We start from the raw sequence: 108,090 nt of genomic DNA, 5'->3' as shown, positions 1-108,090 counted from the left end.
AGGTGTTTGGGAGATGACGTATTTCCATGGGCGGGTGTGTTTGTGGATTTAAACTTCATATTCTCATGCACAATACTCACACTGCCTCATCACCCTACTTGCTGGTCACCCCAAGACAAGCACCACCCTACTGACATCCATAAAACCTCGGGCTGACTCAAGCTGTTTCACCAATTTCCTAAAAACTTTGAGGCCCTGGATGTTTTTTCAGCTTTAGCCCATCATTTTGAACTGGGATAAACTGGACTTGAGGGGGGAAAGGCTGACCAGAACAGTGATACCAAGTGTTGGATTCTGTGGTCTGAAGAGAACAGCAGCAAGAATTCATGCGGGCGACCAGCGGTTCCTTCCAGCCTCAGCAGAGCAAGGAGCTGCTTCTGCCCAGCTTGTGAAACTTAAGCCTGGAGCTGACCCACCCCTGGAATGAAAATTCCAGCCCATGTTGCCTTTTGGTCGTCAGTTCACCTTTGTGGCTCATAGCAGTCCGTTCCCAGTTAGTGAGCAGAACCTTGACATGTAAGGGGGACAAGAACTTCAAAAATCATACAGGAAAACCCCCTCCTGGAGAGTTATAATTGGGCATTTTGCTAAGTGAGAACACTGGGAGTTTGGTATGGAGTGACACCAGCTCAGCAGCCTGGCAAATAGGGGGATGTCATTGTCACCACTGTCCTATCCCTCTCTGTGAAGAGTGGCATTCCAAAGTATGTTGGCCAGTGATTCATTAGAAAAATGTTATTCCTCATTTTGGAAAAACACTGCATGTCAGCAGGACATTTCCCTAGGAATATTGGGGATGGGGAGGGGTGGGAGTGAGGGAATCCAAACCCTCAGAAATTAAAGCCATGTGCCTACCACACTTAAAAAAAGAACCAGGCCATAACATTATTGCTGACCATAGGAATTCAGAATTTATAATTTACATTCTTTCCTATACTTTGCTGTTTTTCAGAAGTGAAGAGCAGAGCTTTATGACCTCACCAGATCGTAAATTAGATTCCTGAGGGCAGAGGGAACAGTCACAGGCAAGAGGAATTGCCTTCCGACCACGGTTTGCAGAATGCATCAAAACACCAGGAAGGGAATCCAACAGGAGAGATGGGATTCTGCTTCAAGTGATGGCACCTTGATTTATTTTACCTCACAGGAAAAAAGGGATGTTGACACAAGAATCCATCCACTCACAAGACAAAAGAGACAACAAAGGCCGATGCTTATCACTCCTTGTACTGACACAGGAGCCAACATCTGGAGAGTGTTGTGCAGGGCTGACCATCCGAAACCCAGTGAGGACCTAGGGCCTGTGTCATCTCAAGTCTTCTTCAAAGGAAAAGGGGGAGACAAAGGTGTGAGACACCCCAAGTAATCAGTTCCTTCCACCCCTTTTTCAGCTGCTGGGGCTAGCTAGATGCTAGGACAGTGGTCATAGGTAGTGGCTATGGGGATCAAGACAGGTGCCCAAGAGCTCAATCAAGAGCTTGGAATAGAAGGGCGAGCAGTAGGCCCTGGGTTGACCAGACAGTCACCTGCTGGCTATATGATCTTGGGTCAGGTACTCAATCTCCTTAAGTCTCATGTGCCTGTAAATGGAGGATAACACCTCCAGACTCATGGGAGTCAAAGAGAACCTCTATATGTACAGTGATGGATACACACGGGGAGGGGCCCAGTGAAACCCTTTCCTTTCCAATGGAAATTGCCACTCTTGGCACTAGAGTCACTAGCAACACAGGCTGAGTGCTATTGCAGCTGCCAGGAAGATTCAGGGAGGTGCCAACAGGAACAAGAGAGGGAGGGGGTTCCCAGAGCCCCAGCTAGGGGTCTTCCAAAGATGCCCAGTCCTCAGAATTCCTTTGTCTGGAAGGCCTTAGCAGGGGCGATGGTGAGCTGTTTTATCACACCCCCCACCCGGCCCAAACACACACACACACTCCTGTTCTGGATTTCATCCACTTGAAGAGCTAATGGAGGATTCTAAACATTTGGAAAGCTGGAGGTCTTCCTTAAGCCATTCCCAGGCTGCACCCGTAAAATACCTAATCAGTCCATGATGTATGCAGTTGGATTGATGAGAATGAGCCAAAACAGCCCTTTGTCAGGCGAGTGGGAATAGTAAGGTTTACAGTCCAGATTTTTCAGTACGGATTGTTATATAAACCCTGCCTGCAATTTGACACCATAATTAAAGCTATTGTGTGTAGACTTTAGACATGAAAATGCAATAATTTGGTTTTTTTGTCTCAAGTTTTTCCTTTTTATTTTTCTTTTAAAAGCAAACAAACCTCATTTCCTGTGGTTTGAAAAGCCACATGTGCCCCCTACACTCAGCGTCCAGAAGGAGGAACACAGTTGGCACATGAACAGGAGGCCAGGTGGCTCAAGGGAAACCCTCCTGCCACCGCGGGGCATCGTGGAGACTCACGAATTTGCAGGCCCCCAGCAATGTGATTTCTTCAGCACATTCCAGTAACAAAGGAGAAATGAAAACTAACACTCAGGCACAAAAGGTATAACAAGCATGAGCCCAGGACTGGTTGAAGAGGCTGGGGGGTTGGTTACATCAGCTGTGAAAGCAAAACCCTTGGGCAACTTCTATTTCCTGAATGGTGTGACTGTCCTCACCAGGCTTCTAAGAAGGAGGTGGGTTTGCCAACATCCTTCACTCTTCCAAGAGTGAAAAGAATGCTGGGGGCTCCGAAGTCCCATTTGCCAGGACTGTGGGCAGGAAGCTTGCCTGTCACCAGCTCCCCAACCAGTCAGCCAGGTATGCGGTGTACAGAGACTGGTTTGAGCCCAGATTATCATGATGTATAAATGAAGTTCAGCCATGTGAGGCCTTGGAGTTACCTGGATCTGTTGCAAACCCTTGAACAGTGTTCTAGTGATGAATTTTTTCTCAAAGGACAGGTAGCTTCAAAATTCATACAAGTTGCAGGAAAGAGAGTGTCAGGGTAGACAAAGTCACAATTGAATTTATGAAACGGATTAAAGGCCAGTTTTAGTAAACATCTGAGACAAGGAAGATTTTCATATTTGGGCATTCCCGCAGACCCAAAATAATCATGTCTGTTTTTCCCCTTATTTGGTAGGCATCAATAAATCATTTCTTTAAATTCACAGAAGAAAACAAAGTAAAATTAAAAAGCCACAGTTATTTATTATATCAAAGTAACACCAAATTCAATTAAGAAATATTGCATTCTTCACCCATGAAAGTCCTAGTATCCGGGTTGGAATAAAATGTGAAGAGGGGAAATGCTGTAAAAATCTCATTATTATGGGCTTTGCACAGACTATGCAGCCTATTGGTCTCGGCCATTACCGACGCTAACCTTGGCAAAGAGCTGAATCGCAAATACAGCCCCACAGTGCACACACAGAAATGAAAGAAAGAGGTGAATTACATAAAGAAATACTAGTAAACAAAAGTGTTAGTTCTTTTTACGTCTTGAATTCAATCATAAAATGGGAAATATATTGGGGACTCCAATAGCCTACATGTGGGATTCCCATCTGTCACAAGAGAATAACAGAAACAAAGCCTACCTGGTAAACAATTGCGGTGGGCCCAGGAATCCTGCAGCAACCTAAGGAGCATGGAAGCTAAATCCCCCTGTGGTCACAGTATTCACTTCAGTCTGGTTGTCCAGTGGTTGCATTTTTATCTTTTCTACTCTGGGTTTAGCCTCCCTTTCAGTGTCCAATCTCACCCCATTCTCAGTGACCCTGCCGGGGCCTGACCATGTATACTTTTATAAACAGAGAAAACAAACTGGGAGTACAATTCAAAAGGGTGAGTTTGGACATGAAGGGATATCCCTGACAGATGCTTTGCAGCAGCACCTGAGGAAAAACCACTAGGCTTGAACCTGATATATTTGTTAAAGAATTTTATTTTCTTTCTCTTCAGTACTTATTGCTGATGTGCTCCCTACTAAACCAAAAGGTAGAGGATGTCTTTTATCCTCAATATGCTTAACAGGTCACTGTAACATCTTGGCATTGTTGTGGGATTTGTATGGTCAAGGCTTTTACAAGTGGTGAAAACAGACACAAGAAAGGCGGGGAGCAGTCATGGAAAGACTGAGAATGGCAAAAAGAGAGGAGTGTCTAACACATGATGCAACGCTGCTCAATAAGAGAAATATATAAAACATTTTCACGCATTAAGCCCAAAGCAATGTTGTCTCCTAAGAGGGCAAGCTGCAAATGGTGAACGTGAATTTGCAATCAAATCATTTCAGATATTAACGGATGATTCTGAAGCATTTATTTTATTTCCATTGATGTGAGGTTCATTTCCATGGAAACAGGGGGGAAAGGTAGGCCAAACCCTGTAGTATGGCTTCTGGCGTCTGGGAGGCCAATGGAAAGCACCGGTTTTGCAACCATGGTAGTCAAGAGTTCTTACTGAAAGGGGCAAAAAGAAAGTTTACATTCACAAAGAGGGCATGGGAAGTATCTGAGAGCTCTTCTGGGCTATTTTGTACAAAGACAGAGGAAAAATTGTCGACATGCCCTTTGCTTTTCACATATCCTACAGTAACGTCAAATTCACCACAGGCTAAACAGGTGCCGGCCTTGGAGAAAAGCACCATCTTTCATCATCCAGACCCAGCTATTAATCAGAGGCACCTTAATGCACCAGGCTCGATTCTCCCAGAATTTGAACTTGGAAACCTTCAACTATAGTCCCCAGGCATGAAGGGAGGTGAGGCCGTGTCTGCAAGCACTCAGTGCTCCCAAAAACGAAATGCAGGGAAAAACCCTACACTTATCTACTGATTTCTCCACATGGTAGCTTTCAAAATAAAGCGACATCTGCATTGTACCCATGTCTTAAAAGGGTTCTTGGATGGGTTGTGAAGATGCAAGTCGGTTCAGAAACATATCCATCTTTCCCTATCTTTAGTACGTCCATGGGATTGACTCTGCTTGGACAGCAGGAGAAGCACGGAGCTGTGGCCCATCACAACCAATGCCCTTAGTTGTCCTGTGAACCTGGCAGCTGCTGGTGCTTTGGGGCTGGTGGGAGCCAGAATGTGCAGGGCTCTGAACTGGGTGATGGCCCTGAGGCCCAGAGCACAGGAAGTGATTCCAGCTTTGCATGATTCATTTAACCCCTTCATCCTTGAATTTCTTTGCAGAAAAAGAAAAATATGACACTTCTATGGTTAAAGATTTCCTTAAAGGAGGACAAGACTTTGAAACTTTAGGGCTTTGTGAAATGAGGGAACAAATGGATTGCTTTCAGTGAGTTTATATCTACAAGTCAATCAAACAACCAGCAAATAACAATGACTATGTTGCTTATGTCCTTTTGAGCTCTTGGAAAGGTTAAGCAATGGGACATACGTGTCCATAGGCTCTCTACAATAGGTACTTTTTAAAAAATCTTATTATATAAAACACAGACATTTATGTTCCCTTCAAGCTACTTGAAAAATACAGTGATTACTTACAAACAATGGAAAATACTGGTAAGAGACAAGGAAATGAGCATTTCACAGAGACTGGCCTTGGATGAGCTTGAACATGAATTATTTTATTTCAAACAGGGATCCATCAGTGGTGGTGAATTATCGGGGTAAATGTTCTAGAGCATGGCACGGATGGAAGGTAATACTCACCAGCACCTCACATGTGACTAGAAGACAATGTCAGCAACACACCATGGAAGGAAAACAAACAAATTGTAAAAGGCACCTGGCTGTGGGGAGAAGCCGCCGTGTTCACTGCCTGTGAAAGACTCACTTTTGTGCACTGTGGATAAGTCTGGACAAATGACATTTGGAATGGAACAAGAAAGGATCAGTTCTGGCACCCAGGATCCCACGCAGGAAATTAACCTTTTCTTAGACTGGCTTATACCCCTACTATGTGGCTTAAGGTTTTAGAAAGGGTGCTGAGGCTGCTAAATAATAACACAAAAGCTCTTCCCTTTTTTCTCTAGAAGGGAGGGGAACCCTCTCCGTTTCAATTCTAGCAGTGGCTTCTGAAGGCTTTTAAGCATCTAACTTAAAAACAAGTAACAACAATAACGATTTAAAAAAAAAAAAGAAAAGAAAAGTAGTTTGAACTCCAATCAATTAAATGGAAAGGCAGATTCATAAAAATAAAACCTGGGACCAGTCCATTAACTGTACAGTTACTGTCTCATCTGAATGAAGATATTTAAAATGCATCCACAATATACCCAAGCACAAAGCTGCTCTTGGCAACTGGGAGGAAAAAGCTACCTTTTTCTTCAAACACACTGAATCGCTACCGGTGACCACATGCCAAATGCTGAAGTTAAAAGAGACCCCAAATTGGCAAAGAGCTGAAGACAGTGGTCTGCCTGATATGGCCAGATCTGTGGGAAACCCAACTTACACTCTCAAATGGTGGCCCCCCAAAGTTTCCTCTCTTCTTTCGGTTTGTTCTGTGCATTTTCACCCTCCTAACAGGGAGGCCCAAATGAGTTCCATTTCCCTCTTAGTTCTAGGCACTCTCTGGATCTCCTTTGATTAACCAGGGTCTTTCATTTCTTTCCAACGCCATTGGTGACTTTTGATTTGGAATGTCGATTCCTTCTTCTCGAAGAATGGCTCTCGTTGTTGCCCGAATGCTTGGGTGGGCTGTCTTCAGAACCTGGCCAAAGGAATCAGGACACACGGTCACGGTCACGTTGGGCTGCTTGGCTCCCAAGGCTCAGCCTTAGGTAACCTCCCTTTCCAGACCAGCCTGCTGGAGGAGCACAGGCTCTTCCCCTGACACTTGCACTCCATCTAGTGGCCTCATTAATAAATTAAGGCAGCACACACAGAATCCCCAGGATTCAATTAGAAGGTGATGGGTCCCAGAAAGTCTGGGTGGTTCTGAAGAATTTCTACATCCACACTGTGTAGGAAGAAGTGGGGCAGAGTGTGGTGGTGGCTATGAAGACCAAGAGCGAAAGTGCATATGACACTGAGAGCACAAATGAGGGACAATTAAAACCTAAACCTCAGCCCTTATATCCAAAGGATGCACTACCCAAGTTTGCATCCCTTAATCGGCTACACACCAGTTTCTAGACTCTAAATTGGAAGGGTTTCTTGACTTTATAAAATGAAAAATAATGCATGCCCTCTGTTGTCTGAGCTGGAGGCTACCTGGACAAATCAGGCCTCCGCTGCTCATGACAGAGAATCCCTGATGCCACCCAGCAACATGAAGTTGGAGACACGCCCTCAAGATGCTCACAGTCTGTCAGAGGTGAAATAGTTTGTTGTACCATATTACTGGCTGGTGCTCTGGAAGCCCAGAGAAAGGCGTCTGTGAGGGGGGAGCCCTCCTGCTGAGTCCTGAGCAATCACAGGTGGAGGCAGGGGAGGAAGGCTGGGCGCAGCATTCCAGGCAGAGGGAGCCGTGTGTGCAAAGGCCTGGGAGGCCAACAGAACTTTCTGGCACTGTGTTGGCTACGATTCAGGCTGTGGCCAACCCCAGGGCAAGCAGCTAAGCCACAGGGTCCTTTGCCCCAGGAGGGGGGGGGGGCGGGCCCTCAGGTCCAGCCCCACCGGAACTCTCCATCTAAGACAGCTGTTAAAAACACTTTCCAGTGTTTTGGTTGCCACTGTAGGCAGCATTTAGCTTATTTCAAGAGATTCTTTAACCACTCTGAAGCCTTTTTTTCTCTTTTTTACTATTCTGTTTCTTATTTAAATATATCTCTATGGCCATGTAATTCTTTTATTCTTTCCAGTGGAGAATGCAGAAATGCCAAGGATTGCTCTGTAAGGGGACAGTTCTAAATAAGGGGCCCTGGTCAACTCCTCAGCCCCCCCCCCCACCAGGACACCAAAGCAGGTCCAGGGCCGACTCCCTGGACCACAGGAACCACCTCAGGAAGGGTGACAGGCCCTCAGCAGGGGTGCACGTTTCCCAGGGAGAACTCTACTAAGCTTCAGCCCCAGAGCACTGAGAAGAGCAACCGGGACAGCGGTGCTTTCTCCTCCTCCCTAGGTCCGCTCTGCTTCTCTGAGCCATTCTGTGAGCTCCACAGAATAATAAAGATTCATACTTCCCTCAGTCAAGCCTTCCAATCACCTCATAGGAATTGGCAAGGGATTACTGCCCAATGGAGACTTCTCAGCACCATCACTCCACAAGCCCAATTCTTAAAATGACCAGGTGACTCCAAATCTTTCCAGAATGCCCCCTGGAGAGAGGAAGGATGGAGGATTCCTGTATTTCACTACAGAAGTCCCTTGTATGCTGGTCTGCCGTGTGAGTAAATGTGATTAAACTAATCCACCTCTTTTGAAAAGCTTCTCTGCCTGGTATATAATTCTTTCTAGCCTTTCTTACCCATGATAAAAGCCAAAAGGAAAAAAAAAAAAAGGTGGGTGGGCCACAGTGGCTCAGCAGGCAGAGTTCTCACCTGCCATGCCGGAGACCTGGTTTGATTCCCGGTGCCTGCCCATGCGAAAAAAAAAAAAAAAAATCCAAAATGAAGAGCATTCCATGAAGGTGCTTGAATTGGTGCTGGCCATGTGATATTTTCCTGCCTCAGAAAAAAGAGCGGTACATGTAGCCTCTTCTTACAAAGCTAGTTTCTTGGGCAGATCTTGAGGGCTTTTTACATACTTCTTACTAATTAACAGGAGACAAGTGATGAGTAGGTTTGAGGCCCATTGTACATTATCAACATTCGGAGCATAAGTAATAATTCCAAATCTCCTTAGTGAGCCTAAGGAAGTAGAAGGCCCAGTAAAGTTTTAAATAATCAACAAGAAAAAGATACCTTTTGCACCCTTTCCATGAGGCCAGGAGATATCTGGACTGTAGGAGCCATCTTCACACTCTGAATAGGTCTAGGGAGAGAGACAGACTTAGTGACAGAACTTCAAGTAGTGGCAGAGCAAAAAAAAAAATCATGGTATTGAAGAAATTCACATTTTCATGCAGTTTGGAGGGGAAGAATACTGACTATTTCAGAGACTTATTGTTTTCTCTGTATTTACCTAATATTTTATAACTTTAATGAAGCAGAATAATGTCCTTCATAAATTGGTTTAATTAAAGTTATCGTCTTGTAACAGGACAATACAAAATTATTTGAGCTTTATAAGCTATATCTTTGGTAAGGGAAATGGTTTTGTGATATATATACAATTGCTGTTAAAATTTAACTCTATATATTCTAGATGATTGTAAACATTTCATACAATAATACAAATAAAATATTTTTCTATTATAAACAAAATATATTAAAATGAGGATGTCTGCATTTGAGCCTCTGTGGCTGCCTCTCCCAGGCTGGGGAATATCACTAGCGAGTGACCAAACGTCCTTGTGCTTATGTTCCCCAGCTATAAAATCAAGGGTCCTTCTATTTCCGAGGGTGATCCAGAGAATGCAGAATAAATCTTTTAGAAAGTACCTTTACTTCCTTAAACTAGGTATGACTAAAGGACCAAATACTGACATCAGTGAGATTTTCAGTGTTTTAATCCCATGTATGTCCATTCCTTACTTTAATCCTTGCAACTACTCAGAGGTAGGTAGGATAAGCACTGCGTGCATTTTTTCAGACGGGAGCCCCAGGTTGAGACAGAGGAAGAGGTTTGTACAAAATGAAACACCTTGGGTGTTACAGAGGTGGCTCAGTGGCAGAGTTCTCGCCTGCCATGCCAGAGACCTGGGTTTGATTCCCAGAGCCTGTCCATGTAAAAAAAAGACAGGACCTTCCAAAAACTGCATTTTTGGTCCAGTGCATTCCACACAACTTTTTTTTTTTTTTAACACATATAGTTAAGTTTTAAACCTCTTCAAAAGGAGGATAAAAATACTGACCTACTGAATAAGGCAGTTGCATGCAAGGACAGCAACTGACAGAGGAGGGATACTGAAATGGTTACATTTCTACAATGGCAAGGGTGAAGGAGTTCTTACAATGCTGACTTCTCCACAGACTTACACAAATCCGCTCTAGGTTAAAGGTCCAAGCAAGAGATGATTATTTTAAATAAAGCCCATCTATGTTTTTCCTTCTATACCTTTTCTCGGTGACCACAGTGTTCTGCGTACCAAACCATGCCATACAAACACAGGAAAGTGGTAAAGGCCTGGAAGAGAAAGTTAAGAAAAAAATCATTTTAGAAATGTTGCATGAAAAAGTTGTTTCCCAGAACAACTTTTCATTTCAGTGGGGACTCACCCAACACGGCATGCTGTGTTCTGCCATCCCTCCTAGGACATCTAGTTTCAAAATGGCAGGACATGGCAGAAATCACACCCCAAGAGTTAAGCAGAGTGAGCATCCCCAAAGTTTGTGGCAAAAAAGATCTGATGAGTCTCTGAGACCAAGAGTTACCACTTGTGACTCTATTATCAGAAGGCAAGATCACTTTTAGATGAGGCAGGATGTGCTTCCTGAACAGCTTGGCAGGTCTTTTTAAAAGAAGATATAAGATTCTAGAGAGGAGAGAGCATGTCAGCAGAGCGAGGACATCTCAGCCAGCACTTGCATATTTTAAGTGAACAAACCCCAAACCAAATGACTACCCATTCCAGCATGAAATTTCTCCAGCATTCCTTGCTTTAGGAATTCTTCTACACTGAACCATCTTGGCTATCTAACCTCCTTCTCTTCTGCTGTATTTCCTGTTGTGGATCTGTCACCTTTCCCCAACTGTGGAGACAGTATGAAATCAAGGTGGAAGCTTTTCTTCTCTTGCAGGAAGAATTCTTTACAAGAATCATAACCTTAAATTTAAAAGGATCACCTCAGAGATCATCAATTTCAACCTTTCATTTTACGGAAGAGGAATCAAGGCTTAGAGTGGTGCCTTCTCAAGACAAACAAACAGCTAGTGTGTGGCAAAGGTGGTGCCTGAACACAGGTCTCCTGATATCCCAGATGCAAGTTGTAGGAGGTAGCTATAGATATAAATAAACAAACATGGATTTTATGTCTAGGTATCTTTATATTTCCATCCATCCATTCATCAATCCATCCATCCCTAGTGAAAGAAAAACTTCAGGGAACAACAGGGCCAGCAGTTTACACTCTATAACTCAGCAGTGAGTAAATATATAAAATTATAAAATGAAAAACTTCTACTCTTTAACATTTGCTAGTGCTTGCACAGATTTCTAATATACACCAACATTAAATGTACCATTTTTATGGCATGAAGATTGGGTAAGGCTAGAGAAGATGTGTAAGCTTGTGTATATATTAGGCCCCTTACAAAGAGCAAAATACAAATGGCCTAATAGGCTGGGACGTGGGGTGGGTAGGTTTCCACCCAAAACTATGGCTAGCAGGTGGGAGTAGGGAGGTTGGCCAGATAGCCCTCATTAGACCAAATGAGCACTGATGGCTGGGAGGGCTGTCAATGCAAATTTTGCCCACCAGAGGGCAGCCATGGGGCTCTTAAGGACAGGCATGGGCAGCAGCAGGACTCTCTCCTGTAGCAGGCACAGCTGGCTCTGCAAAGGGGCTAGGCAAACACTGGCAAGTGGTGAGCGACAGGTGCTTATCATCACAATCACCACAAAGGACCTTACAGCTTCAACTAAGAGTAAAAGAAGCCTTACACTTGTCCCAGGAGACAGAAGGTTTTAATTTGTGGGATTGCAATCACACCTGTGGAAATCTAGGCATATACGTCAAGGCCTTGGTTTAAAATAGCAATTATATAGATTTTGTTTAAAGAAAGGGGGAGTGGGGGTGCAGAGAGAGGAAAACTTTCTGTAGGATGTGAGCCAGGCAATCACACCAGGGGCACAGGGCAGTGGCAGTGTGGGCAACCCCCAGCTTCCACGGCCTGGTAACTAGCATTCAGACACAGGATGACTGATCAGACAACTGCTGCACGAGAGGCTTATTAATGAGCATAAGGCATCTTTGCCCTACACCCATCTCAAGTGGTAGATATGTTCTCTCACTCTGCAAGGGAAATAATAGGGGGCTTTTGTTTCTCTGAGTAGAGTGGGAGGCACTGCATAACTGAATGCTCTCTTACTGAATAGTGTTCACCTCACTCCTGAGTTTGAGATCAACCTTGCTCTTTATTAAAGTCATAAACATGAAAAGGCACCCAGACATTAACTCCATTTTTCTTTTTTTTTTTTAAAGAGAGAGGGAGGAAGGGAAGGAAAGACAGAGAGAAGGAAGGAAGGATGGAAGGAAGGGAAACATCTTTAAACATTTTCTTGTTTTATTGTATTTTGTTTGTTTGTTTGTTTTTTACATGGGCTGGGGCCGGGAATCGAACCGAGGTCCTCCGGCATGGCAGGCAAGCACTTTGCCCGCTGAGCCACCGCGGCCCCCCCCTCCATTTTTCTTTAACAGGTAAATGTGCAAGGCAGTGGGGAACCCTAATCCTCCCTTCCAAGGGCCTCTTTTGGCACCAGGTTCTATCCCGTTAGTCTCTGATAATGCCAATGGAGGTGGGGAAGGATCCACCTTTCTTCAAAGTCCTACCCCACGGGGTTCTCTGCAGCTCCTGCAGGGGCTCTTCCTGCTTTATCTCCTTGCATTGGCTTCTCCAGCCGCCTGCCCTACAGAATTCCACCCTCAGCCAGGTTGTTTTCCCCACGGATGTTTTCCCTACCTCTCACCTGTCCCGTGGCCTTCACTATTCCCTACACCCTGACAGCTCCAAAGCTTTATCTCTAGTGCCAATCCAGCATTTCCAATGTTACAGGACAGATCAGAACTTCCAATGATACAGGAAACTCACTGTAAATTCTAAAGTCTCCTCAAACCCCAATCCTCCAGAAACAAATTCATCTCCTCCACCAATGGGCTACTCCTATATCCCCCAATGTGTCAGTAGCACCAGCAGTGGCACAAACTAGAGTCCCCCTCTAGACTGACTGCCCTCCATAATGTTCCTCTGTGAGATACCTTTTTCAGTATCAGCTTTTTTTTTCCTGCAACAACAGGAAATGATCCTCAACAGGGGATGAGAGAATCAGATCTGAATTCTGGCAGATCACTTTGGCAGCAATATGGGGAACTGATTCGAAGGGAAAATCATGAGAAAATGGGAGTCTAGACAGCTAAAGAGGCAGTAGGAGCAGAGAGAAAGAGTTGAATTACATGGCTGAATTAATAGAACTTGGTGATCAGTTGATTGGATGAGTGATGGAGAACAAAAAAGCCAGCTCCTAGCTTTTCAGCTGGGGCACCTGAGTAGGTGGTAAAGCCATTCACTATAGTCCTTCCAAATCCTTCTCGAATATTACCTTCATAGAGCCTTCTCTAACTCCCAGCTCATTTGATGCTCTCTATAGTGCTCCTTGGCTCCACGCACACAAATATTTTATAGTATTTATTGCATATAAACATAATTAGTTTGCATGTCTAATTCCCATCTGGATTCAGTGATCCTTGAAGGGAGAGGTCAGCAGGGCATGATGAAAAGCCTGAGCTCTGCAGCCAGCCTGTCTGCCATATGCTTTGGAGTCCTGGCTCTACCACATATGAGCTGTGTGACCTTGGGCAAGTTACTTAACCATTCTGTGCCTCTGTTTCCTCATCTATAAAAAGTGGGATTATAAAGTGCCTACCCTCAAAGTGTAAGGATTAAATATGTAATTTATGCACAGTGCTTAGAATGGTGTCTGGTACATAGTGAACATCAGTAAATCTTATCATTGCCATCACCATCATCTACCTGTGTGGCTCCAGTACCAGGTGCACCATTGCTGAGCATGTGGTAGATGTTATGTGAATGAATGACTTCCGAGGTACCAAGCTAAGTGAAGTAGAGATGGATGGGAGCTTTAAAAAATGACCTATGCTCTCAATAAAGTTACAATCACACAGACACAAAGACAAATAAAAAGTCAATAAGGAGGCAAAGGTTGTGTCAAATAAATAATGGAGAAAGTCTCTAAAACCAAGAGAGAGACTGGAAGGGTCTCTGCAGGCTGAGTGACAAGAGAAGGCTTCTTGGACATGTGGCCTGAGGAGACCTTCTGCAACTGATACTCCCAAGACAGGTGGGTGGGCAAGTGGGTTTCTGTGAAAACCTCTGCACTGGCACTGGGGGCCAGCAGCTGGGGGAGGGGTTAGGGCTTGTGATGAGCTGCTGTGGGAAGAGCCATCTGCCGTCCCAGGAGCCCCCCTGCCTGGCCCTCTCAGAGGTTCTCGTGGTTGTCTGGTACTAGGGAGTGGAAAGCACCCACCTCTGCCCCACTGGGGTCAGGTCATGTTACAGTTTACAGGCCTGAAGTGCACATAAGAATCAGAGGAAAGCATGGTTAAAATTGCTGGGCACATCTGACATGCTCACTGAACCTGTTCCCTATCTCTGGTCTCACGAGGAGGAAAAAAATTGATTTGAATATTCTGAAGTTTAAATACAAAGGAGATAATTATTCACTTTTATTGTTCAAGATGAAATAGGATAGCAATGGCTCAAGTTGGCCTGGCACAGTTAGAATTTCTAACAAGTAACCTTAAAAATAGATGCTGTGAAAGGCATTAAAAGCACTTTAAAAATACGAAGTTCAGTTTTGTCCTCCAAAATTAGACCTGATTCTGATTAGGCCTCTAGATTCAACTACCAATTTACAGGAAGTTCAGAGGACAAAGAAATATGTCAAATTACAGTCCAGGATACAATCAGTAACATTCAAACTGTGGGAAAATCTATACAACAAAAGAGCTGGGTTCTTGAACAAATAAACTGCAAGCAAGAGACACACATGGAAAGAAAATCTACAGATTAAAAGAGACTTAAATGGCATGGCCACCAATCACAATTAGTAATATGATTCAAAAAAACTGTTAAAAAAACATGAAAAGTAAGATAAAAGTTAGTGAACTGAACACTGATTAGATCTTTGATAATACTAAGGAATTACCGTTAATTCTTTCTCAATTGTGAAAGTGGTCGTGTTAAACAAGCAACAAAAGTATTCTTATCTTCTTTTAGAGATTCATCTGAAAGATTAAACGTGGATCTGCTTCAAAATAAGCGAGTGTTGGAACAGTGGGGAGGGCAGATAAAGGGATGAAATTGGCCAAGAGGTGATCATGGCTAAAACTGGATGATGGGTACATATTTTCTCTACTTTTGAATATGTCTGAAATTTTCTATGATTATTAAATGAAAGCCCTCATGTTAATTTTGGAGTCCAATTGAAGGAAAAGTGAAGAATCTTAAGCTTAAATGTAAAATAAGAACTTTTCTCCCAAATAATTTAAAGTTATATTAAATTAAGGTAAGTCAACAATTAAATTAAGAAGGGCGGTCATAAATAAGATGTTTAAGCTGGGTCTAAGATCTTTACTTCATTCTAAAGATGAGGAAAGAGTCCCCGTAGTGCTGGGCTCCTTGTTGACTGTGACCAGAGCTCCGAGACCAGGCTGGCAGGGAAATCCCACTCAGGGTGGAGGCTCACCTTACACACGGGTGGGTTATAAAGTTGGTCCACAGGGCAGAAATTGCTAGTCTGATTACCTTTGGAAATGTCTTATGTTACCTATGAACTACAGGACATCATTTTCTATAGCAAACCCTGCACCATAACATGCAATGTTAAAATGCATAAGGCGTGATGATGAGGTGAAGGAAAGAGTGCTGTAACTGCCCTTGCCCCATCATGGAGGTCCTTATACCTGGCACATGGGGATGGATTCCTGGAAGTTAAATCAATGCCCTTATGGTACACCCGCTGGGAGCCTCAGAATGAAACCTGCAAGGGAACGTGCTCCAGAGGCCATGTAGGACTTTGTTTCACTTTTGAACTTTAGACTGCAACAGCCTGTTGTCAATCTCAGGAGTATTACAAGTAGAATGTCTTTCTATGAACTGCTAAGGAAACTACGTGCATAAGAGAGATTATTTTGTTCTGTTTAGTTTTTAAAGAGGCACATGGGAGTTTAGCTCACAGTTCAGGGTTAAAAAGTAATGACAGGTGCACCAGTGGTTCAGCAGTAGAATGCACACCTGCCATGCAGGAGACCTGGGTTCGATTCCTGGCCCATGCACCCAAATAAAAAAAAAAAAAGTAATGACTTACCACACATAGAAGCCACAGAACAACATAGAGTATTTGGGTCTTGGAGAAGAGATCTTGACCGAATTTTATGCAAACAATTGCTTCCAGGAAACCGATAACCCTAAACAAAGAAAAATAGGTTAAATACCAATTCACTTTATCAGAGGACATGCATTACCAGAAATTTCTATAACTCAATCAAACAGTTAACTGATCACAAGATTTCTACCCCCAAACAGTGGCAGCAAGTCATCCACATAATGATAACTTCTTCAGAAACAATAATATTTATTTTTCTTTTAACCTCTTCCTTCCTTTCAGACCAAAATCTCTATATTTTAATAGCCAGAGGCTCCTGGTACCATCTAATTGAGAGCCCCTATTCCCATCGGGGGTAGACCATCAGGCTGCCTCTATTGTACACATCCCCCCCACCCGCCCCCGCACAGGGAGCCAACTAGGTTTGCATGGCAACTTACTCCACTGCTAATCCTCTCTAGTTGTTGGAAACTTTTTCCCTGTCCTGGGCTGGCATTGCCTCCTATACCTTCTATCTGGGTCCTAACTCTGTCCTCTGCAGTCATTCAAGGTGAGTTTAATCCTTTCCACGTGATGGACTTTCAATAACTTGAAGGCGGCAATCACATTTCCTCCCAAGCCTTCTATTTCCAGATAAAACATCCCTGGTTTCTGCTGGCAATATAAACCCTTTATCCTCTGTTGATCTGCAAACAGGTAATTTTGCTAAATTTAAGTGTAAAACAAAAACCAAAATAAGAACAACAAAAAACACTTTCTGTTTTTACTCTTTAATTGAAACACTAAGGGAAACAGCCACTCTTGTAGTCTAGATCCTCGTTTATGGCTGTAAGAATCAGGCCTTTATTAAGTTCTGCAGGTTGAAGGGGAGGTAAGGGTTATACACCTGCCCCATGATCCAAGGATACCATAAGAATACTTTCATACAACTCAACTTTCAGGTGTCCCTTGCTCAAGATGGAATTTGGACAATTAGGAATTGGCATATTTGTACAGATATTCTTTAAAACAGCAAGAAGGGGCCTAGAAGGTCCTCAATCTCCCTGCCCTGCCCACTGGCAGATACAGAAGTCACTGTGATCAGCAAATGGATGGATGGATGGCTCTAAACAATTGAGTTTCCAGTATCAGAATCATTCTAGCAAGACAGCAGACAGAGAGGTGGCCAAATTGTGGTTTGATGGAATTCACTCGACTCTTTCCCTTCTTTTGTTGTCTATGGCCATCCTCATCTTACATTAGCAAGGTTAAAAGGCAAATCAACATCTGGACTGCTCAAGATGCTTCTGCATGGAGGTGGCATTAGAACCGCCTGCTCTGGTACCGTCTGCTAATGTTCACACTCAACTTCTCTTCTCTTGGGAGCCTGCTCTGCAGGGCAGGCAAAGACGATGTTAGTGTAGAGCCAAGGATAAGGAGTTTCTTAGTAAACAAGAATGCAAGCAGGTTTATAAAAGAAATTTGGGACACAAAAGCTCTGGACTCAACAACCCAAGGGCCCATCAGCGATGAATGGATAAACAAAACATGGTATTTCCATACACTGGAATATTATTCAGCCATAAAAAGGAATGAAGTTCTGATACATGCTACAACATGGATGAACCCTGAAAACATTATGCTGGGTGAAATAAGCCAGACACAAAAGGATAAATGGTATATGATTCCACTTATATGAAATATTTAGACTAGGCAAATTCATTGAGACAAAAGTAGGCTAGAGGATACCAGAGGTTGGGGGAGGGAGAATGGGAAGTTAATACTTAATGGGTACAGAGTTTCTGATTGGGGTGACAAAAAAGCTTTGGTAATGAATGGTGGCACAACATTGAGAATTCAATTAATACTACCGAAGAATACACTTAAAAATGGTCAAAAGGGGAAACTTTGGTTACATATGTTACTACAATTAAAAAAAAAAAAAGGCTAGGCTTAGTGTGTCTAGGTTGGGTTTTCAATGCTGCAAAGCAAAGGAAAGTTTTTAATTTGCCCACAAATTCTGCTCCTGTACTCTGGGGGTACCCACAGCAATGCCACTGCTGTGAGCACAGCCCCACCTGCCCGCTCGCGGCTACCAAGTGCTGCCTCACAGCTGCACGACAAAGCTCTGCCCTTATGGCAGCAGGAAGTGGGTGAGCCCCTTCCTACTACAAGAAGCAGATCCTCCAACCGAGGATGCAAGACACAAGCATACCTAAGAAAAACTACTGCACAATCACCCAGATGGCCAGGAAGAACCTTCGAAGTACAGAGGAGGCTCCAGTTGTAATTAGTGTGATCAAAGACACTTTTTGGATTTAGTGATAGTAAGCTGGTCCTCAACAGATAAATAAAATTTCAACTGTATTCCAAGGTACGTTTTGGCTTCCAAAGAACCCCAGGAGTGGAGTGGGGAGTGTGAGAAGAGAGGGCAGAAGGGTCCTGGGCTGCATATTCAGAACCATTCTGCTCAACTGCTTTTATGTGTATCAGGGTTCGGAGAGAGATTTCATTTGAGCAAAGGGATTTAGTAGCTAAAGAGAATCTGCTAAAAGTGAGGGAGCAGTGGAATGGCAGGAAGAAACTGATGTCTAGAGAGGATGAACAGACAATCCAGGGTAAAATGAGGTGAAGAGGAAGATATCAGAAACAGGGAAACTGGCTATAAAGCTACCCAGCACAGTGAGCGCTGGGGACCTGAAACAGGGTGGACAGGGAAGGAGAGGATGGTGCGAGAGGCTGTGAAACAACAAGCAACGGGGCATGGCGATGACCCCACAGTGCAGAGAAGGGCCAAAGAGCCAACCAGGGCTCTCTGGAAGAGGAAGAGAAACTGCCCCTCCTGTTCTGGTCAAAGCTTACCCTCTTCCCTTCCAGGACCAGCCGGCAAAACAAACTCTTTTCCTTATGAGCCAGGCTACTACTCTCCCTCTGAGCACAGAAGCGCAATTATAATTGGGGCAGTATGGGGAGAGAGAGAGACGAAAATGATATAAACCCCACAACTGGGGAATATGTTTCCACTGGTCTGGTTCTAAAACTCCCAGTGAGCTGACATAGCATAAAGTACCAACTTTTTCCGTACTACTGCTTTCTCACTGGTAGGTTTCCATTCTCCTGCTGGAGGGAGTCTTAGGTCTGCTCTACACACATGTTTAAGTAGAAAAGGTTTATTAAAAGCTCAGATGTGTGTGGTGAAACTGCAGGAGACCATGCTGCAATTTGGATTTAGTTACATCAGCAAGTAATTAATACCAGCTTTTAAATATTTACAGAAGAGATGAAAAGCACCCTCTGCAGCACCCCACCTTGCCCTCCTGCCCCCAGCAGGCAGTTAGAAAATGTCATCACATGGAGCGTGTCCACTCCATCCTCACTCACATCTCCACACCTTGCTGAAGCCTGAGAGCATTCTAAAATGAGTGAAAAGAACGCTATAAAACAACTAGTTGAAGTCCGTTAAGAAAATCACACATTTGAGCATTTCCATTTTGGTAGGAGAGGAGAGAAAACTGAAGGCAACAGGGAGGCAGGGGAAGAGATGCGGCAGAAGAGGGGAGGTGGTGGCGTCTGAGGGGCAAACAGAGGCCGGAGGCCCTGACCTCCCATTCGCTGGCAGAGGGTACCAACTGTTCACCCACGAGGTATGTGTACATGGCTTAGGGGAATATGCTACTGTTCTGAGTGGCACACAAGTTCTCAGAAGATTCACCAATTCTGAAATTACTGTTCTGGGAGTTCTCCATCCTCCAAAAAGCATACTAGATAAGCCAAATGATTTCTCATTTGCATTGCACTTTATTTTAATCATTCCCCAACCAGACCCAACTTTCTAGAGCAGCATTTTCCACCACTCTTAGGCTTAATGTATCTTGGCCATTTCTCCCGCCATGGGCATTACATTTTTTAAAATATATTTTTATTAATAAAACAACATACAAACATTACATACATGGTATACAATCAATGACTCATAATATCATCACATAGTTGTGTGTTTATCACCATGATCATTTTTTTGAACATCTGCATCACCCCAGAAGAAATAAAAAGAGAAAAAACTCATACATCCCATACCCCTCAACTCTCCCTCTCATTGACAACTAGTATTTCCATCTACCCAATTAATTTTAACCTTTGTTCCTCCAATTATTTGTTTATTTTTTTTCCATATTTTTTACTCATCTGTCCACACCCTAGTTAAATGGAGCATCAGACACAAGGTTTTCACAATCACACAGTCACACCGTAAATGCTATATCATTATACAATCTTCAAGAAACAAGGCTACTGGAACACAGCTCTACAGTTCAGGTATTTCCCTCCAGGCACTCCAATACACTATAAACTTAAAAGGGGATATCTATATAATGTATAAGAATAACCTCCAGGATAACCTCTCAAGTCTGAAATCTCTCAGCCACTGACACTTTATTTTGTCTCATTTCTCTCTTCCCACGTTTGGTCAAGAATGTTTCCTCAATCCCTTGATGCTGGGTCCCATCTCATCCTTGGATTTCAGTCCCACATTGCCAGGGAGGTTTACATCCCTGGGAGTAATGTCCCACACAGAAGGGAAGGCAGTGAGTTCACTTGCTGAGTTGGTTTAGAAAGAGAGGCCACATCTGAGCAACAAAAGAGGTTCTGTGGGGGTGACTCTTAGGCCTAATTTTAAGTAGGCTTAGTCATCCTTTGCAGGAATAAGTTTCACAGGTGCAACCCCCAAGACTGAGGGCTTTGCCTATTGATTTGCTTGTCCCCACTCCTTTTTTTTCCGATTATTTTATTTATTTGTAACTTGGAGGTTTAGATTCATTTTTTTCCAACTTTTTTTCTTCTTCGTGAAAAAATAACATATAGACAAAAAAGCAATAAATTTCAAGGCACAGTACCACAATTAGTTATAGAATAGGTCTCAGAGTTTGGTATGGATTACAATTCTATAATTTTAGGTTTTTAATTTTAGCTGCTCTAAGATACTGGAGACTAAAAGAAATATCAATTTAATGATTCAGCAATCATATTCATTTGGTAAACCTTACCTTTTCTATAAAATTCGACCATCACCTTTGCTCTTTCTATCTGTCTCTTCAGAGGTATTTGGGCTATGCCCATTCTACCTTTTTCATGTTGGAAGAGGCTGTCAATAATATGGGCCAGGGAGAAGGAACTAGCTGATATGGAGAGGCTGGAACCTCTAGGTTTCAGGACTTATCTGGTCCAGTGACCCAAGTGGAGATTGTAGGTTTCTGGAAAGTTACCCTAGTTCATGGAAACCTTGTACTGTCTTATATATTGCCTTAGGTGTTCTTTAGGATTTGCTGGAATGGTTTTGGTTGGGGTTTGGCAAGCTATGATAGGTAGCAATGTCTAACTGAAGCATGTATAAGTGTGACCTCTAGAGTAGCCTCTTGACTCTATTTGAACTCTTCCAGCCACTGATACTTTATTAGTTATACTTCTTTCCCCCCTTTTGGTCAGGATGGATTTGTTGATCCCAGCCTGACTCATCCCTGGGAGTCATCTCCCATGCCTCCATGGACACTTTCACCCCTGGATGTCATGTCCCAAGTAGGGGGGAGGGCAATGATTTCACTAGCAGAGTTGGGCTTAGAGAGACTGAGGCCATATCTGAGCAACAACAGAGGTCCTCCAGAAGTAACTCTTAGGCATGCCTATAGGTAATCTGAGCTTCTTTGCTACCTATATAAGCTTCACAGGAGTAAGCCTCATGATCGAGGGAATGGCCTATTGTTTTGGGTGTCCCTAAAGTTTGACACAATATCAGGGGATTCCCTGATGGTACAGTTTAATTGTTCCATATTTTTTCTCCCCTCCCTCAGGGGACTTCGCCAATACCTTTTGATTATCTGCTTTATACTCTACGATGTTTCCAGGCATTACAACAATCTATACAGGATTAAAGGACCTCTTTCTTATTCTGTGCTCCCTTTGTTTCAATTGTTCAAATGAGCTATATAGATAGGTTGAATTAGATTATGCAGTACAGAAAATTTCAGTTCCAGATCAAATAAACCTTTTTTCCATTGGTCTTAAAGAGTATGTGTGGTTCTAAAATACAGACACTGTCTTCCTTTCCTCTGTATTCTGAATTACTTTAACCCTATCCTGTTTGGCTTCATTTTTATCTCTAAATATCAAATTATATATATAAAACAGCCTCTCAAAATCCAGAAATAATAATCACCACTTTGGACTTAATGTGTCTGCTCTAAAACCTTTCAATGCATGCCTCTGATTTCTTATAAGCATTTTCTAAAGGTGACAATAACGTTGTCCTTTTGTTTCTGGCTTATTTTGTCTCACCGAATGTCTCACATGTTCATTCACATCGTTGCATGCCTCATGACTTTGTTCCTTTCTGTAGCAGCACAACCTTCGTTTATAAGTATACACCATCGTTTGCCAATCTACTTCTCCATCAGTGCATCCTTCAGCCACCTGCATTCATTGGGCATCATGTAGAAGGTTTCTGGAAAGTTAGCCTAGTTCATGGAAACCTTGTACAGTCTTATATATTGCCTTAGGTGTGCTTTAGGATTTGCTGGAATGGTTTTGGTTGGGGTTTGGCAAGCTATGATAGGTAGCAATGTCTAACTGAAGCATGCTAGAGTTAGTCCATCAGCATTCTCAATTTTAGATAATTTCATTGTTCCAAAGAGAAAGAAAATCAATAACCACACACTCGCCAAATAGGAAATGTAAACCTCCTCTTAACTCTTGTTCCTCGCCCCATTATTTACCTCTGCTGTTGCTGTGGTAGTGCTGATGGTTTCCTTTTAAACATAGCATGCAACAGCAGTTTTCCCCCGTACCCTGGACTTAAACACTCTTTATACAAGAATCATACCTTTGAAGTAATTCTTACGAGAACTAATTCATATTTCTAGTGTTAATCAGTGGGACACACAAGTCTATACAACCCCTTTCAATCTTGTTCATCTTCAATATGGTAATGTTACTTCTAGACCCACTAGAGAATTACCTTCACTCCTATCCATGCCCTTACATTGGAGTTCAACCTCATTACCTAACGGTTCATCCATCTTTAATTTCTATGTATCTCTAAGACCTGCATATTCTGCATTATAAGCCTCTGATTATACCTTTATACTGGTCATAAAAGTGGAATCATACAGTATCTATTCTTTTGTGTCTGGCTAATTTCACTCAGCATTATGTCCTCAAGGCTCATCTATCTTGTCATGTGCTTCAGGACGTCATTTTGTCTTACTGCTGCATAATATTCAATCATATGTATATACCACATTTTGTTGATCCACTCAGCTGTTGATGGGCATTTGGTTTGCTTCCATCTTTTGGTGATTGTGAATAATGCTGTTATGAACTTCGGCATGCAAATGTCTGTTTGTGTCGTTGCTTTCAGCTCTTCTGGGTATATACCAAGTAGTGCTATTGCTGGGTCATAGGGCAACGATATTTAGGTTCCTAAGGAGCCGCCAGTCTTCCATAGTGGCTGCACATTATACATTCCCACCAGTAGTGCCTAAGTGTCCCAGTTTCTCCACATCCTCTCCCATATTTATAGTTTCCTGTTTATTTAATAGCAGCCATTCTTATAAGTGTGAGGTGGTAACTCACTGTAGTTTGATTTGCATTTCCCTAATAGCTAATGAAAATGAGCAACTCCTCATGCACTTTTGAACCATCTGTATTTGCTCTTCAGAAAAATGCCTATTCATTTCTTTAGCCCATTTTATAATTGGGTTGTTTCTTCTTTTATTGTTGAGTTGTATGATTTCTTTGTATATACAGGAAATCAAACCTTTGTCTGATATGTGATTTCCAAATATTTTCTCTCATTGAGTTTGTTGACTCTTTCACTTTTTTGACAAAGTCTTTTGAGGTGCAGAAGCATTTGATTTTGAGGAGTTCCCATTTATCTATTTTTTCTTTCTTCCTTGTGCTTCGGGTATAAAGATTAGGAAGCTACCTCCGATTACCAGGTCTTGAAGATGTTTCCTTACATTTTCTTCATGAAGCTTTATGGTGCTAGTTCTTATATTTAGGTGTTTGATCCACTTTGAGTTAATTTTTGTGTAGGGTGTAAGATAGGGGTCCTCTTTCATTCTTTTGGCTATTGATATCCAATTCTTCCATGCCCAATTATTGAAAATACTATTTTGTTCCAGTTCAGAGGATTTGGGGGCCTTGTCAAAATCAGTTGACCATTGACTTGATGGTCTATTTCTGCATTCTCGATTCAATTCCACTGGTTAATGCTTCTATCTTTGTGCCAGTACCATGCTGTTCTGACCACTGTGGCTTTATAATAGGTTTTAAAGTCAGGGAGTGTTAATCCCCCCACTTCGTTCTTTTTTAGGATGCAGGGTCTCTTTCCTTCCAGATGCGTTTGGTAGTTTGGTTTTCCAAATCTTCAAAGTACACTGCTGGAATTTTGATTGGTGCTGTGTTGAATCTGTAGAACAATTTGGGGAGAAATGACATTTAACTATATTTAGCCTTCCTATCCATGAGCAGGGAATGCCTTTCCACCTATTTAGATCTCCGTTGATTTCTCTCAGCAATGTTATGTAGTTTTCTGTGTACAATTCCTTTACCTCTCTAGTTAAGTCCATTCTTAAGTACTTGATTCTTTTAGTTGCTATTTTGAATGGAATTTTTTCCTTAACTGACTCCTCAGCAAGGTCATTGCTTGTGTACAGAAATGTTACTGATTTTTGTACATTAATTTTATATCCCACCACCTTGCTGAATTCATTAGCTCATGTAACTTTGCTGTAGATTTCTCAGGATCTTCCAAGTATAGTATCATATTATCTGCAAATAATGAGAGTTTTATTTCTTCCTTTCCAATTTGGATGCCTTTTATTTCTTTGTCCTGCCTGATTGCTCTAGCTAGAACTTCTAGCACAATGTTAAATAAGAGTGGTGACAGTGCGCATCCTTGTCTTGTACCAGATCTTAGGGGAAAGCTTTCAGTCTCTCTCCATTGAGTATGATGCTGGCCATCGTTTTTTCATATATTCCCTTTATCATATTGAGGTAGTTACCTTTGATTCCTATCTTTTGGAGTGTTTTTATCAGAAAAGGATGCTGAATTTTGTTGAATGCTTTTTCAGCAGCAATCGAGATGATCATGTGATTTTTCCCTTTCAATTTGGTAATGTGCTGTATTACATTAATTGATTTTCCTGGTATAAACCCCACTTGGTCATGTTGTATAACTGTTTTAATGTGCTGCTGGGTTCGATTTGCTAATATTTTATTGAGAATTTTTGCATCTATGTTCATTAGGGAGATAGGCCTGTAGTTTTCTACAGCAGCTTTTCTTAAAGCATCTTTACCCAGTTTTGGTATTAAAATGATATTAGTTAATAAAATGAGTTAGGCAGATTTCCTTTTTCCTCAATTTTTTTGAAAAGTTTGAGCAGGATTGGTGTCAGTTCTTTATGAAAGGTTTGATAAAATTTCCCTGTGAAGCCATCTGGCCCTGGGCTTCTCTTTGTAGGAAGATTTTTGATGACTAATCGAATCTCTTTACCTGTGATTAGTTTGTTGAGATCCTCTATTTCTTCCTGAGTTAGTGTAGCTTGTTTGTGTGTCTCCAGGAATTTGTCCATTTCATCTAAGTTGTATAGTCTGTTGGCATATACTTGTTCATAGTATCCTTTTATGATATCTTTTATTTCTTCAGGGTCTATTGTAACACACCCCTTCTCATTTCTGATTTTGTTTATTTGCAGCCTCTCTCTTTTTTTCTTTGTCAGTTTTGCTAGTGGCCCATCAGTTTTATTGATTTTCTCAAAGAATCAACTTTTGGTTTTATTGATTCTTTCTATTGTCCTTTTGTTTTCCCACTCATTTATCTCTGCTTTAATCTTTGTTATTTCTCTTCTATTTGCTTTGGGTTAGTTTGCTGCACTTTCTCAAATTCCTCCAGGTGTGCTGTTTAGTCCTCGATTTTCATTCTTTCCTGGTTTTTAATACAGGAATTTAGGGCAATAAATTTCCCTCTCAGCACAGTCTTTGCCACATCCCATAAGTTCTGATAGGTTGTATCCTCATTTTCATTCATCTCCAGATAGCTACTGATTACTCTAGCAATTTCTTCTTTGACCCACTGTTTGTTTAAGAGTGTGTAATTTAATCTCCATATATTTGTGTATGTTCTCGTTCTTTGGTGGTTATTGAGATCCAGCTTCATCTCATTGTGATCAGAGAAAGTGCTTTGAATAATTTCAATATTTTTAAATTTATAAAGACCTGTTTTGTGCCCCACCATATGATCTATCCTGGAGAATGTTCCATGAGCACTAGAGAAGAATGTATAAATTTGTGCTTTGGGATGCAATGACCTATATATGTCTGTTAGGTCTAATTCATTCATCAAGTTATTTAACTTCTCTATTTCTTTGTTGACCTTCTGTCTTGTTGTTCTATCTGTAAAGAGTGGTGTATTGAAATCTCCTACTATTATTGTTGAAATATCTATTGCTCCCTTCAGGTTTGCCAATGTCTGTCTTATGTACTTTGGAGTTCCTTGATTGGGAGCATAAACATTCATTATTGTTATTTCTACTTGGTGAATTGACCCTTTAATTAGCATATAGTGTCCTTCTTTGTCTCTTATGATGTCTTTACATTTAAAGTCTATTTTGTCTGATATTAATATAGCTACTCCTGCTTTCTTTTGGTTACAACTTGCATGGAAAACCCTTTTCCATCCTTTTACTTTCAATCTATTTGTATCCTTGTGTCTAAGATGAGTCTATTGTAAGCAGCATATAGCTGGATGATATTTCTTAATCCATTCTGCCAATCTGTATCTTTTAATTGGTAAGTTTAGTTCTTTAACATTCAAAGTTATTACTGAAAATGTGTTTCTTGATTCCACCATCTTATCTTTTTTATTTTATTTGTCAGATCTGTATGTTCTTTTTCTTCTTTCTCTTTGTATTCTTTAAGTTACCCTTAGCGGTACTCCAATTCTGTGCCCTCCTCCAGACCTCCCTCTCCTGTCTTTTCTTTTTTCAGCCAGTAAAACTCCTTTTAGTATTTCTTGCAGGGTCAGTCACTTGTTGACAATTCTTTCAGGACTTCTTCGTCTGTGAAAACTTTAATCTCTTCCTCAGTTTTGAAGGACAATTTGGCTGGGTACAGAATTCTTGGCTGGAAGTCTTTCTCTTTCAGGATTCTGAATATATTATACCACTGCCTTCTCACCTCCAGGGTGCTATCTGAGTAGTCTGAAGTCAGCCTTATTTGATTTCCCTTGTATGTAGTAGATTATTTTTCTCTTGCCCCTTTCAGGATTTTCTGCTTCTCTTCAACATTTGACAGACTGATTAGTATGTGCCTTGGGGAAGGCCTATTTGGATTTATTCTGTTTGGAGTTCTTTGGGCTTCTTTGCCTTGTATATTTATGTCCTTTATGAGGGTTGGGAAGTGTTCCCCCATTATTTCCTCAACTACTCTTCCTAGCCCTTTATTCCTCTCTTCTTCTGGGACACCAATCATTCCTATATTTGTGCATTTTGTTTTGTCTATTACTTCCCTGAGTTTCCATTCAATTTTTTCCATCTTTTTTCATCATTTGCTGTTTTGAGTCTTTGAAGTCAATTATCCTGTCCTCTATATCACTTATTCTTTCTTCTGTCTCTTCAAATCTGGTGTTGTGTACCTCTAGTATGTTTTTTATTTGGTCAAGCGTCTTAAATCTCTGTGATATCTGCTATTTTTCTATTTATTCTTTCAGATTCCTCTTTACGCTCTTCTACTGTCTTCGTGATCCCTTTATGTCATTTGCTATCCCACTTATTTTATTAAGTAGATTTGTATGAACTTCTTTGTTTAGTTGTTCCAGCATCTGTGAATCCTCTGGATTTTTAATTTGGTCATTAGGCAGGGCTATTTCTGTCTGCATTGTGATATGCTTAGTGATCTTCTGCTGTCTTTGTTGCATGTAGATATCTTGATTGATTTACTTTGGGAGTTGATTTTTTTCAGTAGTCTAAAGCCTTGTGTTTGTGGGATGGCTGTACAGCAGGGAGCCGGGCACAGGGTGGTCACTCAGTGCAGTGATTTGTTTCAGGGCAGGTATCAGTACAGGTTGGGGATGTTACGCTGATGCTTGTGAACATGGGCGCCCAGCGGCCAGGCAGGATATAGCTGTGTGGGTGCACAGGTCTGGGGGGTGTAACCCTGGTGTGTGCTAGTCTAAGGCCTGGGGCCCTTTGTGCGCATGCAAAGAACTGTGGCAGCAGGTAGCATTATGCCTTCGTGGATTCAAGGCAGATGTGACCTGGCTACGAAGGTCAGGACTTTCTCAGAGCTGGGAAGTATCGCCAAGGACTTTTAAATATGTTAGAAAAAATGCATGTAGGAAGAGCTCAAATGCAAGAAAGATGACTTCATCCTCCAGCAAGACACAAATAAGAAAAAGTCCACATTCCCCCCTGCTATCACACAGCTGTGTCCTTACACCTTAAGTGAACAAAGTCTCCTTTGCTCAGATATTAGAAACTTGGTAGATGCAAAATTCTCTCTTCTTTGTTCTCCAGTTAGCAAAGGAACTCTAATCCATCTCATCACCCTTTAAGCTGCAATCATTTTGGGTAGAAAAATCAGCTTACCAACAGAATATATAAAAAACAAACAGCAGCGGCCCTTTGTCTTCTAGGGGAGAGAAAAACACCTAAATCTAACTTGAGTATCACCATCCTTTGAAACAACAGAATCCCTCAGAATCTGGATTGAGAGCTGGGGTACCTGCACACATACACAAACACACACACATACACACATTCAGATAAATGTTTGTAAGGAGTGATGTTGATATGTTAAGAGCAATTATCTCTGAATGGCTGGCTTTTTATGTGATATTTAGTTTCTTCTACATTCTTTTCTGAATTTTTATCAATAGGGAGGCATTGATAAAAACTTTTTAACTTGAAAAAAATATTGCTTAAAAATCTGTTGGAAATATAAATTTCTTTTCTATTACAAGTTTTCATTAAATTTCCTTCACACTGTCACACTCAATTTCTATTTAGAACCTAGATCTTGAATATAAGCTACCTCAAGAATGGGACTTCACATATAGGTTTGCTGGGCATCTCTGGCATTCTGATGCTAGAGGGATGATAAACTGTTGATGTTTGGCAAAGGAACCATTTACCTGAAATGCTGAAGAGGGTCTCACATTGAACACTGGGATTAAACTAGAAAACCTACAGTGTGCTGGTCTGAAAGGATGTATGGACCCTAGAAAAGTCATGTTTTAATCAAAATCCCATATCATAAAGGCAGAATAATCCCTATTCAATACTGTATGCTTGAAACTGTAATCAGATCATCTCCCTGGAGATGGGATTTAATCAAGAGTGGTTGTTAAACTGGATTAGGTGACATGTCTCCACCCATTTGGGTGGGTCTTGATAAGTTTCTGGAGTCCTATAAAAAAGGAAACATTTCGGAGAATGAAAGAGATTCAGAGAGAGCAGAGCAAAATGGCATAGCCACGAGAAGCAGAGTTCACCAGCCAGGACCTTTGGAGATAAAGAAGGAAAATGTCTCCCAGGGAGCTTCATGAAACAGGAAGCCAGGAGAAGAAGCTAGCAGATGATGCCATGTTCACCATGTGCCCTTCCAGATGAGAGAGGAACCCTGACCGTGTTCACCATGTGCCTTTCCAGATGAGAGAGAAATTCTGTGTTCACTTTGTGCCTTCTCACTTGAGAGAGAAACCCTGAACTTTATCGGCCTTCTTGAAGCAAGGTATCTTTCCCTGGATGCCTTAGATTGGATATTTCTAGAGACGGGACATTTTCTCAGCCTTGGAATTGTAAACTAGAAATTTATTAAATTCCCCTTTTTAAAAGCCATCCTGTTTCTGGTATATTGCATTCCGGCAGCTAGCAAACTAGAACATACAGTCTCTTTCAAATCCGTGAAATAATAATAAATTAAGATACAACATTTGTATCTGTAACATGACAATAAATTGTGTCCATATATCTATGTTGTAATTCTCTTTGGAATAGTAAAACTATATCTCAGTAAAAGGTAATCATCTATTTCAAGGGATCCTTTTGGTTCCTTAATATTATATTTTAGTAAAATATATATGACCTAAAAATTTTCCCTTTTAATCACATTCAAATACATAATTCAGCATTGCTAATCTCATACACAATGTTGTGCTACCATCACCACCATCCATTACTGAAACTTTTCCATCACCCCAAATAGGAACTCTATAATTAAAAGCATTTAATTATAAAATTTAATTATAAAAACTCCCCATTTGCTCCTTCTATCCCTCAAGGGGTCCTTTTGATGTGATAGCAAAATAAAGAATAGGTAAGCCCACGATGGGATGATGTTCCAAATTCATGACAGAATTCGACCAATTCATTTTCTATCCAATTTATTTCATAAAATGTCTCAGAGTTCTATGTGGGAGTTATCTTCTGATTTCATGATGTTTTTAAAAAGCAGTCTCTACAACCTTTGCCAAGGAACTATCCTAAACTTGAATCAGAAAAGGGAATGTTAAAAATGGAAGGTACACGTGGATCAACAATGCCATCCTGACCAAAAGGGGGAAAAGAAGTGTAATAAATAAGGTATCAGTGGCTGAGAGCATTCAAATAGATTCAAGAGGCTTCTCTGGACGTCACTCTTATGCAAGCTTCAGTTACACACTGCTACTATCATAGCTTGCCAAACCCCAACCAAAACCATTCCTGCCAATCTTAAAGAACACCTAGAGCAAGATATAAGATTCTTCAGAGACTATTATCATTTTATTTTTTTCTGTTGTCTTTTTATTTCTTTTTCTAATGATGCAAATGTTCTAAGAAATGATGAATATGCAACTATGTGATGATATTAAGAATTACTGATTATATATGTAGAATGGAATGATATGTTATTGTTTTGTAATTTTTTTTTAATTAATAAAAAAACTGTTAAAAAAAAAAGAGATTCCATGCACTAGGGTAACATTCCAGAAACTACAACACCAGATGGGTCCCTGGACCAGATAAGTCCTGAAATGCAGAGGGCCCAGCTTCTCCAGAACATCAAATAGTTCTATCCCCCTATTCCATATTATCGACAGCCCCTTCCAACATGTAAAAGCTAGAATGGGTTCAGCCTAAATACCCCCAAAGAGTGGAAGAAAGAAGGTGATGGTGGAGTTATATAGATTGTTGAACCATTATATTGGTTTTTTTTTTAGTCTCCAGTATCTTAGAGTAACTAGAAGTAAAAATCTAAAATTGTGGAATTGTAACCCATACCAAACTCTAAAATCTGTTCTACAACTAATTGTTGTGAAGTACTTTGAAATTTATTGCGTTTTGTATATATGTTATTTTTCACAAAAAAAGAAAGATAAGTCAATTTTGATGATAAATGCATAGCTACATGATGATATTGTGAACCACTGATTGTATACTTTGGATGATGACATGATATGTGAATATACAATATATATCAATAAATTTTTTTTAATTTTTAAAAAAGGTGGAAGGTACATAAAACAAAAGCAAACCTTGTCCATCTGCTTTCAAAGGAAAACTACACTGAAAGGCACTACAGTAACCAAAGAAATTTAGAGGCTTATGAGGTGTTTAATTGTTGGATGACTCACCCAAACACCCAGCACTGTGTTCCCACGCGCTTGCACTGCGTGTCGGTGAGGTAAGCATAGTACTGTCTGAAAGAACAAAGTTAGAATTCACTGGGAGCTTCTAGAGGAACAAATCAATATACAATTAAATAATTCTGACTGAGCAAATATAAAAAACACCCTGCCTTGTTCAATGTACTCGATCTGCCTAGTCTAGTTCTATTAAGGGAAAAAGAGATCCAGTGCTGGTAGGAACATTCCCGTTTGGGTTAGAAAGCAGTGGGAGGGAGCAGTTTAAAGAGCCAGAGCATTGGCAAGGGCAGTTTTGACTCAGCCACAGACCCCCAGAGCCCTGCCTGAGCCAAAGCAAACCCAGGTAGGAATTTCTGTTTCCCTCCTTGGAGGGGATTCTTGAAGTTCTACTCCATTGTTCATGGCTCTCGCTGAACAAAGTTGCAAGTCGTAACCAGGTAAGAAATACGCATATTTTTGGCTGTCAGAAACTGGAGGAGACCCCAGTTATACTTCACAGTCACTAAATGCCAGTGATTTCAAATGTCACTGATCAGACTAGACAAAGAGGCAATGACATGGAGTTTAAAAGCTTAGAGCAGCACCCCCCAATAGAAATATAATATGAGCCACAAATGCAATTTCTAGTTGTCCATATTAAAAAAGAAATGGATACAATTAATTTTAATAACATATTTAACCCTACATAGCAAAAACATATTCCTTTTTCATACTAAGTCTTTAAAATCCGGTTTGTACTTTACACTTAGAGCACATTTCAACATGGACTAGCCACATTTCCAGGGCTCAAAAGCCACAGGTGTTTCTGGAGCCTGTCCATGCCAAAAAAAAAAAAAAAAAAAAAGCCACAGGTGGTGAATGGCTGCCATATGGATAGCACAGGTTTAGGGCCTCACAATTACCCCTGAACTCCTCTCCCTCCCTTCACAAGTAGCATATGAATCAGTGGCTCAATATCTCTTTGGGGTCACAGACTCCTTTAAGGATATGATGAAAGCTATAATAAAGGCACATAAAATACGCACACAGAATGTTGCATTAAACTTCAAGAGATGCACAGATACCTACAGCTCATCCAAGAACCATCACCTTCTCCTCCCGAGAGACCCAAGCAAAGGATTCTGGTTATAAAGAATTCAGGTTTTCATCTAACTTTACAGTTTTATTACCTAATCAGTTACTTTACCCTCTAATTGCACTTGTGCCAGCATATTGCTTTTATTACCAGATTCAAAGAATGTTCACTCAATTCTCTTCCCCCTAATCAAAAAGGGAGAAAATGAAGACACGGTATACAAATTTTCCCCAAATCAACAGCTGTCTCCTCCTGGGACCTGGTATTTGCTAATTGGGATGGCTGTCTTAAACCAAATTAGAGCACTTCTAATTTTCCAGGTAAATTGTCAAAGCATCTCCTTATGTGGGAACTGCACCAAGAAGTAAGAATTGTGCAAAAATGCAAAAAGTTCGGCAAAAATTTTGAGGCACTCCCAAAAGTTAAAAATGTAATTTTTAGCGGCTGGTACTGTTTTGGAATGTTTAATAACATTGAAATCTCATGATAAATCAGATGTGATTTGCAATTTGATTTTATGAGAGGAGCTTCTTCCACACCATCCTCATTGACTTTGTTGATTGCTCCTAATTTTATGAAAGAACCACTTTGCTGATTGCTCCTAATTTTATGAAGGAACCACTACTGATTGTTTCTGAAAATAATTACAAGCCTCAAATTGAATTAAAACTTAAATGAGGAGGGAGACTCCATACCATCAAGGGATAACAGCATTTATGAGATGACTACTTCAATAGACCTGGCCTATAAAGTATCAAAGGGCAGCTGGTTACCAACTGTTACTCTTCTGTTTGGTTTGTTATAAAAAGAAAAGTTGGAATCTTTTACATTAATGCCAGAAGGCTCAGCAGTGTCTTTTGCTTAGTTTAATTCAGCGTCTGGGGATACTAGGAGTTTAATACACTGCATAATGGTGATGCCGATGATGGTGATGATGAAGAAGAAAAGAAAAGGTGCTAACTGGCTTGACAGCAGGGCAGGAAAGGGCGCAAATGTCCAAATGTCTTGGTTTTGCCACTCTCCTTGGCAAGTGAAGCCCACTGCTTGTGCGGGTTGGAAATATTCATAATGAGTTCCTGAAAAGCTAATCTTTTAACTGCTTAGTCTATATTCATTTCAATTGTGTAGAGATCTTTGGTGCTGCTACTGAATAATGCTGGTACTCCATATAGTTATAAAACCTAATTGCCATTTTAAATAGGAAGCATGAAATAAAAGAAGATGTATTGCTTTTAAGTTCACCAGGAAGAGTCTATGTGAGGGACAGTCTCTGAATAAGGCCCCATCTATAGGGACCTTCACGAATCCAGGGAAAGGTTGGTATATTCCCATCCAAACTTACCTCCGTGGTATAGGACATTTTAAAAGGAAACTGACTCAAGTGAGTCTGAGAAAGCTAATAAAGTCTTATTCTAAAAGCACTGTCACATATGACTTCAGTTCTACCTTAAAAACTTTTGTATTTTCCAATAATCTCATTTTAACAAAACTCAAAGTTGTTGCTGCTAATTTTTTTTAAATTTAGATATGAGAGAGAAAAAAAAGAATGGCAAAACAATATTGTGAAGGGGATAGTACTGATGTGCTACTGATTATCCCCTTTCTAAAGCCCCAGAAATGAGAGAAAGCCATTTTATTGATATTCTGGATGTATAATTCTTCGGAATGGCATTTTCATGGTTATGTGACTTCTCTTATGCTAAGCAGGAGAACATAAAGCAGGTCAACATTCTCAAATGACAGGCTTGCAGACAATTACCTTACTGTGGGGGCCGTAATGCCACCAATAAAGAGAATTCTACACCAACTCAATGGATGACTGGCTTGGAAAACGAAGATATGCTTCAAGAAGAAGGTATTCAACTCTGTCAGCTAAAAAAGAAGGAGAAATGAGTCAACCCAGTACCACGTAAGTCATACTCATAGATTCCTACAACTAAAAATAATTGGTATGTTCAAAGCATTTTCAGGAATTATATTGAATCTTCTAAGGGCTGCTATTCAAACTAGTTATGAGCCAGTACAATATGAGTACCAACCAGTTGGAGACCCAGGCGAGGTGCTGGGATGGTGGCATGGACACAGAAGGGCTCAGGGCATCAGGACCTGTCATGTTTCCTGGTTTGCATGATTGTCACTTGGGTCACAAGTATGATCCATTGGCATAGTCAGAAGAGAAATGTTCTGAGAACAGCAACATCATGAAGACAAGCATATGCTAGAGAACATCTATGCAACCTTACAGAAATCAGGCCACATCAAAAAGAAGTCCATGTGTAGAAAGCAAGCCCTGTAATGACCTGGAGGAGATGCATCACTGACAGAGGACTGTGTGCATGTCTTGCCCATCCTGGGACCAAGCAAATGGCAGCCTAGAGCAGTTCACAAGAGCGGGTGTGAAGGGCTGGTTTCACCTAGGGGCAGTGGCATTTTCCACTGAGGTTAGCATCCTGGTGTAGTCCATCACAGGATGAGCCCTTGGGGCAGTACAACAGCGGGTACAGTCATGGTGTGGCTGCGCTATGCCTGGAGACTGGCTCCTGCCTTTCTTCCCCAGATTTCAAGCAAGGGGCTTGATTACACAAGCTCACTGTGTTTCAGAAATACATTATATGAACTGGCAGGTGAATTTCAATTACATAAAACTTGTGTTATTTTCCCACAGTGCTGACTTCAAGACTATAAAATTTTAAAATGGTCCACTAATTAACAGTACATATGGAAAGCTGATCACATGGAGCATTCACACCCATGGGAGAAGTAAGTTATGGGGAGTGCCACCTGGGGGTTCCATCCAGGACACCAGATCTCCCCTTGACTACTCATTCCTCATCAGTTTTTCTAATAAAAGAAAACTTTAAACTTCCATGACATATGCACTGATAAGGTAAGTCTCACTCCAAATCCATTTTTATAAATATGGATTTCTCCAAACCACGACCAGTATTTAAATATTCATATATACTTCTGTATACCTACACTTCATTTATTAAGATGGAGTGTGTGGACAAGGAAGACTGTCAGTCTTAGAAGTGATACATGCTGGCATCTTCCTTATGTTGGGAGCATTTTATGCATAAACGCTCAAGATATACTTTCTAGTGATTTTGAAAAACTCTTTGGATAAAAGTTAGTTTCCCTTGGCTATTCTCCAAAAGTTGTGAAACAATTAACCTGGGGAATGGAAGGTCAGTAAAAGGTCTGTCTCCAGAAAACAGAGATGTTTGATAAGTCTTAGTTCTAAGATCCTTAGCTGTCTAAATTAGTTCAACAAGGTAACGGCCTGCTTGGAACTACAGCTTCTCTCCACTGACTATGACATTCTGGAGGAATCAGATCTCTCAGGCTCTCTAACTTCCCACAGGCAGCAGAGGACTTCTTTACAAACCACCCAAGGGGGGACGGATTGAAATACAACTTTAACAATCAAACACTGAATTTGATTGGAATGTCAGGTCCATGTGTTCCTTTGATCCTGAAAATGATCACTGTAAGAAGCAATCAGAAAACTAACTCACTGGGTGTGGGTGCTGAGCACTACTTTCTTTCAGGGAATTCTAATCTGCTTCTAATTTGTAATTTAAAGATTCATATTTAAAAAAAAAATCTTCACAAAGAAACAAGACCTTAGTTGCAACATCACTTTGTTTAATTATTCTATATGCCAGCTGGAGAAGAGTTTATCTTTTAAAGCATTTTGCTGATAAGCAATGCAAACTAACAGTAACCCTAAATTCCCCAAAATAGTTTATTTTTAGTTTTTTCTACTTCTGGGCATCTGAAAAGATACCTGCCAGATGATCATGAAAAGATATATTCCAGCCACTCTCTGAAATGAGGATTTGGGGTCAAACCACCTAACGTAGGTCCAGCTAGCAGGAGTGAACTGCAGCACGGCTCTTTTGATTTTTCCGGTGGTGGTATGGATGTCCCTGTAAGAGGAGAATGGTGCTGGTGAAAATCCAAAGATTAAAGGAAGGAGGGGAAAACGATGAGAAAAAAAACTTCACACTGACGATTTTATAACAAATGCTTAGATCAAAAGGATCCTTTTCTATTTGAATCGTCTCTCAAACAATGGCCTCTCCAGTCACAGGTGGACAGTGAAAGCAGCACACTCGAAAGGGAATTCAGTGGTTACAGGCGCAGCACAGGGCTGTCAGCACAGCTAGAGGTCAGGTTATTGCAGGGCCAGGAAAGCCTTAATTTGCAAAAAGATACTGAGAGGTAATAAATAGAACCATCAGCCAGGAATGTGCAAGCCCAGCAAGGTTACGGAACTCACAGCCTTCATCTTCCAGGTGGGGGTGATCATTAAAATAGAGAAGATACGCTGTATTCTTCAGTTCACCTACATCACTTCTTCACCCTAATTATGCCCCAAAGAAGTGAACGGTTTGGGCTAATGAACAGTGATTTTTAACCTTTCTTAGTTTTCGTCCCAGAATGACTCAATTAAAATGCTCACATCATCATGACAGAAATAAGCAAGACCACATTTTACAAATGAGAAAATTTAGGCTCAGAGAGAACTGGCTGACAGAGGCTCATCTTGTAAGCAGCAGAGCTGGATGTAGATTCTGGCTCTCCCACACTAGTGGGGAGAGCCGAAACCTGACATCAATACTGGTTAATAATCAGCCAGGCCTGGTTCCTGCCCTAACAGATCTTTTATTCTAGTGGGGAGGGCAGTGAGGGAGAGTGGTGGGAATGAGGTTTGCCTTTCATTCACCCTCTACCCATCAAGTATGTAATAAGAAAATATCACAGCAAAATGATCTGAGGTACAAAACAACAAAAAGAGAGACTATTTAAAAATAAACAAGAATTATGCAGTATCTATATAAAAAAATGGTAAAACTTCATGGAAAGATATGCAGGAAGACTAGAATAAAGAAAGAGACAGAATAACCAAAAAAACAGAATATTTAATATAGTAAAGAAGTTAATTCAACCGAAATTAATCTATATTAATTTATGCATTTAATATCATTTTTTTAAAACAATAGGATTTTTTTATTAGTGGACTTATGTTTTGGTAACTTGACAGAATGATTCTGATGTCAAATTTGGAGTATAGTTATAAGAAAAAAGGAAAACACTGTGGCACAGTTAAGGAGTCAGGCAGCTTCAGTGCAAATTCAGACTCAACTACTTGCTAGCTGTGAGTCTTTAGACAAATTACTACACTGAACTCTCAGTTGCATCATACCTAAAATGAAGACAATGAAAAAGTCTATCCCCAGAATTGATGTATGGCTCAGATACTGCTTATAAAACTTGCTGGAGATAATACTTAGCACAGCCACAGTTTTTGTTACATTATATACGACCTCAAATATATTTCAAAAAGCATTCTTGCAAAGCTGTGGCCAAATAAAAGATTATTCAATAAAGGGCAGGGGGAAATTGGTCAACCATCTGCAAAAACACTACGAAATCTTCCCCTCATACTAAATATCAAAATAAATTTCAGGTAGATTGAATAAGTTACTTGTAATAAAAAAGATGAAACCATTGCAGGGCTAGAAGAAAATACAGGTGAACATTTATCTCAACAAAAAAAATTAAAAGCTTTTGAAATTTAAAAGAAACCCACCACAAATAAAATTAAAAAGGGGGAACTGACAAAATAGAAAATAGTCACATTTATGACAAAATATTAATATTGTTCATCTATTTAAAAAAAAGTCTACTAAAAGAAATAAGAGGAGGAATTCATAGACACAGATTAGAAATCTATACCATACAATTTTACATGTGAAAAATTGGCAAAGGTTAAAAATAAAATTCAAGAAATAGTGAAATGGACACTATTATCCATTATAGAGTATACGTTGATGTAATCTACTGCTAAGAATTTATTTACAAAATAATCAAAGATACAACACACAAAGTTATATGTTCAAGAATGTTCATTCTAGCTGTCAATATAAACTTGGGGACAACTAAATGACCATATAAGGGAATTGGCTAAAAATTTGGTCATTTTTCCTTATGCTGGGATATAAAGAAGCCCTTTGAAGTCATGTTTCAGGAGAATAGAAAATATTCATATTTTACCACATAAGATAAAGTTTTAAACATAACAACAACAACCACTACCCTGCTCTCCTCCTTGAACTCTCCTATCAGTGGCAGCCAGATGGAGCAGCAAGTTCAAGGAGGCCAGATAAAGCAGAGGTATACTCTGTCCTCTATGGAGGCAGCACAGAGGGAAATGCAGCTAACAAACTAGAGAGCCAAGGGGGATTCCAGAAGAGGTGATAACCAAGCGGAGTCAGGAGAGGAAAGGATAAGGCAGCTGGGCCCACAGGTACCCAGTCAAACCCCAGTGAGAGAAGAACAAGTGCGCGGGTGCCAGATCTTGGGGTTCTGGGCAGGGGCGGAGAAAGGGAGCTAGGCTTTCCAGACCATGGACCTCCACTTCATTCCAAAGACCACAACAAACCATCAGAGGGATGACATGAGCACTCTGATGTCGGCAAGAAGATCGTTCAAGCACTAAGGAGAGAAGGACTGGAAGGATTAGCTGGGGGCCAGGGGGACAACTGAACCAGCCGTGGGATGCAGAGGTTGTAAGGATAAAAAGGAGAAGACAGACCTGAAAAAAATTTTGGGAACTAGAGGTTGTTAGGACCCTCTGGATACAAGGGGTGAGAGAAGAGATAATACTTTTAAATGACTTCACATTTTCTAGAAGAATGCCTAAAATTAGGTTTATAATCATTTAAGAGTTTCAACTACTAACATGTACTTTATTCCTTATCACCAACACTGTATCTTACTAAAGCACTTAAACATACATTAGGAAAAACTGTGACTCGTGTCCATAAAGATGACTCACTTAAAGCTTGCCCAGTGGTAAGTTCTCATCTCTAAGAACCGGCAGACGACCATGCCCAACCAGATGCCTCCGCCATTGCACAACAGGATGTCCAGAATGACTTGATCCCACCAGCACTCAGCAAAATTTGGCAGAAGATGCATGAAGAAAAGCTGAGAAACATAAGCAAAAAGATGATGACTGTAAAAAAATATTGGGGTACTATACGGAAAGATAGCTTTCCTTTTTACAATACATTGTTTTAAGAAAAGTAGTTGACATTTCATTTTCCCCTAATGATAGGGTCTAAAACCTAGTTCTCGTTTTTTATATTGCTGTCCATGCTTTTGCAAATATTAATCCAACTGCTCTTGTTTTTTAAAATAAAGGCTCTCATGAAATGATCGTCCATCTTGAAAAATATTAACAATTAATTTCCTTGGATAACAACAACATGACAAGGATCTGGGAGGGGAAAAGGAGAAGTTCTCATACCTGACAACAAAGCAGTGACAATAAGCCTGAAAATTATCAGCTTAAGAATTCGAGTTGTGCATTTTCAGAAATACTCCACAGACAGCCACGTAAAACAGTGAGTAAATCATGAGATCAGAAACGTAAGTCTTCTTGACATGATGTAGAAAACTGAGAGCTTAATAGAAAACCTCACACTCACTGATTCACAAAAAGAACCACCTTTTATTAAACACCCGTAAGGTGCAAGGTGGAGGGACAAAATGAAGTCAGGGTTCTGGATCTCAGGTAGAGGAGTCAGACGCCTATCCAGATAACCATAACCACAAAGTAGACTGCGGCAGGTACTATAATGGTGTCATAAACGAAGTACCATAGTGACAAAAGAGAGATTAATTCTGTCTAAAGGTTTTTTTTTTTTTTGGACTGAGGGTAATTTGAGAAGGTTTCTGGAAGAAAGGCATATTGGAGGGATGTTATGGATTGAACCATGTCCTCCAAAAAGACATAATTATGTCCTCCAGAAAGTTCAAGTCCTAACCCCATCCCACAAAGATGACCCGATTTGGAAATAGGATCTTTGAAGATTTAATCTTTTAAAATGAAACCAAACCTGAGTAGGGTGGGCCTTATAAGAAGAGGGAAACGTGGACAAAGAGGCTGGCAGACCCAGGGAAGAGGGCCATGTGGAGACAGATGCAGAAAGTGGAGTGATGCCTCTACCAGTTAAGGAAAGGCAAAGATTCCAACAAACACCAGAAGCTAGGAAGAGGCAAGGAAGGAGTCTCCCCTACAGTTTTCAGAGGGCACATGGCCCCACAACACCTTGATTTGAGATTTAGTCCCCAGAATTGTGAGATAACAAATTTCCATTTTTTAAGCTACCTAGTGTATGGTACTTTCTTACAGCAGACCTAGAAAACCAAGACAACTGGAATCCTTAGAGACAGGTGTGAACAATTTCAAGGGGTAGAGATGAAATGAGGGCATTCCTAGAAGAACAGTAAGGTCAAGGGTAGAACAGAAATCTCTTTTGGAAATCTTTTTGTGCCAGAGCAGGAAGCGTGCTGGGTGAAGGCCCACTTTAAGAAGGTCTGAAATTACAGACGAAGCTTGGGAGGTTCTCTGGAACAAAACAACCCCCGTAATTACCAACCTCTGAAGTGACTATAATAAATACTGCAGAGATAAAACTTTATTCCTGAAAGCACTTTGTAAGCTGTAAACCAATATCTAAAATAAGGAATTCTTCTTCTATGTGCATCTACTGCCTATCAGATACAGAACAGCGACTGCATTTGATGGCTTGGAGCTGCATTCTCACCCCAAGTATATTTCGAGGTACCAAGCCACTAGACAGAGCATTAGCTCTTGCCCTACCACAAATGAAAATGGAAACATAAACAGAAGTCAATGACACAGATTCGATGAAACAAACAAGAGTGAGATGTTGAGGACCTATTTTAACTTGAGGAGCTCTCCAGGGAATTCCTGGAGTGATTCTGGGGATGAGATGGGGCTGAAAGATCAGAGTTGAAGGAGCCAGAGGGGTCCTCATTCATTCATTCTCTACAGATTTATGGAACAACTACTATGTGTAAGGAGGAACAGTCCCTGCCCTCGTAAGGCATAACATTTAGTGGAAAAGAGACACCTGTCAAGTACCTAAAACGTGATGAGCATTTCAAAGGAGAAGAGTGAGGTGCCACATTCCCAGATGTGTAAATGTGAGGCAAAGCTGGTTGAGGGACCAGAGAAAGCTTTCTTAAGAGAAGATTTAAACTGAGCCCTGAAAAGTGAGCAGGTTAGTAGGTGAAGGGGCAGGGAAGAGAGGCAAGAACTTATATGAGGGCTCTGTGGTAGGGAAGTATACAAAGTCTTTGAAATGAAGAAAGCAAAGATGGCCAAAACATAGAGAAAGAAGGTGGAGAGAGTCTCAGTCAGGGGTGGAAAGGTGAGCAGGGATCGGTTAATAAAAGCCTTGTAGCCTGGTTCAGAAGTTTTGATTTTACCTAAGAGCAGTGGAGAAAGAGTTTTTGATAGGAAAGGGACATGATCAGGTAGAGGTCTGAAAGGACTGCTTTAACAATAAATAACATAAAGGAAGAAGACAAGTAATTCAGACAGATGATGACAGTGGATTAGACACAGGTTAGAGGGAACAAAAGTATGGAAAAACTTAGATGGACCATACAGGTGTTTTAAAAAACAGTCTACAGGACCTGGTGACTACAGGATGCTGAGGAGCAGGGAAAGGAAAGTACGACATGATGCCTAGTTTAGCGTAAGTGAAGAGGAGGCAAGAGAAGCTGAGAAAGGCAAAAATTATGGAGATGCTCTGACTTCAGAGTTAGAGCGGGGTACACAGGCAGGAGCATGGGTTTCACATCTGGAGATAAGCACAGCTGGAATCCAATCCTGGCTTCCCTATTGAACCAAGGTGCCAAGCTCTGGTTCCATCATCTGCAAAATGGGAATATACACTGCCTTTTCTGGTTTATTGTGCAGATTTATGATGGTATATGTAAAGTACTGGGCCCAACAAAAGAAACCATCTAGCTGGCACATTTCTCTAAGGGAGGGTCAGGACAATGACTGACATAAAAAATATGTTGTGCCAAATTTTATTGTCTTGGACTGACTAAGGATAATTTAATAACTGAACAATAAATGAATCAGTTTCTCAAATCTCACTTTGTTAAAGTTCTTTCAAGACAATATCTATTTCATTCATCAAAAGAGACAAACTTTGATTACTGAAATACTGGAGTTATATGTCAGGAATCTCTTTTTTGCAGATATAAAACATCCCAGATGCTTCAGTAATTCCTAAACATCACAATTCTGTTCATCACAAATGGGTGATTAGCTGGTAGGTAAACTTACCTGTTTATGCATAAGATCTCCTCACCCCCATTTATTTCTCTCATATGGGATTTAAATCGCATCTAAAGCTTTATTTCATTTGTTTCTCTTTAAACCATATGGGATAGACACATTTTATTAAGTTAACAAGGAGTGATTTCCCACCCCACCCCCAAGCAAAGGTATAAAATATTCTTAGGGGATGGTTTAAATACAGTTTTAAATACAGACTGACTTTTTCTTCCCTACATAAAAACTATACAAACTATAGTCTAAATACTCCCTCTCCTTCCCCCTTTTGCCCTTTCTTACCTCAGTTAGCTCCCAAGTAATACTGATTGTCCAGCAGAGACCGTAACTACGGATCAATAAAGCCTTCATGGCCCAGCCCCAGAAATGTCCAAAGGCAAATATGTCAAAATGGCTGATAATTCTCTCCCAAGTGATAACATGACAGTTCACAGCATATTCCTATTTAAAATAAAAAGGGAAATAATGATACTCCAGAACTCAACTTCCATGCTAACATGATTTTGGCAGGAAACGAAAAGAACTGATACAACCAGGAAAACTAATATATGTCTTCTTCAATTAAAAAATAAAATTTTTAATAACTGAAGGTTCTTGAGGAAAAATGGATTCTTGAGAAAAAAGTTTGTAAATCAGAAATGCTTTGCTCTGATTTGCAAAAGCTGGGTTAAAATGGGTTTAAATCATTTTACAAGGCAGGACACAATTTAAAGAAATGGTTATCACACAGATCACATTGTCTGACCATAAAGCAACTGACTTAAAGCCAATTAAAAACATAAATAAAAGAATCTCAATAGGTTTTGAAATTTAAAAACATATTTCTAAATAAGGCATGGGTTAAAGAAGCCACAACAGAAATTTTTTAAATATTCAATACTAAATGGTAATGAAAATACTGTATTTCAAAAGTGATTAAGTAATTTAAGCAGAAATTAAAGGAAAATGTTAAACCTTAAATCATTATATCAGAAGAGAAGAAAAACTGAAAATTAGTGAGTTAAGTATCCAGCTTAAGAAAAGGGAAGCAGAATAAGCCCCCCATCCAAAAATGTATCAGATACCACATAATTTATACACTTTTAAAAATTACAAAGCTTTTAAGAATGTTTCCATTTCTAATATTTTTTTTAAGATGATACATATTTCTAAGTAATTTTAAACTGACATTCAGTATTTACTATGAAAATAGTTACATGATGACAATATAACATTTCTTAAGACTGTCTATATTTCACATTCTTTCTTCTCCAAATTAATCTGTTAGCTGGTGGTACAATCAGGGGGAAATATCCAGCTATATCAGCCAGTTGAAAGAATTCCTGTAATTTTCAAATTCTAGAAATGATACTTTCTGAGGGAGCAAAAGGGCAATTCAGTGCTTCTCTATCTCTTGGAATCCATAACATCAGATTTCTTAAGCCTTTCTCAGATAAAATCCTTGTCGATTTGAAAAGCAATAAGGATATTGAAAAAAATGTCATGTATTTTTAGAAACAATGTGATGTGATATTATGATGTGTAAGTGAAAAATGTGGAGAAAATAGGACAAAATCCAATAGGTGTAAGACAAGATAAGGCTTAAAAAATAATAAAGTGAACTGCAGTAAGATGAAAAAAATTTCTTCCCAGACTCGGGAACAACATGTGCCTGTCACAGTGAAAGACAGACTGACAAAGGGAAACACCTTGGCTGAAGCAGGATATATATTAAGGAGAGCAGTAAGGTTCCATCAACTCTGAATTCCCCAATTACCCCATCATTTTATTTACTGTGGAATTAACTGTTTCAAGTTAGACCAGAAAGCCTTGAGTGTGTTTTAAGAAGGCTTCTCTTAAAGCACTCACACAGGTTAAAGACTACTTTAGAGGCATTTGCACTCTATTAGAATATTTCCAGACTTGGATATATGGAGAGGCACTTTGAAAATCATAAAGAACTAAACATGCAAATTAGTATTATGTATCATATTAATGAGCAGATATGTTGATTATCACATTTGGAAGACCCCGAGGTCCTGGTAGGAATGTAGGACAATGTAGTTTTATGCAGCTAAGGAGTGGTACTGCAGGGATACCCCTGAGAACCAAGAGGAGTAGGCTTTAAATGGCTCACAGCCCAGAGCCAGAGCCCGGAAGGAGCCTTGTGGGGAAGGTGTGTGCCTGTAAGAGATAAATAAAGACAAATTCTGCCCATTTCCCAACTGGTCCTGCATTTTGGGACCTTGTTTCCTAAGTTTCACAGGTCCACAGATGGAGAGGAATTTTGCTGCAGGATGGACTGCACCCCTAACTGTTTTAGATGAGATTCTGGACTTAGAGTTGTTACTGAAAAGGCTTAAGGCTTTGGGGATGTTAGAATGAAGTGAAGGTATTTGGCATTGTGAGAAGAACATGTATTTTGGGGATCCAGAAGGAAGACTCTTGTGAACTCAATCATGTCCCCCATAAAGACATGTTTAAATCCCAATCCAAGTCCTACAATGTGAACTCATTTATCAATAGGATCTTTGACAATCTATTAGTAAAGGTGAGGCCAAAATGAATCAGGGTGGGCCTTCAAAATGACTGGAGTCCTTATAAATAGAGGAAATTTGGATGCAGAGTTAGTAGGAAACAGATGGAAAGAGAGAGATGGCCATGTGACAGAGTCAGAGAAGGAACTATGCACTGCCAGCTATCTACCACCAGAATGCTTATAGACTTCAGAGAAGGCGCGATGCTGCTGATGCCTTGATTTTGGAATTCAAGCCTCCAAAACTGTAAGAAAATAAATTCTGGTTGTTTAAGCCAAATAGTCTGTAGTATTTGTTATGTCAGTCCTGGAAAACTAAGAGAGTAAACCTGCCTAATCCAGAGTGATATATTATTACCAAGACTATTTAGTCCATAGTCTAAAGTCATCTCCTCTGATGAAGTTTTAATAGGTAGAAATCAGCTGATATTTGGAACTCTTTTTTTCTATGTCCAAATATGATGAGAGAAAAGGGAAATTACTTCTTGACTCCCTAAAACACCAGCACAGATCATGTAACTCCTGTGCTTATAAACCCTCCATGGTCTTTTACTAGAATAGAATCCCAACTCCTTACCCAAGTCTGCTCGGCCTTGGCAGCCTCCCCAGTACTGACCTCTACCTGATTTGGCTCTGGGCTGATCCTAGCTCCTAACAGTGCCTTCACACAGGCTGAATACTGGCCCGAGACCCTCTGCCAGTTTGCTTGTGGGGTAACTCCCACCCACTTTTCAGTTGTCAGCATAAACATAAGCTCCTCATGGAAGTCTTCTTTGACTTTCCAGACTAGATCAGGTCCCTTTTATAAGCTCTGATAGTACCCTCTCTTTTCCTTTATAGCACTTCATACAGATGTAATAACTATGCTTACTTGATCCTATGACACACCCTTTTCATACTATATTCTTTCAAGAAATAGGACGAATATTCCAATATATTATAATGTATGGTATAATTAATATAAGATTATCTTCCCCCCAAAAGCTGTACCTACAATTGATGGTGCATCTTAAAATTAATGTTGACTTCCGGAACTCACTGATTTATCTTAAAGTCACCCAAGGAGAGATGGGCAGGTGTGATATATTCCTACTGTGAAACACAGTACCACCTATGAAATAATTCTCCCATAAAAACTGAACCCGAATCCAATCTAGCCTCTACATCTAACTCCCAGTTTATAGGAAATACAGGGAGACAAAGGAACACATTCAAAGATACCATGCGAAAGCAAGATGCAAAATCCAGGCACCAGAAACTCTAGAGAATAAATGATATGGTTTCTTCAACAAATAAATTTCAAGGGCAAAAAAAGTGAGGGGGAGTAAACTACAAGAGATTTAAGAGCTACATCAACTAGATTTTAAAAGCCACTTTTGAGTTCTTTGGGGACTGTAACTGTGACATTCGGATGCCCCTGTGATGTCAAATTCCTAGATGTCAAGAGTGTAATTAGACTCAGTCTCCTCCCACTGGCTATCAGAACTGGATCAACAGCAGCAAAACACCCTCAAGACAGTTCACCACTTTTGCACAAAAAACAAACAAACAAAAATTGATGTGATTTGAAAATAACATAAACGGGGTTCTATTTCCATCAATTTCTATTTCATAAGCTACAGTGAGGATTAAAGCACTTATTATGATTAGGTCTTACGTACTTGAAACACAGTCAAAGGACAAGTACAGGTTTTGGAGCTAGAGAGATCTCCCGACTTGTTCTTTGCGCAAGACAGTTTTCCATTTTAAGCTTTTATTTCCTCCTCTGTAAAATGGGGCTATTAATGTGCAGCGTGGAGGCCAGGGAGGCTTATGCAGAAAGTACAGCACACTGAGCACGGAGCCCAGCAGAGCAGATGGTCAACAATCAATGACTGCTACGATCCTCATCCTCCCTCATCATCATCATCATCATCATCAATAAAAGCTAGAAAATTACCATCCAACATTGTCTACCATAGAGTAAGAAACCCCAAAACAGATCCTAAGCCTTTTAAATAACTTTTGGCATTCTTATTTTTGCCTTTAGCATATCCCTTAAAGTAGTTAAAGGTAAAATCTGGAAGGAACACTCCAGAAAGGGTCTGACCAGTCACTACAGTAGAATGATTACTCCTTGGACCTCATATGAAGTTCCTTCATAGTGTTTCCTGTTTGTCAAAGTAAACCTGTCTACAGCCCAATATGCCTGTTCTTTTCTTTTTTCTGAGCATTGCCAGGTTTTTCTGCACACTATATCAACTGTTAGACATTACCAAAAAAAAAAAATTGGAAAAGAACAGCATTAAAAAATGTCTTTTCCAAAGGAAAAGATGTTTATTTGGTACAAAATTTGTATTTTGGGTATTGCATTATCTAATTTAACTTGTATGGTCAGTTTATTATAACACCATAATAATATGGAATCTTGAAGAGTGGGAGATCTTGTTGGTTTGTACAGGTTAGTATGATGCCCTGATACATCCAAGTAATTTGGGCAGAAAATAAAAAAGTATTTGCAAAGTCCCTTTGGGGGACTGGGGAAAAAAGAAGTATTAAACTTCCCCATCTGGGGAATTCCTGCTATTCTCACAAGCAGTGGAGACAACCAAATCAATAGGTTGAGACCTTGATCTTGGGGTTTGCTTCTATGAGACTTATTCCTGCAAAGGAGAGGCTAAGCCAACTTATAATTATGACTGAGAGTCACCCCCAGAAAACCTCTTTTGTTGCTCAGATGTAGTCTCCTTCTCTAAGCGAACTTGGCAGGTAAACTCACTGACCTCCCTCCTCTGTGGGATATAACTCCCAGGGGTGTAAATCTCCCTGGCAATGTGGAAAAGAACTCCTGGGATGAGCCGGGACCTGGCATCATGAGATTAAGAAAGCCTTCTTGACCAAAAAGGGGGAAGAGAGAAATGAGACAAAATAAAGTGTCAGTGGCTGAGAGATTTCAGAGTTGAGAGGTTATCCTGGAGGTTATTCTTATACAATATAAAGATATCTCTTTTAGTTTATGGTGTATTAGAGTGGCTGGAGGGAAGTACCTGAAACTGTTGAGCTGTATTCCAGTGGCCTTGATTCTTAAAGACGACTGTATAACTACATAGCTTTTACAATGTGACTGTGTGATTGGGAAAATCTTGTGTCTGATGGTTCCTTTATCCAGGGTATGGACAGACGAGTAAAAAACTAAGGACAAAAATAAATAAATAAATAATGGTGGGGGAGGGATAAGGGGTAAAATAAATCATCGTAGATTACAATACTAGCGGTCAGTGAGAGGGATGTATGAGTTTTTTCTTTTTTCTTTTTATTTCTTTTTTCTGGAGCAATGCAAATGTTCTAACAATGATCATGATAACGAATCCACAATTACGTGATGATACTGTGGACCAATGATTGTATACTTGGGATGGGCTGTATGTGTATGAAGATACTTTTTTTAAAAAAGTCTTTTTGATAAAAGCCCAGATACAGAGTAGTTTTTACCAAGAATAAACTTTTTAATGGTTTAATCAAAGTAATGAATGAAGTCACCTAAGTAACTACAAAAGGCCCTGCCTGGAAGTGGTAGGCAGGATCACAGCATCAGGGAGGGAGGCTGGGGCGAGCAGTGTGATGAGAACGATGGTGGCAAGAGCAGTGCCATTCCTGAGTACCTGGGACTTACTCCCAAGAACCCCCCAAAAACCATCTTCACCTTACGTAAAAAAGCAAACAGGCTAAAAGCACTTCGCCCAATGTCCTACTGTTGAAAAGCAATGGTGGCGGAATTTGAGCCCAAGGCTGATTGCAGATAATGTCCACTCTCTTCCTTCCTACTACATCCCTCTGCTCTATGAAAGGATTTCATTTCCCTGGACTCTATTACATGTAGAAAACACACACCTCTCAACAACGTTCCCAGACACCTGGTCTTTAGATATCTACACCAGAAATATAGAGAAGGAACTATTTAAAATGTGAAGTCGACTACCTTATACACCCAACGTCTCTAAGAGACCGATGACAAGTACATACCATGACATCTGCTTCCCTCGTGGCGTACCGAAGATTTGGATCGAGCCAATACATTATAGATTTAACTTGCTCAAAATTCAGGAAGAGCAGGAATACCAGGAACAGGAAGTAGAGCACACTGAGGCCTGAAGGGACAAGAACACATTGTCAAACACTCAGAACATTTTAGACCCAAGCAGCTTACTATCCAATCAGGCACTAATATTGAAGAACGCTCTGTGAAAACCCTTCCTACAATCTGGTGTTTTTTGATTAGGGAGTCTAATAAATAGTCCTAGCTCAGATTGAGGAGGTTCTGTCTGCTTGAACTGAGAGCTGAAGGACTAGCAGATAAAGGGTGTATAGACAGGAGTGGAGGGTAGATGCAACATGCAGGCAGCACAAAGGACGTGCACACAGGTCTCTGAAAAGAGAAATGTTCAGGATGGGACATGTGCCTGGGGTCCTGGCAGAAAGAAGCCCAAGCAAGATGGCACTGCAGTGACAGGGCCAGGTCACACAGGCTTCAAGGCCATGGCAAAGATTCCAGATTTTATCTCAAGTGAGATGGGGAGCACTTGAAGAGTTTTAAGTAGGGAGATAAGATGATCTAGGTGACTTTTTACAAGGGTGGCTGTGCGAGTTGGGACAAGAGGAAGGGAAGAATGGGTCTGGACAGTCAAGTCCGGGGGCCAGCTGGATGGTCCAGTGAGAGGAGAGGGATGACACAGGGCCGTCTGTCAGATTCCTACACTCCAAATGAGCCCTTGCAGGCATCATTTTATTGTAACACAATAATTGCTATCTTAATAATCATTCTGAATCATTTAAAAACAGAAAGTCAATGATGTACTCTAAGAAGGCAAAAGCCTGTATAATTCATTCTAGAAAGATTTGGAAACCACCAATGGCTTTGTAATTCTTTTGTTGATCCCACTAGAATTAAAATCTGTGTATGTAGGACATCCAGACACTATGATACAAATGACCTTGGATCACAGAACCCCATCCAAATTTGGCTCAGCGCTAATCTCCAGTGAGCCGCTCCAGAGGAGAGAACATCCGTGGCTGGAATGAAATGCACTATAACTGTGACAGCGCCAGGCCTCCCAACGGGCCCCTCTCCCAGTCCCGAGAGTGCTCAGAGCAGTGTGGCCGACCCATGGTTGGGCATTCTGGGGACCCAGGGAACACATATCTTTGAGCTCATTGATATGAGGACCTCCTTAGGTTTGTACTTATGCACCAACTATTTTTATGGATTTTCACTTGAACACCTCCCATTGTAACTTTTTATTATAATCCTTTGGAAATAATTGTTTTAAGACAGAAAGAAAGTCTCTGTGGAGCAGGACTTCATAAGCTGGAGTTCATGGTTGGGTGTCAAGATTTGTGCTGCCCAGGATATTACCTAGTTTTCATCAGATTATCAAAACACTCCATGATCTCAAAAAAGGTCTCGGGGAAGAAATAAAACTGCTCTTTAGGTACAATGGATCATCTGAAACAGGAAAAATTAAGATACAGCCTACAGGCTGAAATAACCTGTGACTTTCAACAGTGATATTAAGTCTATTAGATATACATGATACAGCAGGAACTATCCTTTTAAAAACGTAAATGAAGTCATGTCACTCCTCTGCAGAAAACCCACGTATGACCTCTTTTTCTTATAAAATATCCCCTTCTAATTATTTATTTATTGTCCTTATTTATTTTTACTCATCTGTTCATACCATGGATAAAGGGGGCACCAGCCACTAGGTTTTCACAATTACACAGACATACTATATAATTATATAATCATTCCATGACTTTTTGCTGTCCTTGAGGTCTGAGCTTGCTATCCTGGCCCCCAGCCCTATAGGATTCGGTCTATGTCTGGCTCTGTGATCTCTCTTCCAGCTCTCTAGTCTGGCTTCACTGGCCGGGCACACTTCATTTTAGCAGACTTTCCTTTGTCTGCAATGCCCCCACTCCCATTCCATCCATCTTACAAGGTTCGGTCCTTCCTTGCATGCAGGTTTCAGCTTAAGCCTTAATCCACTAGGGTTTCTGCATAACCCAAGCTGAAGCATCTACCCAGTCACTCTCACTACACATGGTTTTGATAGACTTGCTAACACTTTATGACATGTGAATTTTGGTATTACTTATTTGCTTAATAATTTGTGTACAACAGCTCCCCTGTACGGGCAGTGCCTGGGACAGACTCTTGTCCATCTGGTCCTCCCTGCAGCCTCAGTTCAGGGCAGTACCCACCACACAACAACACTCAGCCCACACCTGCTGAACAAATGGCAACGAGTTCACCAAACAATAGGCAACCATTAGGAAATATCCATTTTTAGAGTCCTTTTACAGTTTTATATAAGATTATATTTTCCAAACCTAAAATAATTCATTTGATGTCTTATTTAGACAAGATGAAGCCAATAACCAAATGATGAAGTTTTAAAGATTTATTTTAAATCTATTCAGGGAATTTGACTATTTGGACTAGAAAATCAGGTAAAAATAAGACAACCAATATTTAAATGAGATGTCAATAACTAAACCTTAGTTAAAATTAGGGCTGTTTGTCCAAAAGCTTCTCCCTTTTCCAAGTTCTTGCCCATTCATATCTTTGAGTTTTCATTCCCTCCCAGACACTGATAAGACAAATGTGCTCGTAAGGAACGTGCCTTAGCAAACAGCTAAGTAACCAAATAGTAACCAAAAGAAATACGAAGGCACATAAAGGAAAACAAGTAAATGTTCTGCACATTAAGAAGCAACAGTTCCAGAAAGGGGCATGTCGGGCTGAAACAGCTCACATGTTAAGAGGACAATAAGATATCACCGATACTTTATTTTGTGGCAGAGAATTTTAATTAAAAAAAATTATAGTAGGACAACAAAAAATAAAAAGCTATAAAGTTTTAACTGTAGAGTAGTATGTAAGCCTACTATATTGGTACACAGAAAAAAATGTTTTAAGTAAAATATACTTTTAAATCTATTAATGGAAGCTTACCAAAAACCATTCTCCACAAGGCTGGATGAGGTCGGGTAAATGGACCTGTAGGTAGATAACATTATAGAATTAGAATCAACTGGTTTCAGACAGAGGAAACCAAAGCTAAATAAAGTGATGCTGATGTCCATACAATAATAATTAAAAGTTCTTTTGTTAAAAAAAAAAAAAGACCCTTTCTACATAAATATTTTGAGGCTGAAGTCTAGCTCGAAATATTTCATCAATATTATATCAGTCACCACAATCATAAACGCACCACTCTCCAAAATATAAGTTTTTTAAAACTTTTCTTTAGAACTCTGAAGATAATATCCCATGGAAACAACATTATAACAGTGAGTAGGTTACTTAGAATATGAATTTTAAGGATATAGTGTAATACATATTGCACCTTAACAAGTGAAATCTTCCAGCTACCCAGGAGCCCCAGAGAAAGAGATTCTGGACATCCCAGTTATGTGTGTAGAAAAGAGAGACAGAGAGAAAGAGCAAAAGAGAGATCAACAGAGAGAGAGGGAGGCAGAGAGAAGAAGATGAAAAACAGAAAGAGAAAAAAGAGAAAAAGAGAGATAGATACAGATGGACAGAGAGGAAAACAGAGGGAGCAGGAGTGGGGAGAGAAAGGGGAGAGAGGGAGAAAGAGAAGGAGAAAGACAGGCAGAAAGAAAAAGAGAGACAGAGAGAGTAAGGCTGGGGAGAATGAGAAAAGTAGAGGGAGACAGAGAAAGAGACGGAGAGACAGAGACAGAAGAGAAAGACTTTTGACAGCCTTCCTATGTTTGGATCACATATTTCAAGGGGAGATGCCAGCGTTGTTTCCCAGTCTTCTTTACAACCAGGACTCGGTCCTTTAGTTACACCTGTGACAGACTTGCCCTCAGGAGCTGGTGACACTTGGGAGTTGGTATGAAGAGCTCTGCCTCATCCCAAATTTAATGAATGACATGAAGATACACATGCAAGAAGCTCACAAACCCCAAAGAGGATTAACTCAAAGAGAATCACACCCAGATACACAGTCAAACTCTCAAGGAGAAGAGGACAAGGAAAGAAAAGCAATGTGTTATGTAAAAGGAGGTCCTAATAAAATTAAGTCCTGGTCTCTCATCAGAAACAACAGAAGCAAAGAGGCAGTGGAATGAAGTAATTAAAATGCAGAGAGCAACAACTGCCACCAGGAATTTTATATCTGGTTGTCTTTCAAAACTGAGGGAGCAATTAAGACATTCCCAGATAAACAAAAGCTGAGGGAGTTTGTCACCTGCCTACAAACAATGCTAAAGGGAGTTTTTCAGACTGAAAGGAAAGAAAACTAGACTGTGATTCAAAGTAGATTGAGACATGAAGACCTCCAGTAAAGGTAATCATCTAGGCAATTATAAATGCCTATACCATGGTATTGTATTTTTTGGTATGTAACTCCACTTCTTACAGGTGCTAAAATGCAAATCCATAAAAAGGAATGATAAATCTGTGGTTTTAGAAATACAATGCATAAAGATAAAATTTGTAACAAGTAAAACAAAAAGGTGGGGAGAAGTTGGGTACAGAAATAGTGAATGTGTATTCTATTGAAGTTAACTTGGTATCAAATCAAATTATTATCAGAGATTCAGGATGTTAAATTTAAGGCCCATAGTAACCATAAAGAAAACATATGAAAAATATATACGCAAAGAAATGAGAAGAGATGGCCATCTCTTCTCATTTCTTTGCGTATATATTTTTCATATGTTCTCTTCTCATTTCTTTGCGTATATATTTTTCATATGTTTTCTTTGTGGTTACTATGGGCCTTAAATTTAACATCCTGAAATCACAAGGGAAATTAAGAAATGCTATGAGGCAAATGAAAATGAAAACACAACATCTCAGAACTTATGGGATGCTGCAAAAGCTGAGAGGGAAATTTGTAGTCCTAAATGCTTATGCTAAAAAAAGAGGATCTCAAATTAGAGAGCTAATCTCACAACTACAGGATTTAGAAAAAAAAAGAGTAAGCTAAACCCAAAGCAAGCAGAAGGAAGAAAATAACAAAGATCAGAGCAGAGATTAATGAAACAGAGGATAAAAAACAACAAAATCAACAAAACCAAAGTTGGTTCTTTGGAAAGAGCAATACAATTGACAAATCTTTAGCTAGACTGACAAAGAAATAACTAAAGACAAAAATAACTAAAATCAGAATGAATATGGGGACATTACTACTAACCTGACATGGACTGAATTGTGTACCCAAAGCCGAACATGATCTTGCTCTTGGTCAACATCCTGGTGGGTGTGGACCCACTGTAAATAAAATCTCCTGAAGATGTGACTTCAGGTAAGGTATGACAAAAATGAATCAGGCTGAGGCTTAATACAGATTACGGGAATCCTTTATAAGCAGAGACACAATCAGATAGAGAGAGAAAGCCACAGAAAAAAAAACAAAGTCAATGGAAACTGGAGAGACAGGAGAGACCACCATGTGCATTGCCATGTAACAGAAAAGCCAACAAGGATCACCAGTAACCAGCCCCCGAATGCCACCGTCTTCTGGAAAAAGCATTGCTTTGCTGATATCTTGATATTGGATTTCTTCCAACCTCAAGACCATGAACCAATACATTCCCATGGCTTAAGCAAGCCCATTGTATGGTATGTGTTTTAGCTGTGGGAAACTAAAACATGACTCACAGAAATGAAAAGGATAATAACAGGATACTATGAACAACTGTATGCCACCAAATTAGATAACCCAGATAAAATGGACAAATTCCTAGAAGAAAAGAGACTACATAACCTGACTCAAGAAGAAACAGAATATCTCAACAAATCAGTAAGAAGAAAAGAGATATAATCAGTAATCAAAAACCTCCCAACAAAGAGAGGCTCAGGAGCAGATGGCTTCACTGGTGAATTTTACCAAACATTCTAGGAATTAACACAAACATTGCTCAAACTCTTCCAAAAAAAACTGAATAAGAGGGAAAACTCCTGAACTCATTCCATAAGACCAGCTTCTACCTAACACCAAAGCCAGATAAAGATATAAGAAAACAAAATTACATATCAATATCCCTCATGGATATAGATGAATAAATCCTCAACAAAATCTTATCAAACTGAAGCATATTTTACCTCAGGTTATGCAAAGGTGGTACAGCATAAGAAAATCAACTGATATAAGATACCACATTATAGAGCAAAGGAAAATAAACACATGATCATCTCAATTAATGAAGACAAAATATTTGACAAAACCCAACACCCCCCAAAAAACACTTAGAAAACAAGGAATAGAAGGAACCTTCCTTAACATAGTAAAAGGCATATATGAAAAACCCACAGCTAACTTCATATTCAATGTTGAAAGACTCAAAGGTTTCCCCCTAAGATCTGAAACAAGACAAGGATGCCCACTGTTACCACTGTTATTCAACATTGTACTGGAAGTTCTAGACAGAGCAATTAGGCCAGAAAAAGATATAAAAGGCATCCAAATTGGAAAGGAAGAAGTAAAACTTTCCCTATTTGTAGATGACATTATCCTATATGTAGAAAATCCTGAAAAAATTCACAACAAAGCTACTAGAGCTAATAAAATTCAGCAATGTGGTAAGGTATAAGATGAACATGCAAAAATCAGTAGTGTTTCTATACACTAGAAATGAACAATCTGGAGAGGAAATCAACAAAAAAATTCCATTAACAATAGCAATCGAAAGAATCATACCTAGGAGTAAATTTATCCAAGGATGTAAAGGATTTGTACATGGAAAACCACAAAATATTGCTTTAAAAAAAACAAAGAAGACCTAAATAACAGAAGGACATTTGTGTTCATGGATTGGAGGACTAAATATCCTTAAGACGTCAATTCTACCAAAAGTGATTTACAGATTGAATGCAATTCCAATAAAAATTCCAATAGTCTTCTTTGCAGGAAAGCAAAAGTCAATCGTCAGATTTATATGGAGGGTAAGGGGGTCCCAAATAGCCAAAACATCTTGAAAAAGAACAACAAAGAAGGAGGACTCCCATGAACCAATTTTAAAACTTACTATAAAGCTACAGAAATTAAAACAGTGGTACTGGCACAAGGACAGACATATAGACCAATGAAATCAAATTGACAGTTCAGAAATAAGCCCTTATATCTATCACCAATTAATTTTTAACATGGGTGCTAAGTCCACTCGTTGGGGAAAGAATAATCTCTTTTAACAAATGACACTGGGAAAACTAGATGTCCATATGCAAAAGAATGAAGTTAAATTCCTATCTCACACCATATACATAAATTTACCCAAAACAGGTCAACAACTTAAATAAAAGAACAAAAAATATAACTCCTAGAAGAAAACATAGGAAGCATCTTCAGGACTTTGTGTTAGGCAACTGTTTCTTAGACTTTACACCAAAAACACAATAAACAAAAGGAAAAATAGAAATATGGGACTTCATCATGAAAGTAAAAAGACAACCTACGGAATGGGAGAGTATATTTAGAAACCACATATCTCATAAGGGTTCAATATCCAGAATATATAAAGAAATCCTACACTCAACAACAAAAAAGACAATCCAATTAAAAAATGGACAAAAGACTTGAATAAACATTTCTCCAAAGAAGATACACAAATGGCTAAAAGGCACATGAGAAGATGCCCAATATCATTAGCCATTAGGAAAAGAGGAAACAACAAAAACCACAGTGAGATACCACATCCACCAGAATGGCTACTATTAAAAAAATAGAAAATAACAAGCATTGAAGAGGATGTGGAGAAATAGAAGCCCTCATTCACTGTTGATGGGAATGTGAAATGGTGCAGCTGCTATGGAAGACAGTTTAATGGTTCCTCAAAAAGTTAAGTCTGAGTCACCATATGACCCAGGAATCCCACTTCTAGGTATAAACCTAAAGGAACTGACAGCAGGGACTAGAACAGAAGTGTGCATGCTTATAGCGGCCTTATTCACAATTGCCAAAAGATGGTGGCAACCCAAATGTCCATCAACAGAGGACTGTGAGTGGGGGTTAGGGATTGGGCTGTTAAAGCTTAATTGGTGCAGAGTTGCTTTGGGACAACGGAAATGTTTTGGTAATGGATAGTTGCAATGGTAGTACAGCAATGTAAACGCAATTAACACCATAGAATTATATATATGAATGTGGTTATAAGGGGAAACTTTAGTTTGTATGTGTGTTATTAGAATAAATTTTTTTTATAAAACACCAAAGGACTCTATAACACAGTGAAACTTAATGTAAATTATGGATTGTGGTTAATAGTGTAATTATAATAATATTGCTTCCTCAACTGTAGTAAAGGTAGAATACTAATGCAAAGAGTTAACATTAGAGAAAACTGGGTATGTGAGGGGGGTATATGGAAACTTTTGTACCTTCTGCATGGTTTTTCTATAAACCTACAACTTTTCTTATAAAAATTTAAAAAAACCAATACAGTCTTTATTTCAGTCATCAAATCTGCCTCCTCCCAAGTGGAAAGGCTTGTCATAATCTCACACTTCTTTCTGAAAAGAAACACTGAACTTTTTAATGTAGTATTTTAAGTACATTCTAGTAGAATCTCTCACCAATAATGACATCTTTACTGTCAAAGACAGCAATGGTACTAAACATATCATCTTACTTTTAAAAAGAGAATGGAGCTGCCATTTTTCTATATTACAAACCCCAACTCTTTTGCTCATGTTACCTAGATCACCCACACTTGGCTATTCGAGTCAAGTTACCTTTAAAGAGTGTGGGGAATGCAGCAGCAGAGCTCATACATTCCAAACTGTTTACTGCCCGGGCATGTCAGCAGTACCGAGAGCAATCCTGGGAACATTTACTTTATCTCAATGACCTCACCACACTTATTTCCCAACAGCCTATTTTTTTTTTCGGTTGTCTTGTAACTAGGATTTTTTTTTCTTGCTCTGGCTATTGTTCATGAGAGGAAATTATTAGGAATGCTCCCCTTGATGTGCTTTCCATGGGGAGGTGCAGGTTGTGCTTCTTATCTGTACTTTATTTCTGATTTGCTAACAGCTGCCCGGAAAAGGTGAGATCTTCAATTCAGTTACTTATCTCCTCAATTATGCAAGAGAAATGGCTCGGCTTCTTAGGGCAGCAATGGAGAAAAAGATGCTGCTTTATTTCCTGAATTGTGGGTTCATACAAGTCACATTTAAAAACTAAAGGTGTTGTAAAAAAATCAATCTCTCAATCTAGAATACATAATTTTCTGTCAGACATTAAGAGCACGCTTAAATTAAAAAGAAATAGAAACCAAATGTCTTCTTCATGAGATGAGTTAGCATTTTAAAAATTACCTCAGAAGTTAGAAACTAAGATCATTGCTTGATTTGCCAGAATCAGTTACCTATCAATAACTCAATTTAAGGAACTAAATCTCAGGGACATATAATTCTTTTAACAAAAATCAGAAGTTGCTTCTCCAACAATTAACCTGGCCAGAGGCCCCTAGGAAGACTTTCTCAGTTTGTTTCTTCTCTGGATTAATATTACTTTAATGTTTAAAGTCCTTTCAGGAAAAATTAGAGAAGGTGAATAAAATTATCTCCAAAAAATCTCAAACCTAAGAATAAATTTTTTCCAGGAAAACAGTACTAGACAGTGAAGCTTCTGGATTGCCTTTAAACCTCAAGGAGATATAATTAGCATTATCTTAGCTCAAAGAAGTCAAATGAGCAAGAATAGACAGAGGAGAAACTCAGGAAAAGCCAGAAATACTAGTATTTCACTTTCTTCAAATATCTGTAAGAAGAGGTGGGTAATTTCTGACATTTTTCCTGCATGAATTTATTACAAAATTCAATATATATTTATTGAAAGTCTACTATAGGCCAGGCATTGGAGGTATAGGTAAGGTTTGGTCATTTTGGTAGAAGGGGTGGAAGGGGTATAGACCATTCAAGGAAGCCCTCAGAAGCTAGAAAAGTGCACCTGACGGTCACTTTTTGAAAGAAATTCCACAGCCAGTCAGAGATTCAAATAGGTTTCTAAATTTCATTCTAGCAATACAGTGGTACAGTTAAAATTACACTCAGATGGAAGAGAACACGAGAGGAGAATGGGGAAGAAGTTAGCAGGAGAGAAGATGGGTGAGGTGGACATCAGACTCCCAGTCCTTCCCTTGGTCTCACCTCAATAGTAAGGAAGGAACTCTAGAACCTAACCCTGTTGTTCACCCTATTGGCCGCCAAACAAATTTTGTTTGAGTGTCCATCTCTTCTCCATATAACTAAGGGATAAATTCTCAGCCAGACAAGGCAGTCCTATTCCCTTTTATTCTTTCAGTCAATAAATCTATTGAACATCTACCATGTGCCTGCTCCAGGCACTACAAAATCCATCCTCTAAATTGGCTGAAGGGGCAAGTCTGGAAAAGGTGTTTTAGTCTAAGAAGACACATGGGAAGAGGTGACCTCTTCTTCCACTGGACACTGTCCACCATGATAAATTCAGAACTATAGCAGCTATCTCAGGATCGCCAAGGCATCCAGGCAGAGGACAGGACTAAGACTAACATGCTGAAGACAGCAGAGCAGAAAGCTGTATAGAACTTGAGCATTCACATGTCACTGAGCTGCTGAATTAGCCAACCCTAACACCACACTACCTTGGAATTTCTTGTTATGGAAGAAAATAAACACTTTCCTTATTATTTAAGCTACTTTGAAATGACTTTTCTATTACCAATAGCAAAAAGCAGAGAACCCCATGGAGAAAGGCAAAGACCTTCTTTGTTATTTAGATACTACAAAGAATCACATGGCTACATCTCCTGTAGGAGTTGCCTATATCCACCAAGAAGACAGCATATATGAACTCATACATATGAGATAGATGGACACAGCAAATTTAGGCCTACATGCTAACATGCAGGGCAGTCTTTACAGGTCAAGGGTAACTGCATATGAAGTTACCAAAATGGAAATGTTCTGGGAATGCTAGCCACCGCAGGCACATCTCCAAAATTTCCTTTGAAGGAGAAGGCAGGTTTGGAGCTCCATTTATCCCATTCATTTTCATTACTTAATTTAAACATATGTGCCAAGGGTGGAGAGAATGGAAAATAAGGTAACAAGATACAAGCTGCATGTACATTCCACTTAGAGAAGTAGCCATCCAGCAGCAGACTTCTGCAAAGGCCTGAAGCCTAAATGTTGGCTCTAGAGCCCTCATCCCAGGGCCCGTGCCAAGAGAGGGGCAATAACTCCCCACCAGCTCTGCTGGCACCACCCAAAGTCACCCCTAATTTTAAAATATTCAATAATATTCTTTACTGTGTAAACTTACAGTTTCACTAATCTTATGTAAAGTGAGAATAAACAGATCTTTAGAAAACAAACTAGATAAATACAACGTGTTTGCTATGTACACAGGGCTTCAGGAGAAGCCCTCCAAGTCCTCCTTCCCTGACTACATTCCCAATCCAACACTGGACTGCCCTTGTCCTTTGTACACCTATCTGAAATATTATTTTTGGCATGTGCTGCCTACAGTTGAGTTGCCTCTGTGTGGGGAGTGGGGGAAGGGTAAATCAGAAATAGAGTAGGCCAATGAGAGAGTAGGAAGGTTCAGATCAATCTGCTGATCTCTGTTGGACATAAACACTTGGGAAATTGAATAGCAAAGACACGAGAACCACACACATTCTGCAGGATGTAAAGAACAAGATATAGACTGAGAATGTGCTCATTCCTTGGAAAAAGAAAAGCCAGAAATTGGCAGAAAGGATGAGAAACAGGGTGAAAGAAACATTATACAGGAAGACAGAGTGTCAAAACACATCACAACGAATTTAATATATCAGAACACAGAGTAAAGGAAAATGCAGGAGCCCAAGGCTCTAACCCCAGTCTGACAGAGGCTGACCTCATCTCATTTGTAAACCGAGCAGGCTGAACTAGATGAGCCTTAAGATTCTACCCTACTTTGCACGTATCTCAAAGTCCACCTGCAGATTAAGAAAAGTATAAAACAAACTTAAGGTTTATCTTTCTAAAAGGAAAACAAAAGCATGGTTCTACAATGGCCACTGGGCAGTTTAAATAGTTTGCCAATTAGAGGTCTTCATTAGAGAACATAGGAAAACCCAACAGAAATCACACAAAATGTTAAGTCAAATAGATTTAATCAAACTTTCAGTGCCCTTGGTGCCTTAAGAAAAACATCTGCCAACGAAGCCCCAAAACTTCAGCTCCTGGTAAAACTTCATTGCGGGCAAGGCAGTAAAATCATGGTTGGAGAGACTTATCTTTTAAAATCTTCATACTTCCAAAATGGCTCTGAATTTAGACACAAGGAAAACAAGAGTGAACAAAAAAGAAAATAAAAATGAAAGAAGTAACCTCTGAGAACTAAGTAACAAATTAAATAGTCAAGGAAAGATGAAAACTAAAGAATACACCTGATGTCTTTGGATCCATCAGTTTCCTGAGCAAGGACTGTGTTCTGATTGATTCATAAGGAAAAAAAAATCCCAAATGAGGGGACAGAAGAGATAAGAAGGAAGTAGGAATAGAGGACACAGACCAATAATGGTTGATTGTGGCATCAACTGATGACAGAGAAGTAAACAGCAGACATTCACAGGACACAGAAAGTAGAACAGCTGAGCAGAAGCCTGGCAAACATTCACCACCCCAAGAATCACCTACTCACCTTTTCAAAGTTCCAGTGCCCTTGGGGCTTTGATGGCTGAGAAACTTAAGTTGGTGTCTGACTGAGATGGAGCTTACTTACCATCCACTAATTCATATGGTACCCTTGGATGAGCTGGGGGTGAGGTGGGGGTGGGTACCCATAGCCTCTGGTGGTTCACGGGTGGCTATGATGCCTCATGCCAGAAGTGGCCAGTATGTGGTACTACATCATGTCTTTGGAAGAGAGGATGGATTTCATAGTGTCCAAGCTCTCCTCTCAACCTAAAACTCTAAGATCTTTTGTGTTGTGGTAGGAAGAAAAGAAACACTAGCAAATGGCCGCTTGAACCTTTGTTTAAAAAAGGAAGTGGCCTTATGGCTAAAAAGCTGTCTGACATTGGGGATTTTTCCTAGAAAGCAGATTCTACTGTAGGATCAAAACTTATTCATTTCATGACCCAGACATCTAATGTACACCATGTCTTTATACCCCAGTGATTGTGTATTATCAGAATCCTCAGTCTTCACGGAAAGGCCAAATTACATTTGTCGAATTTGCATAAGGCAGTTTGTCATATCTTGAAAGATTTTCATTGAAAAACTTCAAAAGCTTGAGCAACTGGAGAGTAACCTCAGCTACCCAAATAACTTGGTTATCTAGAAGGACCCATTTCCAGAGGGATTCAGAGAGCCATAGTATTAACGACTCAATTATTCCACTACAGGCAAAAACCATCTTCTTGTAAATATAATGCTATATGAGATAAGAAAGAATGTAAACCAAAATTCTACTGCCACCAGCTTGGAAAGTGTGATGGCCTGTCATAGTGCATTCCCAGGAAGGAGTTAATAACATGGATAATGAGCTTATTATATAACATACCATACTCTACTAAGAGCATGGAAGGATGTAGAAGAACATACATCTTAAAGTATGATATTTAAAACCTGAGTAGGGCTGATAGAGCATAACCCATAAAAAAAGACTAAATGACAATTTCAAATTAGCATAAAAGAAACAGGATACAAAGAGTGAGTTTTTAGAAGTGGCTACAGAGAATAAATAGAGAATATTTTAGGGAAAGGTTACTGAACGGTCATTAAAAAAAAATAAAGGAACTTATAAGGGACAATTAAGAGGTAAGGGGTGAATTTTAAGTATGGGAAAATACCAACCTTGCCTTCAAAAAAATAAAGAAAAACAAGGCTTTTTTGCCTCACTCTCTCTATAACCATGACAGGGAATAAAATTCAATGTAATAATTGTCTTTTTTTTTTTTCTGATGACGAAAATTCCTATCCTAAATTCATAATCAGTGAAGAAAGTTTATTGTGATAAAAGATCACTTAGGACAACAAAAAATTTTATTTAAGTAATACCTAACTAGCATTGACCCTGTCCTTAGCAAAGAGGAGTAACTCAGCAGTTATCAAGTTTTTTTATTATTCAGCTGATAATAACATAAACAGAACAATAGATGACATTTACGGAGAGCCTGTATTTGTCGGTCTCTGGTCACGGTGTGTAATGTGTATTTAGATAATCATCACAATAGTGCCTATCATTACCCCATTTTACAGAAGAGAAAGCACAAAACACAAAGAAGCTAGAGAACTTCTCTGTGGTTACACAGCCAAGAAGTGGCAGAATGGGCAGCCTGCCTCCAGAGACTAGGCCACTAACCACTATACAAACTCAGATGATTTTTTTTTAATTCCACCCTCTAGTTTCATCTTCTCCATGACGCACATCTTAAAAATATCAGAAGGACACAAAGCACGGGAAAAATGTGATAAAACATTACATCACTTACCATTGGGAAAAGCTAATACACTGATGATAAGAAAGAAGAAAATAACAGAGAGGATGCCCTTCCAGATGTTGTCTTCTGGACCAGAATCATCCCTGAAAATAGAAAAACAACACTGAGTATTCATCTTCAGATCTAAACAACAAACCGAGAAGGAATGAGAGCTCCATGTTCTAAAACTGGGGTACTGCTAACTTTTCATTTTGCTGAGCAAAGTCATTAAGCACCCACACAACTTCCCATGCACTATCATTTCCTAAAATAATATAATCTCATAATAAAGTCCAGTTCTTACAAGAAAGGCAATGGACAATCTTACATACCAACATAAACTCTATTCAGATGAGCATTTTCTTTAAAAAAAAAAAAAAAAACCCAGCATGTCAAAAAGTAAGGTTTATTTGGGGGAAATGCCTTTTGGCTTTAAGAATAACTAAAGATGACTTTTATGAAGTTATACAGTCAAAGTACTATATATTTGTAGCAAAGACATTTTTTAGGAATCAGAGATGAAACATATGACTATAAGGAAGAAGGCAGCACAATGAGCGTATACAATAAATTCTTAAAAATAGGCAGTTGGCTATCTAAGGTTAGAAGAAAAGGTGTGCAGCGGTGGGGAACAGTGTTAAAAAAAGAGAGAGAAAACAAAATACATATACGATTTGAAATTGCATCAGAATTAAAAGTATTATCAAGAAAAGATTGTCAACAGGTGAGTTTCCCAGCTCCCATGCCTAGTCATTTCTACTATACTACCATATTTTATATTCTCCATAATGCCAGTAGTCAAAAATAATTCCATTCGTTGGTTTATAAAAAGTTTACTGTCTGTCTCCTCCAAATAAAGTAAACTCTTCTAAGATGGGTAATCGTTCACTTGTTCATCCTAGAGCCTGGCACATAGTAGGAACTCAAGAGATATCCGTGGACTGATTCTTGATTAAGGACAACATTTATTGTGTATAATTTCCCAAATGGAAATTTTCTCAGCATTGATGGCAGGGAAGAATCAGGTTTTGACAGCTCACATAAAAGAAAAAAGAGCTGGTAACACACCTGGGGCTCAAGAGAAGCAAACAAAATGGAAAAAAAACAGATATTTAAGACAGTAGGAAGACTTTCTGAATTACTGATAATTACTGAGAGGCTAAAAGAGAGAAGTTCAATATCTCGGTTGATGGTTTTAAAAAAACAATGCAGGATGAATAGGCAGAAAATATGAGAAGGAACAGAATGGAAGGAAATATTTTAGAGAATATAAGACCAGCACCAATAAATTTTAAAAGTATAAAAGAGGTTGAGTTTATCTGGGGAAGGACTACAGTAAAAGAAATTTCAAAAGACAAATACTAAATTAAACACTAATAAAGCAGGGAACAGAATGGACAATTATTGTTGAATGGGTGCAGAGCTTCCATTGGAGGTGATGCAAAACTTAGGGTAATGGATGTTGGTGATGGTAACACAGTATTGTGACTATAAGTGATACCACTGAATTACACAATTGAAAGTGGTTAAAATAGGAAATTTTGAAGTATAATATAGATTACTATAAGAAAAATCTGAAAAAAAAACATTAATAAAGGAAAATTAAGAGGTCAAAAAATTTAAATGAGAATCAAGTTTGCACAGAAAAAGAAAAATCTAGAACACTGGAATACATGAAGTGTGGAATACAACCAAAATGAATTACCTAGCTAAGGTCAAATCCCTAGGGTGTTAGATGAAGTAGATAACATCTGAGGGAGTTAAGGAAAAGCATGGGAAAGTAGGGTTTCAGGTTCAAAAAAAGATTAACTTAGGTCTTAACTTCTAGTTAGGTTGCTAAGGTTTTGCACCCAATGAAATAATTTCTAGACTTAAGAAAGAATCAAGCATAGAAGACTTAATACACTGAAGTACTCAGTGCAGTATTTAGCACATAGGAAGTATCAGTTATGATTTGGTCACTGTTTCAGCACTTCTTATTTCTGCCCACCTATGGCTTTATCACTTATCTAGTTAATGCTTATATTTGTGCATTAACTAGATACGTGATAAAGTCAAACTAGACACGTGAATGAGACTCGGCCCTTATTCTTAAGAGGATCACAATAAATGGGTCAATGAGACACAAAAACAAATCATTTTCTTAGTACAGTATTGGCCTAAAGGAAAAGTTTTTATTTTCTGGAACTGTCTTTGATTAACTTGACAAACATCAAAAAAGTACAACTTGGGGTGGTGACATGTATCTGGTCCCAATTCATGCCATTGTCATTGTCTCCAAAGAACTTTGTGAAGGTGCAGTGAAGTTCCCACTTCCCAGCTAAAATTATGACTTACAGTCTGGGCTGTCCAATCCCCATGTGAATTTTCCTAGTCTCAGGATTCTTGCTAAACTAAGACATTTTGCTTGTCAGCAACAAAAACAAAAAGACTTTAGCTTTCAGTGCGACTCTGAATTCTAGCCAGCACTTTTCTACAGGCAATGGGGATCCAGGGAAAGAATTATCAATGAACATCCCAGTCTATAGTGCTCTGAACTTTTCAAAGAACTTTCATAGCTGGTATTTTTTTCAAGTGCTCCACAATTCTATAGGGCGAGTATTATCTTTACTTAATGGATAAGAATAAAGTTCTTGCTTTTTCTTGTTCACAATTACACACAAGTAGAGGCAGAGTATGAGTTGGTACTCTACTAATAGCTTCTAGAAAGCTGGCTCTAGATCATGATTGTCACATTCATCAATATGATACAAACATAAGCTCAGGGAAGCAAAATCCTCTTTCCTCTCCACTAAACCTGGTTGGCACCCCTGGCACTCCTGAAGGATATGGCATAGCCCTTACTACATAGAGTAAAAATACTTATTATACAGCTTACAATAAGACTGTAATTTAAGTCTCTAGAGGCTTAAGAGGTGTCCCCCCAAATACCTTTGAGCCCGGTACAGTGCTTGGCACCCAGGAGGCATTCTAAATAGAGTTGGTGCAAGATTGAGAGAGATGATGTGGCCAAGTGAGCCCTGCAACTTCAGTAAAAAGTATGAATCTCAGCCTAATCTCCCAGGGTCCACTGACAAAAACCTCCTAGGCCCTGTGCAGAGTATTCAAATACTTAAACTCCTTTGGCAAACACTGTATTTCAATGAATATAAGGAACTATCCTCAGAATAGACAGTGTCCTGAAAGCAGGACTGTAAGGAAAGTTCTAAGTTAAAAAAAAAAAAAGTAAGGACTCTGAAAACTTTTTGACCCAAATCCTGCACCAGTTTATTACCTGACTACACAGGAAGGTGTGGAATCTTCGGGAAACCAATGCCAACTCCATGAACTTGCACATACAATCTTCAGAAAAAGGCTTTCACCATGGAGCCAGGCAGACAATGTCTAGCCATTACCATCACTCCAAAGGCTGCTAAGTTGATTGTCCCATCCCCTCTCCTTCATTTACCTTTTATACGAGTCCTTGAAATCAACACACACCGGGTTGTGTTTATGAGATTAGTCACTGTTAAGAAACCTCTCTCTCCCAGTGGCAAATGTAATCCCAGGTTACAAAGTGGAGCGATGTTAACCAGCCTTTGTTTTATATTTGCATGCCACATTCATTTCATGTGATAGAAATTTATGGCTCTTGTCAAGAATTATAGCTGATATTAAAAGGAGAAGAATGCTATTTTTAATTGGCATAAATAGATACATGATTTCTTATATTTGATTCATTTGGCATTGACTGGGTGCCTATGCACAGGGAATACTGGAGCGATTCAGACATTATTTGCCCTTGAGAAACTGACATAGATACAAATATTATGAGAAATACTCTAATACAAAGTGTTTAGAAATATATAAACATTTCTTTCTCTGTGCTTCCTAGAACAATCAAGAAAAGTGTCATGGAAGGGTACCATCCAAATGGATTCTTAAATGCTGGGGGCTCCTAAGCAGGCAGGGAGAGTCGCGTGGAGCTTTGCAGTCACAGAGAGCAGCACATAGTAAGCAGCCAGCCGGGCCTGTGAGCTGCTGCATGTGCTGTGTGCAGAGGGTGGGGGCAGGGGGAGAGGGAGAAGTAGGCCTGCTCTCTAACGAAAGGCCTTCGAGTCTGGCTAGCATTTCCCTACAGGCAATGGGGCTCCCGGGAAAGACTGCAGGCAGGGACAGATGGGACCACAGTGATTGTCTTTAAAAGGTCGAGGGGAAAACAGCAGTCATTGGGTCCAACCAGGCCTGGTAAGGATACGCTTGATGGTGAACTCTAGAAGGGCAGAGACTTGGGATGGATGGAACATGGGCTGTAGAATCGCATAAAACAGTTTGCTGGAGCTGAGGCTGAGGAAGTGGTCCAGGCTGGTTTCTGAATTAGCTGAGACTGACAAACTCCTAACTTCTCTTCAGAACTCTGGGATTAGAGGGATTATATCACAAGATAAACTGATGTTATAACTGGTAACAGAACTGTTATCTAAAAGGCTAAGCATAATTATTTAAAAACAAACAAACAGGAATTAGGGCTGTTTACTGAAGAGGAGTCTGAGAGGTAGTGGCTCCCAGATATGTAATCTCTCAGGTGAGACACCACTTAACCCAAAAAACAAATATTTGAACCATCCAAATGCCTGTTTGCTACAAAAGACCCCGGAGAAATACATGGCGCATTTTTTCCTTCAATAAGTTTAAAATCTTTTAGGGACCTAAAACACCAGAAATAAAAATGAAGGTAAAAGGATGCTCATTTAAATAGTTTATATATATGATTGAAATATAGTAACTGGGGAAGAGAAATGTTCAAGGTCAATGTTAACTGGACCCAAGAGTGACCCAAGCACAGTGGCCTTTGGTCACCTCCAGGGTCTGCTTAATCCCATACAGTCATTATAGGGGATCACTAAATATGGCTGGGGTCAGAGAACAAGGACATCCAGGGTTTCCTATTACTGAGAGAGAAAGAACATAATGTACATGAAGGAAACGGGATCTAAACAACTGAATCTGCAGTATCAAGAGATGTATTCTAATGGGAATTTATATGGTCTAATGGGAAAGGAACAAGGGAAGCTGGCAGTTTTCCACAAGGGAAGTGGCACAGAAGGCCAGAAATGTGGCCCAAGGGATATGATGAACTAGAGCTCCAAAGTCACTAAGGGAAATTAAAGTAAAAACAATTATTCACCAACAAATACATCAAAAGTCTGTTCCTTCTTCTGCTCCTGGCTGTCTCCTTAATCCTGTATCAAGGAGAAACCTAACACAGACAAGGTGATAAGCACTTAGGGACAGTCAATATGTAGGATGGCAACTCCCCCCCGCCACCAACCCGACCCCTTTAAAGTAAGTCATGATTTTTGTTGGGCGAGTGCTAACAGAGGCTGCTTTCATTGTTTCATTGGCAGGTGATTCTTGAGGAGAAGGTGGGCTGCTGCAAAGTGGATTTAGTACATTTTGGTGTCTTCTGATCTAACATTGAATTTTTGAAACTAAGGTTGTTCAACATTTCCGAGTTAATCAGCCTCTGAAATCAGAGTAAATATGAGGGTACCTTGGTAATTAAACATTGAGCTTCAGACAAAGGTTTTCCTTGCCGTACCTTGGCTGAATAAATGTATAAGACATATGCCAAAGCATCTAATTTTAATATACTTATTCTAAAATATGGCAAAGCAAGCTTTTTATAATTTTAGGAGGAATCTACTAGGTAACATCTGACTTTATTTTTAAGGAGGCGGACAGGAGATTTAAATACTATGGTTTAACAGTGAGTTGGTTTACCTGCTTTTTAACGAAAGAACTACTTGGTAAATCTAAATTTGTCTCAGACTTCTGTGTGAGGTGTATAATCCTCAATCCTAAATTCTCACTTGGTCACTACAGGATGTGATATTACCCAGGTACTGATTCCCACATACTGGAAATCTGATGCCCCAAATGTATTCTATCTCCTGTTCTCTGAGACTACTAGTCTTTGAGAAACAAACTTTAAGTCCTATTTTTAAGGTTTTACTGAAAGAACTGCACTAACAGCCATCCAACTAAAATCCTGTTAGAAAATAAGGATAAGGGACTAGAGAAAATCCCTACAAAGAACACAAAATGAATAATTTTCATTTAAGAGGTCATTATTTTAAATCTTTACGGAGGAAGACAGAGATCTTTGTAATCTGCTTTAAAGGGTCAGAAATTGTTACCAAAAAAATGAGTAAGATGTAGTAAGTACAAATTATATTAATTGGGCTATTGATTTTATATAACATGAAATGTGTTATTAATTAGCTCTTCATTATGTGATTTCTGTCTCTGCACAAAATTAGTGGAAAAAATAAAAGCACCCCTTTTAGAAATGGCTATAGTCTGAAGTTCAGATTATGTTTTTTCTATTACTTTTGACCATCTCTTAAAATTAAAATTTATTTCTTATACTTTCACTTATACTTTCTTTTACTTTCACAATTTATTAACTGCTTTGGCAGAGTATGTTGTAAAAGGGGAAATTCTAGAAGAATGTGACTTACTATAATAGAAAAGAGGAAGAGAGATCTATTCTGAAAGAGGCTAAACTATATTGAAGATAAAAGGTTGAAACAACCTGCTCATTTTTGCTTCTCATTATTTAAAATAAAATGCCATGATTGTTTTCTAATTTCCAAAGAAATTCTCTTACTTATTTCATCACTGCCAAGTCATACAGGAGATGAAGTTAATATGAAACAGACATCTATGTCAATCAGTCAAAGCAACGTCCATTTTTCCAAAGCTTTTATCCTTTGCTTCAATTACAGAGCATATTGCATCTTCTAATATAATTTAGAAGGCATTAGCATACAATGAAATCATGTAATAACAGCTAATGTTTATTGAGCACTTACTATTTGCCATGCACTGAGCTAAACACATAGATTATCTAAAAAGATTAATCCTCACGACAGGTAATCTTATGAGGTATTATTTTATTAATATTTTCATTTTACATACAGATAAGGAAACTGAGGTTAGCAAAACTAAGTGGCCACACGGGTATTAAGTGATGAAATCAGATGATATGATGAAGTATTCGAGGGTAATCATAATTAGGGGCACAACTGATCTATCTTCAAAGCTAAAAATACATTCTTGGTCAGATTCCTTAGAAAAGTCTAGTCTTATTTCACTATATAGCAATAGCAGAAGACTATGATAATAGCAGCAGGATCCCTCAATCATTAAGGGCAAGTAATCATCATACATGCTCTATATCTTTAGGCAGTTTAATTCAAAAAGACAAATACTTCCTTAATAAGAACCAAAAGTCCAATGGATTATGGAGGTCAGGAACAAATGTGGTGTAGGAAGATGGCTTTATGAAAATCTGAATAATTGCAGTGGTTCTCAAGGGAGGCACCACTGCCATTCGTGTTTGTGTATGTCTGTGTGCATAGGGGACAAATCATTCTTTGTTGTACAATGCTGTCCCATGTATTGTGACACGTTTAGCATCCTTAAGCCCCACCCACTAAATACCAGAAGTGTTGCCCCAATCCTTGGGACCACCAAGGGAAAAAAAAAACCTACACATTTTCCAGCCTCCCTGTTGAAAACCACTGTTGGATAAAAAAACTGGGAGCCAAGCAATATCAGTTTGAGTGACTATCATGTACCAGGCACTCTGCTAAGTGCATTTATATATATATCCATTTAATCTCTGTAACTCTATATGGAGTAAGTATTTACTTCATCTTCATTTTACAGGTGTGGACCCTGAGGCCGAGGGAAAGGTTAAGTAATTTATGAAGGACACAGCCAATTTTGAAACCAAAACTACACTCATCTGGATTGGTCTTTTAAACTGTAACGATGTGGGTAGGCATGACTTTCCTTTCCTTAAGGAGGTTCATTCAAAAAATACAAATCCTTGTATAGGAACCATAGTGTGTCTGCCCGTTACACACCAGGTTTGTATTTGTTCCCTGGGTTGAGAACGAAAGGCCACATGTATAGGGATATATTTTAGGGCTACATGATATGTGAACAGACTTATACCAGAAGTGCTTTGAGTATGTGTGTATATGTTTGCAGGAGGATAGAGGGTTGTTATGTTGTATTTATCTGATAGATATAGCATTTACTATGCCACAGGCATTACAAAGTCTCCTTTCAGCATGTATGCTAAGTGGTGAACTGGCTGAGTGTGTACCACGTGATGTCTCTGCTGGTGGGCTGTGTGGCATGATGGTATTCAAGAGGTGAGGGGCATCAGCTGTGCTGGATGGGGAACCATCTGCTGCGTCCTGTGTCTAGAGCAGCAGTTTGTGTCCTGGTATAGATGGGCGGTGTTTGAGGATGGGGGAAGAGTTATGGTAGGTGACTTTGTGATGAAGAGGGGAAGCGCTGCATGGAAGAGGATTGTGGGTGGCCTCAAGTGTGCATTTTGTGTGTCTGGCACGTTGTGCTGAATACTGGAGGACTTCTGGGCGTGTGTGTGGTATGGGGTGCTGCATTCTGGAGGCGCTGTGGGTTTTGTGTAGTGTTGTGTCCTCAAAGTGGTGCATAGGAGATGATTCATGCGGTGTGCTGGGTAAGGACGGATAATGGAGGGGCTGCAGAAGGAAGGGGCCAGAGTCGTGACATGCGTGGGGCGCGATGCTGAAGGCGGTGGGAGATAGCGGCTCGGGATGACCCGCGTGTTAGGGATGTGGCGCTGTATGGGAGGCGCTGTATGGGAGAGGGTAGTTTTGAGAGGTGGGGAGTGGTTGGGGGGGAGCAAAGGGGAGGTAAAGGCGTCTAGTCCAGGGGGGTTGTAGGGGAGGCGGCTGGGGTGTGCCGTGAGACAACGCACGGGTGGAGGAGCTGCGTGGGCGGCGGGTCTGCTCTGGCTATGACTGTGTGTGCGTGGAGCAGACAGTCTGCTTCTTCAGCCCAGAGTCACATCGGGCCACCCTCTCCGCCACTGCCTCCCTCTCGCCTCTTCCCTTTGCCCTCTGGCGCTCGCCTCGCGCGGCCGGGCCCGCCTCACCTGGTGAAGGCGAAGTACATGAGGCTGACGATGGTGAAGCTGAGTAGGGTGATGGTGTGCGGCCGGTAGAAGAAGTCGATGGTGATGTCCTCCACTTGCTGCTCGTTGATCATCCGGAAATGCATCTTGTAGTTCACATCATCTTTGCTCAAGGTCCGGCTCCCCACGCAGGACGCCATGGCCCGCCTCCCCGTCCTGAGGCAGTGGCGGCGGCCCCAGCCCGCGGAGGCTGGGACCCAGGTGGTGGTGAACCGCGACAGGCCAGCGGTCGGGCGGCCGGGCCGGCTCTGGCGCCCAGCAAAGGCTGGGAACCCAGGGGAGGATCGGCGCGGGAGGGCGGGGTCGCGGCGCAGACGACGCGGTCTTGGGCGGGGGGCGCCGCCGGCTGTCCCTAAACTGGCGCTCTGTGAGGGCTATCTCCAAACACTCACGGGGGTCTTCGGACTCACACAAAATGAGGTTTGATAGAAGAGCAAGCAGAGAAGGGAATTTGACTCTCAGTGGGCTCTTTCCTCTATCGGACCGCCGCCCGCTCTCTCCCCCCGCGCAGCCTCACAAATGGTTTCGCCCAGACGGGCCGCAGCCCACGTGGTGTCCGGACGCCGGCGGCGCGGGGCCTGCCGGCGGATGAGCTGATGTGAGGTTCCTGGGCACAGGACCCGGGCCGGGCGTTCCGGGCGGCCACCACGGTTTAGGCGACAAGGCCCAGGCCTCGCCACAAGGTAAAGTTAGGAACCGCCAGAGCGGGAGAGGCTGGGGTCCGGCCCGTTTCTGGTTCCCGAAGCACCGGCGACAAGGCCGCACCCCGCTACCCTGCCTCATCCACGCAGTGAACATCACTGCCTTTGGATCTTTGCGGCCCAGTTGAGGGCGCTTGGTTTTGTTTTTTGTTTCCTTTTTTTTCCCTGGCTGATCTGACGGAAACTTGTTAATTACCGCATTTTGCGGAGGACGCTGAAGGAAGCCCAAAGTGCAAATGGGCTTCCTACGGAAGTTGAGTATGGGGAACTGAAACTGACTTGTTAAAATGACCTAGGGAGGGCGTAAAGTTTTATTTGGGAGGCCCTTTTATTACGAAGCTTACCCTTCCCCACCTTAGTAGCCTCATTCCACATATTAGCCCTACAAAGCTAGAAATTTTGAACCCTTGAAACAGCAGTGTTTCAGTGCCAACTACTATTCCCGCCGAAATACTTTGCAGTGTTGAGAACTATCTGGTATTTTAAAGGACTTGAATTTTTCTTAATCGTCCTGCCATTGTTAGAAGAACTATTTTCGTCACTTTTTTGGTATGCAAATGGATTCCCCTCTTTGCATGCTGGGTGGGCAAGTAATAGTTACTGTTGATACATTGCCATTCAACAGACATCTGGACTAGTGGAGAATAGCTGCTGCGAGGTGGATTCTGAGATGAGCCGCTGCTCTGTTCTCATGAGTGAACAATTATTCAGTTGTTAAGTTGGACAGAGTGAAATGATGATGTGGAAAAGAAAGTGCAGTTGTAAATTAAAATAGAAGGATAAACATTAATTATATGCACAAATGCCTTTTAATTTATATGAAGATTCATCCTGCCTGATGTGGGAGGGGTACTAACTTGAGTCTGGAAAGGCTGAAGAGGGAATTTGGGATATCAGAAGTTTGTTTTCAAGTAGATGAAATACTTAGGCATCTTAAGAGTTGGAAACTTTTAGAGCTGACAGGAATCATAATCATCTTGTACACTAAATGTTTCTTATGTAAGGGATGGTTGCTGACCTCCCAGCATGGGCCGTGCATTATGCTGGACTGCCACAAGAAACTTGTTCTTGTCAAAGTAACATGACTGAGATCTTCTGTCTTTCAGTTGGTGCCCTTATGACTTTGTTGTGCAGAGAATGGGTGTTGTAGGTTTGAGAAAAAACTTGACAAGTCACTTCTATCCAAAAAAAAATTTTTTTTAAGCCTGCTGGCAAGGATTTTGTGAATACTTATTTCAGAATGGCAGTGAGACTTTCACTTTTATAAATCTCTTTCATCAAACCTCCATAAATTACGAATCTCCAGGAGGATAGGCCCTCAGATAATTGGTCTAATTCGGAGCATAAACAAAGCTGAATTCCATTATGGAGATAAACCAAAAAGTCGTTTGCAAAAATTAAGTTGACAGAATTTATTTGTATTTGATTGTGTAAGCAACAATACCCTGACGTTAAGCATTTTCCATATGCTGGATCCTGTGCTAAGTGTTTTTTTTTAATTTTTTATTAATTAAAAAAAATTACAAGAAACACAAACATTCCCAACACATACACTCAGCAATTCACAATATCATCACATAGTTGCGTATTCATCATGATCATTTCCCAGAACATTAGCCTCAATTCAGAAAAAGAAATAAAAAGACAACAGAAAAATATAACAAACAAACAATAAATTTTACATGCCATACCCCTACTGATCCCTTTCATTGATCACTAGCATTTCAAGCTAAATCTATTTTAACATTTGTTCCCCCTATTATTTATTTTTATTCCATATGTTCCTCTCATCTGTTGACAAGGTAGATAAAAGGAGCATCAGACACAAGGTTTTCACAATCACAAAGTCACATTGTGAAAGTTATACAGTATACAATCATCATCAAGGAACATGGCTACTGGAACACAGCTCTACATTTTCAGGCAGTTCCCTCCAGCCTCTCCATTACATCTTGGATAACAAGGTGATATCTACTTAATGCATAAGAATAACCTCCAGGATAACCTCTCGGCTCTGTTTGGAATCTCTCAGCCATTGACACTTTGTCTCATTTCACTCTTCCTCCTTTTGTGGAGAAGGTTTTCTCAATCCCTTGATGCTGGGTCTCAGCTCATTCTAGAGTTTTTCTCAATCCCTGGATGCTGAATCTCAGCTCATTCTGGGATTTCTGTCCCACGCTGCCAGGAAGATCCACACCCCTGGTAGTCATGTCCTACGTAGACAGGGTGAAGGTGGTGAGTGTGCTTGCTGTGTTGGCTGGAGAGAGAGGCCACATCTGAGCAACAAAAGTGGTTCTCTTGGGGGTGACTTGTAGGCTTAATTTTAAGTAGGCTTGACCTATCCCCTGTGGGGTTAAGTTTCATATGAACAAACCCCAAGACTGGGGGCTCAGCCTATAGCTTTTGTTGTCCACACTGCTTGTGAGAATATCAAGAATTCAACTTGGTGCTAAGTGTTTTATATGTATTGTTTTATTTGATGTGAAATTGTGGGCATTGAATTTATTTTCCTAGCTTAGTTGGGCTAAATATAAAATTCGTTCATATACCCTGAATTTGAAGTAGTGAGAGCCTTTCCTGATGAAAGCTTTTTAAAAGCAACTACTTTTTCTTTTAAAATATGCATACCTTCATTGCTGATTGCTTATTTCTATCACTTTGTTCTACTTGCTTGTTTTAATCTTTTCTTTTTGAAGGCTTTCTCTTTTTTCTGCAGTAAAGCAGATGACAAAACTAAGGAACGGCTCTTTTTGTGACATAATCACAATGTTCAGCTCTGAGTATGAAGCAAAAAACAGCTTTTACTGTTCTATATGGCAATGATAATATTTTGATGAGTCACTTATGACAGTGGATTGCTTTCTTTTTTTATTTTGTGATGAATTTATAGGACATAAAATAGCATTTGAATAATTATATTATTTTGATCAGCACTCTGCTGCTTAAATGTCCTTCAAGTTTTAAGGATATGTGATTGCCCTATTTTATTTTTTTTTTAATGATTAAATTAATAGAGAGTATTAGATTTAACATAACTTGAACATTTAGATTTTTGTTTAAAATGTTTTTCTTACAATTGCAATTTTGCTTTTTGTTTTTGAATTATAAAGTATATGCTTGTATTTCCTGTTCAGAAGTTCTGTATGGTCTGTAATGAAGACTACCTTATTTTTGGCTTTTCCTCTACTTCAGAAACACCTGACTGCATTAGTCATCTAACTCATTAAACACCTTCACTTAAAATGGCACTTTCAAAAAAAGAAAGTAAAGATAAAATGATACCTTCCAGTGTATCATATTGCTGTTTGAATACTGTTTTAAACATTTAAGTAAATTAAATCTGTCTTCTTTCATGGTTATATTTTTCTTTTGTAGGCTACTTTAAGAAAAATGGCCCTATCAGCCCAGCAGATACCCAGATGGTTCAACTCAATTAAATTGAGTGACTTCTTTAGTGCTACACAACTCAGCAAACATGTTCTGAGACCAGGAAGAACATTGTTGCAGGGCTCTTCTGCTGCACCTCTGATGTCTTCTGACAATTGCATACTCCCGTGGGGAATTAAGACTTACAGGACTTCCTCCTTATGGAATGGTTTCAAGCCTACCAATTCACATAGGCAACAGAGTAATTCTGCCCAAAGCACCCTGCTTCCTTCCATGAATGAACAGTCACAGAAGACACAAAAGACACCCAACTTTGATTCTGATCTGTCTTTAGAAGGTAATTCTGTACTTTCAGGAAAGTAAACAACTCCCTCCCTGCCTTTACTAGATCGAACAGAGCTACGAGTTTACATCCTGCTAGTCCATTTTAGATCATATCTTGTGCCAAGCAAGCCAAAGAGCAATGCCAATTCCATTCATTTACTTTTATTATGCCTTTATTTTACTGATTTACAAAAAAGCTTGTAGACTAATATATATAAGATTATTTTATAGTTACATCATCTATCATTTGTGTTCTAAATATTTTTATTAGATTATTTTAAGAAAAGTCTTTTCTCAGTAATTATGTCTATTAGGGTATATTTTACATCAAATAAAATTAACCTTTTTTGGGGGGATATAGTTTTGTGAATTTGATGGATGCATATGGTAACAGTCACCACAATCAACAAATAGACCAGTATATAGGACCCAAAACAATTCCCTTGTGTTCTTTTGCAGTCAGTCCTCTCCCTGCATCCCCAGCCTCTGGCAAGCACCAATCTCTTTTCTGTCCCCATGGCTTTTTCTTTATCAAGATGTTATATGTATGGAATTATATAGTATGTAGCCTGATTTCTTTTACTTTGGGTAATGCATTTGAGATTCATCTGTGTTGTTGGGGGTCTCAGTAGTTCATTCCTTGTTGAGTAGTAGTCCATTATATGACTGTACCAGTTTGTTTATCCATTCATCAGTTGAAAGACTTTTGAGTTTCTAGTTTTTGTCGATAATGAATAAAGCCCTGACAAGTGTTCATTCAGATTTTTATATGGGCACCTATGTTTCCATTACTCTAGGGGTGGTATTACCAGATTTGTATGTATACATGAATGTATACCTTTATAAGAAGCTGCCAGACTGTTCTGAAATGATAATATCATTTTGCATTTCCACCATCAGTGTATAAGACTTCGTTTTGCTCTGTGTCCTACACAGCACTTGGTATTGTCAAGTTGTTTGGTGGTTTTTGTTGTCGTTGTTTTTAGCCATTCTTATATTGTAGGGTGTTATCTTATGGTTTAACTTTGCATTTCCCTATTGACTGATGAAGTTGAGCATATTTTCATGTGCTTATTTGTCATCTGTGTTACTTCTTTGGTGAAGTGTCTTCAGATCTTTTGCCTATTTTATGTGAGTTCTTTGTTTTATTACTGGATTATGGGAATTCTTTATTCTGGATTCTAGTTCCTTATCAAATGTGTTGTATAATTTTCCTGTTAGTCTGGCCTGTCTTTTCATTTTAACAGTGCCTTTCAATGAGGCTTTGGACTTTTTTCAGTTTTTTCCTTCTCTGGTTTATGTTTTTTGAGTGACCAGTTTAAAATTATAAATCAAAGACAATTTATCAGAAAAACGATACCATGGCAAGTCATCAAATAAGTAGAATGTTTGAAGCTTCAGAAATTCAGAAACTTAATTGACAAAAGCAAAGCAAGGTTTAACAACAATTTTCCTGTATCTACTTCCTCAGTTAACTTGCCTTAGACACAAAGTGCAAATTCTTTTTCTCCCACCCCAGGAATGTTCAATTTACAAGAGTTACTGCTAGTTGGGATTGAAGGAGATGGTTTTTCCCTTTCAGGCCTCTAAAGCATAAAACTGTAGACATGCGTATAAGTGTTATGATGGTTACTTTTAGACCTTTTTACTTTCCTCACGCCATGTGGTTTTCTACCTGAAAATGAGTTACAAAAGTGAATTGGCAGTTCTGTCTTTGGAAAATCTTTTGTTCTCATTGGTTGAAACTGGTGGAGAATTAAAAAATGAAAAAGGTACCTAATCAACAAAGTCCTGTTAAAGATTTTGAAAGAAATAAAGTTCTTGATATTGAATTCTTGTTTAAAGGTATTTAATATTTTGGGGGAGGAATGAGGTGGTAATAAGAAACATTGTTACATAATAGACAGAAATGTTTCCTCACAAATGAGATACTATTAGGTTAAATAGAACATGAAAGAGAGAAGCTGAGGTGTGGGGAGGAGAGGCTGGCATTAAAAAATGAGGATGAGATGGTGATCAGAGGCAAAAATGGAACAAAAGATCACAGCCCTGATTCCTTAGCTTAAGGTAGGTTTCAGTTCCCAGTATTTCCGTACTGTGTTTCATTAGAAAGAAAAAAATAGCTCTCAGATTCAAGGCTATTTTGTAGTGCGAAAACCAGGAACGAGGCCACAGGCCTCCAGGAACATTCCACGAAGCTAGAACAGGCTGAGACTAAGGATCCGTAGTTTCTGGAAGCAGGTTTTATTAGCTCGTGTGCACGAGGGCCCAGCTGAGTCACTTCAAAAGTCTGAGCCTTGAACAAAAGGCAACCTTAGTTTTTATAGACTCTTTGACATGTTAAAGACAAGGTAAACAATTGGCCGATTTAAGTTGAGAATGGTTCAGAGCTGAACCATGGAGGAGCCCCCATCCCAGGAATGTCTTCTTTTGCCTACGTGCATTTTCACCAGTTCCTGAAGGCTAGGGGAGGGGGTTTCTATACCAGAAGGTGTGCTTTATCTTGCTTGCCTGCAGGGAGAGGGGGGTTGGGGATTTTCCACAGAGAGCACAGCTGAACTAGAAAGAGGGGAAGGCCTGCCTGCTACAATTTAAAGAAGGACCAGGCTCACATCCTTAGCAAAGGACAGCAGATGATAGAAACAGAATCATAGAAGTTCTCTTAAAGATAAGTTTGAGAATGACTGGAAAGCAGGGGATAGGATCAAAAGTAAGACATTTCAGGATGTGATGACTTTGACCCATATAATTCAGATTGATAGTAATATGTTATACTTTTGACCAGGTAAGGTATGGTAGACCCATTGAAAATGTACTTCAAGATCAGCTGAAGATCTTTATTCTTACATGTTGGTTAAAAATAAGGAGAATATTGGTAACCATTGATTGTGCACTTTGGATGATTACATGGTATGTGAATATATAATATACATCAATAAAAAATAAATTTAAAAAAGTGAAAGGAAGGAAAGAAATTGTGTACCTTGAAAATAACAAATTTCTTGGAGAAACAGTCTGTCTAAATAGTTGTAACCTTATCTCTTAGAAAATACTTGAACTTCTTAGATTTTAAAATCAGAAATGATCCCAAGATTTACCCAGTGAAAGAAGCAACTAGGGAAGAGGTTTTTGTAGAAATTGTTTTATTGTGCAGGTTGGAGACCTAACTTGCTTCTCTCCTTCCATGTGGCTGGCTTCAAAGAACTGGAAGATTTGCCTCCATTGTCTCCTTTGCAACCAATTTCTGAGAAGGAGGCTATTCAAATTATTGCAGACCCTCTGTTGCCCCCAGTTTCATCCACACTTCGAGATTATGTGGATCATTCTGAGACTCTGCAGAAGTTAGTGCTTCTAGGTAAGTCTGCACAAACTACAAGTACCTCTTGAGTCTGTACACTCCATTTACTTTTTGCTTATTTTTTAAATTAAAATATTTAATAGATCTATATCGAAGTACGTATATAAATGGAAGCAAAATTTGAGCAGTGAGAAAAGATTTATCATGAAAAATTGTATTTCATGCTTCATCCTTCCAGACTTTGCATCCCATTCCCCAGGCTTATCTGCTTAACTTTTATTGTTATCTCTGTTTGTATTTATCTTTCAAATTTTTAAGTAATTATTTATAGTACTGTTGCTTGGTTCATCAGTTGATGTCTTATACATACGCATGTACTTTTCTCCTATTCTCTTCAATTCTCCCAATTAGGTTATATTATAATTTTTAAATTAGTCACTAGTCAGTGATTACATTATGACTATAAACATTGCTTGCTGCTCTTCCAAAAGTGTATTATGATTGCTTTTCTTCCTGTACAACTTTTCATTTTCCTAGACTCAATTGCCTTGTTTTTCATTTGATTAGTTTTCTTTGTTCCTAGGCTGAATTTTCCCATACCTTCTAAATGCCTCTCAGAACAGTTTACCGTACAATCAACCCTATATAGCCAGGGGATCTCACATGCAACCTTAAATTGAATCCTCATTGTAACCTTATGCTTTGCCCATTAACTTATTTGATTTTTCCCAGATAATAAGCCTCCCTTTTACTAGGGATTGAGTGGAACAGGATAGGTAAGGAACACTTTTACAGTGTTATCCTGTCTCCCTGTTTTCAGCCTGTTCTCACTCCCAACTTTTTCAATATCTGGTGACTCCAATTTCTGAGCCTTTTTGAGTTTTTTATAGTATCAACTTGCTTCTTATCAGAATTCTCATTTGCGTTTCTTCTTTCTCCTGTCTGTTGAGTCCATTACCACTCTTTCATCTGTTTTCATTTATTGTGATTTGAGGTTATAGATAAATCTTGTTTCATCAGAGAAGTTTATTTTTTTGTTTCTCGTTCCCCTTGAGGAATAATTTTTATAAGATGAGGGAAAAAGAAAAGCCTTTGCTTCTCTAGAAACCTTTACGAGTCATCCTTGATTCTTGCTTTCTTCTTTCACTCCTCACACCTAATTTAGCCACTAAATCTTATGGTTTCTGTTTTCTCTATCTCTCAAATCCATCTGCTTCTCCATTCTCTAGTCTGTAGTCACTGCCTTAGTTAAGGTCCTCATTTTCCACTGAATGACTGCAGGCATTTCTTAACTTAATAGTCTTCTTCCCAGCAATATTGTCCCTGATAACATCTTTAGTGTTAGCGCTCTTTATAAAATGTTGTGCTGGCTATGTCAGTGACCTCCTTAAAATCTTTCAAAACCTTCTACGGAATCAAAGCTGTTCACGGTTTGACCCCTGGTTACCCTTTCAGCTTCATTTCTTGCCAGTATCCTCCTTTGGTTGACCAACTCTGACAGCTAGAGAATGTAAGTGTAATTTCTAAAATGTCTCCTCTGATCATCCAGACAGAGTTCCCCTCCTCTGGGCTCTTACTTCACCACCTGCTTACTTCTTTCTTGACACTAATGACACTGCATTGGTAATCATTTATTCATCTATTACTATGCAAGTTACCCAAATGTATTGGGAAATGCCTTTGTTCTCAAGAAGTTTCAAGTCTTCAGAAGCATCTAAATAGACATAAATAAGAATAACTGAAATGCAAGGATGAAAGGTAAAATGTGATAAGTCCCACAGGAAAGATACAGATAATGTGCTTTATGGGTTCAACAGAGGGAGAAGGATGACATTGGCTCTCTCACTAGTCCTTTTGGAACAGCTTTCCCAGCCTGTAGTAGGTGCTATGGGTGACACAAGATAAACATAAAACATGATCAGTACCTTTAAATAATTATACTCAAAATTGTGGAATTCCACTCAGAACTGGAAATCCACTCAACTATGGAATATATTTTAGCCATCCCTTCATCTATGTGCTGATACTTCAACAGCATGTCTTAGAAGGAACTTAAATGACAGTATTTTAAAAGAATCATGATTGCATTGTCAGACAACATTTTGTGTGCCAACTGTGCTTATTATTCTCTCCTTACTTCCCAGATCCTGTTTCTGCTTTTCTGTGCCTGTTCAGTCCCAGGTGGCTTACCCCTCTGCACTGTATCATTAGGACTCCTTTGCCAGCTGGCTTCTGGGTGGCTTCAGCCAATGGGAGGCACTTGCAGGAGAAGATAGAAAGCTGTTGGGGGTGTTTTTTACCCTCCCTGATTTGGATCATGTAATTGCCTCCATGACAACAGCTTCTACCCAGCAGCCCTTTCTTTACTATCTCCCAGCTCCCTCTGGGCTCTGATAGTACATTTTTTTCTCTTTTGTTTCTTTAGTCAGACAAGTTCTGTTGTTTGTTCCCTGGACTCTGCTCGCACCACTATATAGTGTCCCATCATTAAAGTTCTTTTCATTTGAATTTTGTGGGGGGTTTCCGTTGCCTACCAGTGTAACCATAACTGAATACAGTTGTAATATTTGTAGTTACTGAACTGATGAGATAAGGTCAACTTAGACTAAAATCACCTAGAGGTTAGAATCAATAATATATTAATTTTTTATGTCTCCAGTGCCTAACAGAAGTGTCTTGTCTATAGAAGGCATTCAGTGAATGTGTTTCAAGTTAATGAAATCATGAGTGAGCCCAAGTGATTTGTACTGACAGCAGTGTGCTTTCCTGGTAAGATTCTGCTTTCCCACTGCTATTAAAAAGAATCTTTTCAGGCCTTCTGTTTCAGCACAGTCAGGGTGTGACAGCTCATGCTGAGCAAGGCAATTCAACACATGTAAGCTGTAATATTTCGTTAAATTTGAGGTCTAAGCCCTCTATGTTAATTTTGAAGAACTCCCTCCCCCATTTATCACAGATTTATGGAACCAGTTTCCACTGTTTATTCATTTACCCAATAATTCCATTTATTTTTCTTTTAATATTATTAATTTTAAATTATAAAAGAATTACATCTAATTGTTAAAATTGCAAGTAATGTTACAAGGGAAAGGCTTCTTGTCCTGTCTCCGTCACCAGTTCCACTTCACAAAGGTAGCCACTATTAGCAAATCATTGACGAGCTTTCCAGACCTTGGTCTATACAAATATATATCCTACAGAAAGCCATATATAGCTTTTATATTTCTATGTAGTCAAACATGTATTTTCCTTTATGTTTGTAGTATCATATTTAGAAAAATCTCATTTCCAATATGATTTTTTAAAATTCTGGTTTCTTCTATTATTTTAGAATTGATACACATTTAGATTATTTGGATTTAATTTTTGTGTAAGATACAGCAAAAGTTTTTCCTTTTTTTTTTCCAATGTAAAATAGCCAGTGCTGTGTGTATATGTGTGTGTGTCTCTTTCTCTCTCTCTCTTTTCTTCTTTTTGTGGGGGGGGGGGGCTGGTAGTGGGGTAGTGGGGTGTGTTTGGAAATCAAACCCTGGTCTCCCACATGGACGGCGAGCATTCTACCACTGAATCACCCATGCACCCCATCCCAATATATTTTAAATAACAGTCCATCTTTTTCTCATATATTTGAAATGCTTTTATTAGTATATATTCTATTTTTAGTTCACCCTGTGTTTGTTTCTGAACTTCATTCTCTGCATATGTTTAATCTACTTTTCTGTTCCTGGCCATCTTATGTAACTACCTATTTAAAATCAAGAATATTTAGATCTAATAGTTTTTTATTTAAGACTGTACAGTTGCATCTAGAAATTGGTTTGGGAGAGTTATTTTTCATCTGAGGAATTTATTTTAAGAATGTGAAATTTGAGTCTAAACTTAAGGTTTTACATTAGCTTCAAATGCTTATTCTAAACATATAGAGTACACCTTTCCTATTCATATTTAATTTTGGTTTTGTTTTTGTTCTTTTAACATGGGCAGGCTCTGGGAACCGTCCCGGGTCTCCAATATGGCAGGCGATAATTCTGCCACTGAGCCACCATCGCACTGCCCTAATTTTGTTTTCAAAGCTATAAGATACAAGGAAAAAAAAAGAATAAAATGCTCAGTTTTTATGAAAATTTTGAATTATAGGTTGCTTTCATTCGCTGCCCAATTAATGCTGACATCTAATTATACAAAACAAAATGTAGAATGCTTTTAAAAAACAACTTGATTTCTCTCCCTTCTTACTTGATCTCTCCTTCTCCTTGTTTCATTAGATTAACTGCAGTTAAGTAAAGGTTGTAGGTTTGTGTGTATTCTTCTTTGTTCCATACCTAAGGGCTGTATATGTTCGTTCATTCTCACTCACACATTTACAGCGTTCCTTCAAGAGACTTGTCTTAATGTTGAATATCTGGAGATTACAATGATGGGTGACATGGTCATTTTATTCCCTCTGGGAAGGAATCACAGGCATATGCTTATAATTAAGAAAATGATAACTTCAGGAAAGTAATAATTTATTCATTGGGTTTGTAACTCTGAAATTATCAGTTGAACTGTTGTTATGGAGGGCAAGGGCTCATAGCATCCTTCAAATGATAATTTAAAAAAAAAACGTAAAGATGATGGTCCTAGGACAATATGACTTACTGATTTTGTTTTAAAGGGAAATTTAGGCAAATGCTTGGTTTTCTTCTACACTTTGCATTGAAATAAATACTCTGTTTTCATTTTAATTTATTTTTATCTCTGCAAACAAAAATATTAGGACAATTCTATTGGTCTGTTTGGATTCTCCTTTGGATTGATCATTGATCTACATCAGTAATTTATTTTGTTTATGTGGATGAAGTTTAATGCCTGAGCCAAGCAGTTATCTTCCAGCGGTGTGTGTAATTTATTTTAGGGGTGGATTTGTCCAAGATAGAAAAACATCCTGACGCAGCCAACCACCTTCTGAGACTGGATTTTGAGAAAGACATTAAGAAATTACTCCTGTTTCTTAAAGATTTGGGTATAGAGGATAACCAGCTGGGAGCATTCCTAACTAAAAACCATGCCATTTTCTCTGAAGACCTTGAAAATCTTAAAATAAGGTAAGGCTTCAGAATGATTCTCACATAACCCAAGAATCGATTATGGAGGAAATATATGTATAGGTTATTTTTTTAAGACTGCTGAATAAGGATCTATTGAAATTAGTATGAATATTATTATTTTTTGGAGGGGGTGGTGGTGTGTGGACCTTCTTTCATATAAATTAAGTATCTAAAACAGAGTTCCTTTACTCAGCTATGCATTATTATTTTTATGATGTCAATGTACTACTGGGTCAATATTTATGGAATAAGTTGCTTTAAAAATTCATTAACATCTTGCCAAACCCCAACCAAAACCATTCCAGCCAATCATAAAGCACACCTAGGGTGTTCATTAGATAAGATTCTATAAAGATTCCATGCACCATTATTAATAGCTCCATTTTACAGGTTAGGCACAGATTAAATAACTTGCCCAAGATTACCCAGCTGGTAAGTGAAACAGCTGGGATTCAAAACCAGTTAAACTCTAGAGTCCCCTTAACTACTGCACCATACTGTCACCTTACATTTAATTCTTTGCAGGAAACTTCAGCTTAAAGGGAGCTTAAGTTATAAGCTTAAACTCACACATACTTCTAACAACTAAGAAGTACTCTCCTTATATAGACAGTATGTCTAATGGTTCCTAAATCTGGTTAACTATCAAGCTGTAGAACTTAAAAAAAGAAAGAATGTTTCAATAGGTGATGCATCAACCTTTATTCAAAAGGATAAACAATGAAAAATAGCCTGTGGTAGAATAAGCATGATAATCTTTATTTAATTGAATTTAGTTTATGACTCTGATATGTCAAGCAATCTTATTTTCTAGTATTCCTATAACAGCACTCAGTTCATACACTCATTTTCTTTTCAATGCAGAAAATTCTAAACATATGAAAAATTACTTGATTCTTTATAAGAATTTTCAAATGAATAATCTGTGAATTTAAAATACTTATTTAAATGCATTTATTTTAGTTGGGCCTTACCTTGACTTTTTATTAGAAAAATCACCACAATGGAGGTAATGGTTTTGATAATGTTTTAATTAGATACTGATTCTTGTTACTGAAAGAAAGAAGTTGTCCTTCCTCCCTCCAATTTCTCTTTTGTTTTTTTTTTTTTTTATAAAGTATGCCTTTTTTTTTGCCTGAATCTTGCTTTATTACTCTTTTTTTTAAAGCACTTTCCAACTTACTCTCTTTTTTTGCATGGGCAGGCACTGGGAATCAAACCATGGTGTCCGGCATGGCAGGCTAGAACTCTGTCTGCTGAGCCACCGTGGCCCACCCATCTTCCAACTTACTCTTATCCCTTATCTGCGGAGGCAGCTACTGTTATCAAGTTTTTTGTTCTGCCTTCTGGGAATATTCTGTTATATACAGCATATACATACACACATATATACAATTGGTAGTGTATTATTCATGATATTACATTTTTGCCTTAACTGTATCTTGGAGGTTGCTGTTTATTAGCACTTGCTTATTTTTTTAACCTTAGTAATAATTCATAGTATGGATCTATCCAGTCCCCCTTGATAAACATGGAGGTTGGTTGTTTCCAGTCTTTTGTCATTATAAACAAGGCTGCAGTGACTGTCCTTATGCAGGCATACCACAGAGTTATTGAGGGTTCGTTTCCAGACCACCACAATAAAGGAGATACTGCAATAAAGCAAGTCACATGATATTTTTGTTTTCTCAGTGCATATAAAAGTTATGTTTACACTATATTACAGTCAAGTGTGCAATAGCATTATGTCTAGCAAAACAATATACATACCTTAATTAAAATCTTTCTGTGACCCTAATGCAGGTTTGCCAGAAATTGTGTAAATAACACAATTTCTGCAAGCGCAGTAAAGCAAGGTATGCCTGTATGTACATCATTTTCACATATGGGAGTGTATCTGTAGGAAGAATTTTTAGAAGTGGAATATTAGGTGAAAGGGTATGTGTATATGTAATTTTAGTAGATATTGCCAAATTGTCCTTTATATATGTTATTTTCCAGTTTATACTTCCACTAACAATGTACCAATTCCCCAATTTAAAGTGCCAGTTTCCCATTTATTCTCACTATTAGTGTTATCAAACTTGAAATTTGCTGATTTTATAGGTAAAAAATGTCTTGTTTAGGAAGTAATTTTGTTTAGAGCATCAAATGTAAGAGCATCTTTTCATAGTTTAAATTTTTAAGTTGCATTTCTTTTTCTATAAACTGTATCTAGTCGTTGCTTGTTATTCAGTAGTAGTTATGGTCTGTGAAGTTGCTACAAACTCTGAATTCATGAATACTGAACCATTGCTTCTAGGGAAAATACTGGGGTAGGTTTCTGCAAACCTCTGGTCACATTGTCAACCAATCAATGCATAATCTGTTTTATGTGTGTTTCTGTTCAAAACACCTTTAAAAAATATTTCTGGTTCATAAACATTGAACTCAGAGGCAACACTACTATAACTCGTACCTCAACAACTTATCTAATTCATATTCTCTCCATAAGGCACATCACAGCCTTCTTGTGCTCAGGAACACTAGAGAGCACTTCAACACTATATTTGGTGGCCATTTTAAATATTAAAATCAGCAACAATAAGTACAAAAATCTGAAAAAACAGGGCACTTAATATACCACAAAAAGACTCTTGTTTACAGTATGAAAGCTAAAATAAAGAGGCAAAACATCACTTTGTTCAACCTTGGTGGAGAACATACACGTCAGGTGCCTTGTGCCTCCGGTTTTTCACAACCATGCGCATGTGCCCATGGGACCACAAATGCACCAAGAGTATTGATATGGGGGTTACAGATAAATTTTAGTGAGTAGGTGAATCCACAATGGAATCTGCAAATAAGGAGGATCTACTGCATGTCCTTTGCCACATTTTAATTGGTCTTTTTCTTTTTTTTTTGTAAAGAAAAAAAAATTGTTCTTTCTCTGACATGTTGCAGATATTTTCTCCATATCGTCCATATCGTCTTTTGATTTTGTTTATAATGTTTTATTTGTCATGCAGACATTTTTTGTTTTTATATAGTTAATCTTTCCTCTTAAGACCTCCAAGGAACTACTTTAAAGGAGTAGTACTCATTTGTATATAAATACAGGCTTGGGTAGACAGTATGGAAATATCATGGACTTTAGGTGTAGGCATACCTAAATTCACATCTCAGCTGTCACTTAATGAGCTGATGATCTAGGACAATTTATTTAACATCTCTGATTCTCTATTTCTTCACATATAATGTGGAAATATTTACCTGGCTCCCAGATTTTTGGGGGTTTTGTATTTTGGGTGAGAATTAAACAAGTTAATCCCCTGGCACATTTTAGGCATTTAATTAAAGCTGCCTTTTATAGATTTAAAAAAATCAATGTTAATTTATAGTCAAACTATCTATAATTTATTACCTTATATTCGTTTCCAGAAATGTAGCAGGAAAATTTCTCAGTTGTTAATAAAGTACATTTTAAAAGACTAGTAAAAATTATTGACTGGTTTATGAAAATGTATACTCAGTAAATATTCTAAAATAAAAATATTCCTTCCTCAGTTACAATCATGTGCAAGGGTCTTTCTTTGCAAAATAGAGCTCTGGACATCTTAATTTGTGTTTCTCCATTCTTAACTGAAAAGAAAAAGTAATAATTGGAGTTAAACAGAAGCTACTGGTAATTTTTCTACCAACTGCTAAATCAGATTAATTGAAAACGAAATCAAGTTTTAACAGATTTCAGAGTTATTTCTGTTTTTAAGTATAAATTGAAACCACTCTAGAGTTGGGTGGATTCTTGTTTTGTTTTAACCATAGAGAGGTCATTATTACAGAATAATTTTCTTAAATTATATATTGGTTTATAATTTACATATATATATATATATATATATATATACACACACACACCAAATAGATATATAATTATATAAATTATATATTGGTGTTGGAGTCTATTAACTTTAATAAACTTATTACTTTGAAAGTCAGCATGATACTAGTAAAGTTTATCATATATATGTATTTTTTTATTTCTCTAGGGTGGCTTATCTACAGTCAAAAAAGTTCAGTAAGGCAGATGTTGCACAGATGATTAGAAATGCACCGTTTTTGCTGAGTTTTTCAGTGGAAAGGCTGGATAACAGATTGGGATTTTTTCAGAAAGAACTTGAACTTAATGTGAAGAAGGTAAAAAGGGGGAGAATTCATATATTTCCATGTAGGTACATTTCGTAAATGTTAAATTTACTTTTCTCCCATATGAATCCTATAAATGCTTGCTGTTTTCCATGCAAGAATGAATTACCCTGCTAGGTTAAACATATAGCTACGTCTTTTTATAATATTCCATCAAACTGAGTGTTTTTATTTTTATTTGCATGGGCAGGCACCAGGAATCAAGCCCGGGTCTCTGGCATGGCAGGCAAGAATTCTGCCACTGAGTCACTGTCGCACCACCCAAAACTGAGTCTTTTAAAAGTTTTGTTTTCAGTATTTGTATTTTCTTCAAACAGCATTAAATTTATGTATTTCCAGGGTTCCTAGCATGTTTCTGATTGGATCATATCTTAGATTTTAGCTTTGTATTCTTGGTAATCCCTTGGTTTTCCAAAGTAGTTAAATATACACAAATAATAATAATAGATTGTTGTTTTTTTTATAACTGTAGACTAGAGATCTGGTGGTTCGTCTCCCAAGGCTACTAACTGGAAGTCTAGAGCCCGTGAAAGAAAATATGAAGGTACAACAACTTTATTTTAAGCTTTTGAGAAATCAGCTTCTTTATTTTCTGTTTTCCTCTGAAGAGAATAGATTTTGCTGTTGTCATCTAAAGAAAACTAGAGTTTTAGATTTTATTTCAAAAAATAGGAAATGATATAATAAATGTCTAGCATCTGTTTCGGTTAATAATATTTTCACTGGTGTTGTATGAGTAAATCACCTTACAGACATTGACATCCATAACTCTCAGGTAATAGACTAAGTATATAGGTGGTACTTATTTTAACCTGGTGGGAGTTGAGAAGTTTTGGGGTCTGAATCCAAAAGATTCTGTGTCTGCACACCGGTGAGGAGAGGAGTGGCCTACACATTGCTCTCCTTAGCACCCTGTGCCAGTTGCTAACTCAAACTCAAAAACAGAACATATCACCTATTCTTCTTGTCCCTCCTCCCAAAGAATAGTGTGAAGCCAAGGTCACCTGACAACCTAGGATACAAAACTGTAATTATATTTTGAAATTATCACATAAGGCCAATTTCCTGAGGTGCTTAAAGTGTTTCATAATCCTTTGTTGAATTAATTTTTATTGAACATCTACCCAAGCACTCTGTTGGGGCGATAGTGCCCACTCTCATGGAACATACTATCTAGTGGGGAGATAAAATGCAAAGCAGATAATTCATGGGGAGCATAGCATATTATGAAAGCAAGTAGAGGGCTTAACCCATGTTTGGGCATTTAGTTTTATCATCTGTCTCTGAAATGTTGCCACCCAGTTTTTCAGATCCCATGTTTATCAGTTTGGTCGGGAACCAAAAAGCACATTGAAAATTTTACTGCTGGCCTATTTGGTATAAGGCCCATGCAGATAACCTGACAAGCCCTATCATGTCCATCATTATTTTTTTTCGCAAGTACAACTAACTTCTTTGGTGATCTTCATGATGATCAGCATGTTCTCATTCTCAGAAGAGGAGTTTGAAATTCAGGTTACACCAGAAGTAGAAAGCTATAATCCCATGAGGCCATTGGTGCATCAATTTCCCAGATTCTAAAATGCCAAAAAGAATCAGTGTCCTCTAGCTTAGTAACAAAAATGCTTATTTTTATTCATGATTCATAGCAACTTTACTTTTTTTTAGGTTTATCATCTTGAACTTGGTTTTAAACGCAATGAAATTCAACATATGATCACCAGAATCCCAAAGATGTTAACTGCAAATAAAAGGAAGCTTACTGAGACTTTTGATTATGTGCACAATGTGATGAAGATTCCCCACCACATCATTGTAAGGTTCCCACAGGTAATGCAGCGCATATCTCTCTTTGTAAAAGCCATACTTGCCCTTCAGTCAGTGCTGCTGTCCAGGTGCATAGTGCTATTTATTTATGAGATGCTTATAATTTCCAAGACACGTGTACATCTCCTGGGAAAAAAATACGTGATTAATCTGTTTGCTGTGGTTTCTATGTATTGTTACTAGTTTGATCTGTAGGGAACAGGCAGAAGAAATTTCTCTTGGATTTGTAAATATTCCTCTCTTTTTCTCCATTTAAATTTGAAATAGTTGTTTGAAATGGATCATTTCTCTTAAAGCTTCTTTCAACTCCTGCACGTTTTATCCACAATCTATCTGAATCCATGAATTAATGAGCCATATTGTAATGACTTGCTAAAACATAAAACTGTTCCAGTTTGCCCCTCATGCCAAAGACATAATAATATTTTCTAAGGTGATATTCTTTATCTAGTGAGAGACATTATCTGCTTTTTGACAAGAATGTTAACTCTTACAGCAGAAACCTTATCCTGAATCCTTAGTGCCTAAAACTACACCTCGCACTTAGTAGGCACTCAGTAAAAATTTGTTGAACAAAGAATTGAATTTCATAAAAGTAATCCTTCCCTATTTTTTAATGTGATATTCAATAAGTGTTCATCAGATAAATGAAAGATTGAATTTCGTTAAGATGATCCCTGGGCTCTGTTTGCTAGGTGTGTTCCTGTCCTAGTTCTTAAAATAGGCAAAAGAAACATGGCCTTGAATACAACTTTCAGAACTAGATTGCATTTGGTTCAGTTCTTTCACAAATAGAACTCTGTTTGCCTGTCATATAGAATTTTCCTGTTAAACCAAATGTGAATATATTCCCTATAAAAGTGTGAGCAGCCAACAGTTGTACAAATTAATGTCTTCTGAAGATTTAGCTTTTGGAGCAATTGTAAAAGAATCTTCAACTAAAAGGCAATGCCACGGTGCATGGGTGGTTCAGTGGAAGTATGCTTGCCTTCCATATGGGAGACCTGGGTTCGATTCCCAGACTAAGCACCCCACCCCCCAAACAGAAGGCAATGCCAATTTTTTTTTCCCTTAAATTGGTAGACATTCAGTGACAATAGACCATGATAAGGGAATTTGATCTTGTCACCTCCAAACCCTAGAGGTCTAATCATTCTTGTAATTCATAATTTATCATCTACCCTGTGCCAGTTCACTGTGTGGCCACACTAAGGTTGTAATCTGGCGTGGAAGACAAATTTTGTAAAAGGTAGTAAAGAGTCTTACCCATAGGTCTTACACAGCTAATTTAGATAGGAAACTCATAGAAATGATAACAACAAATGTTGATTGCCTTTCTTTACTGCTTTATGTGTATTGACTTATTCAGTCCTCATAACAACAATATGATGAGGTAGGCCCATTTTACAAATGTAAAAACCAAGTATAAAGAAATTAAATAACTTGTTCGAGGTACTCAGGTGACGTGGCAGAGCCAGGATTGGAACTCTGACATTTGAATCTTAAATTCCCTGCTCTTAACCATTAGGATATGCTGCCACTCTAAGGAAACGACATTGAAATTGTCACTCAAAGAATGAGTGTAGTCTAAAATATGGAGAGAAATTTTCCAAATAAAGGAACTATAAGCTGACAAAATGCATCAAACACCCCAATGCACCCCAACTTCAGCTTCTGGAAAGCCCAGTCCTAGAACTGTGACTTCCAAATTGGGATTCTCAGTCTCCTATGGGTCTGGGTCATATTGTTGTAAAACAAAACAGAAAATAAAAAGCTCAGTAATGGAAAAATCTTTTAACTGTCAATAGAGCTCCAAGAAAACTGATACAGACTTTAAAAAAAAATCGAGGGCTGGTGTTTTAACAACTCACTGGGGTGAAACTGATTTTCTCATGCGAATAACAGTTCTGGTTGACACATATGTCTTAAGAGCAGTTAAAAATGGGGGAGCAAGTATGACTTAACTATGGTTAATTTAGTCCTTGCAGAGAGCAGAGATCATAGAAGATTAAATATAACAAAAGCAGTGTTGAGGGTAATGAACATGAGGAAATCACTAGTTTGAGGAAAGAAGTTGTATCCAGGACTCCCCTGACACCTTTTCTCTCCCCTCCCACTGTGTTCCTATGAAGGCAAAGGTGAGGTTCACTTTAGGACCAAAGATCAGTTATTTTAATTCTCAGGCCAAGTGTCTTTTTTTTTTTTAGTTTCTGTTAATTTCATGTGTCGTGAACAGAATTACATTTTTTTTTTGACAATAGCTACGTAACCCCTGGTGTTCAAGAGCAACAAAAATAGAAAAAGAAAGAAATTATCTCTCAATATAAGCTATAGCTTTTGAACTTGAAAGGTCACACAAATTTCTAATCATAAGGTAACCTTGAACTACTCGAGAAATATATAAATTTTTCAAAGTGTTATTATATTTAGGAAATTAATAGTTAACACCTTGGAAGCTGAGATTCATATGTGAATTTATATGTTGTATTGAATGATAATTTTGTAGACCACGAGTCTGCATAGGAGCCATACTTAGAAAAAATTCCATCTATGTCCTTTTTGCTTTTTATATTGTGAGCAGTAACAGTGTGGCATCGAGAATTTAATGACCAAAATAAAGGCAGAATAACGTGTAATTTGTTTTTGCAGGGACAGAAAGGGGGTGTCTTGTTCCAAAAACAAGTCAACCCCATATTAAATAAGCATACTGTATATTTTTTAATCACTGTTTTCAGAGCATTTAGTTTTCAGCAGTTGTGTTTCATAATGTCCTTTTGAAGTGGTGTGTTACTGTTTTGTTTGCATTTGAACAAAGAGAAAGAGTCCTGGAAGTTATATGCCATGAAGTGTTCCCAATGTGTCATAATATAGCCAAGAGAAGAATTTTAGACATAATACCAACTGTGGTTCATTTGGGCCTTAACAAGTCTTGGTGATCTCTCTCAAGCTTCAGGGCTCTATCTCAAGCCTGGCTAGATCTCCCATCCACCCTTTTTTTTTGCAGTGACTACAGGGACTTAGCCTGTTTCTGATTCCTTTTTAAAGTTGCCACCGCTATTTTTGGAGAGTTTTGATTACAGGGTTGGCTGTAAGACATACTTTCCCTAGTTGCTCCTTAAAGAAACTATATTCATTTCATTTTTATTCTGGACAGAAATAACAGCAGGAATTTAAATTAAAAAAAAAAAGATACACATATAGGGAAGCTTCACAGATTGTGAACTCTTATGTTTGATGCTGTAGACCTTGATATTTTATGATTCTCAAACTTGGCAAACATCAGAATCATCTGGAGGGCGTGTTAAAACAGTTTTCTGCACCCCACTCCCAAAGTTTCTGATTAAGTAAGTAGGTCTGAGTGGAACCTGTAGCTTTGCTGTTAAGACTAACAAATTCTCTCTTTTCTCCTGGAAAAGTTGTTGTTCTTTGACTTTATTTTATAATTGTTTTGAGTCCCTTTTAACTGTTTCTTAGCAGAAGCAATAGGATTAAAATCCTGTAGCATTTATGATATTTACTGAGCATGTATTCAATACTTTATAAATATTAACCTATTAAAATTTTTAACCAAGTAAGTTTTAATTTTTCATCTTTCAGGGCACAGTGTTTTTAAAAAACTTTTTTTTTATTTTCTAGGTATTTAATACAAAGCTGCTTAAAGTCAAAGAAAGACATTTGTTTCTTACCTATTTGGGAAGAGCACAGTATGATCCAGTAAAACCTAACTACATCTCTTTGGACAAATTAGTATCTATTCCCGATGAAATATTCTGTCAAGAGATTGCCAAAGCTTCAGTACAGGACTTTGAAAAATTCTTAAAAACTCTTTAGTTTTTGATGACTGTTAAAATATAATAATGTAAAATGAATGTACATATGAATAAATAAATCTATTTTAAATAAATTCCTCAGGTCTCCATTGATATTGGAAACAGTGGCTTGATATTATAAATTTGAGTACACTTCTGGTAGATTTTCTTATAAGTTCTTAGTGACATAAATTCTTCTCTGACACAATCATTTCCTTCCTTCTCAGGAAAGGGTGAACTGAAAATATAGCAAGCTTAGAGAAAGTTTACTAAGAATTAGTTGAGGCTGGTGCTCTGTCACTGATTTTCCTGTCACTCTGATAGAGAGTTCTGGTGAAGACAAGAACACTGGAGACTTTCCCACTCTTTCATTCACAGGTCATTTAAAGTGGTTTCATCACACTTTGTTTTTTAAGTTGTTATATCTGAAGTATAGTACATTATTCATCTAACATCTATTTAATGTAGACAATGCTACGAAACTTATTCAATTTTGGGTTTTCTACAGTGTTATTCATCTCCCTGAGTGTGCATATTCAGAAGCTGTGCAAAGTTGACTACTGAGAATTAACAAAGGAAAAGGGATAGGGAGGGAAGTAAAGTTCGAAGGTATGGAGAGGGCAATGAGACATAGTAAAAAGACCATAATAAACCTTTTTACTTATTGCCAACATGCAAAAACACAGCATGAATTGAAACTTGATATACACTTGCACACTGGAGCTTGTCATCTTGCAACATTTTCTTGGGTCTGGTTACTAAGAGATGTGACGTAGAGAGAGCCACCAAACCAAACCCCAGCTATTTCATTTGTATCAATGAAGCACCAGACAGAAGGGAAATGTCATGAAGAGAGCAGTCTAACCAAACCCCAGCTATTTCAGCCATACCAATTAAGCACCAGACAGAACTGGAAGAAATAAAGTGCTTAAAGCCACTAACTTTGGGGATAGTTGGTGTTCATCAGTGTTTTGTGGCGTGCTGTATGTCCTGAAACCTCATGAGTAACTAAATTTGTAATTGATCAGGGCCAAGTATAGTGGCCCTCCTGTTACATATTGTATTCATTGTCTCAACAAACCTTTGTGTTCCTAAACACACTGGTGAGTGTGGCAGAGATACGCAGCTTCATGGAATTGTCTAATGAATGAGATCAACAAGCAAAGGAAACAAGGATGAGGTACAGCTGTGAGGCCACGGTCCTGCCTGGTCTTTGAGGCCGAGAACTTCATTTCGTCTCAACCCACTCAGATAGGCTAAGTATGCTACTATAATGAACAATCCTAAAACCTCAAATTATTTGAAACTGCAAAAGTTTCTCTCTCAATCATACTTATCCATGTTGGAACCACAAGGGGCTCTGCTCCACATCATGTAGTGATAGAGGTTGATAGAGTATTGTCATTTTCAGGAGTATTGCCACAATTTCTGACACTATTGCAAGTCCATAGAAGGGGAAAGGGAAATGGAGAATTGCTCTTAAAAATGTATTTCCTAGCCAAGGTTAACCACATGCCTAACTTGAAGGGGAAGGGAAGTGCAATCCTACCATTTGCCAGGAGGGAGAAAAACCAAAAATATTCTGTGCTAGTATTAATGACTACCAGTAAACACCCAGGCTTTCCCTGTAGGAGCTCGATTTTATGATAGTCCTGTTACTTCATGCCTTGACATAAGAACTTTCTTCTCTTGGCATCTTCTTCACCCTGCAGCCAGCAAGCTGAAATTTAAAGGTGGAAGAGGAAGGAAGAAAGGTTTATTGAGTATGCCCTTTGTGATGCAATGTGCCAGCGTACAAATATATTGCATTTCTTCACATCTTTAAGATTTCACTGGCCAGTGTAGTCTGGGAGCACTCATTCGTCCATTTTTAGTGCTGCATAGAAAACTTATACAAGAAAATGACGCAGCATGGAGTCAGAAGAAACAAAAGGCAGCAGATGGGGTTTTAGAACTGGAATGGGACTAAGACCATTAAATCTAACTTGACTTTACAGTGAGACAATCCTGTACTGTCCCAGGTTTCAGCTTAAGACTCGAAAAAACAGTATTGGTAGGTAATGGTAGAAAGCCACTAGTAAGAGATTCAACTTATCAGTCATACTAATCCCCTCAATTGTTTTCTATTTCTAGGCATTTATACCTTAGACTTAAGAAGTTGGTCTGAGACCTTTCAAATGGATAAATCCATGTACTTGTTCCTGTTGTATCTATAGTAATATACAAATTCTGCAGTATAGCTTCGACTTAATATTGACATTTTTTTCTGACCCTAATCTTCCCCTAAAGTGGTGTGATGTATATTGTTCAGCTGGAGAAAATGAAGGCAAGAGAGGTTTAGTATCTTTTATGGTTAATAGTGTAGCCTGTGACTTGTAGTCAAGGAGTCTTGAATTTGAACACTTCCTAGCCCCATGCCCTTGAACAAAATTTGTCCAACCTTTCTGAGCCTCAGTTTTCTCACTCTACAATGGGGATCAGTGTATTTATCTCAAAAATTTGGGGGAAGAATTAGATGAGAACATGACCGTAAAACGCACAACACTTTAACTTGGCACAAAGGGCTCAAATTTAACATTGCCAAAAAAAAAAGCTCTTACAGCTAAACAGTAACAGAATCCGGGCTAACCCTAGTTCTCCTAACTGCTTGCCTACTATTCTTTCTTCCATATCATAAGTAATGTTTCTTGGGAAACTGGACGAAACGTCTGACCGATTCCGTTAGCTTAACCCCAGCGTCCCTAACATCGGCCGTCAGCGCTGCGCCTGCGCGAGCGTCTTCCGGCGGTGGCCACCCTTTCTCTCGCTTGGCTCCGCTAAGGCGCCTGCGCACTGGGTCCGGCACGTCTTCTAGGACTTACCCAGTAGGCAACGCTTTACTCTGGGGTCAAAATGGCGGGCCGCCCTGCTGGTAAGTGTCTCGTCCTGTCTGGCGATTATCCCCCGGGTCTACCTTTTATTCCTCTTCCTTTGCTCACTCTGTGTGGCTAGGTTTGTAACGTAAGGGAGGGTGGCGGCTCTGGCCCAGGCAAAAGACGTTTTTCCCCCCGCCCCAGCTGTCCCCGGGCCTGCCTTGCGCAAAGTTGGTAAACGAACATTCTGTTCGTGAAGGTGCCCGCGGTGTCTCCGATAGCCCCGGCCTTCCTTCCAGCTGGCGGTGCTCGGCAGTCCGCATTATTTTTCCGGAATGTGATTCCGGACCCCGTAAAGTGTTCAGGCGCCCAAGGAGATCATTAGTGGTTAAGTATCAACCAAAATGCACTAAGTGCTTACTGTGGAGCCAAGCGCTTTCATATGCATTAGCTCGTGAAGTTCTTTTACCAGCGATACGATTAGTTTTCCATTTACGCTGAGGAAATAACTGGCAAAGTGATTGAGGAAATAGGGTGGAATAAGGGTGGGGGTGCTTCTTACCCTGGGAGTTAGTGTCAGTAGATCAAGGGTTATCTGGAACAGTAATTGAATTTGTAGATTTGAGGAATTTTTTTTATTTCAGAACGAAAACAAATCCATTTATTATGGGATAGAACGAAGAAATTGCACTAATATTTAAAACCGCGTGGACGTCACGCCGGTTTTTTTCTGCTTGGTTTTTTTGTTTTGTTTTGTTTGGTAGATCTCTACCTTTTTCGCAGTTTAAATTGGACTAGTTTTTAAGAAAAAATATTGCTCCCTACCTTCCCGTTCCCCAATACTTGTGATGCTTTTAGGAAACATAAGATTGACGAAAAAATCCGTTATTTTTTTGAGCTGGTGGGGTGGGGGTGGAGAGACGTTTAAGAATTCAGTATTTCATTAATTTGACAACTGAAGTCGAAGGCATTCTTGAAGTGAGATAGCACTGATTTCCACTAGCTACCTCTGACATTAGGTAGGGTAAGTTCTATAAAGTTGCAGAAGTTGCTTCCTCTTCTGCAACGCAGACGTGTTGTAAATTGAGCTCATGGAGATAAGGCAAATAGAATAATAGCTGACATATAAGCGCTCAGTAAATATTATTACCACTAGTAAATATGTCTAATTTGGAAGGCAAAGTGCATTCCTAATACTTAATTCATAGAATAAAGGTATAAACCACTCGAGTTTTTAAAAGCATTCTGATAGTAGCACCATTAATCCATTAACTTTTGCTACCTAAATAAGTTTGTGTTAAAGTAAGAAGTATTAGGAAATTCATCCTTCTCCAATCTGAATATGTGGTAGAGTTTATTCATTCCTTCTTCCACTATATTTAACTGCATGTAGCTTCCCTTACAAAGAATGCTGTCTCTCAGCTTTGCTTATACTTTCATCTTCCCCTCATAATAAAGCTTATAAATCACCAGTCACTTTTCTAAGAATCTCATTAAATATTTATTCATTTAGTCCCTGTAATATATATGTGATTTCCAGGAAAACTGTAGATACTGTATCAAACGTTAAGGACACCCAAATCAATAGGCCAAGCCCTGGCTAGCTCTTGTGTAGCTTATGTATGTAGCAGAGAAGCTTAGCCTACCCCATAGGTATGCCTGAAAGTCATTTCTGGAGAACCTCTCATTGCTCAGATGTGGCCTCTCTCTCTCTAAGCCCAACTCTGACAAGTGAAACTATTGACCTCCCCGCAACATGGGACATGACATCCAGGAATGAAAGTCTCCCTGGCGGCGTGGGAGATGACCCCTAGGATGAGCCTGGCCCTGGCACTGTGGAATCAGCAATTCCATACTGACCCAAAAAAGGGGAAAGAAGTCTAACAGATATGATACCAGTGGCTAAGAGAGTTCAAATAGAGTTGAGAGGCTACTCTGGAGGTCACTCTTACACAGGCTTCCCCTAGATATTGCTACCTATCACAACTTGCCGAACCCCAAACAAAACCATTCCTGCCAATCCTAAAGAATACCTATGGCATTATATAAGATTCTACAGAGGTTCTATGTACTAGGGTAACTTTCCAGGAACGGACAACCTCCAAATGGGTCATGAAAAGCAGAGGGGCCAGCCTTTCCAGAACATCAACTAGTTTATCCCCCTATCCCATATTATCGACAGCCCCTTCCAATATGAAAAAGTTAGAATCGGTGTAGCCTAAATACCCCTAAAGAGTGGGAGAAAGATCAAAGGTGATGATAGAGTTATGCAGAAAATATAGGGTTTAACAAATGAGTATGAGTGCTGAATCGTGTTATTTCTTTTAGGCTCTAGTATCTTAGAGCAGCTAGAAGTGAAAACCTAAAATTGTGGAATCATAACCCATACCAAAACTTGAAATCTGTTCTACAACCAATTGCTATGATGTACTTTGAAATTTACTACTTTTTTGTGCGTTATTTTTCACACAAAAAAAAAAAGAGAGAGAAGGCGAGTAAAAGAGAAGATAGGATTTAACAAATGAGCATGACAGTTGAATCATTATATAGATATTTCTTTTGGTCTTGGAGCAACTAAAAGAAAAAATGAAACATCATGGAACTGTAACCCATACCAAACTTTAAAATCTAGTTCTATAACTACTTGTTAAAACATACTTGGAAATTTATTGCTGCTTTATATATATGTTATATTTCACAATTAAAAAGTTTAAAAATATACATGTGATTTATAATATTGATATGTTAATATATAACTAATATAGGAGTCTTTAAATAACTCATTTAAATAAAATAATATAATACTGTATTAACTTGTTTATTCCTCTGAAGCAGTTTCTGGGAGATAAAAATTGGTATTGACCACAGTTTAGAGATGGAAAAACAGATACAGAGAAGTTAGGTAACTAGCTTTAGGAGCCTACATTTGAGGTAACTAGCTTCAGGATCCTATATATGAAGACAGACAGTTTGACCCCAGAGTGTATGCTCCTCTGATGATACTGCTTTCTCCTACCTCCACCTCCCTCCTTTGTCTGAGTAACTCCTACCCATTCTTTTAAGACCTACCTCAGACATCATGTGCCTAAGCCTTCCCTAGCCCTAATGCTGCCCCTGCCCTGGATGCCATTCCCCTTATCTTTGGCTTCCTTAGCACTCTGTGCATTCTCCTTTCATTGTGGGGGTCCTGTTGTATGGCACTAATTTGCTGTGTCTACTTTTCTACTAGGTGGTGACAGGTTGAAACTGGGAGTAAGGTGTCATGTGTTTTGTATCCCCATATCTAGCATACGACTTCAGTTCATCTTGTTGGAGTGAACATAGTGGTCGTTCGCTGACATTTTAAAGAAGTACTGCTAATATAAAAGAATAAAAAAGTACATGCTACTGAACTTTTAATTTCTACCTCCTGTTAAGGACGTTAAGTTCAGAAGTAATAGGGTTTTTTTTAAGCTTTATTCATTTCTTTTTGTTAGACTAGGGGCAAAACCTGTAAGATTTGTTTCAGATTCAGTTGAGAAACTTAAAAGTCATACTTTTTTTTTTTGCCTGGGCAGGCACTAGGAATCGAACCTGGGTCTCTGGCATGGCAGGCAAGAACACTGCCACTGAGCCACCATGGCCTGCCCCATATGTTATTTTTAAGTGGTACATATGTATGAATAATTTGTCTTCTACAAGTATGTTTGGAAGTTGTTAACTCTTTGTAAAAGAAAGTTTGAACTTGTTCTGCCTCCTGTTCTGTACTGTATCCCTCCCATAAATCCTGGAAATTGTCATCTTACCCTTTTCTTTCACTGAGTTACCCCTTAAGGTTTCAGCCCTATTCCGCAAAGAGTTTCAACATTAACTCACACATTCCCAAATATTGATATCCTTGGTGGTAAGTTAACTGACGAGGAGGAAAAAAGTGGGCTTCTTTTATTCATCCGTATTATTTAAATGACTAAATGGTATCAAAATCCTTCCAGAAATACTTTTAAAGAGAGTGTGAAATAAAAATTTTGGAGGATGGGAACTATTTAGACCTGCCAGCCTATCCTAAAATCTCATGCTGTTTACATACAATCCCAATTCTCTTGAAAAATCTGCCATTGTTTCCTATAATCTATTTCTGAAACTATAAATGATCAAGAAATTCTCAGTCCCCTTCCCATTCCCTTCTCCCCTTGAATTCTGTTGGTAGCAGGGCACCTAAGGGACTAGGGATGTTGAGTTTGAGGGATTGGAATGGCAGTAATTGTACCTATGAATCTTTCATAAGTTGGGTGTTTGACCTTACCCATTTTCTCCCGTGATCTGCCACCTGATTTTTTACCTGAATACAAAAGCGCTTTATGGAGAATAAATAGAATATAGACTTTTAAGAGGAAATTCTTTCCAGTGTTTGTGTTCTGTAACAAGAGATGCTTTAGAAGAGTACTGTCTCCTTGCCTATTAATGTGTTCATATAATATGAGTGGATTGTAGCAACTAACAATGTGACATCAGTTGCAGCATCAGGCCGATGGCTGGATGGTATTCGAAAATGGTATTACAATGCTGCAGGGTTCAATAAACTGGGTGAGTATCTATGCTTCTGTTTTCTTGTTTTTCCTGTCTTTTCTGAGTGGTGCTTTTGCAAGAATCATTATGGTTCCAACAAAATACTTTTAACTAATTGTTATTGTGTACATCAGAATATTTTAAAATTAGGTGTCATTTTTTTTTTGTCATGCTTAGTCAAATTTCTTTCCTTTTTATTCTTTTAAAAGGAGGATGAAATTGTCTTGTGTTTGAGGTGAAAATGATTTATGTTCTGGAAATACAGTACTGGGAATTTTTCTTATGATATGTTCCATTTCCAATTCTACCACCTAACATTGTAAAACTTAACTTATATGATTGTTGAAAGTAGACATTTTTCAAATATTAAAGTTATGGAATATCTTCATTATCTTACACATAAGTTTTTTTAGAACATTATAATTTGTCTTGAGCACCATCTTTTGCTATTGAAGCTTAATGGAAGCTTTGTAAATGTTACTGGCTCCTTAGTGTACTATCATTTTGGGGTCTTTAAAATCTTGATCTCAGATCTGAAGCTTAAGAAAGTAGAGATATAGTTTATTGATGTGTGTTTAAAAACAAAGTAGGCATTTTAAATATTTTAAAAATTAGTAAATTTTCAAAGTCTCACATATTGTTTAATTTAAACAATTTTAAAGAAATAACACATTATGTATGACATACATTGCTCCCTAGAGTTTCCATTGCACCTAGTATCTGAATTCTTGATATAATCACCAAGTAGTAAATTATAAAGATTTTACTCATTTAAAAAAATTCCTGATTTTAGAGATATATGTTCAATCTAACTCTCTTGTTTTTTATCCTAGGGTTAATGCGAGATGATACATTAACTGAGACCGAAGATGTGAAAGAAGCCATAAGAAGGCTTCCTGAGAACCTTTATAATGACAGGGTGTTTCGCATTAAGAGAGCACTGGACCTGAGCATGAGACAGCAAATCTTGCCTAAGGAGCAGTGGACAAAATATGAGGAGGTAGAGCAGCTTTAATGTTCTGATAATGTTGGCAGTTAAGGGTTGAGTATTAGTAACAGTAGAGCACATTTGTTTTTACAGTGCTTTAGAGTTCCCAAAATTTTTTCAAGTAACTATCCTTATGACAGCATGATGAGGTTAATAGAACAATTATTGGCCCCATTTTCTAGATAAACAAATTGAGACTTAGAGGTGAAGTGGCTCTTCCGTGTTTTCTGATATAGAGAGTCCAGGTCATCTGCCTCCTAGTACATTGTTTTTTCCTCTGCTCTCTACTTCCTGATCAGATGATCATGTGGGTTCATGTGATCAGCCCATTAAGTGCCCTCTAGCTCCCAGGAGAGACTAATATGAAGTAAACTCTTCCCCTTGAACTGCATTGAAAGTAGGCAAAGCCTGTAGACTAATTTCCTTTCCTTCCCTGACAAATTTCCTTCTCATAAGCAATCAAAGAAACATTACAGCATCTTCGGGGAAGTTAAATTTTAGAAGAGCAGACAATTTTTAGTTTCGTTGAGAATGAATTTTTTAAAATAGGAAATAAAAGTAATTTTGATAGGTTTTGCATTAGTTTCCTAGGCTGCTCAAAGCAGATGCTATGAAATGGGTTGACTTATGCAATAGGAATTTATTCACTTATGGTTAGAGTCTGAGAAAATGTCCAGATCAAGGCATCATCAAAGTGATGCTTTCTTCCCAGACTGGCTGCCAGCAATCCTTGGCTCTTCTGCCACATGGTGAGGCATGTGGCGGTATCTGCTGATTTCTCACTTCTCTTCTGATTCCATTGATTTCACCTTGCTTCTGAGGCTGTCTCTCTATTCATTCTGTTTTATAAAGGACTCTGGTAATAGGATTATGTCCCATCTGAATGAGGTGGGTCATACCTTAACTAAATAGCCTCATCAAAAGATCCTATTTATGATGCGTTTATACCTACAGGAATGGATTAGATTTAAGAACATGTTTTTCTAGGGTACATATAGTTCAAACCACCACAGGTTGTATTTGTTCTGTAGAACCTATTGGGTGTTCGGGATATATCCGTATGTGATTGTGCTATTCTTTTATTTGTTCTTTAGGACAAATTCTATCTTGAACCATATCTGAAAGAAGTTATTCGGGAAAGAAAAGAGAGAGAAGAATGGGCAAAGAAATAATCATGTAATTGAAATGATGCAGCTGTCCCCAAAGTACTTTTATGAAGGTGGTAAAACCTAAAATGTACAATTTAAGGACAATTTAGGCTAAAATGTATTCCTTTAAAAAATATATAATTTGTAATGATTGTTGGAGTTTTTGAATTCTAAACCTTATAAAAATTTTAACTACTGATTTCACTTATCTGTTATAACTCTTTCCAGACTTCTAAGCTATATTTAGCTAGTGTTTAATTGTTTCCTGGGGACTCAGAAAGAATACTTAAATCAGTTCTCACTGCTGAATAACCTCAATTTACTAAAGGGTATAAGGATATAATAATATACCAAGTAGTCATCTTTACATTGTGTTGTATGTTATGTTAGCAAGATGCTTGGAAGTCAGACCCATAAGGGCCTAATTTGCAGGTATGAAATGGAGCAATAAACAAAAGCCATTATCTGATTCCTCCTGAAGTAAACAGAGCAGCCCAACAGACTGGCTTTCATGCTTCATAAGTCTTCAGTAGAATGAAAAGAGAGAAAGGATTCACTCCCCAGTTTGCCAAGATTGGGAACCAGCCCCAGTTCAGCCCTTCTAAACCACTCACTGGCTTTCAAAGTATTTGATTTGTATCCTAACTGATAAAAAAAATGTATACAGCCCCAATATGGAGATGTATAAATCATATGTATGTACTCCTGTGCTAATGTGTATATTAGAAAACAAAAGTAGACATTAGAAAAATAGATAAACATGTAGAGACAAATTAGTTTTTCCCCCATATTCCAGTGGCTTGTCCACTATTATTAAAAAAAATTTTTTTAGCTATTGTATAAGGTATATTACAAGGATTGAATGTGAGTGAAGTTTTAAGGTTTTAGCTTAATTACCTTGAATATAAACTAAAATAATGTCCTTTCTGCCCCTAAATTCTGAATTGCTTTCTTTGGTGGCAGTGAAAGGATTGGAAGCACAGCGAGCAGGGATGAAATTATGTGGACACCAAAGTTGTCCACAGCAAGCCATTTCTGTGTGGGGCAGAAATAACTGATTGGGATCTTATCCTGAAAGACAAAACAGACTAAGAAAAACAAGTTTTAGATTATATTTTAAATTCTGAAAGAATCAAAAGTGTGTGTTTATATTCAGTGGCTGTGTATATATGTGTATGTGAATGCATGTATAAATCACCTCCCCCTCCCAAAGATGAAATATGATGCTCCACAATCATTATGTTTAAGTTGCAACATGATTATAAAGGGGGTCTTTTTAAAATTTTTGTAAGTTAAATATTAGAAACCTCTTTAAATTCCTTAAGGGCCTCTCTTCTAGTAAATACTCAGATTATTTCTGAAACACCTATCCTGAAATTATTCTTGAAGATTCTCTGTTACTTGTCAGTTCCAAATCTGTTACGATACTCATTTGACAATGGTTTTGCTCATGGTAAAAGCAGTTCTACTTTAGCACATAGTATAAATAAGAGTTGCCATTTCACTTTGCAGTCAACTTGCATTATATTTTTGGAACCACATCTAAAATCAAAATCTGAATAAGATGTTGATAGATGCTAATATTAAGGGATAATTTAGCAAGAGACTGTTTACTTAAGGGTCAGTTGATGAGTAAGTATTTTTGTCATGATGCATCCATACCAAATCTAATTGTAGATCCTAAGATGATAAATTCTTGGAAACCAAGGACCTCCAGTGTTTCACTGCTGACTAGTTACGTTCCAATTCCGTTTCTCTTACCTGATTCAAATGAGTTTGAATCTCATAACTTAATGGGAGTGATGTTCACATAACCTATTTGGCAAACATTTTGGTAATATTTATCCAGAACCTCAAAATTGTTCTAAATCCAGTACCCGCCACCCCTTTTTGAGTGATCATTTTATGATCCTATATTTGGCACTTCATAGTCATTTAATCTCACAGCAATACAGTGAGATAGGTATTATTACCCCTTGTTTACAGATGAGAAAATTAAAATTAAAGCTTACAGAGGTCAAGCAACTTGTGCAGATTGTTCACTCACAAGATTAAAATAGTGTACATCTCCAGAATTTAAGCTAGTAACCACAGTGGAAGCTGCTTTATGAAAAAAAAATATTTGTTGCAGCATTGTATATAGAAATGAAAAATTTGGCACAGTATGAATTTTCAAAAGTAGGACATGATTAAGCGAACTTGGTAAGTGGGAAAAATGTACGTTTATAAAGATAGCTTTAAAATTTGGACGTTTCCTCTGATGTTAAAGTTAGATGAAAATAGAAAAAAAAAGATGCAAGTAGGTTAAAAAAAAAAAAAAAACCTCAAAACTGACTCTTAATCATTAAAGAAAAACTGAAGGGAGAGAGGAACAAGATGGCCGCATAAGACACGCCAGGGTGCCATTTTCCTACAGAATCTAACAACTAATAAAAACTGGTAGAGCCATCTTAGAACTCTGGGAAATAAAAGATTACAGTAACTGAGTGCCCAGTCAAGAAAGCACAGCTCTAAGAAATGATAGGGGAACAAACCTCTTGGTGCCCTTGCTGTTCCCTCCCCCACCATTTCCCCAGCATGTGTAAGGCAGCTTATACTCCAATTGGTCCCTAACCCTACTTCAGAGAGAGCAGAGTAACCCCTGTGCAGATGTATGATGCTTGTTTTTTGGTGTCAAACTATCCAACGGCAACATGGAAGACTGAACCAAGAAACTCATCTCTGGCTTGCCCTCCCTGCAGGCAGAAGCAGCTTGTGGACAGCTAAAGCAGTATAAGAAATAAATAAGACTGAGCAGTCTGAGGCAAAGGATCACCTGCTGTAAGACATAGAATAGACCCCTGGGATGGAGAGAAAGTATTTCATAGGGTATAGAGAATGAATTTGAATTCTCATAATCAACACAAGTTCAGACCAAGAACTAGGCTGAGAAAAGACAAGAACCCTGCACTTCATTCATGTTCACCTCAGGCAG

At 38.9% G+C, this 108,090-nt stretch overlaps 3 protein-coding genes across 3 annotated transcripts; 2 read left to right on the top strand and 1 right to left on the bottom strand.

Annotated features, from left to right (window-relative positions):
* Positions 1–5,524: 5,524 nt before the first annotated feature.
* Positions 5,525–73,243, bottom strand: PTDSS1 (phosphatidylserine synthase 1). Its single transcript, XM_077167276.1, has 13 exons — positions 72,924–73,243; positions 63,956–64,047; positions 52,467–52,511; positions 49,472–49,596; positions 43,237–43,395; positions 39,607–39,758; positions 36,550–36,691; positions 34,519–34,631; positions 31,673–31,738; positions 16,012–16,111; positions 10,023–10,091; positions 8,768–8,837; positions 5,525–6,633 (listed from the first exon to the last, which is right to left on the bottom strand). Exons 1-13 carry the CDS (start codon positions 73,100–73,102, stop codon positions 6,524–6,526), a joined length of 1,422 nt encoding a protein of 473 aa, XP_077023391.1. The 5' UTR covers positions 73,103–73,243; the 3' UTR covers positions 5,525–6,523.
* Positions 73,244–73,511: 268 nt separating this feature from the next.
* Positions 73,512–95,684, top strand: MTERF3 (mitochondrial transcription termination factor 3). Its single transcript, XM_077167274.1, has 8 exons — positions 73,512–73,645; positions 77,039–77,387; positions 80,577–80,729; positions 85,570–85,759; positions 89,791–89,938; positions 90,420–90,491; positions 91,616–91,777; positions 95,411–95,684. The coding sequence occupies exons 2-8, from the start codon at positions 77,054–77,056 to the stop codon at positions 95,603–95,605; spliced, it is 1,254 nt and encodes a 417-aa protein (XP_077023389.1). The 5' UTR covers positions 73,512–73,645; positions 77,039–77,053; the 3' UTR covers positions 95,606–95,684.
* Positions 95,685–98,371: 2,687 nt separating this feature from the next.
* UQCRB (ubiquinol-cytochrome c reductase binding protein) lies at positions 98,372–105,268 on the top strand. The gene is made up of 4 exons (XM_077167275.1): positions 98,372–98,494; positions 102,927–102,998; positions 103,814–103,980; positions 105,063–105,268. The coding sequence occupies exons 1-4, from the start codon at positions 98,476–98,478 to the stop codon at positions 105,138–105,140; spliced, it is 336 nt and encodes a 111-aa protein (XP_077023390.1). The 5' UTR covers positions 98,372–98,475; the 3' UTR covers positions 105,141–105,268.
* Positions 105,269–108,090: the final 2,822 nt, after the last annotated feature.

The sequence above is a fragment of the Tamandua tetradactyla genome, chromosome 6, assembly GCF_023851605.1.
Source record: "Tamandua tetradactyla isolate mTamTet1 chromosome 6, mTamTet1.pri, whole genome shotgun sequence".
In the NCBI taxonomy this organism is placed as follows: domain Eukaryota; kingdom Metazoa; phylum Chordata; class Mammalia; order Pilosa; family Myrmecophagidae; genus Tamandua; species Tamandua tetradactyla.
The sequence above is the reverse complement of the archived record's forward strand: the minus strand, read 5'-3'. Positions and strand labels throughout refer to the sequence as shown.

Coding starts and splice junctions, on each gene's coding strand:
- PTDSS1 (XM_077167276.1), bottom strand. CDS start 73,102: ATGGCGTCCTGCGTGGGGAGCCGGACCTTGAGCAAAGATGATGTGAAC. Junction 34,632..36,549: donor TTTTCATGATCATCTGGCAG/GTATCTTTTCAG, acceptor CTTCTTTTTTAG/CTGACAGAGTTGAATACCTT. Junction 8,838..10,022: donor ACTGTGGTCACCGAGAAAAG/GTATAGAAGGAA, acceptor CTCTCTCCCTAG/ACCTATTCAGAGTGTGAAGA.
- MTERF3 (XM_077167274.1), top strand. CDS start 77,054: ATGGCCCTATCAGCCCAGCAGATACCCAGATGGTTCAACTCAATTAAA. Junction 77,388..80,576: donor TTCTGATCTGTCTTTAGAAG/GTAATTCTGTAC, acceptor CTGGCTTCAAAG/AACTGGAAGATTTGCCTCCA. Junction 80,730..85,569: donor GCAGAAGTTAGTGCTTCTAG/GTAAGTCTGCAC, acceptor AATTTATTTTAG/GGGTGGATTTGTCCAAGATA.
- UQCRB (XM_077167275.1), top strand. Junction 102,999..103,813: donor TGCAGGGTTCAATAAACTGG/GTGAGTATCTAT, acceptor TTTTTATCCTAG/GGTTAATGCGAGATGATACA. Junction 103,981..105,062: donor AGTGGACAAAATATGAGGAG/GTAGAGCAGCTT, acceptor TTTGTTCTTTAG/GACAAATTCTATCTTGAACC.